The sequence below is a fragment of the Phoenix dactylifera genome, chromosome 7, assembly GCF_051530095.1.
Source record: "Phoenix dactylifera cultivar Ajwa chromosome 7, Ajwa_hap1_PhDact_Kaust_v1.1, whole genome shotgun sequence".
NCBI classification, from domain to species: Eukaryota; Viridiplantae; Streptophyta; class Magnoliopsida; order Arecales; family Arecaceae; genus Phoenix; species Phoenix dactylifera.
This window is the reverse complement of record NC_143196.1, coordinates 25,389,646-25,530,401: the sequence shown is the minus strand read 5'-3', so window position 1 is coordinate 25,530,401 and position 140,756 is coordinate 25,389,646. Positions and strand designations below refer to the sequence as shown.

The window sequence follows — 140,756 nt, the reverse complement described above, 5'->3', positions numbered from 1 at the left end:
GAGTCGTCTCTAACCTTGGCACGCACCTAAAAACCATGCCATAATCGTGCCAAAAGAGGGAAAATCACCTAATTAAGGACTGATTTGATGATCACTGCATAGAAACTCTATTTTAACCTCATTCTAATCATCAAAATCAATTAATCTAGTGAAAAACCCCACTAGGATGGATCAATCACTCCTAATCCCCTTCTAAGCACACTAAACCTCTCTTCACTTAGGGGTTTTGTAAAAATGTCTGCTAATTGATTATCAGTACACACAAATTGGAGTGACACATCACCATTCAATACATGATCTCTTATGAAGTGATGTCTTATCTCAATGTGTTTAGTTCTTGAGTGTTGAATTGGATTTTTAGTGAGATTTATGGCACTTGTGTTATCACAATTAATGGGGATTTTATCTTGTTTAATGCCATAATCTTCTAATTGTTGTTTAATCCATAAGATTTGAGCACAACAACTCCCGGCTGCAACATATTCAGCTTCTGCAGTGGATAATGCAACCGAGTTTTGTTTCTTGCTAAACCATGAGATTAGGTTTTCTCCTAGAAATTGACAGGACCCGCTGGTACTTTTTCTATCAAGCTTACATCCAGCGAAGTCTGAATCTGTGTACCCTATTAAGTTTAGGCTAGATTCTTTAGAGTACCACAGCCCTATATTCTTAGTTCCAATTAAGTATTTAAAGATTCTCTTAACTGCAGCTAGGTGTGATTCTTTAGGATTAGCCTGATATCTAGTACACATGCACACACTAAACATAATATCAGGCCTACTTGCAGTAAGATACAGTAAAGAACCTATCATACCTCTATAAAGTTTTTGATTTACAGATTTACCTGATTCATCTTGGTTTAACTTACATGATGAGCTCATGGGGGTGCTGATTGACTTGTTTCCCTCCATATCAAACTTCTTGAGCATCTCCTTGATATATATTGCTTGATTGATGAAGATGCCTCCTTCAGATTGTTTGATTTGAAGCCCGAGGAAGTAGTTCAGCTCTCCCATCATGCTCATCTCAAACTCACTCTGCATCAAATCAGCAAATTCCTCGCAGAGGCGATTGTTAGTAGCACCGAAAATGATATCATCAACATAAATCTGTACTAATAACATATCCTTATTTTTCTTTTTCAGAAATAATGTTGTATCTACATTTCTCCTAGAGAATTCATGTTCTAATAGGAATTTACTAAGTCTCTCATACCATGCTCTATGTGCTTGTTTTAGTCCATAAAGTGCTTTGTTCAGTTTATACACATGATTAGGGTATTGATGATTTTCAAAACCAGGAGGTTGTTCTACATACACCTCCTCATTAATAAACCCATTTAGAAAAGCACTCTTTACATCCATTTGATATAGTTTGAAGTCCTTAGAGCATGCATATGCTAATAGAAGTCTAATTGCCTCAAGTCTAGCTACGGGAGCAAAGGTTTCATCAAAATCTATGCCTTCTTCTTGATTATAACCCTTTGCTACTAGTCTAGCCTTATTCCTTATAACAATTCCATTTTCATCTAGCTTATTTTTATATATCCATTTAGTACCTATAATTGGATATTCAGAAGGTCTCTCCACTAGATCCCAAACCTTGTTTCTAGTAAATTGATTTAGTTCTTCTTGCATTGCATTTATCCAATTTACATCATTTTCGGCTTCTTCTATATGTTTGGGCTCAAAGTGTGAAACAAAAGCTAGATGATTATTCAAATTCCTAAGGGATGCTCTAGTCCTAACCGGTTGTGATGGATCATCTAGAATTAGTTCCTTAGGATGCCCGTGAGCATACCTCCAAGCTTTAGCTAGCCCATGATCCACTATAGGCTCTTGGTTTGACGATTCTCCTTCAATCAACTTTTGATTATCATCTTGTAATCCCATCTCATCTATCTTTTCTTCAAGTATTTCAATATCATCATCAAAATTAACCTTCTTACTAGATGAGATGTCACTAGAGTCATCAAAAACAACATGTATAGATTCTTCTATAACTAGGGTTCTTTTATTAAAGATTCTATAGGCTTTACTAGTTGTAGAATAACCTAGGAATATTCCTTCATCAGATTTAGGATCAAATTTCCCTAGATTATCTTTCCCATTATTATGTACAAAACACCTACATCCAAAAACATGAAAATAGTTAACTTTTGGTTTTCTGTTTTTCCACAGTTCATAAGGTGTTTTCTTTATAATGGGTCTTAATAAAACTCTATTTAATATATGGCAAGAAGTATTAATGGCTTCTCCCCAAAAGTACTTAGAGAGGTTACTTTCACATAACATCGTTCTAGCCATTTCCTCTAGAGTTCTATTCTTCCTTTCCACAACTCCATTTTGTTGTGGTGTCCTAGGTGCAGAAAAATTATGGGTTATCCCCTTTTTACTACAAAATTCATCAAATAATTGATTTTCGAATTCGGTACCATGGTCACTTCTAATGGCTATGACTGAAGACTCTCTAGCATTTGTTACTTCCTTATGAAACTTTTTAAACATTGAAAATGCTTGGTCCTTATGTGCTAGAAACATGACCCATGTGTACCTAGAGTAATCATCTACTATGACTAGACCATATTTATTTCCACCTAGGCTTGTTGTTCTAGTTGGACCAAATAGGTCCATGTGTAATAATTCTAGAGGCCTAGAGGTAGAGACACATTTTATGGATTTAAAAGAGTTCCTAGATTGTTTGCCAAATTGACATGCTTCACATATTTTGTTCTTTTCAAATTTTAATTTTGGCAAACCTATCACGGAGTCTCTTTTAACTAATTTAGTTATTGTGTCCATGCTTGCATGACCTAACTTACGGTGCCATAACCAACTAGCATCATTATCTTTAGTTTCATTTACAACTAGACATTGGTTATGTTTTGCAAGATCTTCTAGGTCTACAACATATACATTTCCACGTCTAATCCCTTTAAAAACTAAGCTATTATCATTAGGATTTGTTATAATACATAGTGATGGTTTAAACATAACATCATATCCTTTATCACATAATTGACTGATGCTTAACAAGTTATGCTTAAGACCATCAACATATCTAACATTATCTATAAAAGTAGAAGGGGTGATTTGAACTTTACCAATACCAATGATGTGACCTTGGTTGTTGTCTCCAAACGTCACAGCACCTCCCTTCTTAGCTTCAAGGGTGAAAAATTGGTCTTTATCACCCGTCATGTGCCTTGAGCAGCCACTATCCAAATACCAGCAATTTTTGTTGACCTTGGCTGCAAGACACTCCTACACAAGCAAATCATGTCATCTTAGGTACCCAAGTTTTCTTAGGTCCTTCATGGTTAGTCAAGTTGGTTCCTTTTGGAACCCATACCCTTTTAATTTTTCTTTTAGTTTTACTTTTCCTAAAATTACATACATTTGCTTTATGGCCTACTGTACCACAACAAAAGCAGGTTATTTTCTTAGTTTTTGTTTCTCCAGCTTTAACAAAGAAGTTACTAAGAAGTTTTTGCTTATTCCTTGATTTATATCCTAAACCGGCTTTATTAAACACTGCACGTTGACTATTTAGTATCATGTTTAATTTTTCAGAACTATAGGTAAATCTTTCAACTAAGGGTTTGTATTTGTTAAGTTCTTTAGTTAGTGTCTGATTTTCGGCTTTTAGATCATTAAGTTCTTTAGTAAGATCCTTATCTAAGGTTTGTTTATATTTTTTAAGTTCTGAAAATTCCTTAGTTAGTTTTTCATTTTCTTTAGTTAAGGTGTTGGTCTTTTGAGTTAAAAGTTGGTTGCTTGTTTTAAGTTCTATATTTTCTTTGGTGATTAAATCCTTATCCTTAACTAATTTATCGTATTTATGTAGGTATGATTGATTAGTTATTTTCAGTTCTTTATTCTTAAGATTTATAGCCTTATATTCTACCATTAATTCATTAAATGCATCATAAAGTTCATCAAAAGAAAAATCAGGATGCGTGTCGGAAGTTACCTCGTTTTCGTTGGCCATGAAACAGAAATTGGCCTTCTCTTCTTGTTCATCATCTGATGAGGAGGATGATGAGTCGGAGTCCGATAGGGTAGTGACAAGTGCCTTTTTCTTCTTGTACTTACTCCCCTTCTTCAGTAAGGGGCACTCCGCTCTTATGTGACCCGGCTTCTTGCACTCGTAACAACCAATCCCCTCATTTTCTCTTTCCTTACCTTTGTCTTTGCGGTAGAAATTTGAGGGGCCTCTCCTTTGATGATAGGACTTCTTGTGGTTGATGAATTTCTTGAACTTGCGCACAAGAAGAGCCTCACCACCATCTTCCTCATCTTCTTCTTCTTCACTGCTGCTGCTGCAAGACAAGTCCTTGTTAGAAGATGTAGATTTAAGGGCTATTACCTTTTTCTTATGGGAGGACTCTTCCTCGTTGTGTTGTTTCATGGTGAGCTCGTGCGTCATGAGGGATCCAAGAAGCTCCTCAAGTGGTAGCTTGTTCAAGTCCTTGGCTTCTTGGATTGCTGTCACTTTAGCTTCCCACGACCTCGGTAGACACCGAAGGATTTTCCTGACAAGCTCACTGTTAGTATAGTTCTTGCCAAGGCTTTTTAGACCATTGACAATATCAGTAAACCTAGTGAACATGGATGTGATTGTTTCATTTGAATCCATTTTAAATAGTTCATATTTATGAACCAAGATGTTTATTTTGGATTCCTTGACTTGATTCGTGCCCTCATGGGTCACTTCAAGTCTGTCCCAAATTTCTTTTGCTGAATTACAAGTTGAAATCCTATTGAATTCATTACGGTCTAAGGCACAATAGAAGACATTCATTGCTTTAGAGTTTAATTGTGCCTTCCTCATGTCATGTTCATCCCAGTCCATTTCTAGTTTAGGTACCTTAACACCATCTACGTAAATGGATGGGATATATGGCCCATTTACTACAATGGACCACATCTCATAGTCTTGGGCTTGGATGAATATTCTCATCCTAGCCTTCCAGTATGAGTAGTCAGATCCATTGAAGAAAGGGGGTCTTTGGGTGGACTGACCCTCAATATGAGAAGATCCAAATGGGGTTGTCATTTTGATCTTTTAACTCTTGAGTGGAAGAGTTTTTGGCTCTGATACCACTTGTTGCCCAGATAGACAACCCAAGAGGGGGGGGGGGTGAATTGGGTTTTTAAAATAATTTGGCTAATTAAAACTTTGTGGATGATTAATTAAAAACTATAGCAAGTTATTTAATTAAAGCCTAGTGCTGTGAGTAATGTGCGGGGAAGAAGATGAGAGACAATGCACTACAAACACAAAGTTTTATAGTGGTTCGGAGCTAACCCTTGCTCCTACGTCCACTCCCCAAGTCTCACTTGGAAATTTCACTATAACCCCCTTGGATTACAGCCGGTTGTTTTGCAAGCTCACAACCAAACTTGTTGTTTTACGAGCTCACAACGAACTCGGTCGGTTTTTCCAGGCTCACCGACTAGAACCAACCCCGATTGTTTTCCCGGGCTCACAATCAAACCCTTACACACGTTGGTTTTAACTTGGCTCACCAACCAACCTTAAACCCCTTGATTCAATCCCCCGATTGAATCAAGTAAATACAAGAGATAGAAGAAAACAGAAAATAGCTTCTCAAAAAGCAGATTTAAAACAATATAATCGTAAAGGAGTTAGAAGCCCTCAAACGCTTTTAAGCTGGTGAAGAGGTATGGCTTCTGGAACTCCGGTCTCCTCTTGAAAGAGTGGTCGACTTGAATGCAGGAGGAGGAAGCTTTGATTGTTGGGAAGAAGTTGTTGGAGCAGTAAATGCAGATCTTCCCTTTTTCGTTTAAGAGCACTTGGAGAGCTTGAAAACTTGAATGCTTGGAGTGGAATATCTGTTCTCTGCCTTGCTACAGTCCTCTGTGGCTATTTAAGCCAACCCCCATGGAAACTAGCCGTTACTCTGCTTTTTCTGGCCGTTCTGCACACTCTGCGCAGCCTGACAATATGACCGTTGGTGGGTTGGAGTCGACTCGCGCGATCAGGAGTCGACTCGGCTGTAGCAGGAGTCGACTCACGCTTTTCCGGAGTCGACTCGGCAACTGTTCCAAATTTGAATTAAAGTTGCCGTCTTGACTGGGAGTCGACTCGTCTTGACCTGGAGTCGACTCGCCAACTTCTGGAGCTGACCTGGCAATTTTGGAGTCGGCTCATCCACTGAAGTCCGTGGATCCAATTTTGAATTTTGTCCACTCGAGTCGACTCGACTGTCCTGGGAGTCGACTCGAATCTCAGAGCCCGAACTCCCGATTCTCTGTCTTTTGGCTCATCCAGTCTTGGAGTCGACTCGAACTTCCTTGGAGTCGACTCGGCTCTCAGTTTCCGAAAGTTGGTCTTCTGCCTTTTGACGTGAAGCTTGTCTCGGAGTCGACTCGAGCTGTCTGTGAGTCGACTCGAATCTCAGAGGCAGTAACATGGTCTTCTGTCTGTTGATGGTCGCTCAGTCTCGGAGTCGACTCGCGTACTGCGGGAGTCGACTCGAATCTCAGAGTCCGAAAATCGTTCTCTGATTTTTTCCTTGTGTTCCTCTGAGAGTCGACTCTTACCTTCTTTGGAGTCGACCTGCCAACCATCGGAGTCGACTCGCGTTCCACTGGAGTCGACTCGAATCTCAGACCCAAAAACTGCTCTCTGACTTTTCTTTGTGTTTCTCTTGGAGTCGACTCTTACTACCCTAGAGTCGACTCGTTGAACATTGGAGTCGACTCGCGCACTTCGGGAGTCGACTCGTTGACAGTTTCTGAATTGAAGCTTTCTGTCCTTCTGTCTGTTCTCAGTCGGAGTCGACTCGTACTGATCTGGAGTCGACTCGAGCTCGTGCCAGTGAACTTGATACGCTTGGAGTCGACTCGTGATACTCGGGAGTCGACTCGAGTCTCAGACTTTGGTTCAGCAGACTTCTTACCTTATCCAAAATACTATGAACCAAATCTAGAGACACTTGGACAGGATTTTCACTGAAACACTCAATTGAATTCATTAGTAATCACAAGATATACTCAAATGCTTTGAGCTCATCAAAATCAAATGGGGTTTTAATCAATCACTCCACAGTTTCTCTCTCTCTAACCAAGGAAGAGGAAAGAAATAGGATGGCTACAAGTGATACCCAAGGTCAAGGATCTACAGCCGACCAATAGGCGGCCGGCAACGACTGGCAGCTGGTAGCACCAAAACCAACAAAAATAGAGGTTCTGACCCTTAAACAGTGGAATCCACGGTATCTTGACGGCCTAAGTTTCGGCCATGGCTTCTAACCACTACGAGGAACTAGAGAAAGGCCCTGACGACGAGCGCTGGCGGCAGAAAATAATCGGAAAAAGAGAAGAAGGCTCAGGCTTCCGAAATAGGGGAAAACAAGGCTTCTCTTTCTCAGCCAAAATTTGATAATCACCGGATGGCATCGAGGCTCCAAAGAATTCGGAAGAAAGAGAGAGAGGGTGGCTCGAGGGGGGCCGGGTCTTTAACTGGTTTCCGGCAGTATTTGGACACGGTGGCGGCGTAGATGGTGACCGAGCTTCAGAAAGAAAATATAAGAAATACTCCGGGGATGTGCTCCGATCAAAGCTGCAACTCCAAGGGGTGGAAGAGGGACCGGTAGGGCCTCTAAATAGGCTCAGCCGCAACCAAAATCCGACTCTGAGTCAGATTCTATCCGAGGATCTCAAGAGAGGAAGAGGACTCCGATCGGGAGTCTCTTTCCTCCAGACACATGCCGATTTTTCTCTTTTTTTTTGGCTCAAAATGGCTAGGTCGCCCCCCCCCCCCCCCCCCCCCCCCAACAATTATGAACCTTGGGTATTCTCTTCCAAATTATGGATATTAAAATCGATTGAAAAGATTAATGACTAGTGGGTCTGGTTTTCAATAAGATTATTACTTGTATATCATATTGCAGCTCTCAAAGTCTTATTTGTTAGGCATAAGAGTAATAACCATAAGGAAAGAGCCTTTCATATCCCATCAAGCATGCTCCAAGAAGATTGATTCAAAAAATGATGTCTACTTTTCAAAGTTAAGATGACAAAGGCAACATGACATGAATGCTATGACAATCAAAGTTTAAAATCTCAACAAACAATCCTCCATTTGTAGCCCTGTGTCCCTTAAGAGAGAAATTAATGGTTAGAGATGCAGTGTTTTGGATGTTTCAAAACACTCTAAATACCTTTGTTCGTATTCATATAGAACTAGCTATTGTGTTCTGGAATTGTTGCCCTTGTACATATGAATGGCCGCCATTATTATTGGACGGTCGCTACCTTTGATCTGTTGATCAGAAAAGCTCTTTTATAAATATATGATTTCTCTTCTCATTCGGATATATAAATTTCTCTCTGTTTTCTTTTCTAAAAAATGCCTTTCTATTTCTCCTTTCTTCTTTGCACTTTCGGGTAGCGTGGGTGAAAATGCCAGCTTCAGAATAAGGGATAGGGAAGGCACATGTTAAAGTACCAGTTGAGTTAAAGCTTTTCGTATCGGAAACAAGGCTAGACAATATAATCTAGTGTGCAACTTTTTGATTGCTATTGTGCTTTTTCATTTCATCTATCTCACTTGTCTACGGTCGAGGCTTCTTTGTAAAAAGCCTTTCAGTCTCATTGGTCTTCATTTTGATCGCTTTTCTTAAAACCTTCTATTTTTCTCTTTCTTTTCTCTGCAAAATATCACTACGTATTCATTCTTGAGGTAAAGAGCAACTAGAAGTAATTCAATCAAAACTTTGTATATAGGAGTATGTCCTTACAAAGGTGCTACTATATATGATTGAATCTTAGAAGGTAGACGCGTTGCAATCCTTCGCGTCGAATGATTGGTTTTGGAAAACATGCGTGCCTCTATAGCTAATTTTTTTTCTTAATTTATTCTTATTTACCTATTTATTTTTATTTTGTTTGTATTTGTTACAAAAATATGCATTCATAGTTTAAGTTTCCTACAAGTGACATATGCTAAGGGCTGGATTTAACATGAGAGCAGCTGCCTACATTTAATTGGCTTTTTTTTTGTTTTTTAAGGAATCCAATTGGGATAAATGCGTGAAGTATTTTATTGCAGACGGAAAATAAAAAGGAGTAAAAAGAGAGGACAAAAGGAGGGAAACATGGAAACGGGGAACCTGAAGTAAACTTTACAAACAAATGATCCCTTATTTCCCCAAAGTTCGATTTTCTCATTTTTAAGGTTGTCCTAAGTTGAGAGCCTGTTGTCAACCAAGAGCCATAAAAACACCCTAATTTTCTCAAGAACGGCACTTCTCCTATTAACTACAAAGTAAGGAGAGAGCCAGCTCCACTGTTGTGGATGCCATAGCAATTTTTGGTTGTAGAGACCCCCTCCTTGCTTCATCAAAAACTTTCGCATGCTTGACACCCAATCCTTCCTCTTAGATTTCCAAACCGACCTCCAATCAGCTAGAAAAAGGCCACCTTTCACAGAACCCCTCCCTTTCCAAAGAGAATCTCCTCTCGGAGCATCTATCCTTCTAACCCAACTCGAAAGCAAAAAGGTTTGAATAAAGAAAAAAGTTCACCAAAGCAAGCGCACATCCCAGAGAAAGGAAGGCAGCCTTTTCAACTGGCCAGCTTCTTTTCTGGTCTCTATTCAACTGGTCCCCCAGATACAGCAATGAACTCTTACGAAGGTTAACCTTAGCCTCAGTGTCAAGTATGTTTTCAGTAGTTTGTTTGTTTGTTTGTTTGATTTTTTTTTTGTTTTTAGATACAACGGCGTCTCACACACGACGGATATGGGTACAATCAATAAGATCAGAAAAAAGAAGATAGCACAAAGGAGGAGCAAACACGAGGTTCTTCCAAATGAAACTATCGGAGTGATGAGCCGCGTTGGAGATAACTCAGTCAGCTACACTATTCACCTCTCTGTAGACATGTCTTCAATAATTTACAAGTCCTAGAAAGACAAAAAAAAAAAAACCATTTTTCTAGAGCGGCTTATGGTCAACTCACTAGATTATTAAGAGCTTAGAATAGAATTGATCAGCCCCTCCTGATATGCCCTACCCAAGATCTTACTAGGGATATCAGCCACCAAGATCTTTTAACCGCATGACAAGGATTCATGAAAACTTTCATGCATATGAGAAGGTTTCTTTTGCCACTTCGACACTAGGGGATTCATGTACATTGCCAAATAGAAGGCATAGTTGAATGCTAAATTATCGAGCGAGATAATTCAATCTACTGCATGACATTAGGGAATTCATGTAACTCTTGTGCACATGAGAAATTTTATTTTGCCACATGATACCAGCGGATTCATGTAAATTGTGGGTCAATTGATGCCATGAAGAAGGCATGTTTGAGTGCTGTCTTGCCAAACCACCAAAAAAGCTAGGTCTGGTAGAATTTTTCATGCGCGTTAATGTGAATCTTGGAGCATTTTTCTGAGTTAGTAATCTTGTACTAGAAATTTAGCAGGCGATTTCGATATGCTAAAAGTTATTAATTTTGAACCTTAATATGTTTTATAACTCTTTAGTTTACATAACATGTACTTACCAAAACTTCCAAAAACATTTATTAATTATTTTGGGACAGTTTTATGAATCTTCGTTCACCAGTACAGCTGTTAGCAATTCTAATATTATTTTCCGTTTGTTTTATATAGTCACAATATCAATTTACTAGGTTACATTGTTCGATGTAAATTAAGATACTTATTCTTATATCAATTATGCAGTAATTGTTTTTGAAATCCAATCAATCTATTACTTGTTATGAGAACAGATTACACTTATTTAGTGATAAGTAGAATCAAAAACTTAGCAGGATCAAGGATAGTTCGTTTCAAGAAATAATTCCCATGCACAAGGTGTTGTCATGTAGCTATCATATAATATATTGGGGGCTACGTGACACTAAACTTTGTAATCTCTTTGGTTCTCAGAAAGCTTCCTTTTTCTTTCTTTTTTATGTACTAGGCCTTTAATTTTCAGCACTTCTTTGGCGTATAGACAAAGAGAGCACCCAAGAGATTTTTCATTTCTGGATTTTGGGGATTCTTTCCCAATAATGCGATTCTCTATTATTGGATAATAAAATTATTACTTGCACATCAGATTGCAGTTCCCCAGTTCCATCTATTGTAGAATGCCTTATTTGTTAGGCACAAGTCCACAAGGGCAATAACCAATATGAAAGAGCCATGTCCTAAAATTAATGTGAATTTAAAGCCTAAAAAGCATATTCCAAGAAAAAATGCCCACATTTCAAACCTATGCAGTCAAAAGAAATATGCTATGAAACCGAACTGCGAAGTTGCAATGATCCATCTGGTTCATACATGCATGTATGCACGCAAAAAAAAATAAACAAATAAAAAATAAAAAGCAATCTCAACTAGCTTGCCTTCATTTGTATATAACCGGATGTCCCTTAAAAGAGAGAGATTAGCAGTTTGAGAGTGATCATTTAAGGGTTGGAGTTAGCTTGAGAACAGCTGCTAAGATCAATTGGGTTTTAAAAGAGCCATATTGATACCATTACATCAATTGCATGTAATCTAGTTTTAGCCCTAAAAGATTAACAAGTAGACAAGTTGGAAAAAGCCCACCCAACAAGCACTGCCTTGTATGATATTATTTATGTAAGTATAGATGCATAAAGATGTCCGATATATTGTTGTATGTGAAAAAATTTGATGACACAATTTTATCAAGACAGTGAGGCAGTCTCAAGACAACTCCCTTTAGCAATCTCTCAAGAACAGTGATGATATATTCTGAGGTAGAAAAGCTATAAAATATCTGTATCCTACACTATCAACGAAAGTCTGAGGTGGCGGAGTCGGAGCGGGAGTCGAAGGCATAACGCTTCGACAGAGAAAGTACGATCTGCTTAGAGAATTCCCCTGGAAAAATATATAAAAGATCATTGGGCCATGCGGGTTCTCCATAATAATTATGCCCCATTCCTTTAGCCAATTTAGCTCTTAATACAGGATCATTCAAGTCAGGTTTCTTTGTTATTGGGATAGGTGAATTCTTATAGATCCATCCCCCGAAGGAACCGGACATGATAATTTTTCATCATCCGGCTCGAGCAAGAACCAAAGGAATGACAGAACTAGATACATATAAAATCTATATTTCATACCCGAACATGTACAGCTGCGACATTCTGTGGTATTGTTTTGTTTGTTTCTTTTTAATCATCTTTTGGAACAGCCAAGTTTTCAAGAATTTCCTTCTCATATCCGCCACATGAGATGGCTTCCAAAGTTGTGCGAAAATTTAAACATTGGCCCTCATAATTCAAAGGCGAATCTAATTGCTTGCTTGAAAGCTTCCGAGATTGCTGAAGATGCCAGCAGTTTCAGCATCATGGCAATTAGTTCTTATATACATAGAAGTCATAGATGCAAGGTTTGTCATACTGATCGGTACCGTACTATATCTGTACGCAATTTCATATCATACTGACACTTAATACATTCTATTATCTTATACTGTACTGCGTACCAACACTACAATAGAACGGTATCAATACGGGATCCAATACTGAATACTGAGATGGCGAATCTTGTACGAGTGTTTGACATTGAAACTCAATTGGTACCTTGCATAATTTTATTATTGCCATGTATAAATTTGCAAACAAATTTTGTTGTCATCCTATACGACATTACACAAGGTTTAATTGAAAAGGTAGCATATACGACATTACACAAGGTATAACTGAAAAGGTGGCATATTGAACCATTCTATCAAACCTTGCTGCAAATTGACATTCAAAACAGATAGATAAAAGGGTCGAAGATCAAAAATTGTTGTTGAAAACATATGTCAACCTGCAACCATAATCAGCCCCTACTGCAGTGTACCCAAGTCTATATAGATTATAGGCTGAATCCGCTCTGATATCATTTGTCACAATCCAGGACCTCACCTAAAAAAGCTAGCCGGAAATATTATTGGTTCTGTATAAATACCTAATATCTATCTAATGGGTAACCAATATGGAACTAAAAACACACCCGCATGGCCAACACATATAATATCAAAAGCAAACTTTCTGAATGCTGTAGGAGACTCCATTTAGAAACTTAACCATCTCCATATCACCTACTACAATTGTAATTGCCCGCTATTACAGGGCTAATGGGCCCGCTTGAAGAGGTCAGGCCCATTAGCGTCCGACTGCGTCCGCCACGATCGACCGATCGTGGGATGTGGAGAAGACGACGCCAACCTCCCCGATCGTGCCGAGCTCCGTGGTGGTCGCTGGTAACCCGAGGGGGGGCATTGGGTGGGTCGGACGCTGCGTCCCGCCCATGAGTCTGGGTGCAGATGGTCCGTGAGGAGGCCGCGGCCAAAGGAGGAGAAGGAGCGGACGAAGATCCTGTCCGGGCTCCAGTGGCACAGGAACTACAACCTCCCGGCGCGGGCGGACATCAACGAGGTCATCGCCGCCCTCGACAGGGAGGCCGCTTGGGCGGTGCTCCCCGACAGCACCACCTTCCCCTCCCGCTCCTCCGCCGCCTCCTCTCCCTAGGCCCCACCGGCGACGTCGTCCGTCGCGCCAGCTCAGATCTAGCCGCTTCGAGGGGTCTTCCCCACGGGCCTCGGCTCCGTGGAGTACCGCCCCCTGAAGGGCGTCTTCACGCCCATCGTTGCTCCCTACGACGGTCAGTGCCGGACGTCAGTCATGATGTCGGAGAGCATGAGGGAGAAGGCGGCGGCAGTGGCTGAGGCGTGGAGGAAAAAAAAAAGAGAAGCTTGGAGGAGGAGGGGGAGGACTGGGCATTTCGGAGGCCCAGTTTTCTGAAAATGGTGGTGATTATTTGTTTGAGCTCAAGATTCGAGGAAGAGTTGTTGAAGAAATTGGTACTGGAGTATGCCTCCAGGATAGAGATGGGGAAGCTTCCTAGGGCTTAGGGTTTGGGAAGAAATTGATCGGGAACGATTCGCAAGACAGAAAATGGTTGAGCTGGATTCTTGGCACCGCAATTTCTAACAGAGGTGTAAATTAGTAGCATTGTAGCTGTGTTGGATTATAATAGAAATAAGGATTATGATTATATATACGTGTTATTGATTTGTACTATTGAATTTGCAATGTAAATTTTACATCGATAAATTTGATTTGATATGTGATGGCATGATTTATATGATTTCTTGTACGAATATATTTATATGAATATTATATGTATCAGTTATTGAAAGTATGATTATGTGAACAATTATATCCTGAAATCGAGAGAATGAATTATGTAAGTAGAAATTAATTTGGCAAAAGTAATATATAAATCAGACGGATAAGATATGATTTGGACTAACCTTGTCATGAGATAGCTTTTACGAGCTTATATATGGAATAGCCTCTACAAGCTTATGCGTGGAATGGCCTCTACGAGCTTATACATGAGATAGCCTTCATGGGCTTACGCGTAGGATAGCATCTATGAGCTTACGCATGGGATAGCCTCTACGAGCTTATGTGTGGAATAACATCCACGGACTTACGTGTGGGATTTTGTCAGTCCTGCATTGGGTCATGATCTAGGTTAGTCCAAAGTTAGAAAAAAATATTGCTATGAAACCTGCAAACCAAGTTAATAAAAAATGGATGATATGATATAGAAAATTATTGTTGAACAATTGGTTAAATTTGATATATATATATATATATATATGTGTGTGTGTGTGTGTTTCTTTGATAAGATGATAATGAGGGCTTATATGCGTATTGTTTGTATAAGCTTTCCAAGTATTGATATGATATTCATTGTATCTAGTATTATTTATTTGATTATTTTTCTATACTTATGGTGTAGCGATTCAGGATTGTTATTATGCTGGAAAAGCTCATATCCTTTCTTGTATTTTTTTTTCCAGAGTTGCAGGTTGTATAGTACTTAGTTATGGTTGAGATCACATGTGGAAGGGATAAATAAATAGAGCATCATTGCTTTCTGTTGAATGAATGAATTTAATTATGTACAAGTGTAACAACCCAGGACCTCATCCAAAATGGCTAGCCGGAATGTATTATTTGGGTTCCTTAATCCTGTATAAGTACCCAAGATCTACCCAGTGAATAACCGATGTGAGACTAAACACACGCCCGCACGAATTCTCATATACTCCCCCCGTTCAAGTCCTGACGTCCTCGTCAGGCTAAGGGTTCATATCTATTCAAATCTAATCACAAACACCACGATTGGCCCGTGGTCAGCCCCAATAGATTTGTGCTGCAGTGTCCCCTAATCCACATTGGTTATGAATCAGGTCCGCTCTGATACCATTTGTAACAACCCAAGACCTCACCTAAAATGGCTAGCCGGAAGATATTATTTGGATTCCTTAATCCTGTATAAGTACACAAAATCTACCCAGCGAATAACTGATGTGCGACTAAACACACGCCTACACGGGTTCTCACAACAAATTTGTTATTTGTTATGAATTGAGGTCATTATTGTTCTCATATAATGGGGTTGTGTTAAATCTTTCAAGCTTTGCATATTCTCTGGGTCTTACTCTAGAATGTATGCGGCCGTGTCATGTGACTAACCCAGATGGCGGGTTCAGAGCGCGACAACAATATGCTTTAAACGGAAGAGTAGAACTAACAACTGTTTGCATGGATTTCAAAATAATCAAAATCTATACTCTTCATAACTTATATTGGGCTGCAAATTTCTGTAGATAGCTGTCCTTCTCATTAACATTTAAAATGATCAGATTTTCAAGTACTTCATTAGGCTAGTCTACCTGCGACATGAATTCGAGTGTGTGAAACTTTAGCTTTTATCTTCTTGTTGCAATTGAATGGCAAATTCGCAGCAATTCAGATACAGCTTTTTTGCCTTGTTGAAAGCTACCACTGTGGCTGAAGAACCCAGCATTTTAAATTTCAAATTGTCTTATCTTTAGCTCAGAAAATGCCCCTATTTAATCATTCAACCATCTTGAGCAGCCTCATCTCCATACGCGAAAACATTTTATTACACAAAGAATTAAATATTGAGGAAGATAAAAATTCATAAATGACCTCTGCACATCTGAGTTCCAGTGTTGGTTCCATACGTCATTAGAGCTAAATTTACAAAAAACATCGAACTAGAAAGTTTGAAGTCAACCCTGAAAGAGGATATAACATAGGGCATACAAACACTCTCAAGAACCTGCTACAACATGATGCAATTTTTTCATCATCAAGAGATCATCAAGAGTTAGCAAAATTAGTATTCAAAATTAAGGAGATAAAGACATGATCCTATTACTAGTCACAAGTCATTCCACTGGCTTTTTTAGTATTTGCCATGTAAATATGCTAGGTCCCACACATGAACGGCACCAGCGACAAGCTCTCTGAATGAGAGACTTTTTGGTGTGATCAGTGTCAAAACAGCCTCCATTTCAGTACTTAAAATAGATGGTCCAAGGGGTCACAAAATCAAAATCCAAAAAAAAAAAAAAGCTTGTTAGACTTCCAAGTCTCGATCATGGAAAAATTTATCTAACATTTTTATGGACCACGAATACCTCAACCAGATAGCACCTTAGTATTCAGTCACCTTTCACCTTACAGCGCTATGCCAATTACTCCCATTTCTTTTTCTAAGAAACGCTTTGAATTCAATGGCGCAACAAACCTAATCAGACTTAAAGGTTAAGTCTCCATGTACATGTCAAACAAGCTCTGTTTCTCTTACTTAGACTTAAGATCAGTTTGAGCAGGTTAGTTGAGCCATCACCTTAAATGTGGGTCCTTATCATCTTAACATAGGAAGTAACATCAAAATAGAACAAGACATTGGGAATCATGGTCAACAAGAAGAAAAAACAATAGTGTGGTTGGTAATGTGACTTTATCCTACAAGCTGCTTCACCCTGCTCTAGGCCTTTTGCTTATCTACTGATGTTGCTTTTCCCATTTCATGCATATTTTTCCCATTTGGTCAAAGAAGGACATCAATTTCATCTGTTTTCCACTTGTCATCTACCTTCTTTCTTTTCCTTTCTTTCCAAGAGGCTGCTGGAATTTTTCAATTTTACTCATGGATGTCTTTTATTTTTCATTAAAAAACTCAAAGGCTATTCATTAGCTAGTGCAAGGTTTGGGACATATATATATATATATATATATGGACATATATAGTCCTTGTCAAGACTTGTAACAGAACTATTTATTTGCATTATTTGTTAACTAATCTACTCCAAGGTTATCTTTGAGATAATCTCCTTTTTTGTTGGCTATGCCTATCTCAGGTTTACCATGGCATGCACCAAGCCATGTCTCTCTTGTCTCTTGGTGCACGCCATGAGGCTTTGGGGATCAGACTCCATGAGATATCTGATTAAGGCCCCTTTACACAACTTTGCCTCTTGCTATCAAAATATTAGAAGCATAAATAGATTTGAGGATTATTAAGATAAGTTCATCTTGTCCATATCAAATGATACCTTCAATTCCTGCATTGTGACATGTTTCAAAATATGATGCATCGGTGTTTTAACTTTTCTCATAATCAAGTGTGATCCGGTCAACCATTTAAGACCTTGATGAGGCATTCTTATTGGAATCTCACCTCGGTATGAGCCTAGCATCCTCACCAGATGAAACTTCCATCATTGAAAATCAGGAAAAAAATGCCAATGTTAATTTTGTCAACGTTATTTGCCAGTAGACTTTGGAAACTTGATCTCTTACCAGATTATTCAAGGTGTATCCTGAACATCTTCCCACCTTAGGAATTGTTTACATTAGAGATGCTTCCTTTTGGTAGCTGAAGTGATGAACACCCAATTCTATCCACAAAGGGAGTTGGTGCAAGATTTGGGAGATCTAAGGGGTCCCATGTCATAAGAAAATCAGCTTTATGACTAATTTGGTCTGCATAGGTTTTTTTCCAATAGAAAATATCTTATTAAACATGATTTGATTGTTTTACCAAAAAAAAATTGATTTGATTGTGATGCTATCGGCAGTGACAACTTCAGTTACCATATTTTATTAAATGTTTGGCAATTGCATTCCATGCTTGAGTTGCATCCCAATGATCTGTCATGTTCAAACATAGTGGAAATTTGAACCTGAGTAAATTATAGTAGCGATGGATAATTTTCCCCATATATATATATATGTGTGTGTGTGTGTGTTTTACTTCTATCTCTGGTGATACTTCAACTAAATTTCTCCAAATTCCCATTCCAATAAACCCCTCTCTATTTCTTTATGTAAGAGTCAATGAGGCTCTCTCTCTCTCTCTTGCCCTGTTTTTTCTCTGGATCACCATCCACTGCAGTGTGCGGGCTGCGCCGCAGAATACTATGCTGCCTTTGATGGTTGCTGCCATTAGAAAATGGATGGCTATCAAATAATGCAGGCTATATATAACATAGTATGTGCTCATAGACTGCCTTGTTTGACGGTCATCCAGATGGCTATCGAAGGCTCCACAGCACTCTGCAATGCAGCCCAAGCATGGTATGGGATCTGTTTGTTTTTTTAGGTCTCTTCCTCTCTCTGAATCACATTTTCTGCATGATTTGGTATGAAACCTGAAAGAGGACACTGAAATGATAATATTCAACAAATTCGCTTAGCCTCTTTTCACCAACTTCATGTGCTATCTTCCTACTCCCAAGTCCCACCTTCCCTAGATTGAATTGTTTATAAGAAGACCATGTTTAGTTCTTTATGCGAAAGGTACCATCCATCCATACATCATCAACTACCTAATCCCTTTAAAACACCCAAAGCAACAAAATAAAAACATATCAACCAGAATAATATCCCTTAAACCATCATGCCAGATATTCCAATTTGTAACAGCCAATCACACTCAAATAAAGCTAAGTTCAAGACAATTAATACATAAGTAACCAACCACGCTGCAAAAGCATTCTCCCAGCACAATGATCTAGCCACCTAGCATACAAGAAATGACTCAATAGAGTATAAGAGCACTGTCTCCACCCTGGCCAGGCCTAGAAGAGTAGCACCACCAATCCGGCGAGCGACGCCACCGCCGAGGCCGGCGCAAGGCCTGGAGCGCTGGAGTGGTTGCCGTTGGTGGTAGAGGAGGGTGGGCTGGGTGTGGAGGTGGATGGAGGGGGGGGTGTGGAAGGCGAGCCGGACGATCCGACGGTGACTGCGACCTTCATTCCAAGGCCGCAGTGACCGGATATGGAGCAGATGTAGTAGCGTGTGCCCGTCGTCTTGAGTTGGATAGTTGTTGGCCCATTGGTCTCGCTGCTGATGGCGTTGCTCGATGAGCAGGAATCGTAGTCGCCCGAGTTCACCTCGGTCACGGTGTGAGCCCCGGTCGCATAGTTGAACACTGCAGTAGCCAGCAGAGTGGACTGGATGAGATTTGGTTAACATAATATATATATATATATATATATATATATATATATATATATATATATATATATATATATATATATATATATGAGCTTAAATTTGATATGCATGCTATATGTGAATGCAAAATGTTCATGATCAGCTTTATTCCAGTTCTTTTTAAAGTTGGTTATGGGGCACTACTAATGAAGAAAATACTCAGAAAAAGAGGGAAAAGTCTAGAGCATAAATCCATTATTGTGAATTGTATCAAGATGCCTCCATATGTCGTTTCATGAAACACTAACTTTGTTAGAACAAGTGTTACCTATAAGAGGAAAGCTGGAACCTAAAATACTTATGAAGCCCATACACAAGCATCTTTTGGTTTTAGTCAGATATCTGGCAAGTATTACAAAACGTAAAGTTAGAGAAAAAGGCCACAGAGACTAACAGAGGCTATCACCAACGGTGAAGGTCTTGCCGCTGGTCCAATCAGTGTAATTGATGCCCGTGTTCCAGCCCGATGAACCGCCAACGGTGTAGACGGTGGCCGAGCCCCATGCAGCACAACTCAGGAGGAGAAGAGCACCCAAGGCTATAGAAGTGTAGCCAGCCATTTTGGAGCTTGTTCAAAAAGAAGAGAGGTTGTGAGATGGCGAGAGGGAGTTGCACATTTGATATGAGAGGTTAGGAGGGTCCTTAAATAAAGTTTTGAGGGGCGGCTTGGTTGGACATTGGAGTGCGTAGGAGTAGGTCCATTTTGTCTAATATTCTTATAAGCTTTACTAGTTTTTTAAGTCTATAATCGATGGGAATACCTTTGGAAAGACTCCATGCCTACCAAAGGGGCGGCCACAACTCTTAGCTATCCGTTCTCTCCTCCAGGTTTTAGGATCCATAACTGCTATGATGGCGATACATGGCAGGGCTGGTCCAAAGACTGGAAATATTTACATGAACCTAATTAAAGTAATAGTATGAGGCTTCAACAGTCCCACCCCGGATTTTTAATATTGATGACACTAGCTAATACTGGTCATGAGTCTAAACTTACACCAGTAAGATGGTGTACCAAATGTATTCAAATGGATCCTTACATCTTGGCTGATCACAGCAAAGAACGATAATGTTATTTTTTCTGGACACCGACCAAAAATATTTATTTGCCCTTGTGAAGTAATCTTGTATGCTTCTACTAGAGTCATGTTTAAAGAGTAGTAACGACTAGGGTACGTGATTATTGAGCATGGTGTCTTTCATGGGTAGGTGGGATGTATTTGGCCGTATTGACGTATTGTAGACTAAAGATATAGAACTCGCAAGTTCCAACATGGCCATGCGGAATATGATAATGTTTAGTTAACAAAACATGTTTAGAAGCAAAATACTATGATTATGAGAAACAGTGTGCTCCCCCTTCAAAACAGCTACACTTTTACAATAAGAGGAGCAAAGATGAAGTCATAAGAGTTACGGTAGCGTAATTTATTAATGTACCCAAAGTATAACCATAGTCATTATGAGTTCTAGCTACATGCTACTTAGAATTGATCTTGGCTTTAGGCTTTGTTTAACTAGAGTTGGATTCCATACACGTCTTAGTCAATAACAAAAAAAATCATCACCTTTCTTTTGCTAGAGGAAAGTTCACCCTTTTGCCACTGGTGCTCTCCCTATGATAGAAATATCCCATCAAGGACACCATTATCTCAACATGAGAAACTAATGTATTCTATATCATTAAAGCCAATAGGAGTACGTATGTATATAATGTGTTCTAGATTGGAAATTTGCACCATTTTAAAGAGCCAGTCAAACTAAATTAAATAAATAATCATGGAACACATATATGATCAGATAGAGGTGGTAACTACATCGATATATATATAAATCATTTTTCATCCAGTAGTTAGACATCTAAATCAATAATTTGATCCGGGACATCACAATAGGATTTGATCTAATTCCAACTTCATTGATCCCAGTCCGATTGGGTTGCTTCTGGGACCAACTCCTGTACTTCTTTCAAAAGCTTCCCTTGCCTACCTCTACAGAGCCGGGTAAAGGTGTCCAACCTTGTGGTTGACCGGCTCGTCACGTCGACGGCGAGAGTCTGCGTCGCAATATCGGAAGTGGGGCCCACCGCAGGACCCGATCGGCGATGGGATTTGGTTTTGGTGGGGCCCGTCTTTCCGTGTGGAAGCTAGTTTACACCGAATATTTGGGTGTATGGGCACGGCTCGGCGGCCAAGGCGTTGCCTTCGCTCGGAATAGCGGCCACCTAACGCGCCACCCACTCTCTATCTCGCTTTATGATCAGCTTTCAAAGTAGAACAACGTGGAGAGTTTGCTATGTGAGAAAAACATAGCATAGCCTTGCCGCAAATAAGAGTGTGACACATATCATCGACTTTAATTAGTTCATGCTTTGGATGCATTGCAATGCTTTCCTCACCCAAAGGACTCATTTTGTTTGAGAAAAAAAAAATTCTCCCTAAAATATATTTTTTTTCTGAAAAGCTGATGCATCAATATATACTTTTTTAAAAAATAATTTTTATATATTTAGTTAACCATGAAAAAGTGGCAAATTATAGAATGACTTATATGTAGTTGAGTATCTATCTTTTAAAAAAAGTTTTGCCCCTAATAAAGAAAAAAATTATAACATATTTTATCTAAAAGCTTAAAGGCATATTTTCATGTCTCATATAAGTTTTTTTCCTATAAAACATGGGAATCTTGTTCCTATAAGAGTGCTACTATGACAAATTTGCGAGAGCTAGAGATCTGGAGGCAATTTCATGAACTAAGCTGGTAATTTCAAGTAGATGTACCTAAAATTGTTATTTCAATAGAGAAAATTGGATCGCTGTTATGATCGAAATAATTGTAATGTAAACTATGACTTGCATTAGCATTTGATAGCATAAGAGATAATGAGACAGAGATGATTGATTCAAGAGAAAAGAATAATTTATCGGCTTATTAGGGAAATGTTATATCAGGAGATTTGAGGATGTATACAAATGATGCTGATGTTAGAGTGACTTGCATGATCCTTTTTTTTTTGATAGAACATATAAATTAATTATTTAAAATAAGTATAAATACATTCATAAAAATCAAAAAATAAAATATTAAAAAGAAAGCTGCAAAAGATGTGTAGAAAAATTTCATAATGTAATACAGTATGGTTAGCCACATAGCTCGTCATCCAATATGCAGTACTATTAGCCTTCTGTAGATATGAAAAATCTCAATAAAGGGCAAAGTACACATCATCTGCCAGCAATCATTAAAAGTGGATGGACACCAACATCATCAGAAGGTGAATCAGAAAACCATCTATAATCACTATCAACAATCTCAATAAAAGGCAAATCACACATCATCTACCAGCAATCATATAAAAGTAGATGAACATCGACATCATCAGAAGATGGATCAAAAAACCATCTATAACCACTGTCAATGAATCTCTCTCTAGATAAATGTGAGAAACATTCAACCTCTGCATAGCCAAAATCAATCCTTCTCATGCAGCTCGTAATTCCACCAATGATATAGTAGTATCTAAAACCTTGACACATGTCAGCTACTAAAAGAGTACCATTAGCACTTCTTATTACAAATTCTGCTCCTCCAATAGCATCTCTCCTTTTCATGGTACCATCAAAATTGACCTTGATATAGTTGGGCGGCGGTGGCTCCCATGATGACTTGCATGATCTTAGGGAACTTGGTTATATGTCTTTGTCCATTCTCGACATATAAGTTTGTTTAACATGCAAGGTCTAGAAGTTTGAATGGAGTTAGGTTTAGGAACTGTCTATGTCAGGGTTGATTTGTAGAATCACATTTAACATGGTTCAAAGTACATCTCTTGATATGGGATCCAAATCCAGCCTATAGGTGCATGTTAAATCCATATTCATCTAGCCCAATTTTCACCTCTACATTTCCATGAGGTGATCTACTTGAAAAGTACACTATCATGCCTGAAAGGATTTCTAGAAGTAAGAACAATCGGTTATTTAAATGGTACTTTGACTATTTTTCTCAGAAGACAAAATAAAAAAAGATACCATGATTATTAGAGAGGCAATGCCTTTTTCCTACTGGTTTTTATTTGCCATGTCTCAAATAAACCTTGTTGGAGTTAATTTGTTTGTATATCAACTAACTAGTTGCAACGCCTTTGTTTAAAAACTTTTGATCAACCAGTGTAAGAAAAATAGGAAATATTTAGTCTATAGGATCATAATAAAGAGATTAGTCTATCAAATGACACAGCACCATTTATTTTGCAAGCAAGAGAAAAAAATTGCGTAACGTGTTTAATGAAGTGCTTTAGCTGTCTCCTTTTAAACATGAAAGCAGTGGACACCACCAACTTGCCATTAGTTTGAATTTATGCCACCAACTAACATAGGTTGTATCCAACATTGGAATCATGACAAATTGGCTTAGAATATTCAAGAAATTGTGCCATTCCACTGTTTTTAAGCCTGGCTGATACTACAAGATACAAGTGTAGATGCCATCAAGACTCAAGAACAAGCTGTGTTTTAAGCATATGGAATGAAAATTGAGAATAGTGGGAACGGAATATTCTTTTTAAGGAATGACATTTCTTGTTTTTCATGCAAAGTAAGCATGTATTCAAGAACTTTTTTTTTCTAGACCTTTCACCTAAAAAATGTATTCAGGAACATTTTTTGTTCCTACCAAAAAAAAAAAGAGAGAACACTTTTGTAAATGCATGGTTAAATGACAAAAAATATGTGAGTTCTGGCCCTTTCACCTACCAATCTCACATTAATTCTTATGTGGAAAGGTTAAAGGCTGCCTTTGGTATTGTTATCAAAATTTTTAAAAAAATAGAAATAAAAAAAATCAGATGTTTGATAATAAAAACTAAGTTTGATTTTTTTTTATTATTTTATAACAACAAGAAAGCCATTCAACCAGGTTGAGACCAAGAGGAGCTAGAAGAGAGCTCAAGCATCGTCAACGACCTCATGGTTGGGGCACTTGCCAAAGGTCTCGAGGAGGGACTGAGTCTAGACAATGTCGGAGATGATCGACAACGGCCGTGATAGACTCGAGCCATGACCATCTAGATGGCTACAAGGCTGGTAGGCGACGTTGTCGTCGTCGTCGATGGAAGCTTGTCACAATTCAAGACCTCATCCAAAAAGGCTAGTCGAAAGGTATTTTTTGTTCCTTAATCTTGTATAAGTACCCAACATCTTCTCGGTGAATAACCGATATAGAACTAAATACACGTCCGTATGGGCCCTCATAAACCTCATCAAGCTCGTAGGGGGAGACGAAGCAGGAGAGAAGGAAAGAGAGAGGAGGTAAGTCCATGAAAGGAGGCCAGCGACACTCGATTTGCTCGATTTGGCCGTCAACTAGGTGGGAGAGGGAGGCCGGTGTGCTCAATGATAGTAACGTGCTAGATGCAAACAAGGGGAGGTCAGGAGGAGATCATGGGGAGGTCATGCAGGAGAGAACGAAAGGGGGGCTGAAACCTTACTTTTAAAAAAGAAGTGAAAATAAATTTTTTTTCCAACACCGTGTCCAAGTGGATGTGAGAACTTTACTCCTTCCATTGAAGTCATAACCAGACCATTCTAAGGAAGATTCTCCAACAATGACATAAACATAGTTTTCATCACCAACCAAAGGTTAACATCAAACCGGCGAGAAGGGAAGACAATCATATACATGCTATAATAGCTGAAGTCTTAATCTCAAGCAAGAAGAGACCATCTCAAATCATGTGATCCCAAATAGTCTTGGAAATTTCACATTTGGTTCCACCAAATATAGTGGATAACTAGAGGTGCTAAGAGGTGTTTCAGGTGGTAGGATGGTGAGGAATTGAGGTTATTGGAGAGGGAGAAGGAGGCGTCAATGATCAGTTATATTCCACTATTTTTTGTTATATACTTACCAACAATATGATGGTATTGAGGCTGTCTAGTGCAGGAATGTCAATAGGTAGGATATCCACAAAATTTACCTTATCTATATCTGAACTCATTTAAAATTTTGCAACCCAAAATCGTTCCAAATCTAATTAAAAATTTATTCAAAATTTTCAAATCCGTGCCATCAAAAAATGATAAATCCATCATGTACCCGAAACGCTAAGTAAATTTTTATTCAAATCGGATTACTCAGACAGTAGGGTACCCGACCGAGAATACAAAAGCAAAAGAGAGGGGAGGGGAGGGACAGAGAGAAAGACCTTTGCATAATGACTTGAATATAACTAATATCAAGTACAAACCAATAATACATTAAACTTCCAATCTAAACTTGAACAAACAACCATAATCCAAAGTACCAACAATAAGTCCATAATCCCCACACCCCTCTATTCTATATATATATTTTTATAAAAATTTATATAAAATATATATTATATAATCGGATCCAGGTAGCAGGTATCAGAGGGTCATGAGGTGCTTTATCAATGGGAGAATAAAGAGAAGGACGTAACATATGATAAGAACTAACAATGATGCTAAGGATGATGCTAAACATAGACACTTGTTGCATCCACTATGCTGTGAAAAAACCTAGTTCTGCCATAAGTCGAGGTGTGGCTAACATGTTAGAATGCTGAAAGATCCGTGCGCTGCACATCACGCAGGAACGTTGTTCGAGAAATGATCATTCACCATGTTCAAATATCATGCTCCCTGTGTGTTGTAAATCTCCCTGACGTGCAAGACCTATGAAGCAAGATCAACATTATTTTCTGTTCTATTTTATATATTTTTATCTAGGAATGTGCATTGGGCCTGATCATCCTAAGCTACTCTAAGGACGTACAGGTTAGCTTTGGTGTAAGCTTAGGCTTTAAAAGCATGACCTGCTTGAAGTCAGCTGAGTTTGAGGCAACACTCGATAGCTCAGCTCGACTTAGCTAGCATATGACATAAGCCTCAATTTTATGTGTAGGAATTTGTTTATGTGTGCAACAAATTGTAAAAACATAATAGAAATTTTATAGTACTCATAGAAGTTACTATCTCATATCTTAGGTTTCTTTGAATGAAACCAACAAATAATAATAATAATAATAATAATAATAATAATAATAATTTTAACAATCAAATGAGTTTGCACTGTTTTGAGTAACTATTGGGCCAAAATTGGCCTATGGAAAACGACTGATAGGCCCAGCCCCAGCTTTGTTGATGAACTATGGTCAGGGCTTTAGATTGGGGTGTGCTAGTGACCCATGACTACATGTTCCCTTCTATTTTTTCTTGAGCTAGGTCAAGGGATCTCAATCTGACCTCATGTTATATTTTTCAATTATAAATGCAACTTAGGTTTAAGTGACTTAGGTCAAGTTATTTAGATTGGAAACGGGATTTGAGTCCAATTATGGCACTCCTCTACTAAGTGCTTGCTCTTAGAAGAGGTCTAGCTTAAGTCGTATTAGTTAAACCACTTCATGAGTTCGATTCATAAAATATATGTAACACTGTAAATACATGAAGACTAACTATTTGTAAGATGTTTATTTGCTTGAGCCATGTTATATTTTCTCTTGTTTTTGACGCATATGATGCTTGCGATTGGTTTTATCAACATAAAACATGTCTAATAGGGGACTATAGTCTCAACTACAAGTCTATAACTATTCCACATAAAATTTTTCTAGGAAATAAAAGTTTTTGAACAGTACTAACCTTTGATAAATTAGTTTGTTGACACCCTAAGTGAGAGGTCTCAAGTTTAAACCTGAGTTACAGAGAACAACAACAATGTTCTCAGAAAAATAGTTTCTAGTAATAGCAAGGACCTCGAATACAAATATATATACATCATACATACATACAGATATGACCAATCCCATTGGATTCATAGGGTTGGAACAACCCAACCAGGCCTAGCCGATACCAACCTGACCCCCCAACCCAAAACCTATAGGTAAAAATGGACCACCAATGTCAATTATTTTTTCTTGCTATGCTTGGGCCTCATCAACCACTTAGATCTGAAAATAAATCTAAAGTTCTAATGAGCAATAGAATTTTTGGTTAACATACACCGCAGAACTTAGCATGGATAATGTTCGTATGAGAAATTATTTGTTCATAAGCTGCATCACTCCAATACCACAAGTTGGTCAAGTTAACTTGGAAACATGCTATCCCGTTATGATGGTTAATTATAACAATTAAACCATTATAATGGTTATAATGGCCATTATTTATCTCCAAAAGCCACTTTTAATATTATTAATATTAAATAATTACTAAAACAAGAGTTGTTATAACAATATTAGAAAAAAAAGGTAATTGCAGAAAATAACGAGTTTTTTCCTTCATCTTTATTAGATAAAATAAATTATTTTGGTTTGCACATACAATTGCTTTTAGATATGTTTCCGAGGTGAAAGAATTTAAATTTAAAAATATTATTTTGTTATAAAAGTACAATCGATAAGAATGATCGATACTTATATCATAACAGTCCATTATAATAACAAAAATAACAGAAAATAAAGGTCACTATTTTTTCCCATATTATGTACCCTAATAATATAAAGAAAGTTGCAACAGAAACTCAATAATATCATTTTTTCCATTATAACAGAAACTCACCAAAATTGTTATCGGGTTATAACAGTCGTTATTTATCTTGTAATGTACTATTTTTACTTTTAGTATTAGAATGATCACTATAATGAACACATTATAAAGACAACAATAGATAGTAATGAAAAATTAAAGGTGTTACCTTTCCTATAAATCTTCTCTTGATAACATAAATATTATTTTCAAATTGATGGCAAGAAAAGATGGCTTGCAAAAAGAAACATCTATAGCTGCTATGGCCATTTATTCAGTTATTTTATATATATTGGAATGGAGGGGGTTCCAAAAGCTGTTATGACAACCGAATTTGAACTTTGATTAGAAATGAGGGCAAAGGAAAAGAAATAGTTTTACAATTTAATTTTTTTTTTCAAGGATGGACAAACCATATATATTTATGATTACATCCATAAGGATCGGAAAACAAAATATCCTGGTAGAGTTGTACTCATCGTCCATAGCGTCTCGCCAGAATGATCGGCAACAAAAAATGCAAGCTAGTTTGGGCTCTATTCGCGATAAATATGACTTGCTCTGAAATTGGTATACTTTTTGACACACTGTCAGATGTTCAGGAGCAGCAAATGTCTGTGCGTCTCTATATCTGCCCATGAATCCCACTAATTAAAATGACCGAGTCCACCTTCAAGTGGATGAAGCATCTGCAATGATTCTTACCTAGGTCATCCTTAACTCTGTTCGAAAAATAGAGATATCATGGATGTGATTCCCTCCAGAGACGTGAATCGGAGTCTCAAACGATGAAACAATTTAAAACCTAAATACGAACTTAAGAGGCAAAGGAGCACATGTTTCTAGATCTCAATAAAACTCGTTTCGAGTTCTATTTTTTTTTGGCAGCTTTGAAATCTCCGTACAGTTAAAGTTCACAACCTACCCAACTGTCCCCATCACTTTTTTATGTTTTTGTGGCTTCGCATCGTACGTTAAGCACACTAATTTATACTCGATCCGTTTAGAATCGTGTCCCAACTTCACAAAATTCCAAAGCTCTCAGGTGGCGCAGAGCCTCCTTCTCTCTTTTTGCTTACGGGACGGTAATGTTGGTCCACCCATGGGCGCTTTTAACTCCCCACTTAATCATTATATTCCAATGTCCAAGGAGGTTATCATTATATTCCAATGTCCAAAGCTTTGTTGGGGTATTCTAGAAGGAGTACTAATCTTGAGAAATATGGTTCCCATTCCAAGGCGTGAGCTTTAATAATTAGAATTGATTGATGGTCCCATTTATGGGACTCATTTATGTAATCCTGAATTTAGTAGTGGGTGATAACAATCATAATTTTTTTTTTTTTGAGAAAACAATCATCACATTCTTAAATCTATGAAAATACAATATATATACCTTGTTGGTTAGGGTGATGATGAATTGCTAATACAAGAGCAGAATTTTTGTTTTCAAAAAAAAAATTATGAAGTTGATAAAATTATCAGAAATAAGTTACAAAACGCAATGCTGAATAGATTAAAGAAAAAATAGCCACCAAAATCGCAGCACAGTTGGAACAGAGCTTTGCTTCCACCGGCATAATTCAGGTTTGAAACGCGCGGATATCAATTAAATGTTAGGGACCGGATGCTCTCCGCCCGGTCACGCTTGGTGGAAATACTATCTGATCCAGCTGGTACTGAGGTGGTGCTGGGATGACGCACTCACATGTGGGATGATACATGGGTCGGAAAGGGTATAAGCAAAAATTTCTACCAGCATTGAATATTTTCTGGTGGAGGAGGGGCCTAGTGGGGGCTGGGCTACGTGTCACACCCCCGGCCCGAGATCGCGAGCCAGGGGTCGCACCAACCGCCGCACACTCGTAGGAAACTCTCCCCACGAGCATGCAAGGCATCTAAACCAAAACACCTCAATTATGTAATTCTAAAATAATTCAACTGAAATAAATGCAATCTTATTCCATTGACTGACACAAATTATATAGTCTCACAGTTCTAAATACGCAGCGGAACAATAAAGATGGAACATTAATTTAAATAAAGCCTAATCTAGGATAACTTGTGCTTCAGTTCTTCTAGTCGCTCTCCCATTTTTAAATCCCCGATAGGTTAGTTCTCAGAATCTGTAAAACAACAAGAAATTGTATAATGAGCTAGACAGCCCAGTAAGTAATAATCACCTTAACTAGTCAATTCATATAATAACATAAAATATAAATACAAATTACGATGAATCAACATAATAACATAATTAATTCCTTTTCAAGCACAAATTCATTAAAATTCATATTTTTTCAAATATCTATATACATAATCATAAATCTGATTCGAAACAAATCATATTCATCTCATCAGCCTTTAGCTACGACCACACTTATACCCTGTGGCTAGGCCAGAAACAGAACCGCACTTATACCCTGCGGAGTGGGCCAGAATACCGCACTTATACCCTGCGGAGTGGGCCAGAATACCACACTTATACCCTGTGGTGGGGCCAGAATTGCCAATGCATAACCCCCTATTGGCAGGGTCCAGAACATAGCCAGGCTGAGAGTTCTAAATCTGATGCACATCAAAATTCTTTTGTAACATAATAAATATATCATAATCCGATCTAAATATGCATATACAATGCATGAACAGTAATATAACAATAGTCCGAAAAATATTATTCCAATTGACATATCCATTTTTCATTCAAAGCATCATCTCGTAAAATTCATAAATCACATATAAATTCATTAACAATTTATTCGATGCAAAAATAATATTATATAAATGAAGAGTCTAGCGAAGGCAGTTCATTACTTACATTGAACGCGATCCACAACAAATCCAATGAATCTCACAAATTCCTCGCAGAACCTAATATCCAAAAATCATATTTTCTTTTAAAATTAATCACAATATATATAAAACTTAAATTTTAACATTCTTCCATGGCCGACCCTGCAGAAGTGCCTAGCACCCCGAGTTCGGGTTCGGGTTTGGGTTCGGGTTCATACCCGTAGACCACCCTCTTCCCTTTATTTTACTATTATTATTATTATTATTATTTTCTTTTCTTCCCCCCTTTTTTTTTTCTTTTCTTTTCTTTCCTTCTCTTTTCTTTTTCTTTTCTTTTTCTTTTCTTTTCTTCTCTTTTCTTTTCTTTTCTTTCCTTCCCTTTTCTTTTCTTTTCTTCTTCTCCAGAAGCTTCTCCCGACTTCATCTCCTTCCCTCCCCTTTCTTTCTTCTTTCTTCTTTTTCTTTCTCCTCCTCTTCTCCTGATGTCTTCTCCTCCCCCCTTTCTTTCTTCTTCTTTCTCCTCCCGCGAAGGGAGGTCGGCGAGCTCGGAAGAAGTCAAGTTGAGGCCGGCGGCGCTCCTTCCCGCGGAGGAGGCATGCAAACGGGAGGAGAAGAAGACCCTGCGACGGTCATCCTTCTCCTTCTTCCCTCTCTTCTTCTTTCTTTCTTCTTTTTTTTTTTTATCAAATGGTACTACAAAGAGATAAAGATTAGGATTCCTTACCTTAGCCCCGGTGAAGGTCCGGCAGCTTCCTCCCTCTCCAGTGGCTCCTTCCTCTCCGGTGGCAATGGTGGAAGAAAGGGTCATCCGTGCTGTGGCTCGGCTCTCTCTTTCTCTCTCTCGGTCAGCAACCCAAGGAAGAAGAACCCCCAACCAGGAAGGGACTTGGGTTTGCAGCTCCTCTTCCAATGGCTTCAATGAGAGGAGGAGAAGCCCTAAAAACAACCAGATGCCGGCTTCTTCGGATCTCCCCTTCTTCACGCCCCCTCACGTGCGACGCACGTAAGGCCAAAACCTTGGGGCTGCCGGTCCACTGGACCGGCTCAGATCCAGGGTCTCACATCCTTTCACCCTTAAAAGAAATTTCGTCCACTAAATTTTCGTACATGTAGTTCAAGAGTAGATTATACTTCTTCCAAACTAAGTCATAACACTCTTCAAATCAAAGTCATCTTGTCTGACCAATTTTAAATAATTCTATTCACCACATTTTCTCTGCACATTCTGATTTAAACCTTAACATACCCGTGTCAAGTCTAGATTTTTTTTTCTTTTTTTTTTCTAGAATTACTTGCTTATTTGGTACATTCATTATTATGTCTTAATCCATGTGAACACTTTCAAAATTTAAAAGTTCATATTCTTCTTTTGACAATTAATCAAAAAATGTTATGTAACTATTTAATCTTTTCTAGCAGCATAATGAGTTGTCTAACAAAGAGCAGTGGGCATGGCAAAACAATAAATAAAAATAAATATTGGGACTAGATTAATACCTGTCGTCAACACATCAGAAGCCTGTGCATCTTGTTGTGTAAGTGCAAATACTCTTCCTTGAGTCTTTGGCCCCTGGCTTCCTTCCATTGTCTGAGTAGATCTATTCTCGTTTCTTTGTGGGCAGCCTGCAATTTTATGACCTATCTTACCACATCTAAAACAGGCACCGGTGTTCCAATGGCAATCCTTGTCAGCATGAGCCTTACCACATCTAGAACATTTATTGATATTCACCTGCTTAGTGTTGTCACTCGTTGATTTCTTGTTTGAACTTCGGCGTTTTCATTGCTCTGCCCCTGAAATTCATTCGATCTGTTCCTCTTCTTTTGATTTCTTTCCCTTTCCAACCGTTCATCATTAACTTCCCTTTCAATTATTAAAGCCTTATTTACCACAGCTGCATAGGTAGTCAATTCATAAGGTACCACTTGTTTTCTAATTTCAGTCTTTAGTCCCATCTCAAATTTATGCGCTCGATCTAGCTCATCCTCGACTAACTTTGGAACAAATTTAGCTAGCTCGGTAAATTTAGCTTCATATTCTGCAACAGTCATATTTCTTTGCTTTAGATGAATAAACTCCTGCTCTTTTTGCGTCCTTACACTCCGAGGAAAATACTTATCATAAAAGGCTCCTCGAAATTTTTTCCAAGTGAGTGGCTCCCTATCTTGTTCATATTTATGTTCCAACATCCGCCACCAGTTGAATGCCTCACATTGCATCATGTATGATGCAAACAAAATCTTTTCATCATCCTGGCATCTCAAGACAGCAAATGCTTTTTCCATCTCTGTAAGCCAGTTGTCTGCTTCCAACGGTTCTGTAGTCCCCTTGAAAGCTGGAGGAGCCAGCCTCTTAAATTCAGCAATATTGCTACGTTGTTCACACTGTTCCCCTCGTCCTTGCTGTGGCTGTGTCTGAGGCAACTGCGCTTGTTGTTGGAGCAACTGCTGTTGTACCTGCTGTTGCATCTGCATAAGGCCCACTATGGTCTGCATAACCTGGCCTAGGCCCGGCTCTTGTCCTGTCTGAGTATCCCTAGCAGGATTGACAACTCTCTCCTGCTGAGGGGTGTTACCAACTTGTTGGGGTGTACTGTCATTTTGCGGGTTGGGTGCCTTATTAGTAGCTCTGCGAGTAGTCTTCCTCGTCTGACGTGGAGGCATCCTGATCTATGTCTATCAGATAGTAGCATGCCAATAATAAGCTTACCAGTTCATTACAAGTACATAGAATGGTTGTTACAATCATCATAAACTAACGTCCCAATGTTCCTAGTGTCTACCCACCTACACTCATGTCATGTCAGATTTTCTTATCTCATAATTTATCCAACCTGGCTCTGATACCATAAAAGTTGTCACGCCCCCAGCCCGAGATCGCGAGCCAGGGGTCGCACCAACCGCCGCACACTCTTAGGAAACTCTCCCCACGAGCATGCAAGGCATCTAAACCAAAACACCTCAATTATGTAATTCTAAAATAATTCAACTGAAATAAATGCAATCTTATTCCATTGACTGACACAAATTATATAGTCTCACAGTTCTAAATACGCAGCGGAACAATAAAGATGGAACATTAATTTAAATAAAGCCTAATCTAGGATAACTTGTGCTTCAGTTCTTCTAGTCGCTCTCCCATTTTTAAATCTCCGATAGGTTAGTTCTCAGAATCTGTAAAACAACAAGAAATTATATAATGAGCTAGACAGCCCAGTAAGTAATAATCACCTTAACTAGTCAATTCATATAATAACATAAAATATAAATACAAATTACGATGAATCAACATAATAACATAATTAATTCCTTTTCAAGCACAAATTCATTAAAATTCATATTTTTTCAAATATCTATATACATAATCATAAATCTGATTCGAAACAAATCATATTCATCTCATCAGCCTTTAGCTACGACCACACTTATACCCTGTGGCTAGGCCAGAAACAGAACCGCACTTATACCCTGCGGAGTGGGCCAGAATACCGCACTTATACCCTACGGAGTGGGCCAGAATACCACACTTATACCCTGTGGTGGGGCCAGAATTGCCAATGCATAACCCCCTATTGGCAGGGTCCAGAACATAGCCAGGCTGAGAGTTCTAAATCTGATGCACATCAAAATTCTTTTGTAACATAATAGATATATCATAATTCGATCTAAATATGTATATACAATGCATGAACAGTAATATAACAATAGTCCGAAAAATATTATTCCAATTGACATATCCATTTTTCATTCAAAGCATCATCTCGTAAAATTCATAAATCACATATAAATTCATTAACAATTTATTCGATGCAAAAATAATATTATATAAATGAAGAGTCTAGCAAAGGCAGTTCATTACTTACATTGAACGCGATCCACAACAAATCCAATTAATCTCACAAATTCCTCGCAGAACCTAATATCCAAAAATCATATTTTCTTTTAAAATTAATCACAATATATATAAAACTTAAATTTTAACATTCTTCCATGGCCGACCCTGCAGAAGTGCCTAGCACCCCGAGTTCGGGTTCGGGTTCATACCCGTAGACCACCCTCTTCCCTTTATTTTACTATTATTATTATTATTATTATTTTCTTTTCTTCCCCCCTTTTTTTTTCTTTTCTTTTCTTTCCTTCTCTTTTCTTTTTCTTTTCTTTTTCTTTTCTTTTCTTCTCTTTTCTTTCCTTCCCTTTTCTTTTCTTTTCTTCTTCTCCAGAAGCTTCTCCCGACTTCATCTCCTTCCCTCCCCTTTCTTTCTTCTTTCTTCTTTTTCTTTCTCCTCCTCCTCTTCTCCCGACGTCTTCTCCTCCCCCCTTTCTTTCTTCTTCTTTCTCCTCCCGCGAAGGGAGGTCGGCGAGCTCGGAAGAAGTCAAGTTGAGGCCGGCGGCGCTCCTTCCCGCGGAGGAGGCATGCAAACGGGAGGAGAAGAAGACCCTACGACGGTCATCCTTCTCCTTCTTCCCTCTCTTCTTCTTTCTTTCTTCTTTTTTTTTTTTTATCAAATGGTACTACAAAGAGATAAAGATTAGGATTCCTTACCTCAGCCCCGGTGAAGGTCCGGCGGCTTCCTCCCTCTCCAGCGGCTCCTTCCTCTCCGGCGGCAATGGTGGAAGAAAGGGTCGTCCGTGCTGTGGCTCGGCTCTCTCTTTCTCTCTCTCGGTCGGCAACCCAAGGAAGAAGAACCCCCAACCAGGAAGGGACTTGGGTTTGCGGCTCCTCTTCCAATGGCTTCAACGAGAGGAGGAGAAGCCCTAAAAACAACCAGATGCCGGCTTCTTCGGATCTCCCCTTCTTCACGCCCCCTCACGTGCGACGCACGTGAGGCCAAAACCTTGGGGCTGCCGGTCCACTAGACCGGCTCAGATCCAGGGTCTCACGCTACGCGAGAGGAACACCCCCCCCCCCCCCCCCCCATGGTTTTACCACAACAAAAAAAAGAAAAAATATATGTAGGATAGAAACAGGAGAATGGCCAAAAAAAAGAAAAAATATATATAGGATAGAAACGGGAGAATGGCCAGTGAAAAATAAAAGGTATTTTTGGAATTAAAAAATAAGCTCTCTCCATCATCAAAAGAGGCATTCCTTCCTTTATTTGACCCTCATATGTTTATCTTGATCTGATGGAGTGTTGAAAGTGATCCGATGGAGTGTTGAAAGTGAGTTTGAAATAAGGGATAGGGGATATGAGAGTTTTGCTCCTTTTCACGGCAAAATGGAAAGAAGATAGGTAGAAGGAAGAAAAAAGAGATGAAAGATATTTTTTATTTTTAGAGTTGCAATTTTTTCTTAAACTTTGAGAAAATAAGTCAGGGTCTAAGTCTTTTAAGAATCCCCTTTTTCATCAAAAAAATTATTAAGAATCCTATAAGTGCATACTTTTTGCATTTTATCTTACGAGGAAGGATTGAAGTTTCATGAATCTCGTTGGAAAAAATTTGATTATTATTATTATTAATGCTAGGTCTTATTAGCGTTTATAAGTGCCGCTAATACTTTAAAAAGTGCTGCAAATAGTTTTATCAGCCTTTTTGATAGGATAGTATCAGCAATTAATTACGAGTGAAACAAATACTGATAAAAGTCCATTTATAAGTGCCTTTGAAGTCTCAATTCCCACACTTTGTCTTACATTTTTAGCAGCATTTATACATGCTATTAATAATCCATTTGCGGTACTTGTGGAAATGCAGTTAAAAGTTTGCTTAATAGTGGCATTTATAAGTGCCATAACATTTGTATTTTAGTAGCTATTAATGACACATTGATATGTTGCTAATAATCAATTTATTGGCTTCTCTAATAAGTGCCTCTATATCATTTAAACTGGAATGGCCACCTCCCATTATTATGGGCAAATGTAAATTTCCGCAAAAAAGGATTGTTAGATTTGGTAACATTATATCACTCCTTCTACCTTTATTGAAAATATATTATTAGTTGATGGACTAAAGTATAATTTTCTTAGCATTAGTCAACTGTGTGATAAAAGTTTTAAAGTAATATTTGAATTCTCTATATGCATTGTTTCTAGTCCCAATGAGGATGGCATAAAATTTGTCAAGTATAGGTCTGAAAATGTATACATGGTCAATATAGACCATTTATCCATGAAAATGCTTAGTTGCAATAAATGCCAAAATCAGTGAGACTAGTTGGTTATGACATTGTAGGCTAGACCATGATAGCATGGATCTTATTTCAAAATTAGCTAAAAAAAATCAAATTATAGATTTTTCTAAATTATATTTTGAAAAAGACAAAGTTTGTGATGCATGCCAATTAGAAAAATAGACTAGAATTTTTTTAAATCAAAGAATATGGTCTCAACTTTTAGGCCATTAAAACTTCTGCATATAGATTTATTTAGACTAACTAGAACTACAAGTCTAGGTGGCAAATATTTTAGATTTGTCATCATTGATGATTTTTCGAGATTTACATGAATTTTATTTCTGGCACATAAAGATAAAACTTTTTTTGCATTTTCAAAACTATACAAAAGAATTTCAAATGAAAAAGATTTGCAGGTTCTTAAAATCAAAAGTGATCTTAGAACTGAATTTAAAAAATTTTGTAATAAAAATAGCATTGAACATAATTTATTTGGACCTAGGACACGTCAACATAATGGAGTGGCAGAAACGAAAAATAGAACTCTTAAAGAAATGTCTAGAACCATGCTGTGTGAAAGTCATCTTTTAAGATATTTTTAGGCTGAGGCAATCAACAAAATATGTTACATTCTAAATAGAGTATCAATCAAACTATTATTAAAGAAAATATCCTATGAACTTTGAAAAAATAGAAAAACCTAACATTGGGTATTTTCATGTTTTTGGTTACAAATATTTTGTACTCAATAATGTAAAAATAATTTAGAAAAAAATTGATGCCAAATTCGATGAGCCTATTTTTTTTAGATACTCATCTTCTAGCAAGGCATATAGAGTATTCAACAAGAGAACCCTAGTAACAGAAGAGTCTATACATATTGTATTTGATAAGCCTAATGATCTTCCATCAAGAAAGAAAAAAGTTTTTAATGATGATACAGATTCATCGGCAGGAAAATGAAGGACCTCACCTTGAAGGATAAATCTACACAAGATGCAATGGACTGTGAAGAAAAAGATAATGAAGATGATCAAAAAGAAGAGGATCATCTATAACAACAATTTCAAGATAGACATGACTTACTTAGAGAATGAAGGTATGTTCATAATCACCTAAACAAACTTACAATTGGTGATCCATCTCACAGGATAAGAAATAGATTTTTTATTAGAGATATTTGTAACCACTTAGCTTTTGTATCTCATATTGAACCCAAAATTATAGAAGAAGCTGAACAAGATCATAACTGGATAATTGCCATGCAAGAAAAATTAAACTAATTTGAAATAAATAATATTTGGAAGCTTAGAAGTAGACCCAAAACTTATCTTGTAATAGAAACAAAATGGGTTTACAGAAATAAATTAAATGAAGATGAAAGTATTATTAGAAACAAAGCTAGATTAGTTAGTTGCTAAAGGATATAATCAAAAAGAAGGCATTGATTTTGATAAAACTTTTGCTTCTATTGCAAGATAAGAAGCTATCAGATTGTTACTTGCCTTTGTTTGCTATATGAATTTAAAATTGTTTCAAATAGATGTTAAAAGTTCTTTTCTAAATAGATTTATAGCAAAGAAAGTTTATGTCTAGTTTTGGAAATTATAAATTTTCAAATTATGTTTTCAAATTAAATAAAACTTTATATGCTTTAAAGTAAGTTCTTAGAGCTTGGTATGAAAGACTGAGCAAATTTTTTTTAAAAAATAATTTTTCAAAAGAAAATATAGATTAAAATATTTTCAAAAAAAAGATGATGATGTTTTAATTGTTTAAATATATGTCGATAATATTATTTTTGGTGTTACTAATCAAGCTTTATATCAAGAATTTGTTAAGCTCTTGTAGGAAGAATTTAAGATGAGCATAATGGATAAACTCATTTTTTTTTGGACTCAAAATTAAATAAACCAAAGATGAAAACTTCATCAGCCAAAGTAAATATACAAGAAAAATTTTGAAAAAAAATTGGCATAGAGAAAGCCAAGTATTTTGGTACCCTTATGAGTCCCTCTTGTAAATTAAACAAAGATGAGCATGGTAAGAGTAATGATTTAAAGCTTTATCGAGGCATAATAGGTTCTATATTATATCTTACTGCTAGTAGACCTGATATCATATTAAGTATATGTTTGTGTGCTAGATATCAATCTAATTCTAAAGAATCACACTAAATAGCTGTTAAAAGAATCTTAAGATATCTAAATGGAACAAAAAATCTAAGCTTATTCTAAACAATCTTCAATCAGCCTAATTAGGCATTCAGATGCAGATTTCACTAGTTGTAAAATTGCGAGTAGAACTTGCCAATTTTTTGGAGTCAAATTAATCTCTTGGTTTAATAAGAAATAAAATTCAGTAGCTTTGTCTATGGTTGAGGCCGAATATATAGTAGCTGAAAGTTGTTGTGCTCAAATCTTATGGATTAAGCAACTACTTAGGAATTATGGTATAAAACTTAATAATATTTCCATAAGATGTGGCAATACAAGTGTTATTAACTTAACTAAAATTCTTGTACAATAATCTAGAACTAAACACATTGAGATAAGATATCATTTCATATGATACTATGTTCAAAACAATGATGTGATGCTTAATTTTGTTTGTTCTAAAAAATAATTAGCCGATATCTTTACTAAACCCCTTAGTGAAGACAAGTTTTGTTTGATTAGGGGTGAACTTGGAGTTTGTAATCCTTTTGGTTAAAATCTTTTTAATTAAACTCTTGATTATTTTGTTATATTAATTCAATTTTATTCTTTCTAATTTTATAAAAATTAAGTATTTTTTTTCATTGTAAGCCGACTCTTGGTCTAAGGAGTTGACTCTAGATAATGAGGAGTCGACCCCATAAAGTAAGGGGGGCTTTGAGTCGACTCTAGAGTTAACTCGAAGTTCTACAGGGTATGGAGGAGTCGACTCGTAGAAATTGATGGGACTACCCCTCACTCAGGAGTTGACTCGAAAATTGGGGCAAGCCAACTCCTAATTCGGGAGACAGGTATTATACCCAAACGTTTCCAATTCTGTTTCATTTCTTCTACTCCCTCCTTCAACTTGAAACTCTTTCCTACCCTCTTCTCTTCCAAAACCGATCTATCCTCGACCTTTTCTTTCGGGTTAGATTGGTCTCTCATGGCTCCAAAGAAGTAGATTGCTCAACAAATAAAGTGGGTGAAAACACTAGTTCCATCAAAAAGATTAACCAAAGCTAGGTTAGACTATGTTCCTCTGCAAGTTGAAGAGGCAGTTCCTTCTCCTCCCCAAGCATCCCAAGTCAGGTACCCCTCTTTGCTAGGATAGTAACTATTGGACGGAAGATTGATTTTAAGTTTTCGATATGAGAGGATTTTTCAATTGGAAGAAAACTGAAGCAGATGGGTTTGGAGTTTATGTGCTCCCTAGATGTTCCTTCGTACCCCAACTTAGTAACATAATTCTATGGAAATGTGAAGTTTAGGGCAAAAAACTTAGAGTCCATAGTCAAGGGGACTCACATTTTTCTGGATGCATCAAGTTTGGGAAGGATTATGCACATGCCAACTGTTGGACCTTCAAATGACTACCTTGAAGAGTGTCAGATTGGGTTGTAGTACATTTTAGATAGAGAGGAAGTTGATGAACAAGAAGAGATCCGTGCAAGCTGATTTCTATAGAGATGAGATTTCTTCATCATATGATTAGTAGAATCTTCTTTCCTAAGATGGGAAGATTTGATTTCATTTTAGAACGGAACATTTTGGTGATGTACCATGTGCTCAGGGAGAGTCCTCTGAATTTTCCTTCACTCATGTTCTAGCAAATGCATGAGGAAGCAACCAGGTCAAAAATATCTCTACCTTACGACATGATTCTGACCTTGGTGTTTAGGAAACATGGTGTTGTGCTTGAAGGAGAAACCTTGAGAGCACTACTACACATCGACACCTACAATAACCGTTCCTTGCATCGAATGGGATATTCTAAGATTGATGGTCATTGGGTGCTAGAAGACTTGATGAGCCTAGAGGAGATGAGCTCCATCAGGCAGAGGCTGGACCCAGTGAACCTGTTGCTACTACTAATGAAGGTATTGAGCCAACTGCCCATACGGAGATGCCTTCATCTGAGCCAGAATTGCCTAGAGGCAAGGACTTCCCTGTATCCTTTGACTTCCAACCTCCACATCTAGAGAGTAGGTGAATGCCAGGATGATGGCTTCTGGAGTTACTAGTCAATAGGAGCAGCAAGCCCCTAGGTCATCACATGGCACTCTTCCTATGGATCTGAGATTAGAGCCTAATGTTTCCTCATTGACCTAAATGATAGTAACGGTGAGGCATGATGTCTCTAACATCCAATTTCTGGTGACCAGTCAATTTGGGAGGACAACATATATTGAGGGGGAGAAAAGAAACTTGCAGGCTTCTATAAAGAAAGAAATCAATGAATTTATTGCAAGTGCATAGAAGATCAGTGAGCTTATTCTAGGGATGCTTAAAAAATTTTGGGATAAATCAAGGTATTTAATAGAATCGCTTACTGCGTCTGCCTCTATTCTTATTGAGATGATCGCTTCACACAGGAGTTGAGAGCTAGTCTACCCCATTAGCCTAGTCCATCTCGTCTACCTCCACCAGGATTTAGAGCTAGAAGATCCATCATTTATTGCCCTTACCATGGTTCACCCTCATCCTCGTCCTCAAATGAATCTAAAACTTATGAACCTTCCTTATCCTCTTGTTTTGTATAGATGTAGGTTTACTTGAACTACATTTAATTCTAGTGCCTCAGCAAATACAATTTGAAATAATCATACTTTTTTTCAATCTCTTTTACTTAACAAAAAATTACAGCTTAATTTCATATCATGTGGCATATGTTTATCCGTCTATTTTGTACCATGCTTTAAGTGTTATATTTATCTTTAATGTATGGATATTTCAGTGTTATGGATGTTTAAATGTTCCTCAATACATCTCTTGTGAAATTTTTCTCTTTTTAAGCTTACCTTTTTTATCATCACAAAAAGGGGGAGAAGTACAAAGTTAAAAACCAAGAGAAGTACAAAGTTAAATACCAAGAGAAGTACAAAGTTAAATACCAAGAGAAGTACAAAGTTAAATGCCAAAAGAAGAATAAATGGAAACAACAATGAAATTAATTAAAAAGAAATAGTAATAAGAAGGAATTAACTTGTACATCGTGGAAGAACTGCTTGTGGCAGCATATAAAACTACCTTTGCGATAGTTTCTCAAAGAAATTTTGCTCCATTCCAATTCTAGTCAATCCAAAGTAAAAACTAACTAGATAAAAAATGAAAGTGAATTTCTCTATATATATTAAGTTTCAAAAGATGTCATCCTTGTTCATACTATTCTCTTTTGGAACTCAAAGCTTTTGTCATCATTAAAAAGGGGAAGATTATTAACCCAAAAAGTTTGATTTTGATGATATAAAAATATTTGAATAAAAAGTTTACTAATCAGTTGCTTGAAGTATACTTGAATGTTTGCAGAAAGCCATGAAAATTTTTTTCAATAACCTTCTACATGGAGAAATAAAATCTTTTTATCTAAATCTTTACACAAAGAGATCCAACTCCAAAAATACCTTAAAGCATCCCTTGAATGCTCATATGCAATAATAGTGAATTTCAACTTGGGCTATCTCAAGAGTTGACCCCCTGGATTACAACAAGTCGACCCTAAAAGAACAAGAGTCGACCCTAAAACAGTCTCAGAAGATAGACAAAGAGTTGTATAATTCACCGTATTGACGAGTTGACCTATAAAGATTATAAGTTGACTCCAGTCAGACAAGAGTCAATTCTAGAAGCAAGCGATTCAACCTTTGAATAACCATAGACAAAAAATAGAGAGTTATAAAATTCATTATAAGGAGGCCTGCTATGCCAAAAGCGAGAAAAACCCCATCCCTCTCTTTCCTTTTTGTTTTGTGCCCCCATGTCCCTCCCGTGTGACGGCATGGGTGTACTTGGAGCTTATCGACAGAAACGAATCAGTTTAGATAGTCCTTTGTGGCTCCGATGGAGACTAGATCAACGTGTCATTGGCTCAAAATCTTTCTGGAAAGAAGTAAGAAGCTGATTGTAATGGCCAAAAGGTCAATTTCGATAAGAGCCAGTGCTTCTTCTCGAACAGAGCTCCTCGCAGAAATTCCGGATCATTGAGGAGGAATAAAAAAAGGTAGTTTTCCTAAGCAATGAGGAACAAGTTGCCAGGCAACATCCTGATCCACCAATCCCAATTGGCATCCCAGTACAAACGGGACCAATGAAGATCATGAGCCGACTCCAATCAGACAAGAGTCGACCCCAGAAGCAAATGAGTCAACCCCTGAATGATCACAGAAAAAAAATTAGATAGTAGTAAATTCAGTATGTTGGAGAGTCGACCTATGAAGATAATGAGCAGACCCTTGTCAATGGATGAGTCGACTCTTAAACCAAAAAAGTCGACCCCACAATAGTCATAGGAGAAAGACAAAATGGAGTAAAAGCAACAGTTAGTTCAAGTCAACCCTTGAAGATCATGACTCGACCCTTGAAAATGACGAGTCGACACGCCTGCGCCTGATAACAGTAACAACTAGTTTTTCTATAAATCAAAATAACAGTTTTTGTCGCACGATGGCTCATTAGATGTTGCTCGATTTTCATAAAATCATTCTAGATTTCCCATCTGCCATATCAATAGGAATAAATTAACATGCTATCGAGATCTTTGCAAAACTTTTCTTTTTCGGATTTTCCCACCTATCAGCTCAGGTAAACCAAGATCATAGTGTAATGATCAGCATCTCAAAATTTAAAAACCTTGGGTAGACTATTTTTGGCTTTATGAATAAAAGATTATCTAAACTAGTCTCTTTTAATAACTTTTATAATTACTTTTCTTTTATTTTAGTTGAAAGAACATTTATGTCGTAATTAAGGACCTCCATGAAATTTTACTCCATGTGCAATGGTTTTACTTGGGCAACATATTGATCAAGATATCAATATATAGCATAGTAAGAGCTTCAAATATGACATTTATTGAAGCATATTTTGCCAGATAACATAAACCAATATATCATATTCTAAAACTAAAAAATAGAAAACATAAATATACCATGAGATATAGGCTAATATAATTTAAATGCATTGATTAATTTCAATCTTTTTAATTATCTAAAAGTACGTTTAATTGATAAGTATTTAAAATCAAACCTAAAAATGGAGTTAATCATTTTTTATATTATGGGCACTATATCAGTATCTTGATTAGCATATGTCTATATTAAGATAAAAGATCTTTTTGAAAGTCCTCATCATCCCATCTTAACCATGAGAAAACTAATATGTTAATTCATCTTTATCAAAGCCATCAATCAATATGGTCGAGATATCAATTTTAAAAACTTTACTATATAATGTGTTTCCCTAATACCTCTACACCTCATATTCCTAGAGAAGATGAAGCTGATCACATGTATGGTGCAACCACCAAGAAGATTGCTAGTAGGCTAAATTATGCTTATAAAAAGTTCTGGTTACTCAATTTAAGGGGGTAAGGTTTATACATAATCCTTTCAGATGCATAATATGAAATCTCATGGATGCAACAAGACCAAAGAACGAAAATAAATGAAAGGTGGGTTAGTGACTATAATGGAAGAGCAAACATTATATAACAATGGTTATTCCATGTTTTAATAGTAAGATGAGGAAGCATATTAGACCATTGGGCAATGCTAAATCTGATGTTCAAATTATTAGGAGTATTTGATAAAACTTAGTTGACAAGATTATCCGTTGAAAGAGAGAGCGATGTACTAAAGAGAGAAGATCTACAGAGATTATATATAAAATCTACTTCATATTTACTAAGTGGAATTCTTTTATAAGCATGAGCTAGCTTACAAGTAGGTATCTTGATGGTTTTTCTAGTTGAATCTTGCCATCGCTAGGAATGTCTAGTTTAGGGATATTTGGAAAACAAATTATGTAGCTAAATTTTTTAAATATTGATACTTAGCTGTTTAGGGATATTAGGAAAACATATTATGTAGCTAAAGCTTTTAAACATTGATACTTAGTCATTTTTGATTAGTGATCAATATCAAGATGAATTGAGATTTTGTCTTTTTTGTCAAGGCTAATGATCGGTTCTTTCAATTTCAAAAATAAACCACGCAATAGCACGTATCCTGTAGGATAGTGATTACGGGTGTCGGTCCACAGGGATTGGAGACAAGTTATTTTTTCCTAATTGAATAATTACTTCAAAGGGTATAAGCTAGAGTAAATGATAAAAACTAATAATTAATATGGATGTAATAGTATGAATTATCTATGGAGGGAGGTGTTTAGGGCTAGAATCCACCGATAGATTTATATTCGTGACGCTTTCAATGATTGAGTTGTATTTAAGACTTGATTGCTTCCGACTACAAGCCAAAGCAATCATAAAAGAAAATTATAACTAATTCCCAGCATGAATCATCTAAGTCTAGCACAAACCATCTACTCTAACGATAAGCATGACCTGTCTAACTTAGCATGATGCATCTGATCTTTAAATCATTAAACATGAAATCGATGTCACATGAATATCTCCTCCAAACCACAGGTGTTGGATTCGATGAAATAGATCAATCTATGTAAAATATTTTATGCAAGATAAATAATTCACATAAATTGGATAAATCATAAAGATCAATTGATAAATTCTTCATCATGCAACAATCTTACAATACAAACTCAAATCAATAAAAATGAAACGAATACTCCTCTATGGCTTCATCAAACCTCTAAACCGAGGTTTAGCTGCTCATGATGCTCGGCGACTTTGATCGGCTTGCTGAGATGCTCCACGCCATCCGTCTCAAGTCCTTCCTTCTTTTTCTTTTTTTTTTTTCTTTCTCTAACTCATCCGCTCACAGCATCCCTCTTTTTTTATTCTTCTCGGCACCATAACAGAGCATGCTCTGTTCCTTGGTTCTTCTCACCGTCCTCCCCCCTCCCTCTTCTCTTTGCCGATGGCCTCTTTATATAGACCCTCTCACCGGTGATGGATCCCCTGGGAGTACGCTGGTGAGGATGCGAATCCCGGATGCTCATCCGATGGGAGCTGGTTGCGGGATTAATGTGGAGTGAAAGAAGAAGGATTCGCCAATTCCATGGGATTGCGGACGGTTGGAATGGCTCAAATCCGGCAGAGGGAGACGGCTAGATGCTTGATTTCATGGGATGCTGGAAGCGTTGATCATGGAGGAGTGATTTTCGGCTGCTGGGAGGTGGAACGGGCGGCGGATGGCACGCGGTTGATGCGGCTGGGAGGATCGCTCCGAATGGCCGCTGTGCGGAGGCGGAGGCGCAGGCGGAGGAACGGAAGGTTGGCTGCACCGCATGGAGGATTTCTTAGGCGACGCCATTGTTGGGAATTGTGTCCCAAAGCCATTTTTTTTAATTGTAAGAAATTGGATTATGTATATGTTTTATTAAAATGAATAAAAAAATTATTCTGGCAATTTTCTATTCATCACAAGTGTTACATCTTCAAATTGAACTCCTGTGTATTGTGATGAAGTCCTTAGGACTAATTTAGTGGATAAAAGAGGTTTTATCATTTAGTCCTTAAATCAGTTCGCGACCAAATGATGAGCTGTCAATTGGACGATAGCTATATCAAGTATAGGTCGTTGTGTGTCATTTAGTTGGTTGTCCTCTTAAACCAAGGAGTGTGGAGACACTGTATGGCATACAGGTGAGATGTAGGAATACATCATCACTGAACAGTGACTCACCTGCGTAGCACTCCACTGTCGGGAGTTAGCTCGCAAAGCGTGTGGACATAAGTACCCCTTAGACCTGAGACTGTCACGGTGACTTGCAAGCAACTCACTGTACTTAGGCACTGGATGACCTGAATTTCTAATTCAGGGATCGGAAGGATGCTGGGTGCAGTCAAGTACTCGCGAAGTCTGTGTATGAGTCAAGATGGGATTGACCGCTCCAGATTTTAGGAGTTGATGTCTCACTGTATTTCAATTCAGTAAAACCTTAGCCAGGGTAAACCAAGTGATAGGTCACTTGATTTGATTATTTGAAATACACTATGGATGACCGGACCCAGAGGTCGACAGTCCTCTCTGAGGTCATTTTGAGCATCGATGGTCATAGGGATGAAATATGCAACAACCATACGTCTAGGTTCTTGAATGTTGCTCTGTATATTCGACCTATCCGGACGTCGGGTATCATTGCTAGATGGTCACCTCGATTAGTGCATGGAGTAGTCCATGTACTACCGGCTTAGTGTTCGAACCTATCGGAGTCACGCACATAAGTCAAGTTAAGTAGGAAGGACTTGATCCAATTTAATTGAGAATTAAATTGTGGGTCATTTGAGATTTGATTTTGTCTATGTTCAGCTAGCACTGAACATGAGGTACATACTGAATTTCATGGATGTGTATTTAATTATGTCTGTATTCTGGCTTAATCAAGTTTCAATTAATGTAATTAAAATTGATTTGGACTCATTTGTTGAGTTTGGTTTTGAATTGGATGAATTGGGCTTAATAATGATTTTATTAGAATTTATTCCATATTTATTCTAGTCCAAGTGTGACTTGGATTGATCTGAAAATTGAACTAATTGGAGTTCACATGAATCAGATTCATGTGGAATTTTTCCGGATCCAAAATCTTTCAAATTGGTCTTCAATTTGGTTTAGAACCAATGATGGACCCAAGCCCATTTGATTCAGCCCATTTGAATTAACCCATTTAAGTCAAGTCAAATTTGATGGAAATTTACTTGTTTGCCCCTCTAATTGAATGACATGTTCTGGTTTCTTCTTCGGTCCAGTGGACCAATTTTTCTGCAAACCTTCTCCCGTGGACCGCGTTCTTCTTCTTCTTCCGAACACATCGAAGGCCGCTTGATCTTCCCTCTTTCGGCTACCATTTGAAGATCCGAAGAGACGTGTCTCTTCGGTTTTGAAACCTCTTTAATATAGGACTGATTTAATTGAAATCAAACGGTTCAAAAAATTCAATAAAATCATGAAACGTTTGGCGTTCACTCTTCCCTTTTGGCGTTTTCTCTTCCCTGGTTCAGCCTTGTCTTTGCCTATAAATAGGCTAGCTTTCTCTTCATTCTGAGCTAGAGATTTTATCTGGGGAGAGGGGAGATTCATGATTTTTTGAGTAGCCTGTAAAAGAGAGAAAAAGGAAACGGGAAGAAAGAGGAAAAGAAAGAAAAAGAAAAAGGGAAGAAAGAATTTTTGAAATTCTTTTCTTCCAGGGGTTTATTTGCAAAAGGGTTTTTGCACTATACAGACATCATCCTACCTTCCTGCATTTCTTGGCGTGCGTGTGAAGTAGAGGGTCCGTACATCCGGGCCTCGCATAGCACCAGATCCATCAGTACCAGATCCGGCACCAGATCCAGTTCCAGATCCAGTTCCCGATCCAGTACCAGATCTAGCATCCGATCCAGTATCTGATCCAGCACTTGGCCCTGTACCAGATTCTGTTCCTGAGTACCTTGACCATCTTCCGCTGCGGGATCGAGGTATGATAAACATAATATAGTTATGTTATTTATTTATACCTGTTATAAATAAATAGATAAAATTTTAAAACTGATTTTCTGACCTGGCATCCGATTTTATCGGATTTTGCGAGATATTTTCCCTTCAACTGGTATCAGAGCCAGGTTGGCCGATGGAATTGGCCTATAATATCTAGAATTATGCATGATTTAATTTTTAAATTTAGATTAGATCTAGATTTATTGATAAAATATCAATCTTGTGCTGAATTATAAGGTTGTCCTGCTATAAGGTTAACCCCTTATAGTGAAAAGGTTGTCCTAGCACAAAATTGAGATTAATTTGTATCATAAAATAAATAGTTTATTTTTGTGAAATTATGCATAATTGATGTTTATGAAATTTCAGTTTTAAATTTATTATGACCACAAAATTTAAATATAAATTGTTTATATTTGGAATAAATTGACACCTTGAATTCATACATTTAATAAAGAATTAAATGTTGAATTTAAAATTTAAAATTTGAATTTCAAATAAAGATTTAAAATTCAAAATTTGAAATTCGAATTAAAATTTACATTTGAACATGGGTTTTGGGGCATGGGTTAGCACAATCAGATTAGTTGATTAGGTTAGACCTAATGTTAGAATTGAATTGGAATCAATAGTTGTATTAGACTAAATTCATTTTTCTAATTTGATCAAACTCAATAGTTTAGTTGATCATGTCCAAACACTTCAATTGGATCTGATTGTGGCTCAGTGGTCGAGCCTGAGTTCTCAATGACTATCTAAATCAACTTGACATACCATTTGGTGTCTAAGGCCAGTTGGATCTACGGTTATTAATTGGGGCTACCTCTTTCCTGGCCAACTCTGTTGGTGTCTAGGAAAGACGGTTCATGGCGGAACCCTCCCGTGATCTCTCTTACCTGGCCAATATGGTCGTTCAAGCTTTGATTTAGATATCTTGAGACTTGGTACTCACCCATGTCAATAAGGAAATCAGTATGACTGATTTAGATGTCCATAGACCAATGAAATTCTATGTCCTCTATTTGACTCAGTACAGTCAATGGGAGGATATAGAATTATCGGTCTCTCTAAAATCCTCTAAATTATTAGGTCCTTAAAATGATATAGTTATATAGATAACTAGGTCATAGCCTCCCATTAAAATGGATGATAATTGGTCCAGTATTTCAGTTGGACATGCAGGATGCTTCCGTCTGGTGTTCATCTGAATATTGGAATTATCCTTCATTATATGATAGCTCTTTGAGCTATCTGATTGTGATTAGGTTGGCCGAGCTTTCCTCGGGCCTGATCATACATTAGGTAGTGTCATCGAGTTAGTTCATTAATGGTTGGACCTAACCAGGATTTTCAGTAGAGGCCTCCGCCTACTGATTACCACTTGGGGCAAAATTGATTGCTAGAAATTGTTTAGAAAAATAATTGGTAATGTACCTACCCTTAGATGCACATGGGTTGGCCGAGCCTTCCTCGGGCCCGTATGCTGTCTATGCGGATTCTAGTACCCAGTAGGGAATTAAAGTAATTCCTCGAATTAAAGGTAGAGGCTATTAATTCGATTAAAATAGTGGGAGAAAACTTTAGACTAAAGTCCAAGTCTTTAGGATTAAATAAATCATATACTGATTAGTTGGGTTTTTCCTTTATTTTACAGATATGGCTAACTCATTATCCCTCCGAACACTCTTAGACAACGATAAACTTAATGGACCTAACTTCGATAGCTGGTATCGGAAGTTGAAAATTGTATTAGAGCACGAGCGGATCCTATATGTGATATTGGATCCAGCACCTGAGGAACCTGCAGCAAATGCACCACGTGCAATCAGAGACGCTTATCAGAAGTGGCTTAATGATCGCACTACCGTACGCTGCATCATGAGGGCTTCGATGAATGACGAATTTAGTCGTAAATTCGAAGAAGCACAGCCTGTGGAAATATTTCAAATGTTGAAAGAGTCTTTCGGGACACCTGATGATGTCGAACGACATAAGACTTCCTGTGCGATTTTCAATGCCCGCATGAGGGAAGGGGAATCAATCACAGAACATGTATTGTACATGGTCGAGAAAATTGATCTCCTGAGTAAACTTGGTTTTCCTCTGCACGAGCAATTGGGCAAGGATGCTATTTTGAACTCACTTCCCAAATCCTACCTGACCTTCCTTAGTCATTATAGAATGACTAAACCTGCAGTATCCTATCATGGATTGCTAGGTTTACTGCAGACCTATGAGAAGGATCACCAACTCTTTAAGGGGTCGGTGAATGTGGTGGGTGGAACTTCTGCAGGTCGTTCTTCCTTTAAGAAAGGAAAGAAAAAGAAGGTAAATAAAGTTCGTGCTAGGGCTTCTAAGCCCAAACAGACTATGAAGCAGAAATCTGATCAGAGTAAGGCAGAATGCTTCTTCTGCAAGAAGCAGGGTCACTGGAAGCGGAACTGTCCGGCTTATTTAGCGTCCCTTGATCCAAACAGGCCAAAGAAGAAAATGCAGCAAACAGTTGCTGCACAAGGTAATTATATGATAACACCTTGTAATTTTTCTGTTTATGATTCTACTACCTGGGTATTGGATACCGGAAGTCCAATTAATATTTGCAATTCTTTGCAGGGACTTCAAGTAAGTAGAAGATTCAAGAACGGCGATCGATTCCTAAATGTTGGTGATGGAAGATCTGTTCCAGTCCTAGCTTTAGGAGTCATTGAGTTGTTTTTTGAGTCTGGAGTAGTTATGTTAGATGATTGTCACTTTTGTCCAGCATTCTTGATGAATGTCATCTCTGTAGGCTTTTTGGCCAAGAATGGTTATACCTTTTATATAAATGAAAGATTTTGTGATATCATTTTGAATGATACTAAAATTTTCAGTGGACAAATAAAATATGGCATTTATACTCTATCATTGCCTGTGAATGTAATGTACACATCTAATAAACACCCTAAATTTGATAAAGTCAATGAAACCTATTTATGGCATTGCCGGCTTGGTCATATAAACAAAAACAGGATAAACAGGTTAGCCCAACAAGGCATTTTAGAAATCAATGATTGTGAATCATTGCCAACTTGTGAATCCTGTCTTCTGGGTAAAATGACCAAGTCACCTTTTTCTGAAAAGGGTGAACGAGCCAGCGATGTTCTTGGCCTCATACATACTGATGTATGTGGACCTATGAACGTAAGTGCCAAAGGTGGTTATGCCTACTTCATAACCTTCACAGATGACCTATCCAGGTATGGGTATGTCTATCTGATGAAGCATAAGTCGGAATCATTTGAAATGTTCAAACGATTTCGTAATGAAGTAGAAAAACAGACTGAAAAGAGTATTAAGATCCTTCGGTCAGACCGAGGAGGAGAATACCTTTCCGGTGATTTCTTGACTTATCTAGAGGAGAATGGGATTCTCTCACAATGGACCCCTCCAGGAACACCTCAGCATAATGGTGTATCCGAAAGGAGGAATCGAACTCTGTTAGACATGGTTCGATCCATGATGGGGTTTACTAGTCTGCCTCTATCTTTTTGGGGTTATGCTTTAGAGTCTGCGTGTATAATACTAAATAAGGTTCCAAGTAAGTCTGTTGAGAAAACTCCATATGAGATATGGACTGGGCGTAAGCCGACACTTTCATACCTTAGGGTTTGGGGATGTCCGGCTTATGTTAAACGTTCTCAAACTGACAAACTGGGTCCTAGGTCCGATAAGTGTTATTTTGTAGGGTACCCCAAGCAAACTAGGGGTTATTACTTTTACCTTCCTAATGAACAAAAGGTGTTCGTAGGACTTAAGGCAACATTTTTGGAAAAGGAATTTCTTGGTGAAGGAATTGTTGCCTCTAAGGTTGAACTTAGTGAAGTTCAGCAGGTGGAAGATTTAACACAATCTACTGAACCCACAGAATCGGTTTTAATTAGATCAAACCCGGAGCCCAATGTAGAAGCACCATTAAGGCGATCCGGTAGAGTACCGCGTCAAGTGGATAGATACTACGGTTTCTTGGTCCATGACGCGGATCCTATTGAGCTCGATGAGAACAATGAGGATCCGATCACCTATATGGATGCTATGCAGAGGTCCGACTCTGAGTTGTGGCTTAATGCCATGAAATCCGAAATGGAGTCCATGGAAATCAATAGTGTATGGACACTAGTTGATCCACCCGAAGGGATAAAACCCATAGGGTGCAAATGGATCTTCAAAAGAAAGAGAGGCGCAGACGGAAAGGTGGAGACCTATAAAGCCCGTCTGGTTGTCAAGGGGTATCGTCAACGTTATGGTATCGATTATGACGAGACTTTTTCCCCTGTGGCAATGCTAAAATCTATTCGGATCATGCTAGCTATAGCAGCATATATGGATTATGAAATCTGGCAAATGGATGTGAAAACAGCTTTTCTAAATGGAGAGCTGGAAGAAGAGGTGTATATGATACAACCTGAGGGTTTCACATCCATAGACGAGTCCAAAGTATGCAAGCTACAAAAGTCCATTTATGGACTTAAGCAAGCTTCTCGAAGTTGGAACATACGTTTCGATAAAACTATCAAAACATATGGCTTCGTTAAGAACGAAGAAGAACCTTGTGTTTACAAGTGGGCTAACGGTTCAGTGATCACATTCCTTGTCTTGTATGTGGATGACATTCTCTTAATTGGGAATGACATTCCTGCATTACAAAATGTGAAACTTTGGCTGTCATCACAGTTCTCCATGAAGGATCTGGGAGAAGCATCCTACATCCTAGGGATGAAAATCTATAGAGATAGATCTAAGAGGTTGCTTGGATTATCCCAATCCACGTACATCGACACTATGTTGAAGCGGTTCAACATGGAGAATTCCAAGAAGGGCTATCTTCCGATAGGCCAAGAAATTTCTCTCTCTAAGAAAGATTGTCCGACAACTTCCGAGGAGAGAGAGCGTATGAGTAGAATTCCATATGCTTCTGCAGTAGGTTCTATCATGTACGCCATGACATGTACAAAACCGGACGTTGCTTACTCACTAGCAGTAGCGAGTAGGTATCAGTCTGATCCGGGTGAGAACCATTGGAAGGTGGTTGAAAACCATCCTTAAGTATTTGAGAAATACTAAGGACCAATGGTTAATCTATGGAGAATCCGACTTAAAACTTGTGGGGTTTACAGACTCTAGTTTTCAGTCAGACCATGATGATAGTAAGAGTATGTCAGGATTTGTGTTTACCCTGAATGGAGGAGCAGTCTGCTGGAAAAGTTCCAAGCAGCATTCAGTAGCCGATTCCGTATGCGAAGCAGAGTATGTTGCTGCATCAGATGCGGCAAAGGAAGCTGTTTGGATCAAGAAGTTTGTAAATCAACTTGGTGTTGCTCCCTCAATCAATGGTCCAGTTCTTTTGTATTGTGACAATACTGGAGCCATTGCACAAGCAAAGGAGCCAAAGTCTCACCATAGAACCAAGCACATTCTGCGTCGCTACCACCTTGTACGAGAGATCGTGGAGCGAGGTGACGTCAATCTTCAGAAGATCGATGGAAAGGAAAACCTGGCTGACCCATTCACTAAAGCTCTTTCTGTAAAGGAGTTCGATTATCACAAATCAAAGATGGGTATAAGATATTGTACAAATTGGCTTTAGTCCAAGTGGGAGTTGTTGGGAATTGTGTTCCAAAACCATTTTTTTTTAATTGTAAGAAATTGGATTATGTATATGTTTTATTAAAATGAATAAAAAAATTATTCTGGCAATTTTCTATTCATCACAAGTGTTACATCTTCAAATTGAACTCCTGTGTATTGTGATGAAGTCCTTAGGACTAATTTAGTGGATAAAAGAGGTTTTATCATTTAGTCCTTAAATCAGTTCGCGACCAAATGATGAGCTGTCAATTGGACGATAGCTATATCAAGTATAGGTCGTTGTGTGTCATTTAGTTGGTTGTCCTCTTAAACCAAGGAGTGTGGAGACACTGTATGGCATACAGGTGAGATGTAGGAGTACATCATCACTGAACAGTGACTCACCTGCGTAGCACTCCACTGTCGGGAGTTAGCTCGCAAAGCGTGTGGACATAAGTACCCCTTAGACCTGAGACTGTCACGGTGACTTGCAAGCAACTCACTGTACTTAGGCACTGGATGACCTGAATTTCTAATTCAGGGATCGGAAGGATGCTGGGTGCAGTCAAGTACTCGCGAAGTCTGTGTATGAGTCAAGATGGGATTGACCGCTCCAGATTTTAGGAGTTGATGTCTCACTGTATTTCAATTCAGTAAAACCTTGGCCAGGGTAAACCAAATGATAGGTCACTTGATTTGATTATTTGAAATACACTATGGATGACCGGACCCAGAGGTCGACAGTCCTCTCTGAGGTCATTTTGAGCATCGATGGTCATAGGGATGAATTATGCAACAACCATACGTCTAGGTTCTTGAATGTTGCTCTGCATATTCGACCTATCCGGACGTCGGGTATCATTGCTAGATGGTCACCTCGATTAGTGCATGGAGTAGTCCATGTACTACCGGCTTAGTGTTCGAACCTATCGGAGTCACGCACATAAGTCAAGTTAAGTAGGAAGGACTTGATCCAATTTAATTGAGAATTAAATTGTGGGTCATTTGAGATTTGATTTTGTCTATGTTCAGCTAGCACTGAACATGAGGTACATACTGAATTTCATGGATGTGTATTTAATTATGTCTGTATTCTGGCTTAATCAAGTTTCAATTAATGTAATTAAAATTGATTTGGACTCATTTGTTGAGTTTGGTTTTGAATTGGATGAATTGGGCTTAATAATGATTTTATTAGAATTTATTCCATATTTATTCTAGTCCAAGTGTGACTTGGATTGATCTGAAAATTGAACTAATTGGAGTTCACATGAATCAGATTCATGTGGAATTTTTCCGGATCCAAAATCTTTCAAATTGGTCTTCAATTTGGTTTAGAACCAATGATGGACCCAAGCCCATTTGATTCAGCCCATTTGAATTAACCCATTTAAGTCAAGTCAAATTTGATGGAAATTTACTTGTTTGCCCCTCTAATTGAATGACATGTTCTGGTTTCTTCTTCGGTCCAGTGGACCAATTTTTCTGCAAACCTTCTCCCGTGGACCGCGTTCTTCTTCTTCTTCCGAACACATCGAAGGCCGCTTGATCTTCCCTCTTTCGGCTACCATTTGAAGATCCGAAGAGACGTGTCTCTTCGGTTTTGAAACCTCTTTAATATAGGACTGATTTAATTAAAATCAAACGGTTCAAAAAATTCAATAAAATCATGAAACGTTTGGCGTTCACTCTTCCCTTTTGGCGTTTTCTCTTCCCTGGTTCAGCCTTGTCTTTGCCTATAAATAGGCTAGCTTTCTCTTCATTCTGAGCTAGAGATTTTATCTGGGGAGAGGGGAGATTCATGATCTTTTGAGTAGCCTGTAAAAGAGAGAAAAAGGAAACGGGAAGAAAGAGGAAAAGAAAGAAAAAGAAAAAGGGAAGAAAGAATTTTTGAAATTCTTTTCTTCCAGGGGTTTATTTGCAAAAGGGTTTTTGCACTATACAGACATCATCCTACCTTCCTGCATTTCTTGGCGTGCGTGTGAAGTAGAGGGTCCGTACATCCGGGCCTCGCATAGCACCAGATCCATCAGTACCAGATCCGGCACCAGATCCAGTTCCAGATCCAGTTCCCGATCCAGTACCAGATCTAGCATCCGATCCAGTATCTGATCCAGCACTTGGCCCTGTACCAGATTCTGTTCCTGAGTACCTTGACCATCTTCCGCTGCGGGATCGAGGTATGATAAACATAATATAGTTATGTTATTTATTTATACCTGTTATAAATAAATAGATAAAATTTTAAAACTGATTTTCTGACCTGGCATCCGATTTTATCGGATTTTGCGAGATATTTTCCCTTCAACTGGTATCAGAGCCAGGTTGGCCGATGGAATTGGCCTATAATATCTAGAATTATGCATGATTTAATTTTTAAATTTAGATTAGATCTAGATTTATTGATAAAATATCAATCTTGTGCTGAATTATAAGGTTGTCCTGCTATAAGGTTAACCCCTTATAGTGAAAAGGTTGTCCTAGCACAAAATTGAGATTAATTTGTATCATAAAATAAATAGTTTATTTTTGTGAAATTATGCATAATTGATGTTTATGAAATTTCAGTTTTAAATTTATTATGACCACAAAATTTAAATATAAATTGTTTATATTTGGAATAAATTGACACCTTGAATTCATACATTTAATAAAGAATTAAATGTTGAATTTAAAATTTAAAATTTGAATTTCAAATAAAGATTTAAAATTCAAAATTTGAAATTCGAATTAAAATTTACATTTGAACATAGGTTTTGGGGCATGGGTTAGCACAATCAGATTAGTTGATTAGGTTAGACCTAATGTTAGAATTGAATTGGAATCAATAGTTGTATTAGACTAAATTCATTTTTCTAATTTGATCAAACTCAATAGTTTAGTTGATCATGTCCAAACACTTCAATTGGATCTGATTGTGGCTCAGTGGTCGAGCCTGAGTTCTCAATGACTATCTAAATCAACTTGACATACCATTTGGTGTCTAAGGCCAGTTGGATCTACGGTTATTAATTGGGGCTACCTCTTTCCTGGCCAACTCTGTTGGTGTCTAGGAAAGACGGTTAATGGCGGAACCCTCCCGTGATCTCTCTTACCTGGCCAATATGGTCGTTCAAGCTTTGATTTAGATATCTTGAGACTTGGTACTCACCCATGTCAATAAGGAAATCAGTATGACTGATTTAGATGTCCATAGACCAATGAAATTCTATGTCCTCTATTTGACTCAGTACAGTCAATGGGAGGATATAGAATTATCGGTCTCTCTAAAATCCTTTAAATTATTAGGTCCTTAAAATGATATAGTTATATAGATAACTAGGTCATAGCCTCCCATTAAAATGGATGATAATTGGTCCAGTATTTCAGTTGGACATGCAGGACGCTTCCGTCTGGTGTTCATCTGAATATTGGAATTATCCTTCATTATATGATAGCTCTTTGAGCTATCTGATTGTGATTAGGTTGGCCGAGCTTTCCTCGGGCCTGATCATACATTAGGTAGTGTCATCGAGTTAGTTCATTAATGGTTGGACCTAACCAGGATTTTCAGTAGAGGCCTCCGCCTACTGATTACCACTTGGGGCAAAATTGATTGCTAGAAATTGTTTAGAAAAATAATTGGTAATGTACCTACCCTTAGATGCACATGGGTTGGCCGAGCCTTCCTCGGGCCCGTATGCAGTCTATGCGGATTCTAGTACCCACTAGGGAATTAAAGTAATTCCTCGAATTAAAGGTAGAGGCTATTAATTCGATTAAAATAGTGGGAGAAAACTTTAGACTAAAGTCCAAGTCTTTAGGATTAAATAAATCATATACTGATTAGTTGGGTTTTTCCTTTATTTTACAGATATGGCTAACTCATTATCCCTCCGAACACTCTTAGACAACGATAAACTTAATGAACACTCTTAGAATTTCAAAGCACACACGGTTTTATTTACTAAATCACAGCCCAACTTCCAGGTTAATATGCAGTCTAAGTTAAAGTTGTTAAGTGTCCGTTTAGGGAGTTGTAAGACTCATTTATACTGGAGTGCTCGGTGAAATCTGGACTGTACATAAGCTAAGGGTTCGGATCAACAAAATATTGCAAAGACTAGTAGTTTCCAAGGATTGGTCGAAAGGACCTGTTCACTGATTCAAAATCATCTTATTTGCAGAATTTCGAGAGTTGTGGATATTTACTTTAGTACCTCACGGGCTTTATCTGTAATATTCCAGTTTACTCGAATTTTTACAACGACGGCTTTCACACTATTATCTTTTTCAAGGTCAATACAGAGTTTTTTTTTGGGTTCCTTTTTATATATATATTGTGCACTTTTACTCTTGTGGTGATTTCTCCGTGTAACGAGCAATCAGTCGACAACTCTTACACCAGTTGGCACAAGGTGTCAGGCATCAAGACTCCCCTACGGACTTATGCTCGGAGTTCTCATCACAAGCTCACTTGATCCTTGACAATAGGTAGCCCTTTTCGATGTTCCTGACTAAATCCATTATTATTGATGATTTTTTTTTTTGTATTCGATAAATATGATTCATCAGGGTCCAAGGTTGCTACTATACTATCAACATAATGTCGAGCTTAGACCTTAGAAGGGTCGGCCAGTGTGTAGTGAAATTCCAAAGTATTAATTAGCTTACAACTCCTTAAGAGAGACTTAATAACAAGAACTTAAATTTGTATTACTTCTGACTAGTCATTGAGCTGTTTAGATTTTATATACCTTGTGTGTTTATCATTCTCGCATAAATGTGTAGAAATTAGGTTTTTAAAAGCAAAAACTTTTTTTTTAATTTAATTTTTATTATTATTATTTTAAAAATGAACACATTTTTTTTATTATTTTTATATTTTTTAAATTTTTTTTTGGGATGAAAATCAAGATGAATACCCCCAAACATAAATCTGACATTGTGAAGTGAAAACGAATGCAAGAGATGCAAATAAAACCAAAAATGCTTAAAAATACTTAAAAATACCCCTAAATCTAAACCTAACATTGTCCTCAATGTTAAAGAAATTTAAGAGAATTGGGTTGCCTCCCAACAAGCGCTAAGTTTATTGTCTTCAGCCAGACACAGTGAGGTAGTTTTTGCATCTCCTTTTATGGGTTCATCTATTTTGTCTATCATAAAACACTCAACTTTCCTCGCGGGTTGGTCGTCTGCATTGAACACATTTAATTTTACCTTCATGTTCCCAAATGATATATTCATTACCCCCGTTCTACAATTTATGCACGCATTGGCTGTTGCTAACAAGGGGCGCCCAAGGATCACGGGAATTTGTTTCTTAGGATTGGGCTCATGTTCCATATCAAGGACGATGAAATCTACTGAAAAATAGAATTTGTCTACCTTGACAAGAACATCTTCAATTATCCACGTGGTATTTTTATAGATCGATCAGCCAATTGAAGGGATACCGAGGTTGGTTTTAACTCACCTAACCCAAGTTTCTCATAAACTGAATAAGGTAAAAGGTTGACACTTGCCCCTAGATCTAAGAGTGCTCGATCAATGAAATTATTTCCTAAGACACAGGAGATGGTGGGAGCACCAGGATCTTTGAATTTCGGAGGGGTGTTGTGTTGGAGAATAGAACTCACTTGCTCAGTTAGAAAGACCTTTCTGGGCACATGTGTCCTAGATTTTTGCTTTTGGGTGCACAGGTCTTTAAGAAATTTGGCATAGGAGGGAACTTGTCTAATAGCATCAAGAAGCGGAAGGTTGATCTTCACTTGTTTGAAAACCTCCATCATCTCCTCTAGTGAAGTTCCCTTTTTGCCAAAGGGAGAGGGTGAATTAAGAGCTTCAAAAAATGGGGCCTTTGGGATGTGAGTTTTGGCAGAAGGTGGACTAGCTGAAGAAGAAGAAGTTTTTAGAGTTTCATTTGACACATGTCTATCCTCTTCTTCATCTTCCTTATTGTTAACTTCCCCAATCTTATTATCTACTACACGTCCACTCCTTAGGGTAGTCAAAGCATTGGCTTGTTCATGATGAATTGCATTTAATTGATTTTCTTGAGCCATATATTGTCCCCTAGGATTACTTAGTGGTTGGCTTGGAAGCTTTCCTTCCTCTCGCTTGTTCAGTGCATTAGCTAGTTGCCCCACTTGGGATTCTAGCTTGGCGATGGATTGCGTGTGAGAGTGCACCAATTGTGTAATGGTTTCCAAACCTTGAAGGGCGTTCAACACTTTCTCCTCAAAGGCTGTGTTTCTTTGGGGTGGAGGAGGAGTGTGTTGAAATTGAATCGAGGGACGATAGGGATGAATATTTTGTGGGGTTTGAAAATTCTGAGAATTTTGAAAATTTTGGGAATAGGGTTGGGCTGTGTTCGAAGCTTGCTGCTTCCAAGAAAAATTTGGATGATTTTGCCATCCCGGATTATATGTATTGGAAAATGGGTCAGTACCCGGTCTAGGCTGTGTTTGAGCAGCATTGATGTGCTCTTGCACGAGTTCGGAAAATTGGGGCGCTGAAGGGCACTCATGAATAGGGTGGGATGGGCTAGAATAGATAGTACAGACTTGTGCTTGGGAAGAGTTCATGTAATGCCCACCTATCATCAGTTGGTCAATCTTATGGGACAATGCATCTATCTTGCTAGACAGGTCCATAGAATGACTTATTTCACAAATGGTCCCTTTTCTTTGAGAACTTAGGGGTGCTTGACGAGAACAGGAAGCATGGTGGAGGGAGTTTTCATTTAGATTTTCAAATAATTGCCATGCTTCATGCTCATTTTGAAGCATGAATGTCCCCCCGCATGCAGCATCGATTATCTGACGGTTTCGTTCAGTCAATCCGTCATAGAAACATGCACTAGCTGCCACTTAGGTATTTGATGATGAGGGCATTTACGGATTAGGTCCCGAAATCTCTCCTAAGTTTCATGAAATTCTTCTCCCTCAGTTTGGGAGAAGCTTGTAATGGCACGTCTAAACTGGTTCGTTCTTCCTATAGGAAAGTATTTTTTAAGGAATTCTTGTTGCATTTGATCCCAAGAACGAATCGAGTTGGTTTCTAAAGAATTCAGCCATTGTTTGGCTCTATCTTTAAGGGAGAAGGGGAATAATCTAAGTTTCAGAGCATCATCAGTGAAGTTCTGAATCTTGACAGTGGTGCAAATCTCAAGAAATTCATCTAGGTGTTTATATGGGTCTTCATTGGTGAGCCCATAAAAAGATGGGAGCATTTGGATCACACTAGATTTTATTTCATATTGTACAGCTCCTACTTCATGTAATCGAATGCAAAATGGGGAAGTGTAAATGGTGGGAGTAAAGTACTCCCTCAGGAGTTTGGGTTGTTCTTCAGCCATCTCAGGAGGTGGGAATGATCCTAATGTTTTGATCTTAGCTCGAATGTTCCTAAGGGTTCGTTCTATTTCAGGGTCAAAAGGTAATAGGTTTCGTACTCTAGAACGACTACCTTGCATACACTAGTACTCGATCAATCAAGCATGCAATAAAAGAGAAAAGCATATCAATCCTAGTCTTTGTCCTAAAATCACTAGACAGCTCCTAACTGGTTTGAAGAGGGCATCTAAGCCTCCAATCCGGTCTAGTGAACCGAGTTGACCAGGTAAGCTCCCAGGTAAGTGGAGGGGTCACGATGCGTTCGCAAAGGTCCCACTTAAAACCCACTTGCCTCGAACAGATGAACTGTCTCCCTTATAGGGACAAAGCTTGCCTAGACATCAACTAAGCCACAGAGCGAAATTGGTGCAACTTTCGGTGATCTTCGTCCTATTGAGCTCGAATGTCCCTAGGGGCCAATGTCTAATTGATTTTAATTAAAGTGACACTATGTGAGATTGAGTTCACCTAAATTGGGCAAGAGTCCGGTGATGAAATCCGGCTCTTATCTTGTTGGGGTGATTGCCCTTACTAAGTGCAGATTAATTGGTGTATGTGTATCAGGCATGCATTCACACTTTTGCTGAAATTAAAATCAAACAATCACCACAAAATTTCAAGCTAATAATTAATTTAAATAAAAAAGGTTTAGAGGTTACCAAAGGAAATTTCCCCAGCAATTTTTTTTTTTTTTTTTTAGGCAAACCTCTACAGCATTCCTTTTCCAGCAGTTTTCTTTTTGATCATCCCAGATTTTTCCTTTGATTCCTGATCAAATAAGATCAAAAGAAAATTAAAACAAATTAGTAGAAGGGAAAAAAGAGATAAGAAAAGTAACAATAATAGAAAATAATTTTTTTATTTTATTTTAGACATATATATGTTTTTTTTAAAGTTTTTTTTAATTAATTAATTTTTTTAATGATCGGAAAAATAACTATGCTAGCAATCCCCGGCAACGGCGCCAAAAATTGATCGGTTCTTTCAATTTCAAAAATAAACCACGCAATAGCACGTATCCTGTAGGATAGTGATTACGGGTGTCGGTCCACAGGGATTGGAGACAAGTTATTTTTTCCTAATTGAATAATTACTTCAAAGGGTATAAGCTAGAGTAAATGATAAAAACTAAGAATTAATATGGATGTAATAGTATGAATTATCTATGGAGGGAGGTGTTTAGGGCTAGAATCCACCGATAGATTTATATTCGTGACGCTTTCAATGATTGAGTTGTATTTAAGACTTGATTGCTTCCGACTACAAGCCAAAGCAATCATAAAAGAAAATTATAACTAATTCCAGCATGAATCATCTAAGTCTAGCACAAACCATCTACTCTAACGATAAGCATGACCTGTCTAACTTAGCATGATGCATCTGATCTTTAAATCATTAAACATGAAATCAATGTCACATGAATATCTCCTCCAAACCACAAGTGTTGGATTCGATGAAATAGATCAATCTATGTAAAATATTTTATGCAAGATAAATGATTCACATAAATTGGATAAATCATAAAGATCAATTGATAAATTCTTCATCATGCAACAATCTTACAATACAAACTCAAATCAATAAAAATGAAACGAATACTCCTCTATGGCTTCATCAAACCCCTAAACCGAGGTTTAGCTGCTCATGATGCTCGGCGACTTTGATCGGCTTGCTGAGATGCTCCACGCCATCCGTCTCAAGTCCTTCCTTCTTTTTTCTTTTTTTTTTCTTTCTCTAACTCATCCGCTCACAGCATCCCTCTTTTTTTATTCTTCTCGGCACCATAACAGAGCATGTTGTGTTCCTTGGTTCTTCTCACCGTCCTCCCCCCTCCCTCTTCTCTTTGCCGATGGCCTCTTCATATAGACCCTCTCGCCGGTGATGGATCCCCTGGGAGTACGCTGGTGAGGATGCGAATCCCGGATGCTCATCCGATGGGAGCTGGTTGCGGGATTAATGTGGAGTGAAAGAAGAAGGATTCGCCAATTCCATGGGATTGCGGACGGTTGGAATGGCTCAAATCCGGCAGAGGGAGACGGCCAGATGCTTGATTTCATGGGATGCTGGAAGCGTTGATCATGGAGGAGTGATTTCCGGCTGCTGGGAGGTGGAACGGGCGGCGGATGGCGCGCGGTTGATGCGGCTGGGAGGATCGCTCCGAATGGCCGCTGTGCGGAGGCGGAGGCGCAGGCGGAGGAACGGAAGGTTGGCTGCACCGCGTGGAGGATTTCTTAGGCGACGCCATCTCGTGGCTGGAACGGGAGAATCAACAGGAATCTTGGCCGTGATGCACTGCGGGGGAGGGGGGAAGAAGATAAACAGTGAACTCATTTGTTATTATATATATATATATATATATATATATATATATATATATATATATATATATTTTAACACTGTTCATATGAACAGTGTTTTCACGGGACACTGTTCATATGAACAGTGTTTTCAGTGATTCTTCCTGAAATTATTTTTATTTTATTATATTCATTATTTTCTTTTTTTTTCTTGTTTTAAATTTATCAATTTTATATGAAGGCAGGTAATGAATTGGTTGGGAATTGACTTTGGGTTTGAGGTGGGTCATGATCGTTGATTTGCTTGAACTTACTCTCGAGCCCAATGTCGTTTAAATTTAATTCTTGCTAAACTGCTTCAGACCGGACTCAACAAGGCTAAAAGCAGGACCGTAACTTAATAAAAGGGTTAATCAAATATTTTTCCATACAATTATAACTTTCAATCTAATCAGGACCAAAGCCAATTTAATTATAACCTTAGCCGGGTCAACACAATCTTCTTATATGTTTTTCTATAGTTTTCATTAAAGATTGCAATCAAGAGAGAGACAAGTTCAGAATCTGGTTTAAGAAAAGAATTATTTACCTCTTACCATAATTTAAATTTAATTCAATGTTTATTCAATTTCATGGTAAAATATGTATTTATCAGTTTAAAAACATTGATAAGTGCTATGGAAAGATAACTAAATTATAAATTATTTAGCACTTATCAGCTAAGATGAGATGATGAGGATGTTTAGAAAGATATTTGATCTCACTTTACACATATACTACTCAAGACATTGATACAGCACAATAATGTAAAAAAAAGGACTAATGCAATTTTCTAAGATTTGATATTAAGACTTACTCATTAAAGACTCACTCAATTTTCTAAGATAATATGGAAGACAAAAAAAAAATATCTCAGTCCATATATCTAAATTATATTAATTGATATCTCATGATATATTTTTTGGTTTTCTTATAAATATGATATATTATTATATTAGTTAGGAAAATAAAGATTGATATTATATATATGTTGTAAGTTCTTGTTATGCTACATATCAAGTTTTTGATTAACTTGCTGTTTGGGGGAACCTAAAATATAATGTTGGAACTTTATTAGTAAAAAATAAAAGTTAGCTTTTTGTACATATACCGTAGCAAATATAGCTTATTATATATTTACTCTCTAAAAATGATTATTTATATATATGCCTCTTAAATCATCTTATTTTTACAACAATACTCGCCCATTAAATTCTTCATTAATAGTGTTAATAAACAAACATTTTAAAGAAAAAATAACTTTATTATCCATTTGTGTCAATATCCATAAAAAATTTGTGGAAAAATATAATTCTTCCCATATAAAATAAATGTTATTTTTTTTTCAAGGGTGCTAATATAAAAGAATAATCTTTTCATTCTATACTTAAAATGGTTATTCATTAACACCCTCAATTAAAAATTTATGGAGGGTCGTTGCTGAGAGATGAGGTTAATTCACTCGTACTCCCTCTCCTCTCAAAAGTTGCCAGATGGCCAGCAAGATATGTATGCATCGCCTCTCCGTTCCCAAAAAGTCGGCTCGGGTCAAGAAATCCGCGACCGGCCTACGTTTCAGGCTGTCGTTGATCCGATAAAAAGCAATAAATCCAACAATTAAATCTCCGACACCATGCTACGGAGCCCAGTTATCATAGCAAATAAATGCACTGCATTGCTGGTACGCCTCGTGGGATAAACAATTGGTGACTTCCGTGGGGTCACGTAGCGTATAACAAGTTTGGTACCTAATCTCCGCTCCGATTTTGGATTCGCTTTCCCTACCACCACTAACCGTAAACACCGACCCGAGAAGCACTATTAAAAGTTGCTCTCCTTTTCCGACGCCTCCCCTGCTTCTGGTCTCTTCTTCTTCTCGTCTGTTCTGGGTTTCTTCCCTTCGCGTCTCTCTCGCTCTTCTCTGACCGCTCCGCGGCCCCCCACCCACCCAAGATTCTACGCTTCCGCCGCCGCTCCCCCGGCTCGCCGAGGTGGCGGCCGTGAGGATGAGGCCGAGCACCTCGAGTCCCCCGTTCCCACCTTCGCCCGCCGGCCAATGGCGTTGCATCTCATGGCCGGCCACCCCCCACCCCTGCCCCCAGCCGCCGATGCCGCTGCGTCCGTTCATGGTGCTCCTCATCCGCGGTGGCGGTAAGAGGGACCCCACCCGGAGGGAGTTGGACGCCATCGACGCTCTGATCAACTCCGGCCCCTCCCGGCCAACGGAGTTCTTCGTCTACGCTTCCGGCCGCGTCGCCGCGAAGCTCTTCTACTGGAAGGAGGGAGAGACCATGGATTCTGTCCTCTTCTTCTGGCGCCGCCGGCTCGAGGGCGCCCACCTCCTGCGCCCCAAGGTGGTCGTCGCCGGGACCTCCATTCGCTACGACAGGGAGGAGGAGGCGGGCCGGGTCAGGGCCCTCTTCGTCGCCCACGCCTACGACCTCCACAAGGGCGAGTCGGTGAAGAGGTGCGAACAGAGGATTGGGGAGATCACCGCGGAGATCAAGAAGCTTTCAGCGCAGCTGGGTGGCCGGAACCGGTTGAAGGACTACGAGAAACTCTATGCGAAGCGGACGCAGCTACATACGGAGGAGGAGCAATTGAAGAAGAAGATGGAGGAATTCAGAGCTGCCATGCATTGCATTCTCTGTCATCTTGGAGAGCCCCTGGAAGAGGTTGGGCTGGAAAAGGAGGCTGCTTTCGAGCTGCTTAAGTTTGCAGGTGGCCGGGACTGGGGCTGCATTCACTCGGTCATGGTGCGCGAGTGCCGGAGGCTCGATGACAAGTTGCCAATTTATGCATGCAGAAGGCAAATTTTGAGAAATATAGTTGCCAATCAGGTATGGCTACAATCACTTTGTACAGATGATTGGATAAATTTAGCGCTGTTGTTCTGCTAGCGTTTATGTTTTCTTTTGGAGATTGTGCAAAGAATTTGATTCCTTGGATAAATCACCTGTCTACTTATTATTAATAAACTTGACCTGACAATTCAATCCAACTGCTGATTATGGTGGATGGGTTTTGCAGATTGGTACAAACAGAAGTAATGAAATCGTTTTATTATTCTCTTTTTCAGTGCACCGTTGTTTTGCTACGTGGTTATGGGAATTGCAAAAGTTCTTTTCTTTTTTATTTAAAATTATTAGGATCTGTTTAATGCTCTCATTCATTGGTTGCTGTCACAAATTTGTTTCTCTTGAGGTTCTCTTTTTTGTGGGAAGGGAGTGTAACTTATGATTTCGTTGGGAGGGGAGTAGAATCCTTTCTTTTATCCGTTTTTCTCTTATTATTATTATCATCATTCCTCGGGTGAGGATTCAGTATTACACTCCTTTTTCTCGTGGGGTGGGGTTGGAGGCTCGGTAATGTATTGGCAAAGGCCTTTTTGGAGCCGGAAGCCCAAAGACCATCTGTAATTTGCTCTTTCATGACCTGGAAAAATCAGACCTTTTTGGTGTCAGAACACAAAAAGACAATCTGTAATTTGCTCTTGTACAGCATGGAAAAATCAGGAAGGTCGAAGGTCTTCTCAAACAACTGTTCTCTCATTAAGGAGTTCCCAGGTAGCTGATCTCTATATTGTGGCAATATAAAATATATAATTATATGTGATTCTGTCAATATTGTCCCATTAGAAGTCATTAAACATATACTATGGTTATTTGAGATGAAAAGTGGTTTGTATATTTTGTTTAGTTGATTTTGTTGGAATAGTTGAAAAGGCTATCTCATGATAATTGATAGTAAAATTATACTGAGATATGTCATATATGTCTTCTTTGCATATTAGGAATCTCTGTTTTATAGCAAAAGCTGGAGACTTATGTAGAGGCAATAGTAAAAAATATCTGCATTCTTTGAGAAAATTTGAGTCAAGGGAAAGGGTACAATTGGATAATTTTATACGAAGTTATCATTTCTTACCTTTTCACATCATTGGTGCTGCCATTGCTGTTTCTTGTTTTCCAGATTAGGTGGTTTTGTTCATACGTGAGAATGAGAGCCCTTTAAGAATGCTGTGCAACAAAGATACCATGCCATACAATAACACAGCTATGTGCATATGTTAGTTTATAGTGATAAATAAACTAAGTGCCAATTTTTTCTTAGAATTTAGCAAGAACTAAGAGATAAAAGTATGGAAGATACCACAAATTTTTACATAAATGATTGCACATAGATAGCTTATAAATGTTAATGAATTCATGCACTGTGCATGTATACTTATGCATGTTTGTATATATATTTGTGTACAAGGTATGCTATCTTGGTACCAGGCTCCGTACTGGTGCCACCTTGTTACTGTGTTGGTATGTATGGTACGGAGGCCACTTTCAGTGTACCAAGTGTTGGTTCGCCCTTCGTACCGTGTACCAATACCGAACCGATATAGTTCGCCTCTTACCATCTGGTTCAGTATGGTATGGCATGCCACGTTTGTATGTCTTTAAAATTTTATGGTTTCAAGTATTGGCCCATGCGAGTGCAGGAGAATATCCACACTTGACAATGGGTTGGTGTGGGATACTGCGTATGATGCTGGCTCATATCAACTTTGGCTAGTTGTATTAGCTTGTATTGATTTATGAGGGTTATTACAACTTAGTATTATATGTTACTGAGTCAGTCTACCCCCCCCCCCCGGGGATGAAAATTCTCATGATGTCCATTTGCTAGTGAACTCCATTTCAATGACAATTTAATGGTTGGCATGATATGCACATATATGTGCTTTTAATATATGTAGTGATGCGGACTTAATGCATGCTTATATGTATGAGTGCAGGCATGTTAGTATTTGCACGTGTGAACATGAGAACAACTCAATTATTGTTGCAATTCTACTTAGGGTCGGGGTAACTATGCTAGAATCTCACCCGAAGCTCATTTGGTCATTGGCTTCCTTAATGCTTCTTATTCAACATTTTAAAGAGAACTGTATCTTTATACCTGCTCCGGAATATGCTCCAAAACTCACTTCTCATAACCAAACTTCCTTGTTTGGCTACATCAGCAACTTAAGAGGTTGACTGGCCTTATAAGGCTTCTTTTTATTGAAAGCGAGAAGAAATAGATTGTCCACACCTTCTCTTTTCCCATAAAAGAGAGGCATCTACTGTGTTTTGGGTGTCTAAAAAGGAAAGAGGGGGGGGGATAGGGAAAAGAAAAGGAGGAAGGAGAGGATTATGGAGAAAGTACTGGCTGTTTGCAAATGCCTGTCACTTCTTCCCCTTAATCTTGGCCTCTAGCCCTTTTGCCTTCTTTAGAGACTGTTTGGTTGCCCATAACTAGGCAACTGTTTGGTTGCCCATAACTAGGCAACTGTTTGGTTGCCGATTGTTGAAATCACGAATCCTTCCGTGATTAGTGGGATCAGATTTGATCTGATTCAATCTCGGTTTAAAACCAAATTTGTTGAAGAGAATAATTTTCAGATTTGGTCGGTTGTGATTGCTGCTTTTTTTGGCTAGTTTAAATTTATTTGTTTCTCTCTCTTATCCCTTTAATTTAGCTTGTAGTTTCCAAGAATAAAGGGATCTGTTTTATGATCAGATTCTATAAATATTTGTATTATCAAAGAGGAATGAGATAGCAAGTATTCCAATCTTTGTTCATCCGATTGTAGTGTTCCTATTCCGTCGTCTCCTCCCCGATTTCATGGTATCAGAGCCGAGGGTTGTTTGAGACAGAGGAATGGCTAAAACAGCCATGACCGGTGCGCGCAGGGATGAGGAGTCCAGAGGCTCTACGGAGACTTCTGGACCCAACCCTACAAGCGCACCCACTACAACCACCGTCAATATGCCGTCTGCAAACTTTTCAGAAAACTCACCTCTACAGATCACCACAACCCGTCTCAATAGCACCAATTTTCTCCAATGGTCCCGTTCCGCTTTAATGGTTATCCGAGGACGTGGACGGCTTGGCTACATTACGGGAGCAACAAAGCAACCGGCTGAAGGAGATGCAGCCTACGCAACCTGGGATGCTCAAAATTCCATGGTAATGGCATGGATTGGTAATTCTATGGAGGAGGACATTAGGGAATCTTACCTATACTATGCTACAGCCAAGGAGCTTTGGGATGCCCTAACTATGACATTCTCCGATCTTGAGAATTCAGCTCAATTGTTTGAGCTTCGGAATAGAGCACATGATTTACGACAAGGAGAACAAGATGTTACCCAGTATTACAATGCTCAACCGAACCATCTGACTTGTATTTGATGGTAAACACCCATTTGCAGCCAACTGGTGATTTTTCTTTCGATTTTTTCACAACTTGAGAAAATATGTGTTGGATCTTTTAGGAGAGACAGGCATGCTTGGAAGTAAACCTACTGGTACTCCTATAAATCCAAATCAGAAGTTGGGCGACTGCCTAGGTAGCACACCTATTGATAAAGGAAGGTATCAACGTCTAGTAGGGAAGCTCATTTATCTTTCTCATACTAGACCTGACATCGCCTTCACTAATACCTGCGGGTTTTGGTGTAATGGTAGCGCTTGATCCCCACATTTGGTATTAGAGCGAGGTTGCAGGTTCGAACCCCCAGGGTGTCGCTTGGGGGGGATTATTGGGATTATTCCAAGCCCCCCTTTAGGGGTTTGCTGCCACGTGTGGCTTATGGGGGCCACATGATGGCATCGGTGCTTGACAGCCCAGCCTACCGATGCGCTTATGGGGGGCAGTGCGAAGCCCCTCCTGCCTACCTGTCACTTAGTACGGGGCTCTGCTCTATTGTTGATAGCCGTGGGGGGTGCCCTGCGGTGGTCAGCCTCGGCTTAAGGAAATAAAGTTGTGCCTTTACTAACAGCAATTGCTTTTGGTATGGTGGTAAGCGCTTGATCCAACATGATTTGCGCTCTGTTTTACATGTCCCTAATTTAACTTGCAATCTTCTTTCCATAGTAAATTGACTATAGATTTAAAATGTGGTGTTCATTTTATTGGGTCTATGTGCATTTTTCAGGACCTGATTTCGGGGAAGAGGATTGGCAATGCTAAAGAATGTGAGGGACTATACTATTTCGAAGAAGAAGCCATCTTGAATAAACAAGCTTAAACCATGAGTTGTGAGTCTATTCCTAGAGAACAACAAATAATGTTATGGCATCGTAGGCTAGGTCATCCAAATTTTTCGTATTTAAAGAATTTGTTTCCAACTTTGTTTCGTAATACAGATTTATTTCAATGTGACATTTGTCAAATTGCTAAACATTCACGTTCTTCATTTCCATCTCATAACTATAAGGCATCTTCTCCTTTTACCTTGATTCATAGTGACATTTGGGGTCCGTCTAAGATTAAACACATAATGGGAAAAAGGTGGTTCATAACATTTACTGATGATCATACAAGATTATGTTGGGTTTATCTTTTAAAAGAAAAGTCAGAAGCTGAGGATGTTTTTAAAAACTTTCATTCCATGATAAAAACCCAATATGATACAAGTATAAAAATCCTTCGAACAGACAATGGGCGTGAGTATTTCAATCTTATCTTAGGGAATTTTCTTCTAGAAAAAGGGATTATTCATCAAAGCTCATGTATTATAACCCCACAACAAAATGGGATTGCCGAAAGAAAAAATCGCCACCTTCTCGAAACAGCTAGAGCCCTTATGTTTACAAGCAAGGTTCCAAAATATTTTTGGGGGGATGCAGTACTTACTGCTTGTTACCTAATAAACAGGATGCCAACCAGAGTTCATAATTATGAAACCCCTCTAAATGTCTTCCTAAACACTTACCCGAAAAATAGAGCTGTCGTGTCATTACCTTTAAAAGTGTTTGGATGTACTTCATTTACTCACATTCATGATTATGAACGAACCAAATTAGATCCTAAAGCTAGAAAGTGTATTTTCTTAGGCTATTCACCTACTCAAAAGGGATATAAGTGTTACTCTCCAGAAACTCATAAGTATTATACCTCAATGGATGTCACGTTTTTTGAAAATCAACCATTTTTTTCACAAAATTTCCCTCAGGGGGAGCATCATAGTGATGGGAATTTTTGGGAAACAACCACCCCCTCTCCTCTTCTCCCCATTTCTGAATTCGAGTCTAGAACTCCAGTTACTCCTACTCAACCTTCAACAAATCAAGAAAGTTCAATGATAGGGGGAGATGAGCAACTCCAAGCACCACCAGAGCTCCGTGTTTATTCAAGGAGGAATAACCCTCAGATAGTAGAACACCTCACGGACCAACTGCAAAGTCATGAATCTGAACCGATATCAGGTAATGATAATTACTCTACTCCACACTTTAATTCTACTAGCAATGATTTGGATGTTCCTATAGCTCTAAGGAAAGGTGTTCGGTCTTGCACACAACATCCGATCTCCAATTTCATTGCCTATAGCCACTTATCTAAACTACGGTCAGGACTCTTGTTGCAAATTTATCATCCTCAAAAATACCTAAGTCTATTCAGAAGGCCTTGTCAATTCCAGAGTGGAAAAAAGCAATTGAGGAAGAGATGTCAGCACTAGAAAAAAATGGGACTTGGCAAGTTGTGAAAAAACCGAAAAAAAAATCACTAGTTGGCTACAAATGGGTGTTTACCATCAAATACAAGTCAGATGGTTCGGTTCAGCGCTACAAAGCAAGATTAGTGGCAAAAGGTTTTTCTCAAACCTATGGCGTAGATTATCAGGAGACCTTTGCACCAGTAGCAAAGTTAAACACTGTAAGGGTTCTCCTATCACTTGCTGCAAATCTAGATTGGAAGCTTCAACAACTTGATGTGAAGAATGCTTTCTTAAATGGAGACTTAGAGGAAGAAGTGTATATGGAATTGCCACTAGGTTTTGATGAAGCTAGAGTTCAGGAAAAAGTTTGCAGACTCAGAAAATCCCTATATGGATTGAAGCAATCCCCGCGGGCATGGTTTGGTAGATTTATGAAAACTATATGTCAACAGGGATACAAATAAGCTTAATCTGATCATACTATGTTCTACAGGTATATAGGGGATAAGGTCACTGTTTTGATTGTTTATGTGGATGATATAATCTTAACAGGTGATGACTGTGAAGAAATGGAAAGATTAAAGAGAACTCTTGCAACCAAGTTTGAAATAAAAGATCTGGGTTCTTTACGATATTTTCTTGGAATGGAGATAGCTAGAAATAAAAGTGGCATCTCAGTATCACAGAGAAAATATGTGTTGGATCTTTTAGGAGAGACAGGCATGCTTGGAAGTAAACCTGCTGATACTCCTATAAATCCAAATCAGAAGTTGGGCGACTGCCTAGGTAGCACACCTGTTGATAAAGGAAGGTATCAACGTCTAGTAGGGAAGCTCATTTATCTTTCTCATACTAGACCTGACATCGCCTTCACTGTAAGTGTGGTAAGTCAGTTTATGCATGCACCTTTTGTAGAACATATGGATGTTGTCTACCAGATTTTGAGATACTTGAAAGGAACTCCAGGACGTGGTCTACTTTTTAGAAAGAATGAGGAAAGGACTGTTGAAACATTTACAGATGCAGACTGGGTAGGTTCAGTAAAAGATAGACGATCAACCACTGGATATTGTACCTTTGTATGGGGCAACCTAGTGACCTGGAGGAGTAAGAAGCAAGCAGTTGTAGCAAGAAGCAGTGCGGAGGCAGAATTCAGGGCTGTAGCCCATGGAATTTGTGAAATAATGTGGCTGAAACTATTGTTAAAAGAACTCAGAATTGAGAAGAATGAACCTATGAAAGTCTACTGTGATAACAAGGCAGCAATTGCAATATCACACAATCCAGTTCATCATGATAGGACAAAACATGTTGAGGTGGATCGTCACTTTATTAAAGAGAAGATAGAAGAAGGAACGATTTGTATGGTTTATATACCTTCGTCTGAACAAGCTGCAGATTTACTAACAAAGGGACTCTTCAAACCTGCATTCGAGAAATTGGTTGACAAGCTGGGTTTGTTCGATGTATATAGCCCAGCTTGAGGGGGAGTGTTGAAATCACGAATCCTTCCGTGATTAGTGGGATCAGATTTGATCTGATTCAATCTCGGTTTAAAACCAAATTTGTTGAAGAGAATAATTTTCAGATTTGGTCGGTTGTGATTGCTGCTTTTTTTGGCTAGTTTAAATTTATTTGTTTCTCTCTCTTATCCCTTTAATTAGCTTGTAGTTTCCAAGAATAAAGGGATCTGTTTTATGATCAGATTCTATAAATATTTGTATTATCAAAGAGGAATGAGATAACAAGTATTCCAATCTTTGTTCATCCGATTGTAGTGTTCCTATTCCGTCGTCTCCTCCCGGTTTCACCGATAACTAGGCATCTGAACTCAGGCCCAGCAGGAACCCATTACAATTGTTTGATTGGTCAACAGTGGAGCCTAGGTGGGTTCCCAACATGGCTCATAAAGAGAAAAAATGGCTCAAATGACTTTCCTCCAAGGGGAGCTGAGGCCACTTCAGCAAAGTGGGCACCCACTCAGCCGCTAACAATGAACCAAGTAGGCCCGTAATCTCATTCATTGATTGAAGTTGGGTAATATGCAATGTCAAAAGATGGAGAGAAGGGGAATGTTTGTTGGCATTATCTAAACTCTTCACCTTATGGAATATCGTAAAATTTGGGAGAAGTAGGGGACAAGAACTTCTCAAAGGTGCAAGCTGAAACTTTTGTTCAAAATTCCAAGCATGGTGCAGACTGCAGAGGTTATATGACATAGGAGGGATCAAATCCTATATTCATTTTTCAATTTTGAGAAAAATATGTTTCTAAATCCACCTATACAACTCAAGAGCAGTGATGATAAATGAGCCATGGAATATTTCAAAATCAATAAGTTAAATATCCAAAGTCTATACAAATTGGGTTTGAAAATGGGTTGAACTGATTTCATATTCTTGTAATTGGACAAGCTAAGGGCCTACTTTGGTTGGGCTGTGGTCTCCTCCTTAGTAGGCTTGTTTAATGATGCTTTTGTTGATTTCTTTTCAACATGCTCCCCTTCTTGGTGAAAGACTTACCCTTGAGTCAAACCTTCTTGCTCTTGGCATAGTACAGAGAGAGATTTGTGTGTTGGAAGTAAACAAGCATGATAATCACCAAGAATCTTATTCTTGTCGGCAAGGTACGCGGTACCGACTGTACCGATGTACCGGTGGGCATCGGTACCGGTACGGTACCGAACCAAACCGAGCCAAACCGGTACGGTACCGATGGGGCTAAAAGCCAAAAAAATTTTGGAGCCATTACAGATTGGTCGGTTTGGGCCGGTACCGGTCGGTACGCGTCGGTACCGGATCGGTACGGGCCGGTACGCGTCGGTACGGGTTGGTACGCATCGGTATGGGCTGGTACGCGTCGGTACGGTTCGGTAGCGAAATATGTAGCTGTACCGTACCGGTAAGATTCGGTACCGGTATGTACCGGCCGGTACCGACCCGTACCGACCGGTACGGTAGACCATGCTTGTCGGCAAGGTTCGCTGTACCGGTCGGTACCGGTCGGTACCGAGCGTACCGTACCCGTACCGATGGGTACCGGTATCGGTACACCAATGTCGGTACGGTCGGTACTGAGCGTACGGTACCGTACCGACACTCGGTACGCCTATACTAATGCGGTACCGGTACGGGGTTCGGTACCGGTACGGCGAACCTTGCTTGTCGGTATTCTTTCTAATGCATAGGAGAACTTTGAACGGATCTTCCACCCAATATCGAGGCTTACAATGATGTCTCAGTAGGAAGCACTTTTGGCGACGATCATATACTAAATCTTTTTCCTTAAAACTGCACATGTCCAATGATTGTTGGCAACACTTCGCATTAATTTCAAACATTAGTTGTGGTGTGTGGGTTGTCAAGGGACTGCATAGTTCACATGAGTATACGTTGCATATGCCAAGAGTGGCATTTAAAGCCACTCTTTTGTGAAGCAAATTCTAGAAAAGTTCATACCAACAGAATTAAGAGAGTAAACAAACGAGGATTATTTTTAAAAGGAAACAACTGGTTACAATGTCATGGCCCAAAATTCAAACTTGCTCGAATCTTGAGGTGTGACCATCAAAGTTGACCAAGATACCATTCATGTTCAACATCCTCAAAGGAAACCATATGTTCAATCGAAATTCTATGAAAAATATATTATAATCAATAGCTCTTAGATAAAGTCCACTCACAAACTTCCTGATGCAGGAGAATCCAAGAGTTTGCTTAATTAGCTACTTTTAATATATGCTTTTGATTATTTTAGTTTATGGTTAGTAATTATGTCTCTAGTTATATTAAGTAGTCATGTGACTAGCATGTGACTTTTAATGAATTTGGATGGCTAAGATTAGATGGGGTTCTTTATCATCAAGAGCTGGGATTAGAGAGCTATTGTAACCCTAGTATAAATAGTCTTTAGACTCAGATTAAGTACTTGTCTTATTCTTATTTCAGAAGTTAGTGGTACAAACCCTAAAATGCATTGTTCTTGTTCATGTTTCAATCTTGCTGAATTTTAGCCCCTGTTTTGCTGTCTATTTGCTGGTTTTTTTTCTTTTTTTTTTCTTTTTTTTTTTTTTACGTCCAGCACTATGTCAAAGTTATTTTAGAGCAACATGATCCTAAGGGTTGCATTAGGATTTTGTTTATAAACCATGGTTGTACATGGTAGTGGCCGTGGAAGGGGAAATCAAGCTCTGCAGATGGAATTGGCTGAGATGTGGAATATGATTGAAGATTTGTTGCAGGCTGTACAAGCTTTACAGGAGCAGGAACATGTGGGAGCCCATATGGAGATTCTGGAAGGTGACCACGATCCCTTAGACATGTCAGAAGGTGGTCTTGAGGATGAAACTGATGAAGAAGATGAAAACCCCTTTCATGATGCTGGACCCGTAAGTCATGTGGTACGAGGTGGATTGGAAAAGAGGTTAGCACATGCTCTTAATTTAAATAGTGGTAGAATCAAGATTGAAGTTGCTGATTTTCTAGGAAAGGTGCATGCAGAAGATTATGTAGATTGGAAAGCTAGCCTGAAGAATTACTTTGAATGGAAGCCAAAAGCAGAATAGGAAGGTACTGTTTGTTAATATTACATTGAAGGGCACTGCACTTCAATGGTTTCAATGGTGGAAGAGAGTCGAAGAGCAACATGCAAGATAAGGCAAGCCAAAAATACGCACTTGGGAATACATGAAAGCGAAGATGTGGAAGCCATTTTTGCTAGCTGATTATGCAATGGAATTGTATGAGAAATTTCACTTACTGAAGCAAAATATGTCAGTAGAGGAATACACTTCAGGATTCAATAACCCTTCTATTGGGGTTGGTATGAGACTAATAAACAAATGACTTCCCGCTACCTTGCTGGTCTAAATTAATCTGCTAGAGATGAGATGGCAGTGGCCTGTTTATTTAATTTTAAAGATGCTTGACAATATGCTTTAATGGCTGAAAAACGAATGTAGGGCTGATAGTAGCTTACAAAGTAATACTAATGCAATTTGAGGCTCTCAAAATGATCAAATAGCTTAGAGGACTGGTTGAGGTGTTGTCACAACCAACAAAGCAAGTGGAGGGAGCCTAGTAAATATTGATAGGAGTGGTAAGGGAAAGAAAGTGCTGCAATATGGAGCCCAAAATAGTTCTAAGTCTCATACTTTTAAAGTGGGCAACGGGTGACAAATGTGGTGTTTTGCTTGTGGTGAAATGAGACACAATTCTTATGCTTGTCTGCAACAAAAGGGTGATCCTAGCCGAGTTTGAAGAAGTAGAGGAGACTCCAGAACTTGTTTATGCTGAATATATCGATGAGAGCAAAGAAGTTGATGTCTATCCAGTTCAAGAGGAGTCTTTGGTGATTCGAAGGGTGATGACAAAGATGATTAGAGAAGAATGGGAAGATTGGCGGCGGCGTAGCATTTTTAGGACACTTGTTCTTTGTGGTGGCAAGGTGTGCGATCTAATCATCAACGGAGGAATCATGGAAATGTTATTTTAAAAGGCGCAGTGGAAAAGTTGAAATTTGTCTACTGAGAAGCATCCTCATCCCTATAAAATCAGGTGGCTTAAAAAGGAAAATGAGATATCAGTGACATGTCAATGCTTGGTCAAATTTACTATGGGTCGTGAATTGGATGATGAAGCTTAGTGGTATTATGCCATTGGATGCTTATCATATTCTTTTGGACAAACTGTGGTTATATGATCATGACATGGATCATCGTACTAAGCCTAATACTTATTCATTTTATAGAGGTCATAAGAAGTATACCTTGCATCCTCCTAAGCAAGGTACGTCGTTTCGGTATCGGGCCCCGTATCAGTGCCACATTGTCACTATGTCGGTATGCCTAGTACGGGGCTGGTTCGGCGTACCGAGTGTTTGGTACGTCCCCCATACCGTGTACCGGCACCGAATCTGTACAGTATGGTATATGCCCCATTACCGTCCGATTTGGTATGGTATGGCATACCATGCTCTTAAGGAAGAAGTTAAAGAAGAAGTTACTAGTTCTTATACAAGCAACTAGGTTAATGCATTTTTATCCGTTGAAAAATTTGAAGCTGAGAGTATATATGCTTTGGTTAGCAAACTGATAAAGGATGACAAATTGGAGAATCACATAGCATCCTGGTGAAATTCAGCAATTGTTAAAAGAGTTTGAAGAGCTGGTTAGCGATCATTTGCCACAGGATTTACTGCCCATGAGGAGCATCCAACTTGCCATTGATTTGGTTTCAGAAGCATCTTTACCAAATCTGCAGCTTATCAAATGTTGCCTATGCAATGAGCTGAGATGCAAAGATGGGTTGAGGAGTTACTTGCTAAAGGGTTGGTGCATGAAAGCAAAAGCCCATGTATGTGTCCAACCTTGCTTTTAAAAAGGATGGTTCTTTGAGGATGTGTGCGGACAGCCGTGCTATTAACAAAATCATTGTCAGATACCCATATCCCATTCCTGGTCTAGAAGATATGCTTGATTAGTTGGTTGGTTTAAGAGTATTTTCTAAGATTTACTTGAAAAGTGGTTATCACCAAATCAGATTGAGGAGTGCTGGTAAATGGAAGACTGCATTCAAAACACCGGATAGGTTCTACGAGTGGTTGGTGATGCCATTCGGTCTTTCTAATGCACCGAGAACATTTATGAGGGTTATGACCAAGGTATGCTGAACCGACCGGTTCACCAAGGTATACTGAACCGACCGGAACCGATTGGTTCAGCCTGTACCGAACCGGTGCCGACGGTCACCGGTACGGTACAGCGTATAAAAATGGTTCCGACCTAAACTGGATCGGAATTGATTGGTTCCGTACTTGTACCGGTGCGAATTGCGCCGGTACAAGCTGGTACCGGTGCGAACCGGGCCCGATTCGCACCGGTACAAGCACATTTTCCCCATGCGTGGGCACGCGGGGAAGAGCGCCCGCGCGTGGGCAGCGCGCCCCGCGCGTGGGGAAGAGTGCCCATGCCGCTGGAGCCCGCGTGGGCCTCTTAATGCTACTCTGTGGCATTTAACACGTCCGCGCGGACACGTGCGGACACGCGCGGACGTGGTGATTTTCTTTTGTGGGAATCGCGCGCGGCCGCACAAGCGGAGAACGCGCGCCCGCGCGCGATTTCCCGCGCAGGAACTGCGCCCGCATGCGATTCCCCAGCAGGTAATTGCGCCCACGCGGGGTTCCCGCGCGGGGCACCGTGCCCACGCGGGCTGCTAGCCTGCGTGGGCCATTTAATGCCACAGTGGCATTTGACGCGTCCGCGGACGCGTCGTTTTTTTTTTCACTTTTTTTTTATGTCCACGCGTGAGCGGCTCTGGTTCGGTACTGGTTCCAAGCCGGTATCGAACCAGAACCGTACGGGTGCCGGTGCTCACCGGTACGCCGGTACGGTCGATCCGGCGAACCTTGGTTATGACTAAGGTACTAAAATCTTTCTCGAAATCATTTGTCGTTGTTTATTTTGATGATATTTTAATTTATAGTCAAGCCAAGGAGGAGCATTTGATTCAGCTGCATGAAGTTTTGGAGGTACTCTGTACTGAGAATCTCTTTATAAACTTAGAAAAATGCTCGTACTTGTGCGATGAAGTTGTATTTCTGCAATTTATTGTTTCAGCAGATGGATTGAAACTAGACCCTAGTAAAGTACGTGCCAACAGTGTAGCCAACTCATCAATCAATTAAAGAAATTCGAAGTTTTCATAAGTTAGCCTTATTTTATAAGAGGTTCACAAAGAATTTCAGCTCTATTATGAGTTCTTTAACTAAATGCTTGAAGAAGAAATGTTTTGAGTGGTCAAATTCTGAACAAAGAGCTTTTGAACAGATCAAAACTTAGCTAACAAAAGCACCAGTTTTTGCACTACCAGATTTTAGAAGTTGTTTGTTGTGGAATGTGATGCATTGCATATGGGAAATGGGGTTGTTCTCGGCCAAGATGGAAGGATGGTGCCAAGGTTCGCTGTCTCAGTACCAAACTTGTTGCCGATACCATTACTGTTATTGTATTGGCATGTCCGGTACAGGGTTGGTTTTGCATATTGATACTCAATATGCTCCATGTACCGTATACCGGTTCGGTACTGGTACAGTATGGTTGGTATGAACCTGTACTGACCGGTATGGCAAACAATGGCCAGTGGCATTTTTGGGCAAAAAGTTATGTAATTCTAAACGACAGTATTCCACCTTTGACTTAGAGTTTTATGCTTTGATGCAGGCTATTCATCATTAGCAACATTATCCGGCTTATCTGGAATTTGTGGTTAAATCAAAGCATCAGGGATTGTGGTATTTGAATTCTAAGAAAACACTTAATGAACGTCAAACAAGGTGGAGTTCTTTTCTTGATGAGTTCATGTTTTCACTAAAATACAAAACTGGCGAGTTGAATATAGTGGCAGATGCGTTGAGCAGGTGATTTTTACTTCTAATGGTGATAAGTAACACCAATTATAGGCTTTGAAGAGATGAAACATCAATGCAAAACTGATCCATATTTTTGCCAAATTATAGATGAATTACATGATCTAGAAAATTCAGAAAAATTGTTGTGCACGTTGCATGATGGTTATCTTTTCAAGGGCAACAGTTATGCATTCTAGAGTGGTCTTTACATTAGCAGATAATCAAGGAACTTCATTGTAATGGCTTGGGAGGATATTTTGTCAAAGATAAGACATTGACAATGGTGGTTGATCGCTATTATTGGCCGAAAATGTATAAAGACATGGACAGACTGGTGCGAAGGTGTTCAGCTTGCCAATTTGGCTAGGGGAGATCCAAAAATATGGGTTGTACACTCCTTTACTTGAACCAGAAGTCCCATGGCTTCATTTAAGCGTGAATTTTGTCTTGGGACTTCCAAAGGCTGAAAAAGGAAATGACTCCATTTTTGTTGTGGTGGATCGATATTCAAAAATGTCACAATTTATTCCATGTTCTAAAACTGCTGATGTTGCGCATGTTGCTGAGTTATTTTTAAGAGAAGTGGTGAGGCTACATGGTGTTCCAACTTCCATTATGTCTGATAGGGATGTCAAGTTCGTGGCACTTTTGGAGAACCTTGAGGAAACTTGGGACTCAGCTAAAGTATTCGAGCACATGCCATCCACAAACATATGGCCAAATCAAAGCAATTGACTGTAGTTTGGGCAACATGTTGAGATATCTTGTTGAAAAAAATTTAAGAGCTATGACTTTGTTATACCCAAGCTGAATTTGCTTAGAATAATTTAGTTAATAAGACCATAAAGAAGACACCTTTTGAAGCAGCGTATGGGCTTAAATCACTTGTGCTTGATTTAGTGGCATTGCCACAAGAAGCTTGAGTAAGTGATGATGGAGAGGCTTTTGCAGAACATATTTGGCAGATCTATGAGGAGGTAAGAGCAGCTTTAAAAGCCAGCAATGAAGCTTATGTCTGCTACTAATCAACATTGACAGGTCAAGGACTTCGAAGAGGGTGATTTGGTACTTGTGCATCTGAGGCGAGAAAGGTGTCCAAAAGGTATTTATCAGAAACTTAAATCAAGGAAATTCGGTCTTTGTAAAGTGCTGAAGAAAATCAGTTCAAACCAAGGTATGCTGAATCGGTCGGAACCGACCGGTTCAGCCTGTACCGTATTGGTACCGGCCAGCATCGGTAAAGCCATAGAATTCAGTTCCGACTCCAAAGGAGGTCGGAACCGAACTTTGGGGTCGGAACCGAACGGCTTCTTGCTTGTACGGGTGCGAACCGGTGCGGTTCGCACCGGTACAAGACCGGTACCGGCACCGGGGAAGAAGAGGAAAGAAGAGGAAGAAAGAAAGAGGAAGAAGAAGAGAAAGGGGAGAAGAAGCCTACCTGTCACACCGGGCCTCAGGCCGATGAGGATCGCCGTCCCTTCTTTGCTCGCGGTAGAAGGGGAAAGAGAGGATAAGAGAGGAGGAGAGGGGAAGAAAGGAGAGGAAGAGAGTTCGGAAAGGAAAACGAAGAAGAGAAGGGGAAAAAAGAAGAAAAAAAGGGGCGTTCGCGCGCCAGGCAGCACACCGCGTGGGCGCCAGCGGGAAATCGCTCACGCCCGTGCGCGATTCAATGCGCAGGGAACCGCGCCCGCGTGCCTTTCCCCAAGCTCACGCGCGGCACCGCACGAGGCAGCGAGCCCAGGCAGCACCGCGCACGAGCACGAGCCCACGCGGCCTCGCGTGGGCATTTAATGCCACTCTGTGGCTAAAATGCGGACGCACGCGCATCCGCATTTTTTTTTCTGCGGTTGACTGGTTCGGTACCTATTCCAACCGGGACCGAACCGGTACCAGTCCCCACCGGTACGTCGGTTCGGTCGATTCCGCGTACCTTGGTTCAAATGCATATTTGATAGCGCTGTCACCCCTTTTATAAATCAGCCTAATCTTTAATGTTTATGATTTATATTCTTTTAGGGATTTGATGGGGAAGTGGCTACAATAGCAAATTAGGTTCATCAGCTGCCAACGATGCAACCAGAGGTTGTTGAAGACGTGTTGGATGTCAAGGAAGTGATGTCAAGGAGAGGCAACCAATATAGATGATTTTTGATGAAATGGTTGGGTAAGCCAGCTAGTGGAAGTACTTGGATTGCTGAAGAAGAGTTGAAGAAGGTTGATCCGGATATATATGCTGAAGCTGTCAAAGTTTTTTCATGAGAGTCGAATTCTTTTTTTTTTTTCAATTTGGGAGATCAATGCAGGAGCATCCAAGAAATTTGCTTAATTAGCTACTTTTGATTTGTTCTTTTGATTAGTTTTGTCTATGATCAGTAATTATGTCTCTAGTTATATTAAGTAGTCATGTGATTAGCATGTGACTTTTAATGAGTTTGGATAGCTAAGATTAGACGGGGTTATTTATCATCAAAGGTTGGGATTAGAGAGCCGATGTAACCCTAGTAACAATGTTTTAGGCCCTGTTGGAAGTAGAGCTGTATGAAGTAGAGCTTTTATTAAAAGCCGTTTGCTGTTTGGTAACTATATTTCTAAAGTGCTGTGGCACTTTAAGATGTGTTTGGTAAACAAACTGAGAAAGTACTTTTATGTGACAAAATGACCATAAAGGACATTACTAGTATTATACAACAGAGCATAATAAAATATAATATGTATTAATACATAAATATATGTATAGTATAATATTAATGTAATATAATATAATATTATTATAATATAGTACTATAACATTGTGTACTATAGGATAATAATTTGATATAATATTAAATTATTTAACATAACATATCAATGTATTATGATATAATGTAATGTAATATTATATTTGTAGTATAATACAATAATAAATGTATAAAATATTATAATTATTAGTGTAAATTAATTTTTTACCCTTCTGATGACTATTTATCTTTCAAACAAATTTGGTTTTATATTCAAAAAAAAAGTCAAACGATCCACATATGCCTTAACAGGAAAAGCGGAATTTCGGGATTCAGTCCCGTTCTCTGACCAATTAGCTACCTACCATCCAGAAGCGATGAAAGGAAGGAGAGAGATAGGAACAACCCTTTCCAAGGCAAGGGAGCCACCTTTTTGCTTACCGCCCGAACTTTCTTTCTTAGCTAGATGATAAAATTGGTTAAATAATTACTATATTTATTTTTATTTATTTATTTATTTAGATCAGATTATTTGCCACTCACTCATTATTTTTCTTTTTATTTATTTTATTTAGTTATTTATTTATTATTTTATTTTAGTGAAATATATTTATTTATTATCTTATTTATTTATTTATTCGTTCAGTCGTATGTATATTTATTTATGCATTTATTTTTTCCTTTTCTTTTCTTTTCTTTTTCTTTCTTTTTCTTTTTTTTCTTCTCTTTTTTTCTTTCCTTTTCTTTTTTTTCTTTTCTTTTTTCTTCTCTTCTTCTCCTTCCTTCCTCTCTTCCCTTATTTATTTATTTATTTTATTTAGTTATTTATTTATTATTTTATTTCATTAAAATATATTTATTTATTATCTTATTTATTTATTCATTTATTTATTTATATACATATTTATTTATGTATTTATTTATTTATCTTCTTTCCTTTTCTTTTTATTCTCTTTTTTTCTTTCCTTTTCTTTTTTTTTTCTTTTTTTCTTTCCTTTTCTTTTTTTTTTCTTTTTTTCTTTCGTTTTCTTTTTTTTCTTTTCTTTTTCTTCTCTTCTTCTCTTTCCTTCCTCTCTTCCCTTCTTCTCCTTTCTTATCCTCCTACGAGGCCGGCGGCGCCGGAAGGGGGCTAGGCTACGGCGGCCATGGGAGGGGGCCTGGCTGTGGCCGCGGCGCTGCGAAGGCCCACGACCGGCCGCCATGGGGGCTTCGCTGCGGCTCGCCTCCCCAGTCCTGCGGCTGGGACGCCGTTGTCCCGCGGATGGTGGAGCGGCCACCCCACGACCGAGCCCGGCCGCTCCACAGGTCGGCCGCGCGCCACGGGTGGCGTCGCGACGGCCTACGGAGGGGTCGCCGGCCACGGGTGGTGGCCGGCGTGGTGACTCCCAAAACAAAAAAAGAAGAGAGGCGGCGGCGTTGAGAGGAAGAAGATAGAGAGGGAGAGGGAGGGGGATGGGTGAGAGAGGAAGAGGCGGATGGATGAGAGTTTTGGGAGAAAAAAGAGATTTAAATGGGGGTATTTTGGTCAAAAAAATAGCTTTCGACAAAGCTGAAAACAACATTTTCGGAAAGCTCCAAAATGGAGCTTCTCCCAAAAAGTTGTTTTCAACTTTCTGAGAAAGCTGAAACAGCTTTTCGAAAGTTTTACCAAACACCCTTTTTCATCCAAAAATACTTTTAGACTCAAATTAAGTAGCCATCTTATTCTTGTTTCAAAAGTTAGTGATTTACAAACCTTGAAAAGTAAAATCCATTGTACTTGTTCCTATTTCGATCTTGCTGAATTATAGCCTCTATTTGTTGTCTATTCTCTGTTTTGTTTTTACTTCCAGCACTACGTCACTTCCCTTATAAGAAAGTTTACTTACAAACTTGGAAATTCCAACATTTACAATATTATACTTTCAATGATACGGAGAAAATAAAAAAAGAACCATGTTTTTTGTTGTTGCTTCAATGCATGGTTTCAAGAAGAACCGGATGGTATGAATAGTACTGCACCATTCCGACAAGTTTGCAACACTAGTACCTAGTGTGTCGGTACCCATTACCATAGTTCCAACAAAAAAATTGGTATGAGATCTGGTATTAATATTTGAAACTTTGCTTCATTGATTATTAGAATCCAAAGAAAAACATTGAGTCCTCTTTCTTTGGAAGGTTTCTTTCTATGTTTTACCACTAACTCTAAAAGGATTATATAAAAACCAGGTGAGCTACAAAGCTAAGTGAGGAGCAACCATAGACAAATTTTAAGTGTCCAGTGAAAACAAATTGCTTTTTAAACAAAACATGCAGTAAAATTTCCACTAGAAAATTTTAAGTGCCCATTTGAGAATGAAGTCTCCAAAACAAGGTTTTCAGCTAGCCCATTTGCAGCACATAAGGCTCAAATGGTTCACAAAATGTCATAAATTAATTAATTGTCCAAAACCTAAAGCAAAGGTTCGTTGCAAACACTTTTATTATGAAAACACTGAAAACCAAAAGCTTCTAATAAGGATATACTATCAAATGATCAAAACATTTTAAAATTAAACTTTGTTTTTTCACATAATTTCATATTCTCTCAAAAGGTTCACTTATGCTCTAGATGCTACTCATATCCTTATTGTGCTCATCAATAATTCTAATAAAATGACACCACTTATTATCCTTGTTGCTAGTGCAAATGGGACCACTCATTATCCTCAAAGTCCATTTGGCCAAGGTTCTGCATATACCACCTCGCCAAAGGTTCCACATAAATAATTGGAGTGAGGCAACTTAAATACTAGCTGGTTTGGGGTCCACATAGATCCTCGTTAGTAATCTACATAAGGCCATAAATACTTCTCAAACAGATGTTCCTCATTGAAATTCTACTGGTCGTTCTCTAGACCATCCTATCCGTGGTCTTCCTAGTGGGGATCGGTAACGCCAGGACTCTCTCGGCCAACTGCTCTCCAAAGGCGCACCGGATGAAGTCCTCATTCCATCTTCTCTCCTCTGGGATGAACAGATCACAGACTTTGCACCCGACCAAACTTGCCGGGTCGATCATGGTAGGCTACAGGCCGAGTGGTTGCTCTATCAACCATTTGTCATCCATCACATCCATGATCTGCCCATCACCAATAGCCCATCTGATCGAAGGGAGTAGCGTAGGGGCGCGGGCATATATCTCCCTCTAAATGAAGGAGCTATGACACCTGATATGGAATTCGGGCACAGCGGAAAGAGCCCTATATTTGGCCCTCATCAGGGTGCACCATAGACTCTCAAGTTCCAAAAGGTACCTGGCAGTATGTAGTAGAGCCCCATATTTAACAGTGTGATGATTTGTCATTTTTGATTTTATAATGATCCTATTCTTTATGTTGTGTTGTTAAGGGTTTTGGAAGATCACCCTTGTTCTCTAATGCTTAATCATTTAAATAAAATTTTCTCCTTCTCAGATGGAAAGATCCACTCTAATAGAAATTGCATTCTTTTAGGTGGGGGCAAACTTAGGTTACTAGTGGAAGAAAATTCTGAAAATATCATTGTTTTCTTACTTAACAAAAATTCAAATGTTCCACAATGAACAATCACTAAAAGCTCTATAGAGAAAAGACACTCCTTTTTGAACTAACTTATAGAAGATACCAGTAAATACATGATCGAAAGTCAAAGCATGGTTCACCATACTGGCCTGAACTGGGTGGCACAAGACGTATCCTACTGTACCGGTTTGGTACTGGTATGCGGCATGGAAGGCGTACTGATAATTGGTGCTAGTGTGGCACTGGTACAGGGTCTGGTACCGAGACGATGAACCTTGAGTCAGAATATATATAAGTTCGATGCGCGACAATTCAAAAACTCAAATAGTTTCAATATCTTCAACTAGAAATCAGAAATAATGTTCAAAACTGGCTAAGTCCAGGTTTCTTATATAACAACTGGCAAGGATTTGACAAGTATCTATAAGGGTCAAAAAAAAAAAAAATAACCTTAAAACTTGATACCAAATACAAAGCCTAGCTTTCAAATATTAACTTTAAAATGGCCATAAGGTTTAGAACTTCAAAATGATCTGTAACTTGATATTGAAAATAAACTTTTAGGAAGATGAAAGAACTTTTCAAGACACATGAAAGGATCACTTATGATGGAAACCTTGTATTTTTGGAGGACTTAAGCTATAAGAAACTTAAGAATAAAAGAAAGATCTTAGAAAGTTAAATTCTAATGGAGAAGTGACCTACCTCTAAGCTAAAGAAATCAGCAAATCCTTGCCCAAATTCCCTTCTCCTCCTCCTCCTCCTCCTCTATAAAGGTTTATAAACTCTTTTCTTGCTCCCTAGGTAGCCTTCCTTAGCCTATTTATAAGCAAGGAAGTATGGTTCAAGTAGGTGGGGCCCACTGTTCTCCTTAGGTCGGCCAGCTGGTTAGGTCGGTTACCTTAGTTGAGTAGGTTGCTTGATTGGATATTCTAAGTCCATGTTTTTTGCAGTCAGACTACTACAAAAGATAGGCAAACTAGACAAACAGGCAGATATGTTTTTTTTTTTTGATTTTTATAATTTTCATTTACTTAAGACATTAGATGTAAATAAGGATGGAGTCCTCATTTGAATTCAGTTAAAAGTTCAATTTCTCTATAATAAAAACTTGACTTCTCAACTATGGTTTGAATTTTGAAATCTAGTTTTATTGGCACCGAATCAAAATTTCAACTTTTAAATGCGGTGTGCCGGTGTTATTTGTGATTCTTTTTTTTTAAACATGCAATGCACATGTCAATATGCTAGTCATTGGTGATTTTTTTTGAAGATTATTAGTCTTGCTAGAGTGTGATTTTGGTAAGCAGTGCACTGGTATAGCTGTTTAATAGTTTATGTTACTTGTGCATGAAAGTTCAGTTCTGATTTCATCTCAAAGCAAGTTGATAAAGATAGTCATATACTGCTAGTAGGATCATACCATGGGGTGAAAGGAGTGCAAATGTGGTGTCAATGTGCCAAGTTTTATGTTGTTTTCTCCTCTTATCTTTTGGGGGTTGTCAAGGTCTTTAGTAACTTCTGCGAAATGTATCTTGTACCAAATTTTTGAGGTAGATGGCCCATTCACTAATTGAAACGGAGAATTGTGGATAGCTAGTACACAATTCCCACACCGTAGGAAGGAGTGAAAGGGGCCAAACCATATAACTTAGGCCTTATTTGGGAAAGCTGTTGGCGGTAGAGCTTTTAGAAGTAGAGCTTTTATAAAAAGCTGTTTACTGTTTGGTAACTACATTTCTAAAGTGCTGTAGAACTTTAATATGTGTTTGGTAAACAAATTGAGAAAGTACTTTTGGTATAACAAAATGACCATGAAGGACATTACATAGTATTATACAATAGAGCATAATAAAATATAATGTATTAATACATAAATATATATTATAGTATAATATTAATATAATGTAATATAATATTATTATAATATAGTAATATAATATTGTATACTATGGCATAATAATTTAATATAATATGAAATTATTTAACATAACATATCAATGTATTATGATAAAATTTAATATAATATTATATTTATAGTATAATACAATAATAAAGGTATAAAATATTATAATTATTAGCGTAAATTAATTTTCATTCTCTCGATGGTTGTGGGATAATATAACATAATATTAAATTATTTAACATTAGCATATTAATGTATTATGATATAATATAATATAATATTATATTTATAGTATAATCAATAATAAAGGTATAAAATATTATAATTATATCATATAATATGTTTTGTGTAATTATTCTATTTTATTATGGGTATTTTGGTCCAGAAAGAAAAAATATTATAACTCAAAATAACTTTCTGACAATTCCTAAAAGTGCTTTTTTGGAGAAGCTCTAAAATGGAATTTCTCCCAAAAAGCTATTTTAGCTTTCTGAAAAAGCTAAAACAACTTTCCAAAAATTTTACCAAACACTCCTATTTTATCTAAAAGTGTTTTTGGAGGGCCAGAATGTATTTTTTGGCCCTCAAAAAGCTCCCCCAAACATGGCTTTAGTGGTTAGAATAGTTCTACCACTTCTTTGTCTAATTTTTGAGGGACTAGTCTTTAAAACTGGACATTTTCCATTTTGATGTTTGTCTTATTACAAGTTCTTGTTGTTGTTTGTGTTTTCAGGGGGAAAAAGAAATAATTAGATTTGCTTACTTCTTTGACTCCTAGGAGATGATTTTTAGGACTGATATGAATGGTTTAGCAAAAAGCAGGGAGGGCGGTGAGGTGGTCAGTTATAGTTTCTTCAAAAATAAAGGAAGGCAGCTATTCCTCTACAATAGTATCCAGTTCAATTAAAATATATTACAACTTGAGCTAAGAATTAATACCAGATTGTGGAATTGTTCCCTCTAGCAGAACAATAGAAAATAAATGTTATGGTAGAAGGATTGATTTCGTAGTATGTGTGACAAATTCTTGGTCCAATTGAACTAGACGTAAATCTAGAGAGAAAGTGCAAAGAGTTGCCATGTTTCTAATCAAATCTGTCCCCTCCTCCAAACTATTTAAATCAGTGCTGAGGGTAATCTCCCTTAAGTCCTAGAGGAAAGGGCTTTATACACACATACATATCATATATATGTGTGCATGTGTGCGTGCATGAAAGCATGCACACAATAAAGGACAAGTAGATACATTAATACAACTTAGGACACCAAGGGAAAGACAGTGAGAAAAGGAGCAGTTGACTAGCTGTTATGGCCGTTATCGTGAAAATAGGGATAGAAGCCGTATTACAAATCATCCTCCCTCTGGTTTTGCTCCTTGTGTTTATGGTAAGTTGTGTTGCCTATATATTTAGCCTTACAGTCCTCTTTTCCAGCCAGTAGATGGTCCTGTCACTTGAAATTTGGCATCAATAAGTTTATTTTCCACTTCTTGAAAATAGGACTAAACTAAAATACCATTTTTGACCTTCTAACATTGAAGATTAAATCATTAAACTATAAACTTGCAAATTTTTACTAAAAGCTAAATAAAAAGAGAAATCGAGATACAATCCCCCCATCAACCCCAACCATTCACTGGCACACACAAGAAAAACAGGAAGTGGGCCTAATACTTGGTGCATTGACATCGATTCGCCATCCTAATTGAGTAATCTTGTACTATGATAGAGATTTTTTGAGTACTCATTATCAAGGTACTCCGAACCGGTACCGAGAGACGTACCGGTGGCCTACCAGACCAGTTCATCGTTCTTCGTACCATTTCGGTACTGGACAAGCGAGTCGCCGACTTCACTTAAAAAACCCCAATTTTTTTTCCGCGGCCGCGTTCCTTGTTTCAGAAGTTCGAAACAGGGAACGTAGTCGCGGCCTCCACTGCCCCCCGCGGCCTCCGTCGGCCCCCCGAGGCCCTCCGATGGCGGCGGAGGCCTCTCCTTCTCCCTCCCTCCCCCGTTCGCTCTCTCCTTCTCTTCTTTTTTCCGGCTCTGGCTGGGTTTTGTCGGTATGGGCTGTGTACCATTTTCCACGGCTGAACCGTACTGGTCAGGGCTCAGACCGGTACGGTAGGTGCTGAACCGGCTGGTACAAGCTGGTTCAGCATACTATGCTCATTATCCAAAAATCAATTTTAAGATTGTGTCCCCTTTTATAATCATAGGTAATGATCTTCATTGGGTGATCTTGTACTATGATAGAGAGTTTCTGAGTACTCATCATCCAAAAGTCAATTTTAAGATTTTGTCCGCTTTTATAATCACAGGTAATGATCTTGATTGGGGAGACTGGTTCTGGAAAGAGTACACAATTGGTCCAATATCTTGCTGATTCAGGGCTAGTCACTGATGGATCAATTGTGTGTACTCAACCACGTAAAATTGCTGCCATATCTTTAGCACAAAGGGTTGCAGAGGAAAGTTATGGATGCTATGCTGAGAATTATGTGGTTTCTTATCCCGCCTACTCATCATCCCAGGTGTTCAATTCTAAGGTGATGTTTATGACAGACCATTGTCTTCTGCAACACTGTATGAATGGGACCAGTCTGGCTGGTATTTCATATATCATCATAGATGAAGCTCATGAAAGAAGCTTGAATACTGATCTGTTGTTGGCATTGATAAAGAGAAATCTACTTGAGAGGTATGATCTAAGGCTTATAATAATGTCTGCTACAGCTGATGCTAGCAAACTTTCAGATTACTTCTGTGGTTGCAGCACCTTTTATGTACTGGGAAGAAACTTCCCTGTTGAAGTCAAATATGTTCCTGATATATCTGCTAATGCTTCTTATGCTTCCATTACAAAACATTATTCTGGTAATTATTCTTCATATCTTTCTGATGTGGTTAAGATGGTGAATGTGATTCACAAGACAGAGGACAACGGTGCTATTCTTGCATTCTTGACTTCACAGATCGAAGTAGAATGGGCTTGTGAAAAGTTTGATGACCCCTCTGCAATTGTTTTGCCAATGCACGGAAAACTTTCTTGTGAAGAACAAAATCGTGTTTTCCAAAGTTACCCTGGAAAAAGGAAAATTGTATTTTCCACTAATGTAGCAGAGACTTCACTTACTATTCAAGACATCAAGTACGTTGTTGATTCTGGAATGGTCAAAGAGAGCAAGTTTGATCCTAGCAGCGGTATGAATGTGCTTAAGGTTTGCAGGATCAGCCAAAGTTCTGCAAATCAACGAGCTGGTCGAGCAGGTAGAACAGCACCTGGCAAGTGCTACAGGCTTTACTCAGAGCATGATTTCCAATCAATGCAAATGCATCAGGAGCCTGAAATTCGTAAAGTTCATCTTGGAATTGCTTGCTTGAGGATTCTTGCATTAGGTGTAAAGAATGTACAGGACTTCGAGTTTATTGATGCCCCAAGTCCAAAGGCAGTTGAGATAGCAACTCAGAGTCTAATCCAATTAGGTGCCATAATTAGTTATGAGGATGCATTTGAATTAACTGAGACTGGACACTGCTTGACCAAATTGGGTATTGAACCACGGCTTGGAAAAATTATTCTTGATTGCATTAGTTGTGGCTTGATCAAAGAAGGCTTGGTTCTTGCTGCTGTAATGACAAATGCTAGCAGCATATTTTGCAGAGTTGGTAGTCATGAGCAGAAACATAAAGCAGACTGCCTGAAGGTGCCATTCTGCCATCATGATGGGGACCTTTTCACTCTGCTTTCTGTTTACAAGGAATGGGAAGATGAAAATGAAAGTAAAAGCAAATGGTGTTGGCAGAACAGCATCAATGCTAAGTCAATGAGAAGATGTCAGGATACTATGCAGGAACTGGAAAACTGCCTTAGACATGAACTCAAAATTGTCATTCCAAAGTACTGGTTATGGAACCCACATAAACCTAGCAAGCATGACAAGTCATTGAAGAAGGTTATACTTGCATCCCTTGCTGAAAATACAGCAATGTATTCTGGATGTGATCAACTAGGTTACAAAGTGGCTTTAACAGGTCAAAATCTGCCCCTGCATCCTTCATGTTCATTAATAGTATATGGCCACAAGCCAAGCTGGGTAGTTTTTGGTGAAATTTTGTCGATATCCGATCAATATTTGTTTTGTGTGACTGCTGTTGACTATGATTGCTTGTACAAGATTGAGCCTCCATTATTTGACGTCTTGCAGTTGGAGAGCCAGAAAATGCATATGAATGTGGTTACTGGAGTTGGTGTTAATCTTCTTAGAAGGCTATGTGGCAAATCCAATAATAACTTACGGTGCCTAGTTTCATGTGTTCAAGAAGTTTGCAAGGACAAAAATATCTGTATTGATGTTGACTTCAACAAAAGAGAGATTCAGTTATTTGCCCCAGAAAACAATATGGGAAAAGTTTGTTCTATTGTTAATGATGCCTTGGAGTTGGAAAGACGCTGGTTAAGGGATGAATGCATTGAGAAATGCTTGTATCATGGAAATCTTGGTGTTTCTCCTTTTGCACTGTTTGGTTCAGGTGCTGAAATTAAGCATCTAGAACTTCAAAAGAGATACCTAACTGTACAGATATCCCATCCAAGTGCACATACTCTAGATGACAAGGAACTTCTCATGATGGTTGATAAACATGGCTATGGAATAGCTAATTTTCATAAGCATGCAGGGAGTGGACAAGGGGGATCGGACTTAAACAAATGGGGCAAGGTAACCTTTCTGAGTCCTGAGGCTGCAGAAGATGCTGTAGCCAGACTAAATGATGTAGAATTTCATGGTTCCTTATTGAAAGTTCTTCCTTTGAGGGCAGGAGATCATACTGTGTTACCATTTCCTTTAGTAAGAGCCAAAATTTGTTGGCCACGTAGACCTAGCAAGGGAGCAGCGCTGATTGCATGTGCAAAAGAGGATGCTGAATTTATAGTTAAAGACTGCTCTGCATTGCTCATTGGTGAAAGGTATGTTAATTGTGAAGTCAGTGTAAAATCCAAGGATTGTGTTTTTGTGACAGGAATTCAAAAAGACATTACAGAACCAGAAATATATGATGCATTTATAGGAGCAACAGAGAGGAGAATCCTTGGTGTTCGTTTGTTGAGAGGAGAAGCCATGAATAACCTCCCACCGTCTACTTATGCAGAATTTCTTGTTAGAGAAATTGCTCCTTTCGTGCCAAGCAAGAATTCAAGTAACAGTTTCTGGGTCGAAGTCTTTGACTACGAACCAAGAGATTGGATGGTGAAAGCTTTAATTACATTTGATGGCAATCTACATTTGGAAGCAGCAAATGCTTTGAATTACATCCAAGGGAGAGTGCTTCCTTGCTGTCTACCATGGCAAAAGATACAGTGCCAGCATATGTTTTACAGCTCTGTATCTTGCCCTCCTCGTGTTTATTTTGTTCTTAAGAAGCAAATGGATCAACTACTTCAAAGGTTTAAGAATCAGAAAGGTATATGGGTTTTAACCATTTATCAAATTTATTTATCTTCATTCACTTTTATTTGTGCTGCATAAATTATTCTTGGTTTATTAATTTAGTTCACCTTGTACTTATCTTTGCTGAAAATCATGCCTGTTGATCTAGTTGATTTCAAATGTCTCTATTTTTGATCTGTTGATATACATATTTATCTGCATTACTCAGTAGATGAATTACTCAATTATAAGAACTGGAGCACGAATGTGGGATTTAGAGCACTACTGGAGAAATTGCAAAATAGATCAATTAAATAATGTGTTCATGTTTGAAGAGAAATGGACCAATTTATGGGAGAAGTCCAATGGGATTATTTATATGTTACACATCTCTTATTAGCATGACATGAGTTGGGTTCACAAAAGTAATATTTAAATGTCTTTCTTGGGCCCCAGGTGGTGATGAGTATCGGATTAATTAGTTAATTATTAAAATAGGAACCTTCTAATTGAGATATGTTATCTCGGTATCGGGCCCCATACTCGTGCCACACTATCACTGTGTTAATGTGGTACAGTACGGGCCAATTCGACATACTGAGTGTCAATACACCTTCCGTATTGTGTATCGATACTGAATCGATGTGGTACGGTATATGCCGAAACTAAACTAGTACGGTATGGTATGTACCACCTGGTTCGGTACAATACGGCGAGTCTTGCTCCTAATAGCACATATATATGCTGGAAGAGGTCTAAAGTAGCCACCAAGGTGGTAGCCCAGTTGGAACGGAGCGTTTGCTTCCAACCAAGTGCTTCCAGGTTCGAAACGCACGGGCGTCGATTAAATTTAGGGACCGGATGCCCCACGCCTGGACACGGGGTCTGGAAGCGCTACTGGTCGGCTGGTAGCCTGGGTGGTGCCAGGTGTGACGTACTCACACGGAGGGTCGGGTCGGATAACTGAACTGGCCCACAGGTGGGGAGGGTATGAGTAAAACCGGCCGGGGTGCCCAACACACGGTCATTTCTACCCGCATCGAACATTCTCCTGGCGGGGTGGGGGCCCAGTGGGGGCTGCTACGCGGGGGTGAGCTTGTCTCTTCCTCCCCTCTTCCCCTTTTTATTAGCAAAAAAAAAAAAAAAAAAAAAAAGAGGTCTAAAGTCGTTTCTATGTTGAGGACCTGTACTTGCACTTGCTAATTTGATTGTCTACACTCAAGTTTAGAGCCAGGTTGTAATATTCATAGAACATATAAACGCTACTTGTCAATAGCTTCTTAAATATGTAGGGGATGGTTTCTTTAGGAAGTTTTTCTCGTAACTTGGCAGGCTGGCATGATCAAGTTTACTAGGTCTAATTGTTAGTGTTGATTGAGCTTGAGAGCATAACATTTAAATGAAAAGTTGAAGGAGATGATTACATCTATTCTTATCTTTTTATTTTCTTTCTGTGCTTAGTTTCCTCTTTGTTTCTTTTTTGTCTGTTTTCTCTAATCGTAAGAAATCCCTTGAGGCCTCTTGACAGGAGTGCAGAAATCATGCAAGTTTTCATAACGAATTATTCAAATCCCTAGATGATTTGCTTGTATAATGTCAGATGAATAAATGGGTTTGGATATCTTTAGTATAAGAATGAAGTCAGATATTTATAGTTGAAGAAACAATGAAGGGGAAAATGGAGATGGGTTCTAAGGGACTATCCTAGCTTGCTTTTAGTTGTGCAATGCGAGATGAAATTGGATGAGACATGTTACAGAAAGCTCACAGGGATCAAGAGTGGAGAGGTTGGAAAACTTTGATTTCTCCTCTTCTTCCTTCTTTCTTCTTTTTTTTTTCCTTTTGTGGGGTGGGGAGGGGGGTGCTGGGCTTGAGGTCACTGTCTCTGTTAATATGCTTGCTAACATGAGCTGGTCATTTTGTTGAAACTAAGCTCAAAATTCTAAAAAAATATAAAACTAGTTGCATAGCCTAAAATCATGGTGCTATTGTCAACCTTTTTAACATTCGCTCTATGAACTTTTGTTATATCAGAAAACAAAGCAAAACAAAAAGAATATTGGAGTGGGAAGGGGTATATGCAAAATGCATGTAGAAAAGAATATGTCTTAAAAGAAGTAAGCTTGCCCTCGAAAGGTGTCTACAACAGCATGAGAGAAGAGTTTATGCAGGAAAAGTGGAAGAGAAGACAACTGAGTTGTGATGAAACGTTGTAATATATACTTAAGAAGTATGTTGCATAAATATATTTGGTGGAGATACTCCTTGGTTAAAATTCAATTTATACTTTTAAAGCACTGAAGATAGTTTTATCATTCAGCTTGTTAGATGTCATCTGAGCTGTAAACATGCCAACTAGGCTGGGAATACCAGGACACTTTTATCACCATTTGCCTGATGCAAGAGACCTTTAATTAGTAACAATAGGTAATGTATCAAAGATTTGTTTCTGTAGCATGTAGAACGTGTTTGGGAGATGATCAAGCTGATGATCTCTGTTATGGCCTTACAAGTTTGCATTTTTGCTGAGGCACATGAATCTTCAATCCAAGAACATATGCTCTTTAACTTCTTTGCTGCATGCACTTAAACTGATTTTTGGAACCCAGAGAATCATGACAGGAATATAACCTGATTCCTGTATCCTAACAGACAAGGACATGTAAGCAAATTGAGTTATGCAGCGTAGGGAACCTAGCTGCTTCTAGAATCCCCATTCAATTGTGTTTGAAGGTTTCATGGTCAATGGATCACACAAAGATTAGCAAATTAGCCGTTTCTTTACTCATTTATCAAAAAAGAGGCCAATGGCATGCGCATCACACTGGTGTGAGTGATGATGAGTTTACACCGTTGAAAAAAATAAGTTTGATTACCCATAAGATAAGTGGCTTGCAGAAAATGAACAAAAAGGGAAAGGATAGGGAATGATCTTCGATGGAGAAAATGAAATTTTGATATCCCAACCTTGATATTTGAAGGTTCTCAAAGTTATACATCTGCATCATATTAATAAAACACAGTTGATAGTCATCTAATATTAACTTGTAAGCATGTTCCGCTGTTTTTCAATTTGGCTCTTCAGTTTATAAATTTGTGCCTTTGAGCTAAATGAGCTTCCTACATCACACCTTACCTTCCCTTGTTGTCTAGACTCTTTCCAATCCTCAGAGAAACCTTAAAAAGTTGCACCTCTGTTGCATGAGTTTAAGCTGCATAACCAGTAGGCAAGTCTTACTACTTACCAAAGACCTTCTATATTTCATGGCAGGTTCTTTCTAGCCCAGTGTTGCTTTCCATATTTGAAGGGTACTTCAGGTTGAGAGTCATTTCTAAATGTTCTCATGCTTCAATAATATAGTTGATTAGAACTTACTTCCTCTATATTGGTGGGACTTGGACTATTAGTTTGGTGCAGATTAAGGTTTATTCGTAATGTTTCTACTTTCCGTTATGTTGATGAATTTTTGTGCCTGGTTTCTTTTATTTCTGATTGCTCCTTTATGACTTGGAATTGTCATGGAAAAGTAAGATGAAATTTTGATTATTTTCAAATCTTTCATGTGATTGGATGCAACATGGTGTACATTGTCTCTTAGAAATGACCATAGGAGGTCCAGTAGCTGATGAAGAAGCATTTTGCTAATTATAGAGTAGCGAAGAAGAGGGTTGCCAAAAAGGTGGAGATGGACCACCGAGCGATAGAGCCACCTTATCACTCTAGAGAGTCAGAAAAAGTATCTACTCTAAATGACAATAAGGCATAGATCCAAGCGAGCCTGGATGATCAGTGGCAGCAGGATAAGGTGGCTAGGTATAGGACTCAATTTGGGCCCTCACACTATGAGTCGGGCTCCAGCTTTACGAGCAATAGGGTGGATCTAGAGTTCAAAAGAACTTCCTCAATTAGGGAGGCCGACAGTAGAGGCGGTGGTTGTATTGCATCTATGCTGGAAAGAAGTCCTTCAGGAAGATTCCATCAGGAGCCACCATCCATGATTTAGATCAACATTCTTGTTTCCAGCAAAGATTCGAAGTAGCAGAGGATTGATAATGCTAAAGAAAGATAAGAAGGATATATGGCGAACTATTGAATTCTGGTTCCATTTCAACCACATTCCAGCGAATGCGGCAGACAATACGTACTATAGGTCTGTCATTTTCTCCATATCGGCTGCTGGTCTTGGTGTAGATCCTGCATGACTGAAGGAAACTTACGATGAGTTTCTTAACAACAATAAGAAACTAAAGAAGTGGATTGCCTTATCCAAGTGGCCCACATATAGACTGACGATAATTTGTGATGGTTGGACCGATCCTACCAGGTGTAGCATCAACTTCTTGACATATTATGATACGAAGACTTTCTTCCATAAGTTTGTTGATGCTTCCGATCAAGTGCACGACGTCATGTATATTCTCAGATTGATGAAGGAGGTGATTTATCAAGTAGGAAAGCAGAATGTCGTATAGGTCATCATTGATAATGGATCACAATATAAGGCCGCTGAGAAGATCTTGATTGAGCGGCGGTCACATATTTTCTATACCTCATATGCTGCACATTGTATCAATCTCATGATGATGAACATTGCGAAGATTCGTAGAATGTAACAGACAGTGAAAACAACCCAAACCATCACTAGATATTTATAACTATACATGGGTCCTATCATTGATAAGGAGGTATACGGAGGGAGAGATCTTGAGACCTGGTATGATGGTTTGCTACCAACTATTACACTTGATAGCCTTTTTGAGAAAAAAGTAGCCTGATGTTTGTCAGTTCCAAGTGGCAGAAAAGTAGATTTATGAGGGTCGACATTGAGAGGAGCAAGGTCTGCCGAACCGGTACTAGAACCCATATCAGTCGGCGGTCGGTACGAGTCGGTATTGGTTCGATACCATATCGTGTGTCGATACGAGCTTCTCGAAGTCATTCAGGAGGACACAATCTAGCTGTAGATGACCTCGCATATAGAGTAGAAATTATAGATTTATCAGGTTCTGAGTCGTATACTAGATCCTACTATCCACGGTCATAGGCAGCCTATGACCTATACTGATACAAATTGATATAGTGCGTCTGAGGCATTATCTTCTGGCTGCTACTACCTTACGCAACCTAAAGCATCTTATGGGTCAGATTTTCCTGTCGGAATATTCGGATGGATCCCTCCACAGCCGTATTATCAGCCTGAGGATACCCTTTAAAGTCAGAGCTTCAGCGAAAGATCTGAAAGTATTATTTGGAGCGCGTTCCTTATAAGATGAGTATACATAACTATAACACCGCTTGGTTAGAGGGGTAGGCTGATGTGATTCCTGACTATGCTAATGATCCGAAAATCTATGAGAGACATCGTTACTCAACGAAATTTTAGATATCGGCATATATGTTATATTTTTAAATATATATAATTGATTGTATTATTTTATATTTCTATCTCATTAGTTAGTTTTAGATATTTCATGTTGCTTCTTGTAGCATACAATATCTCACTAATTATTTTATATTTTCTATCACTTTAAAACAACAACATGCATCATTTAGGTTATACTGGGATCATAGAAACATCAAAAAATATCAAGAAATATCAAATTATACTTAAAATCATTGAAAAATTGACAAGAATTGATTACCAAAAAGCTTTAAAAAAAAATTGGATGTGCTGGTTCTGAACCGGCATGCCCAAGTGTACCATATGACCAATAAATCAAACCTAAAAGACTTTTTTAAAAAATTGGGACAGGAACGCCCAAGGGTACCGTGTGACCACTAAATCAAACATAAAAAGCTTTAAAAAAAATGGGTGTACTAGTTCGGAACTGATACGCCCAAGCGTACCATATGTTGGTACGGTATTGATTCGGTACTGTACCAAACTGTCCGCCGATTGGTACGGGTCTCGGTACCGGTTCGGCGGATTTTGATTTTGATCACCCATCACAAAGAAATTTTCTCTAAATGTATTTTGCAAATTTCCCTTGTTGTACACAAGGAAAAGGAGGAACTATCTAAGAAGAAAATATATTATTGTGCTGCTTGCTTGTTTTCTAATATCTGTTGAATTATGCCTTCAGTCTTGATATTCGTATTGCAGTTGCATTTTCCTTATTTCCTTATCAGGTACCCAGTATCGTGGCTGTTAAAAAATTTAACTTTATGCTAACAGAGTTTTATTGACCGATTGTTTTTCAATGAGTCTAGTTTGTTAACCAGTGTTTGGATCATATCCATTTACTCCCTGGTTTCTCCTCCTTTACAGGTGTGTCTTATAATTTGGAAAGGAATGAAAATGGTGCCTTTCGGATAAAGTTTTGTGCTAATTCCCCAAAAGCCATTGCAGATTTGAGGAATCCTCTGGAGCAGTTGTTGAAAGGCAAGACGGTAAATCATCCAAGCCTCACTCCAACAGTGCTGCGATCCCAGGATGGTATTGTGCTTATGAAAACTGTGGAGCGAGAGACTGGAACTTGCATTATGTATGACAGACAGAACATGATTGTTAAAGTGTTTGGACCCCAGAAAGTGGTGGATGCAGCTGAGGTGAAGCTGGTGAGAGCAGTACTTTCGTTTCATGAAAACAAGAAACTTGAGATCCGACTTCGGGGCCACAACCTGCCTCCAGGTTTGATGAAAGAGGTTGTTCGGAGGTTTGGACCAGACCTTCAAGGATTGAAGGAAAAGGTCCCTGGGGTCGAGGTGATTCTTAAGACCCGATATCATATCCTCTCAGTTCAAGGAAGCAACGAGCTGAAACAAAAGGTGGAAGAAATTGTATCTGAGGTGGGTCAGTCTCTTGGAAGTGGCAGCGCATTCGAGCAATCACCGGAAGAAGCCATTTGCCCCATTTGCCTCTGTGAGTTGGAGGAGCCCTTCAAGCTTGAGGAGTGTGGTCATGATTTCTGTCGTGCCTGTTTGATAGAACAGTGCGAGTCTGCCATCAGATCACGGGATGGATTTCCATTGTGCTGCACCAAGAAGGGTTGTGGAATGCCTCTACTGCTCGTGGACCTGAGGTCTTTGTTATGTAGAGACAAGTTGGAAGAACTATTCAGAGCCTCCTTGGGTGCCTTTGTGGCATCCAGCGAAGGGGCCTATCGCTTCTGTCCCACTCCTGACTGCCCATCGGTGTATGAGGTCTCCCCACCGAATGCAGTGGCCGGGCATTTTGTATGCGGTGCCTGCTCAGCAGAGGTCTGCACGCAATGCCATTTGGAGTATCATCCTTTTGTATCCTGTGAGCAATACAGAGAGTTCAAGGAGGACCCAAACCTCTCGGTGGTGGAATGGCGACTGGGAAAGGAGCATGTCAAGGACTGCCCCTCCTGCACCCACATTATAGAGAAGGTGGATGGGTGCAACCACATCGCATGCCGTTGTGGAGTGCACATCTGCTGGGTGTGCTTGGAGCCATTTGAAAGCAGTGAGAAATGTTACAGTCACCTTGCTTCATCACACCATGCTATCGTATGAAGTGTCTTCTGAAGTTTCTTACTTTGTTATTATGCAAACAAATATGCTCTGTGAATACGAAACCAGACTGTGCATCTGTTTGCAAGTTATATTAGCCTCAATTATCCTCTTATCTAACATTATTGTCCCGTATGATCCATATATGAAGCAGCTGGATAGGAGTACAGCACTTTTCGGTAGACATGGGACACAGCCCTGCATCAGTGGGATTACAATGCAGGCTTCTATCCCAGATGTCTGCAGACAAATAACAGTGCACAGCCTTGTGCTTTATAGTCCCATTTATGTATAAAGAACATCAACTTGTAAATATTCTCTAAAGTTATGTTTCTTTTTCCTTCTTTTTCCCTCTATCAAAGTGCATGGATTACTCTGTAATAAAGGAACCTGCAAGCAGTGTCATCTATAATTACTTGAATTGTTCAGTTTCATGTACACAGGCATAGCCTTTTGTATCTATCTAATCGTCACTCTGTTTGATACAAACTTTAAGATTCCCAGTACCTTTTCTTTGGACAATAGCCATCAAAATATGCAGCGGCCCAATGCGAGGCCAACTCCAGCAATTCCCAGACAGAGGGCCAATGTCAAGCACCATGCAGCCGCTGCCGGCGCTGCATCATCTTCCGCATGCTCCTCCTCTTTCTGTGACCGCAATATCTTCTCTTCGAGCATTGAGACCTCCATCTCGAGCAGCTTCACCCACTGCCTATGAGCCGAGAGACTTAACGACTCCTGGAGGAGCAGCGAGGCCATCTGCTCGTTTTTAGCATTCGCTAGAAGTGCCTTCTTCTCGGCTTCCCTTGCTCGTGTTTGCGAGAGCTGCAGAGCTCTCAGCAGGCTTGGGTTCTCTCCACCACGATCCAATCCCCATCCACCATCCCACTTGTTAGCCTTGCTGCAAAGATATCATCCTTTGTCTAACCAAAGCCATGATCAAGATGAAATGTCCAAAAACTGATAAAGTCTTGTCTGACTAACCTGGGAGCTGGTTTTGGAAGTGAATTCTGTGGCACCAAAGTCTTCTTATCGTCGTCTTCAATCAGCGAGAAGAGCTTGAGTGGAGGGGGAAGGTCACAATTCTGGAGGAGGTCGGCAACGCTGGAGGATCGATTCGAGAGCTCGAAGCCCATTAACATCTCCTTGTCACAGTGTTCAAACTGCCGATCAAACCACCCTTTTTTGGTTGGCGGACGAGAGCTTGGCCTCTCATCCATTAGCTTAGGGGAAGGAAGAGAGAACAAGCTTTGGTTCGTCTCCTTCTTGGGAGGGAAGGAGAGAAGGAAGAGGAGAAACAGGTGGGTGGGTTGGTTTGGTGGAGAATGGTTGGAAGAAGCGTGCCGCAAGTCATGCATTTACTCCGTTTGTAAAAGGGCCGAAAAAAAAAAGAAACAAAGAAAGAAAGGGCCGCTAGTTTCGTTATGGTTTTAATTTGGCGGATACGGAGAAGAATCTTTCAGTAGCGTGTGTTGCCAACCTCCTTCGAATACGCGTCATTCCATTCGCACGAGAGATTAAATCTTGGTGTCCAAATAGCCTTATGACGCGTTTCAGGTTCATTAAGTTGATAAATTTCAGGCTTTTTCTGAACGGTGATTTCTGAAGAGCACTACTTCCAGCATCACTTATTCCATATGGCAGCTGGGGATTGGTGCAATTCATGCATCGTGTGGGTGACGAGTAGGCCCCATGTATTAGACCACCAAGCAACACACCAATAATGTGAGCATAAAAATAAGTGATGAGGTGAAGTATTTTTCTTTGTCTTAAAAAATATATATCTTAAATCTCTTCACTTCTAGGTGATCATGTGCTTTTCTTGGAAACTCTTGGGGCCTAAGCATTGTTTTTTGGTATTTTTTCTATATTTGCATGATATGTTCAGAGTAAGTTAGATAAGAAATATCGGGATATAAATATTCTGATTAAAAGATTTCGATACAATAATTAAATGCTTTTGGTGACAATATGGTACCCAATGATCCCATAATAATTGGGGATTCTGCCTAAAAAATCGCTTAATTATTCAATTTATAGGAAGCAGCTTTTGCTTTTTTTTTATTTTTTTGGTAAAAATGATGACTAGAACATTGATCTCTTAACTACTTGCAAAAACAATCTTATGCTTCTATTAGGTGTGCATCCATATGTGTGAATATTTGCATTCAAACGAAGGTAGGGACACAATGGTCCAAGATGTTGGAAAGAATGTTTGAAACTTGGATTAAGATGGAGTGTGAGATTAATACCGAGCTTTTAGTTGTAACAGTTTTTGGATGATATCATACGTGTTGGACTAGATGGAGCTCAGTTTTTGGGTACTTGATGAAGCTTAGTTTAAGAAGGATAAGTAAACTTTTGGAATTGAGTTGGAGTTCAGTGCTTGAGTAAATGGTGTTTAACCGTGTTCACCGGTGAATAGAGTTTGAGTTTGGATGGAGTCTGTGGTACGGCTTAGCCATATGACCTCTCATACATGAGTTCCTTTAAATGTTATTTGTAGAGAAAAATTATTAAGAATATATATTTGTAGTTATTCATCTGTTATCTCTCTCCCATCTCCACCCATCTATTCCTTTTATGCCTTCCGTGTATTATTTAAATTTAAAACCCTTTGAGGTTCTTCACAAGGAAGTCATTCCTTCAAGAACAAAGTAATATAACTCTTTTTTCCAAATGTGAAAATTTTGATTTTTTTCTTTTGCAAAATTCCATTAATAGTATCTAGATTACAGGTTACCTATAATTTAATTAAAATGATCATTTATATATTTCGAATATTTTGATCCCCCTGCAGTAACTCATATCTAGCTGAGTCAGCATATAATCCATATTATTTAATCAGATTGAGAAAAGAATTCTCATGAATTTTAAACTACCAAATCAGCCCATTGATATCGATGAAGTCAATTTCTTAACACTTCATTCTTCAGCTATTTTAATTTCCTTGACAAGTAACTCCCTAAGAAATGGCACTAGGGATCAACTAGCTCTGTCAATAAAAATGGCTTGGCCAAATGATGGGCCTACTCCTGCTGCCAAAATGCTGTCATGCTTTGCATCCGATAAAGATGGGGAATTTTGAAACTGAACACTGCTTCATGGCACTGTGGCTCTCTTGACAAGAGAATTCCGAATTCCCTTAATAAAAAAAAAACCAAAGAATTCCAAAGGATACCATCACAATCTTGTGGACTAATGAATACATTGATAAGGTTGCATGTAAGAAAAATATAAAATATATAAATAAATCTATCTCATTCTATCAGCTTAAGCCTTTAGAACAAGTGGTGATTTCAACACTGCAAAGATAGGAGGCACAATTCCAAACCTTTTTTTTTTTTTTTCAGTGTTGCAAGTCTCAAGGGTGCTGGTTGGCATCCCACGACAAATGGTGGTTGGTGGCAACAGGCATTGCTGTGGTATAGCATGGTACTTTTAGAAACACCAACACCAAGCTACTTTGCCTTGTGGTAGGTTGAAACATCATATATTGAATGAGCCCCCCAGACCTCTTGTTCAAAGGCAAAAGGTGTTACCACGAAGCTATAGAAAAATTTGCTCTTTATGTTAACTTGAGTGGGAGGTTTTGAGGTCCTGAATTGGGAGACCTCACTCTCCTATTATTTGTAAAGGTGACAGTAGGGAGATTGCTTCTGCGCTGGGTTGTTCTGGAGAGAGGATGAATCTGACAGTGTTTAGCTTGTGATTGGATGGCTTTTAGTTTTTGTTTATCATTTCATGCGCTTAATGCTATGATGGTTAATCTTGCATCACCATTTCTTTAAAAAATTATAGGAGTAGAGCTAATATATGGTTGCTCATACAACAGTTTGAATATTATCTACTATCTTTAAACTATTTACTATCTATAAATCATATGAGTTTAAATATATATATATATATATATATATATATATTTTATGCTATTTAATTTGTCTATTTATAACCATGGGATGTATAAGCGTTGCATATACTAAAGATCTTTAAATCGTATAAATTTTTGATAATAAGAAGTTTAGAGATAATAGGAAACATCCAACAGTTTGGATTATCGATATCAAGCCTCCAGCCCTCCAATCAGGACCTATCTTATATGGGTTATTATGACGACACTTACATTTTAGCTCTACTCAAATTATAGAGCTCTTCGTAACAAGAAAATGCAGGATAGAAAAAACAATATTCTTTATCAATTATCCATATCAAATTTTTCTGTTGTTATGTAGAATGTTATTATCTTCTCCCTCCCATACCTAATTGATTGGGTGTATATGCATATTCAAATGATCCACTTATGTCATCTTCCAAAAACAACATCTTGGGCCAACTCCTGGACCAACTCCGGAGGAGGTCGTACATGCCTTTCACACACCTAATAGATGTTGAGAGTAACAACGAGATAAGGGAGTTAAGAAATAAACTCCCTTGACACTGACTTCAAACTACAAGTGGAAGATATGGTTCACCTCTATCCACACTTGTTGAGACTAAGAAACAAACAGTTCACGTAAATAAAACCACTTCCTCTATCAAAAGAACATAAACAACATCATTAATATGAACCAATGTTTCATTTGGGCATATTCTCTGAGTAATACTTTGATAACAAGTTGCAACCCCGTCCAATATGCTAAGAGTTTACTTCTTGGTGTAAATTATTTGTTCACTCTCCGGATATTTAGGAGAAGATTATGTCAACTTGGTGCACGTTCAAAGAATACGATCAAATCAAAACATAGGATAGTCTCTTGCACCTACTCCCCCATCTTTTCAAGATCCAATATAATATTTAGATAGTCTTCAGAAATAGCCTCCACTGGTAGTGAAATTGTAAGCCCGTATGCATCATCAAACATTTGATGGTAATCCTAACAGATGGCCGCTAAGACTATAAACTGATTCAAATATAGTGAAATTACAATATTGGTACATGATATGATATGAGACGACAAGATGTATCAAGCATCGGTGTTTATGAAACTGCATATATCAATTTGGTACAGATACAGTACGGTATGTTCGGTATAGTACGATACCGGCCGGTATGGCGAATCTACAGAGCTTGCACAAAAATCACTGTCATTCCTTCATATTGATTTATGACTTGGCAGCCAGCTGGCTGGTGAAGTAAAGTGTGAGGCCCAAGCTAAGCTCTAAGAGCATCAATGGCTGAAAGCTAGGAGTTCACATCTTACCTGACATTTGACAAGATGAGGACTGAGATTCTTAGCCTCTTCTCCCATTGCCTTGCGGTAGGAATCCATTATCCTTATTAAATCTGTCTGATGTCCTAATTTCGAGCCCCATTATCTTTGTTGAGAGATTTTTCTATTCTAGTAGTCATTAAGAGCGGAAATTTAGATTAAATTTGAGGAGAATGCGGTGATATTGTAGTTTGTAATTCTTTCATTTGTATCGAGAAATTAAGTTATAGCTGATTTTTGTTAAGGTTTAGTAATATTACTTATCTAAAAAATATTGATATTACTTATCGTGAAATTAAGCAGACAAACTCATGACGAAGTGTTGCTGTTTTCCTTGCAGTCTTGTGGGCTTCGGTTGACTCCTGCAATGACCTACACAACCATCAGAACAGATGAGCCTAGGCAAATTTGCCTTAAAAACAAATTTTGATTTGGACTTAATTACCTGTGTGCCCATGCATGTCATTATGTGACAGAAAAAGAGAGAGCATCCATAATCGGTGACTTTCTCTGCATTTCTAGGCCACCATGTGTATGAGTTTCACATAAGAAACAACATTAAATGCCCCAGAAAACCATAGGCCAAAAGTTACACTGAACTTTTCTCTTTATGAGATTTTTGAGATTCTAACAATTTTTACATTTCCAAGATTTTTTATTGTGATATATGATTTTTGTATTGCACGATCATTGCGTAATAAGAGATTTAAACTTAAATTGTTTAATAAACAATGGTTCAATTCTACTTATATATGGAAACTAGAAATATAGCAATTACATGAATATATTCAGATCTAAAAAGAGTTAGGCATTATCTCAACACATGATCATGTTAGGTGTTTCATTTATCTTATTGATTATGTTATAAATAACGGGCAGGTCAACACAGTCAGGTTGCATCGCCTAAAAATTAAAGACTTTGTTGCAAAGCTATGAGCCTCGCATTGCATGGTATCCATGGTTGTGATATGTTAACTAAAAGCATTGAACTACCAGATGATCTAGCAAGTACTGATGTAACTTGTGCCACCTAATCATGGTATGCCATACCGTACCGAATTAGACGGTACCGAACGTACCATACCGATAACCAGTAGCATACCGACACTCAGTACACCAAAAAATATCACGTATCGTACCGTATCGACACTATGCTAGTGTGGCACCAGTACGGAGTCCAGTACCGAAACGGCGAGCCTTAGACTTAATTCATGAGATAAATAGAAGACATGACAAAAATATGCGTAGAAACAAACTCTTAACTCACAGAATTGCTCAGGAGCATTTTAAAATTTTTATTGATAAGCAGAACTGGATCATTGTTTGTCATAGAGTTTTGAGTCTGGATATATTATTGAGTAATGATCATGTTCGACCATATATATCCATCTGCATATTGACCCAGAATTAGAAATGTAAAAATTTGCTAGAAAGTTCGATAAAAAATTTCATAAAGATTTTTAATGCATTCTTATGTATGTTTTGAACTTATGATACATGATAAATTATGGACTATGGTTTTCTGAACTTTTTATTAAGTTTGTTGTGTATAATCCATACTTTTTGTGGCCTAGAAATTTGGTAGAAGATTTCTTTCTATCAGGCACTTATGTAAGGGTGTGTACACAAATGAGTACAAATCAAAAAAATCATTCTTTCTTTAGAAGGTAAGTGCTAATAGCTTGGCTATGTGGACCATTATTCAAGTTGAAACCAAACATCAAGGGTGATACCATCTTCCTCTTGGTATTTCTCCTAAATTTCACCAACATTGTAACCCTCATTTATTTATTTCCATCAGTATACTGTTCTTTTTCTATTTGCTAGACCTAGAAATACTCTGTTATGGCACAACAAATAAGCTTTGGAAACCATGGCCTAGACTTTGTATATCTTTGTGTTGACCGTGACATAATTTTCAATTTAGAAGATTTCCTAGAGCTGTCATCATCCACCATCTTTAATGTGATGCATGGACCTCTTTTATCGAATAGTTTCGAATTTGATTGCTTACCAACCTAATTCATATAGTGATAAGAAGTTCCAACATACCTGTCAAGCCATTTTGATTTCACAGGCCAACTGTATAATATCTTCAACATTTAGGATGAAGAAGATTTTTTAAGTTTGACAAAGAGGCTTCAAAAACATATTGTATCCGCATGAGTATGAGTATGCTATGTAAATGACTTGTGGGCATCATCATCATTATCATCCACATTGGTATTATTGACTTAATTTGACTTCATTAAGATGGTTATATCATCCATATGCGAACCATAAAAAAGTCAAGTGAAAAAGAGATTACATCTCATAATCCATCTTTACAATTCGGACTTAAATAGGCGGCGAAGAGCAGAAAGCTTACTTAAATTAAATAACATAAAAAAAGTTATAGTTATATTATACTTTTCTTTTCGTTTGATAGGAAGTCATTACTGACAGTCCCGATCTGAAAGAATCATTGAAGCTGGATCATAGAAAGGATTAAATCTGCATACATGGTTCCTTTTTTTTTCAACTTCTCTTTCAACTGCCAGATCTTACTTATATGAATTAAGAATTCGGGTCAATTGGATCTCAATTGTTCAAATAAAGCTTGTCTCTTGAACAAACAAATGAGTTATATTATAACTACGTTTATAAATGGCTAGAAAGCTAAATACAATAACAGCATAGGAGAATTAAGTAGATGAGAATCAGGCCAATGTACACAAAAACCACATACCTCACATCATGCAGGGTTTTGGATATGGCGAATTCAATCCCATGGAATACACCACAATATCCTACATGAAGGAACAAAGAATCACCACAATAATATATGAGGGATGGTAGGGGAACATGTCCCCTTTCACGGCACAATGTGGCATGAAAGTCTAATAGCCTATCCAATACATTTTATAACCAGGAAATAACTCGCAATTGTCATGCCATGTACTTGTCTAATAACACAAAGATACTAAAACAATCTATCAACAAGGGCACTCTCTTAAGACAAATTTGGAATTTATGCTTCTTTTTGCCAATAAGGCAATTTCTGTCAAGTTTTTTGCAAGATAATTCACAAATCAAGTTGTTAATGTTAGCAATAGAAAAGTTTCATTATTTTTTCTACCTAGGACTGAACTAGCTTATGTCCATTACAGGTCTTACCTTTTAGGACATAGGTTTTCCCATCAAACTCACTTTTATCTGTCATTGGTACCCCTGCCTATCATTCATGGGCTTGGTCCAAAAAAAATATCAGGATAGAACTAAGCTGATTGAAGCCTTAGGTATATAAAACAATTTATCAAGATATCCGAAGAATTCATACAATTAGGGATAAAAATTAAAGTAGTTACAATAGTTGCCGTCAGAATAATTGAAAAGTTGAGTTGGTGAATAAACTATTATGATGATAAATTTGATCATATCCACCAGATTCTCTCAAGATCACCTATGAAGACAAAATCATGTGGACACATTATTCTTTTTATGATAATACTTCTTCTTTTGTACATAATTTCATGTATAAATTTCTGTATACAGTCAACAAAAAATAACTGATCGGTAGTCATCCACTTGATCTTTCGCTATCTGTTGATCTTGCTACAGTTGCAAGCTTGCTGTCATGCCTTCCCAGCTCCAGATTTGGCAACATCTGGAGGTGCTTCTTTCTACATCGCAACAGCTACTTGTGGCCTCTCTCTTTCTTCCAGCCGCATAAAGACTACCTTGCATCGTGAGCTGCCTCAGAAATCTTGGCAAGAATTTTTTGTACAGGCAAAGACAAGCATGGTGCCGAGATAGTTATACATATTACTGTAGCTTCTATATCCTAAGCATATATTGATCTGATAAAGAGTTTTTCTCTTCTGATACTCAACTTTCTCAGAAGCAGAACAACCAAATGGCTTCTATTTTGGACATGGATAAGCCCCAGCCATCTACAAGTCAAGCTGTGGTATCAATATCTTGCTTGTTGAAGGTTCCTTCTAATGCTTGGTTAATTGATTTGGACGTATTAGACCACGATCCCTTTCCCTCAATCTTTACCGGACCATGCAACTCATGTCACGCCCCAGATCCGGAACATGACATGGCCGTGCTACTGAGGGGTACAACCCACGAGAACACAAAGCCAACATTACTTTTTGCTTTCAAATTCCATCACAACAAATATAATAATTAAATATCTAATTTCATCAACTATTAAATAAAACCAATATTGGTTCAGAGCATCCAAATCCAACATCAATACCAGACCCATCACCCTCAACATTCAGAAAATCATTAGCTGCAAATTTATGGTCAATACTAAATTTTTTCTACAAAATCGTCAAGCTTGCTAATGCGAATTCCAAGCTTGGACCAACCTTCATTCCTACTGATTCTTTTTTCCTGGAAAGAGAAAAAATAAAAGAGGTATATGAGCGACACAGCTCAAAAAATAAACCTTTCAATACCTTACTGGATCAAGCACAAGTTTTTCATGTCAATGCATCATTTAGAAAAAATAATAGATATTCCAAAATAAGTATTTTATAATACAATATATTAAAAACAAGTCATAAAGCAAATCATGCATGAACAAATCATCCATCTTTCATAAACATAGTACTAAGTTCATATTGCAAATAAATTCATAAATCGTTCTTCATATCATGTAATTCTATCATGTATCAAAACACTGATCACAGATATTCATGCTATGGTCACTATAACCCGTGACAGGGCCATCTTCGTAATCGACAAGATATCATAGTTCATATTCATTACCAACTTTAACCCATTAGCAGAGAACCGTTTTTGTTAGATACTAGCTCCAGAGTATCGATTGACCCCTATTTCTAGAAATGGTCATAGTAATTTGAGAGCCTTTAAAAAACTTATATCTTTTTCTTAAAACATATATATAAATAGATGAAAAACACTAAATGGCATGATCAGATTCATATTTCATAATAAAATTATTTTCATCAAAACATTCATGAAACTTTCTTTTATAATAAAACATGATTTTCATAATACATATATCGATCCATAATTTTAAGAAAAACATGATATTTCCACAAGCAAATTTTATGCATGGAAAACATGATCATTTGAAAAATAATAAGAAGTGCAAGATTTACTTATCTCTTCCGTCTTAAAATGTCAAACTTTACTAGGCCATTTAATTAACCCTATAAAAATATTAAAAACAAAATTACTTTCTGTTTGACAATTTTAATCGAATTAAAATAATAAGAAATAGGGACGAGCGTTCGACGATTCCGAGTGGGTCAGGCATGAGCGATTCGATCAACAAATTATAGGGCATGGACTCGATCAGGGAGGAGGCCGTTTAACATAGTTCATCATCAATAGGTTTCATGGACCTTGACAAGATCTGGTGATTAGTCCAGTAGGCGACCCCAGGTACCCAGGCAATTCAAGGGCTTTTTTCAAGGGTCAACTCGGATTCGCAGATCAAGTAGACATAATCCGACTTCAGGTTTCTTGGACATTCTAGAGAGAGAAAGTGGAGAAAGAAGAGAAATTAGAGACAGAAAGTGGAGAGAACAGGGGAAGGAGAGCCGTGAAGCTCCCTCTCTCTCTTCGTCTTTCCGTGAAGTGGAAGGTGCTCAGCGGCTGCAGCCGCTTGTGGCCGTCGACCCCTTGCGGTCGACGGCCCATACGGTGCCGGCGGCTCGCCACGCCCGGCGACGGCCGGCCAAAATGGGAGAAAAGAAAATGGAATAAGGGAACAACAGGGGAACACGTCCGAGACCAATCCGACGATTTGCTGGCTAGATTCGAGGTGGAGACAGCGGCCCAAAGGCCGAAAAAAGGAAGAAAGGGAGCTTACCTCGTCTCCGATGAGCTTCCTCGGTTGGATCGACGGCGAACCCCCCCTAGATTCGCTGCGGAGTAATAAGAGATCTAAACCTTCAATGGAAGATCTTCCAAAGTGGACGCCAAAGGAGGGAAATAGAGGTCCTTTAATAGCTAAAAATCGGTTCAAAGATGGTAAGCTCCGATCTCCCTTGGTCTCCCCTCTCGGCAGAGTCGAAGGAAGAAGAGGACTCCTGTTCAGAGTCCGATTCTTCCTCTCCACGCGCACAGGCCGTATAGGCCTTAGCTCAATGGGCTTTCAGCCCAATTCATGTGTGGGCCAGTCAGTGGACCAGGCCCTCACACCTCATAGCCACTGATGCCCTGTTCACCTACCCAGTGGCACCACCTCTTGTGTTAAACATGTTGGAAGAACTATATCACCTCATTTTCATTTAGACAACATTTTTTGTGTGCCTTCCTATTCTTTCAATGTTCTTTCAGTCAACAATCTAGATGCTTAAATTGTCCATAGCTTTCTTCCATGCAGTGTAACATGGACACAAACACGAATTGGATTTGGACATGTGTCCAAAGTGTTTGACTCAGCAAGAGGAGAAAAACGAGATATAGGAATACATAGAAAAAAAAAGTTAACTAAAATATACATTTAAGTGTTGTATAAAAGAAAATATTAAAAGATATTATTTGTTATGGTCGTTTATAATGTGTGTTTCTCATCCATACTTTCCAATAATCTTAAGGACTTCAGGAAAATGACAATTTGCAAAATCATTTTAGTATTTACATTGTTAACCAATCCCTAGAAACCACGAAACCACATATTAAAAACTATTATGTTGGGTTGAACTCATTGTTGAAGGAGTCAGCTCTCTACCAATTTCTAAAAAATGCAATTAATAAATTTTAATAACTATTCAACTGTCTGATGTGTATCTAACTTGGATAAGTATTGGAACAAATTCTAGGAGCTGGACATGAGTGTCCGGGTAACATAGCTTCCCTGAATTTTGTTTATTTCAGGACCTCGTCATAAAGAAGAGAAACAGGCAGAGAAATTGATAGATGAGGGCAGAGTCTTAAGTGCCTGCCTCTTGGGGCTTCAAAGGCCAAATATCAAAACTTCCTTACTGTTTCTACATATTTTCTCTAATTTTTTTTTGAGAGAAAACTCCTCTAATATTTTGAATTTGTTGTTGCTTTCAAATTTTATTTAAAAAAAAAAAGTGGTCAAAGTAAAGTTGACAACATCTCCAAAACAAGATTTCCTCTTTATAGTGTCTCTTATATATCTGTCCAGTTTTCATTATTGATAACCTACAGAAAACCTGAAAAATGGAAAACCACTCAAGGAACAAAGATACTTCACTATTATTTATTTTAACTTAGAAAAAAAAAAAGAAGTGGAGTCATCAAATATATTTATGTTCAAAATAATTAACAGTTCTCACTAACTTCATTATAGAATGATACATTTTTTGTCAGAAAGGTTGGCTTATGCATCTTATATAGTATCAGAGATAGTTGTATCACTTACAATAATGTGCACTTTCAGTTGTTTCTACAATTGCACAATACCTATATAATCCTGGTAACAGCCAAATAGTGGTGGAAGAATCAAAGATATTTGTGCTCAAAATAATGTCACAAGTATTCATTTTTAGAACGAAAAACTTTTTTGTCAAAAAGGTTAGCTTGTGCATCTGATATGATATCAGAGTTAGCTGTATCACTTACTAGAATGTGTGCTTTCAGTTGTTTCTACAGTTGTGCAGTCCCTAACGAATCCTATTAACAACATGCTCTCATTATTAATCCTTGTTACGGTTAGATTCCTACCATGCACTAAATCCTCAATTTTTTTTCAACATCTCCCTCACAAATTTTAACACAAATTATTCAATTTGCTGTATCTACATTATATCTACTATACCACAGGCTCGACACTCCTAGATAAGCGATTCTGAGCAATCGACTACATGACATGTAATGCTTTTTTTACACTACTATGTCTTCTATCAGGATCCAGATCACCAGTGAATCTCTCTTGTCAATCTCTCTCTTAGAGGGAAAATGTTATGCCTTCTAATTCTAGAGATTAGTTACAGATTCTCAGTTTCTCATGTTTTGAATTGTTAGACATATATGTATATATAGAGAGAGAATTTACATTGCTAGCTTGTCGGTTCTAGGCATATTATTATTTGTTCTGGTCTTCTTACTATTGTTTTCAAGAACTTTGTAGAGGCCAAGGATTGGAACATAGCATGAAGTTGAAAGCTTGCGTCAACCAAAACAGTTGCATGTATCTTTTTCTAAGTTATCATTTTTTATGGGCTAAAAGCTGGCAAAGCTCTCACTGACTACCCTTTTCAAAATAATGCAAAGTCTTTGGCATCTTTAATTTAGTCCATTGGTTATTAAGGTCTTGGAACTTGAACTTCAATTGGTGGCTATGAAAGCATTTATGTTGTACGCTAATGATACATGTAACTTTACTAATCTATCTTATTCCGTATCATTTCAATATTCATCACATTAATTAACACTATAGAGTAAAGACTAAACCATCTTGACACACCAATCAAGCTCCATTTTATTGGTGCACTCACATTGTTTTCAAAATCGGCCACTATAGCTGTTATAGCAGATGCTATAGCAGCTGCTACGTATCATAGCAGCGCTGTATGGTGCTTGGATGAAAGTTCCTGATATGATCAGCAAAAACCTAATATAGTGGCTGCTACGCTATCGGTTCAAAGCGGGATATTTAGTCCATAGCAGGCCGGACTTGTTTCCTATTGGATTGGTCCAACAATCAACCATCCCAATAAGTTGATTAAAGCAATGGCTGGTCTAGTTATTTCATGCTCTAGCCAAACGAAGCGGTCTTGTTATTTCATGCTCTAGCCAAATAAAGCAATGGACTCCCTCTCTCCCTTCCTCCCTCTCCCTCTCACTCCCTCTCTCTCTTTTCCTCTCTCTCCTTCTCCCTCTCCCCCTCCCACTCTAGCTCTCCTTGTTTCGGTACGCCCTAGAATAGAATGATACAGACCCATATCATGCCGAATTGGTCGTCTACCGGTACAACCTCCAGTACCAGTTTGGCAAACCTTACTTCATAAAAAAATATTAATATGCTTAAGTAGGCTGTTTGGGTAATAATGCCCGCTATACCAGCTGCTATCCATTATCTGCTATGAAAACCTTGGTAGCTACATGCTTGCCATCTTCTTTATAATACATTGTCCATATATAGAGATTCCTAATTCATTCGTACTAACTAGTGTAATATATCTAAGTAGAATGACTATAACAACATTCATGTAAACAACATTCATGCAACTAACCTTGCAGCACACATCTCTTCTACTTACCTATCATTTTTGGAATTACACTATTCTTATCTCCACCTAAATTATTCTCCCTCTTTTTTCATTGGGCATACGCCCTGGGAATGTATCGACACTAATCCCTTGGTAGTGGACATTTTTAGACCTTTGAATTTACTTGTTGCATCCTGCTTTCTGTTGATGAATGCAGAAAGCTCTCTATGAAAGAAACTAGATGTCTTATCTAGGGAAAAACTCCAAGCATAGAGAATACCTTTATCACAATCCCTCTGCCTGACAACAAGGAAATTCAGGGAACACCACCACATTGGAGAAAGTAAGCGCTACCTCCACAATGTTACCTCTACTCAAAATCTTCCTTCTCTTTGCAATTTTTTAAAATCCTGAGCCTTATATGCTTCATACATCTCCTTATGGCCATTAAATAAAGTTCCATCTCCTAATGCTCCATATGTTCTTTTGAACATTCTTTTCTAACTTAGGGTGTTCTTTTGAGTTTCCTCTTATTATCCATGTCTACACCTCATAGGCATATGCTGAGACATCCTCTACTCCTAATGTTTGTCTTAAGAGGCTTCTCACCATTTATGTTTACCTATTTTATCTATTGAAAAGCAAAGAATAGATCATTCAAGTACTACTTCAGTGACCCATAAATCATACTAGTTCAGAATTACTTCCCTGACGTGAGCACACATGAGGGCCCAGTATTTATTTTGTCACTATAAATTGTTATTATCAAATCAAAATTCTAGAAAGTCCATCTTAATATTTTATTCTAAAGTACTGCCCTGCCATAAGGTTGGGAGTATGGAGTGAACTAGATACCTCCATATACCAACTTAAAGCCTTCTACTTGTCATGTGACAGTCTTGTGGTTATGTCATGTTATGCCTATTTAGCATATGGAACCTTGTTAAAAAAATGAAAAACACATGATTTCAATAAAAATAAAGTGATGATATATACAGTGTGATATTTATTTGATGGTATATTCGATATGATATTTATATGCCTCATTCAATACCTCCTCATATTTTCCTCACATTTCACCATCTTGGTTTGATTGCTCTCCACTGCCATTTGCTGCGCTAGATGCCTCATCTAATTGCTCATTTGTAGACAATTTAGCTTCAGCACTGTCGGTTTGAATTTTACCAAAAGCCAAATTTATTGGCCTTCCCATCAATTTCTGCAACAATAACAACATAGCATGAATCCAAATAAAGAGATACACATAAGAAATTTATAGTTCTTAAAAAGAGCTATAAGTAATGCATCATGTCCATATACAACTAGGTCCAAATCTACCTTCCCATTGAAAGTAGCTATTGCAGCCTCCGCTTCTTCTTTTGAAGCAAAGGAGACAAATCCATAGCCTGCCGATCTTCTTGGATTGCTCTGGAAGACCACTTCAGCAGATAAAACATTCCCACTGGCATTAAAGAGTTCTCGAAGATCATGAGACCTTACCCGCCAAGCTAAATTCCCCACAAAAACATTGTATTTCGATACAGGAACCATTGCCACTGAAGAATCTTTTTTCAATGATCTGGCAAATTCCACCTTAATCACTCGACCATCCAAATCCTAAATTGCAATCAGCACAAAGATAAGTTAAAATGAAAAGACTTGACAGATTATCTCATGGAAGAAAAGAATTGAAGGGGGCCTGATTCCATGACCTAAAATACTTACATATGAATTCAGATTGTTAAGGGCTGCAAGTGCTTCTTCCTCCGAAGCCATTGTGACAAATGCCAATCCTCTGTTTCTAGTGCTGTTGTACATTGAGAGCTGGACAAAGAAAGTCCGAATGATCAATATATACTACATATATGGTGATAGAAAACTAAGGGAGACAACAAACACAAGATAGACCCTATTCAGACAAGATTGACTAACTGTCAAACACAAAATAAACAGAGGAATATATATTAACCTAGCCTTTGTCATTAATGTGATATCTCGATTAACAGATGATCATGGTACGCCATGCTGTAATAAAACAGATGGTACGGGGCATATCATACTATACCGATATAGTGATAGCATAGCATTGGTACGGGGCGTGGTATTGAGACGGCATATCTTGCGGATGATCAATGTCAAGGACAATAAAAATACGAGTTCTTGTACAATCGCATTCAACAAAAGTTTGAAAGCCATGAAAGACAGTATGAACTTGATAGTCAAGGTCGTTACTAGGTTTTTTGTTATTTGTTTCTTCCGGCCATCGTAATATGGAATATTAAATATTTGATTCCAATTGGCATTGCTGTTAACTAACCTAGATTACAGCACAAGGCAACTGAAATCAATACTGAAGTCATCAAATTCCAGGACTGCCCTTGAGACAAACCACTTAACAAAGCGTGCTCTGTCCTTGCTTTCTCACTATACTTTCTTTTCCTCATCTTCAAAATTTCCAAATATCTTTTTTAGCAGAACAGATTTTATTTAAGATTGTGATAGTTTTCTCTTTCCAATCCATGTCAATTTTGAATTTGTAAACAACGATGAAAAGCCACACTATTCCACGGATAACTGTATTAGCAAAGCAATGACATAATAAATTAAATTAAAACCAAAACCGAAATGGTAGCCAAGAAACACTCCAAGATTTAACCTTCCCACCCCATCCCCCCTCTTCAACTTAGAAGAGAAATGAATCCATACCTCGACATCAGTCACGGTTCCGTGCTTCTCGAAGATATTTCTGATGTCCTCGGCGGTGCAAGTCCAAGGTATATTCTGCGCAATCAGCCGCTTCCGAGCCTCCCTCGAGATCTCTGCCGACTCCTCTGCTGCTGCTGTTGCTGTGGCCGAGCTGGTGCTGAGAGTGGCGATAAAAGAGAAAGGTCGCTGGAGGAAAAGGATTCCTCTCGTGCTGCTTCGAGTATTGGGAATCCTGGGGACGGAGAAGGGGAAGAGGATTTGGGTTTGAGAAGGTTTCGGGAGTGGAGGAGAGAGATGAGGCTGGTGAGAAGAAGGGAGTCGGGGGAGAAGAAGCGCCATGGCCGAAGGAGCTGGCGCTCTCCTTTTTTATCCGCTGTGTGGCTCAAATGAGATTTTCCAACTGAAGCAATCAAACACTACTCCCTAAAAAAGGTTGTGGTTTGTTATTTTTCTTTTTATCTTCTTAAAAAAGCAAAGTTTTGTTGCTTACCAGCACGCAGCGACGGCTGGATTTATCCGAAATGGAAGAAAAAAAATGGATAGCTTACCAGCATATAGTTTTTTATAAATTTTTTTTTTGCTAAAAAAAAAAAAGAAGGGGGAGAAAGAGACAAGCCCACCCCCGCGTAGCACGAATACCAGCCCGTGCATTTCGAACTCGGAACAATTTGGTTGGAAGTAAGACCACGCTCTCACTAAGCTACCACCTCAATAGTAATAAAATTTTTTTTTTTGCAAATATATTTATAACAGTCTTAATGTTATATATATATATATATATATATATATATATATATATATATATATATATATATATATATACAATAAATAAAAAAAATGCAATAGCTAAATCCTATAGCTCTCTGAGATTTCTGCAGAAAATATATGCATTTATATTTAAAAAATTAATAATAATTAAATGATCGAATAAAAAGTAAAATAGAGTTTCCAAATCTAAATTCAATTATTTTCTGCACGCTCATCCTCTTCTCATTTGCATAACTTGCAGATCCTAATATTTCCATCCCCCTTTACTCTTCTTCACGATCATATCCACCCCACCCTTCCCACCGAAACACTTTTATACCCGTGCCGATATCTATTTTTAGCTCACCCTTTTATCATTTGGATTGCTTTGAGAGCCGTGCTGACGTTACACTCCACTTTAAGACCCGTGCCCCGTGCCCACAATTAGGGTTGAAAGTGGGCCGGGCCGGGCCACACCCCTACCCAAGCTCGGCCCAAATTTATTTTTCGGGCTTCGGGCCGGGCCTAGGCCCGAATAGTATTATAGAAACTCGGCCTCAGCCCGGCCCGAGCCTGATTGGGCCAGCCCGATCACGAGCCCGGCCCGATCACCTGATGTTGTACAAGCTAATATATGGAAAAAATAAATTAACTAATCTGCAGCACAAGCTAATCTGCAACAGCACAAATAATAAATTAACTTTCATGGTTCCACATGAACAGCTACTGCACAAAAAAAGGTAGCATAATGAACTCCACGAACATGGATTAGAAATTATATTCATTTGAAAAAAATCATAGCATTACACTCCAAATAACAAACTAAGAAAGACATGAACTAAAAGCATATGTGGAAAAAAATAGTACGATCAATTCAATAATCAAAGGGAGCTTAGGGAGGTAAGTGGTAACCCCTCATGAAAAAACAAATATACCCAATGCAGCCAGCCAACCATAGCATATTCAAAACTCACAGTGCTGGTCCAACAAATGAGAGAATCCCCAGTTTACTAATGCAACAAGAAATCCCATATGAGATCCAAGTAACAACCAAATAAGCAGCAGGAAGGGTAGATTCTGAGAAGCCTCAGTAGAAATATCATGTTGCCAAAATGCTTGACATGTGACGTGACGACATGCAAAGGAAATGGAATTTATCATTCTATCAAACCAGTATATGATAGCTCCGATCAGGTAAAAGGATCAGTGCAATTTGACACTTCAACGATACAACTGCAACCAAACAAAAGGATTCCATCAAAAATAGGAGGTTAAAAAAATCATCGCTCTGATCACATCTTGCTTTTCAGAATCGAACCAATTATTCAAATCACAATATACGACAAATGATAATACTTGAAAGGAAAAGGTACCCCCTCGAAAAGAAGCAATCAGAACCCCTCGAAAAAAGAACTGTCATCATCTACATTCAACGTTACAGAACTCAAGCAATTTGCAACTGTTAACACACAAATCAATCATAAATGTTTAAATTATAAGTACAATAAGCAAATAAAAAATATTAGATAAATTTAAAAGATTTATATACCTTCATCATATTGTTCACGAAGCCAATCTTGGGTACAAACTAAGGCTTCTACGGTAGATGGGCTTAAAGAGCTCCGATACTGATCCATAACTCTACCACCAGTGCTGAATGCTGACTCAGATGAAACAGTGGAGATTGGAATAGCTAGAACATCTCGAGCCATTCTTGATAGTATAGAATAAACTGCTACATTGCTCTTCCACCAAGCCAAGATGTCAAACTCCTTATTCTCCAAATCAGGAAGCACATCATCATCCAAATAACTCTAGCTCAGATCTCTTTAGGCGTTTTGAAGAACTCTGACTTCTAAATTGAGAAAAATCCATACCAAATTTCTTTTTGGAAGAAACGGAACTTATATCACCTTGTCCACCAAAATTAGATGTTCGCTCACTTGAACTCATAGAGGGCTGCACCCTTGTTGCATCTACATACTCATTATACAATTTAAAAAGACAAGCACGAATATCATCAATCTTTTTCTTGCACTCCTCCAACTCAAATGCCTTTTGATAACAAAACTCTACAAATATCAACTTTGATTTGGGATCCAAAATAGAAGCAATTACCAACAAATTATTGCACTGAGACCAATATTTGTTAAACTTCTTTAGCATCTCATTTGTTAATTGCTTCACTGTTTCATCAGTATCGATACTTTCATCCATCAATAAAGCCCTAATTTTCCAAACTTCTTTTAGGTATAAATTGGATGTGGGATACTTACAACCAGAAAATACTTTAGTGGCATCAAGAAAGGCTTCTAAGAATTTAAAAATTATAGAAGCCTTTTTTCATTCATCATTGGTGGGGCATACACATGAATGCTCAGGTGCATATCTAATAAGAGCATCTTTATAACCAAGTGCATCATGCAACATTTTATAAGTAGAATTCCACCTTGTAGGAATTGATGGTGTGCGTGCAGAGGGCTAAGCATGAATTTCAGAAAATTTTATGCGGAAAGAACGAGTTAAACATTTTAACCCAAAACATGTTTGATATTTTAGATATTTTGACTCTGGTACCAGTCGAAGACAGTCTTCAACTGCACATCACATGTGGCGCGGGCTCAGTCCCAATACATAGGGTGACACCCGCGCGTGCCTATCAAATATCACACGATCACGCATGAGAGTTTCCGGGAATCGGATAGTCTCCACTAATCCTTTACTTTGATACCAAATATCACAAAGCCCTCAGATCCCGAGGATTGTATGATTCAAATAAATATGCATAAATCACAACTTCTTGTGATTTGAAGATTGAGATCATATTTCAACCGTAAAAGAGATCAGATCTCTTACCTTTAGAAGGAGGTTCCTTCAAGGATGCTTCGCAGCCGCACAAGCGTCCGACCTCGATGACTCATCCAAGCGAAGCTCCAGAATGATCAGCTTTCCGGGGAGTGCTAGCTCGCAGGGAGGCAGAAGGTTGGCTGAAAGGGAGAAGAAGGAAGAAGATGGACCTTCATAGCACAAGAACTCCCTCTTGGGCTTTCACCTTTAGAGCTTCTCTCTCCTCTCACTCTCTTTCTCTAATGCTCTTCATATCAAGAAGAAGGAAGAGGGGTGGCCTATTTATAGGCCAAAAAGAGGGTGAGGTGTCCCTATGAGGTGTCCGATGAGGTGTCCTGCCAGGACACATGTCACACATGCGAGGAAAAGAGGTGTCTTGCTCCGCCACGTGTCATGCATGCAAAGGAATGAGGTGGCCTGGAGGGCGATGTCATGGATGACCTCATGAGGCAGATGAGGTTATGGATGACATCAGGAGGAGTGTGAGGTGTTTAGGCCCGCCACATGTCACACATGCAAGCAAAAAAGGTGTTATGCTCCGCCACGTGTCACGCATGCAAAGGGGTGAGGTGGCCTGGAGGGCGATATCATGGATGACCTCATGAGGCAGATGAGGTCATGGATGACATCAGGAAGAGTGTGAGGTATCCAGACCCGCCACATGTCACACATGCAAGTAAAAGAGGTGTCCTGCTCTGCCACGTGTCACGCATGCAAAGGGGTGAGGTGGCCTGGAGGGCGATCGGGATGTGGGTCCCACATACAGTATGTGGGTCCCACCTAAGCAGGACGTGGGTCCCACATACAGTATGTGGCTCCCACCTAGGCAGGACGTGGGTCCCACATTCAGTATGTGGGTCCCACATAGGGAAGGAAGTCCTAGTCATACTTGGATCATAATTGATTTTAATCCAATTTGACTCAAGCCAAATCTGATTTGGTTGGGGGACAAATTAGACATTTTCACCAAACCAATTTTGGTGTCAATTACGGTTTTACCAATTTCAAATCATATTTGAATTTGGTCAAGCCCAATTTCTATTACTCAATCAAATTGAGTCTAATCAGTGATCCAATCACCAATTAACTTCTCCAAGCAACAATTGCTTAGGGCAATCAGTCAATCACATTGACTATTTTACCTCTAGACGATTCTCAATCGTCAATCAACCATTTGATCAATCCAGAAATTTCTAAGCATGTGACCTCACAGATTCGAACCTAAGCTGGTAGTACAAGAACACTTCCTGCACTAATCGAAGTAACCATCTAGCAATGGGACCCGACGACCTAATAGGCCGACTAGATGCAAAGCAACATTCTAGAACCTATGGACTATGGTTACCGCATAATTCATCCTCTTGACCGGAAAATGCCCAGGGTGGGTTCAGAGTCTGTCTACCCTGAAACGATCTATCCGAAAATATGTTTCAATTCAATAAGTCAAGTGATAGAGATTTGACTTTTTCTGGCCAGGATACTACTTAATTGAAAACACAAGGCATTCACCCTTATTTCTAAGGGAGGTCAATCCCATCTTGATCTGCAACTGACTACCATAAGTACTTGGCTGGACCCAGAAATCTTCCGTCGCTGGATTAGAAATCCAGGTAGTCCGGCACCAAAGTACAGTGAGTTGCTTGCAAGCCACCGGTTGCAATCTCAGGTCTAAAGAATACATATACCTATATCCACTCGGAACAACTCTTGACAAGAGAGAGTGACGTCAATTAGTCACGTTCAGTGAACGTACACTACCATTCACCTGTATACCATACTAGTATCTCTATACTCTTTGGTTTGGAAAACAACCAACAAATATGATACATAATGACCTACCTCCGATAATACTATCGTCCTATTAATAGTATATCATACGGTCATGAACATTTAAGGACATGTGTGACAAAATCATATTTCATTACACAAAGCAGTCCTAAGAACTTCATCACATCGGAGTTTGTGAAGATGTTCTGGTGATGAATAAATACCATGTTACTTATAATTGATTCAAATACATTTACAATCAACAATTGATTGGATTTAGGACATAATTCCCAACAGGAACATCCAAAGTGAGTCCTTTTCTAGCAGGAAGTCTCATATGTTGTGCAATTTCATTAAATGCTTGCATTCGAGATGGGGATGCAGAGACATATCTAACAATTTCTCTTATACATTCAATAGCTTCATGAATGATTTTCATTCCATCCTGAACCATAACATTTAATATATGTGCACAACATCTAATATGACTGTACTCCCTACTAAACAACATTGCATAACAAATTTGATCTCGGAGCCTTCTCATTACAGCATCATTTATGCTGCAATTATTCAAAGTAATACAACATATTTTACAATCCAATTCTCATTCAACAAGACATTTTCTTATAGCATCTTCAATTGCAAAGCTGGTGTGAGGGTATGGGAGTTTCTTGAAACTAATAATCTTCTTATGTAAAATAAAATCAGAATCAATATAATGTGCTGTGAAATAAATGTAACCAATTTTCTGATTTGATATCCAAATATCAGTAGTGAAACTAACCCGAGAACTTAGGTTCTTGAATACATCATGCAATTTTTTTCTCTCTTCTTAATACAAAACTATACAATCGTGTTTTACAGTCTTACGACCCATAATTTTGAATAATGGCTGAAGAGATCTCATAAAATCCAGAAAAACAGTGTGCTCAACAATACGAAATGGAAGGTCAACACATATGATAAATTTTGCAAGAATTTTTCTACTCTCTTCTTGATTGAATTTGAAAGACTTTATCGGATCCTTTGAACTTGGTAATAAGAGTAACTGATTAGTCAGATTCTTTTGATACTTCGTGCAAATATTTTCAAGATGACGTTTTAGATGACTCGTTCCTCCTTTAGTGCTCCCACTTAAAACTTTTTTACAATATTTGCACTTAGCTATTGACCCTTCAGAATTTTTTTCCTCGATAAAGTGATTCCATACTCAAGATCTTTTTCTAGAAGAATTGTCACAATCATTTTGAACAGTAACTTCATTTCTATCATCCTCATCCCTTAAATCTTCAACAATCTCATTTTCATCCATTTTAGAATGAGACATTAGTAAAAATAACCTGCCCAAATAACAAAATAAATATCACAAATTTAACATATAACAAAATAAATAGCATTTGGTGGATAAGTTCAAATATATTTATGAAAAGGGCTTGTATAGTTTAATTATGTTGCACACAATTTCCTATTACTTTGCCTACACATAGTCATAGATGACTATTACAGAACACCAACCCACACAAAAATTTACAGAAGAACTTCTTTTGACCATTGCAAGATGCCAAGCTGCACGATAGACACAAAGGAAGTTTGAAGAGAAGGAAGTTTCTCAGTCTATATCACTTACAACTGAAAGAAGTTCCTAGGGAAGATAATGTAGTTTAGCTCTTTGATATGAAAAGACTAAAATTTCTCAGTCTATATCACTCACAACTGAAGCAAGAATCTCTTTGATTTAAAAAACTATGCCTTCATTCATACTGTCTAAAGGATACACATCCACAAAAAACTATCATCAGTATCAGTCAAACAGTCGACAATCAAATTAAGCATCATCTGAAATTTCATTTACCTCTTTTTGCTCTAGCCGTTTAACCAATTCCTGGGGCTCTTTATCCCGTTGTCTTGCAGTGTAGTATGTTCCCTTTCCTTTTCTTCCTCCTCAGCTTCACCTGGGGAATACACACCAAAACTAGTAAATGGAGTTAGTCTTTGCAACATGGACAAGCTGATATACAGATAGAATAAAAATAACATATTCCTCACAGTAGTAAAACCAATAGAACAATACCACACAAAAGTTAGTAACAAGGTGTATAAGAAGACCAACTCCAAATCAACAACTTCAGCATTTGAATGTCTGATATGCCACAAAATGAAAAACAAAAACAACAAAAGAAACTACTCCGCAGCTCCTCCTAGCTCATTTTTGCCCCGTCCGCGGCTCAAGAGAAGAACTCAAATAAAAGAAGACACAGAGGAAGTTTGAAGAGAAGGATAAGTAATCAACAAGAAATCAGATCTTCCAGCAAATTATAATATTTGGCCATGATCGAACCAAACAGTGTAAGCCCTTAGATCGCGATGGGGGTGAGGACGGTCGAGTACGGTCGACGAGCTTGGACGGTCGACGAGCCCTCAGATCTAGGGTTTCACCACTTCGCCGAGCTTGGACGGCGACCGACGACGAGCCGACTAGGAGAAGCGGAGAAACCCTAGCTCCACCGCTCCATGCCTCCACCGCTCGTCCGCTCTGGGCCTCTGCAAATCCCAACCAAAATCCAAAAGGAAGAAGATCATTCATAATCGTACCTCAAAACCTAGCTTCGCCGATGATTGGGTGGTCAGGACTCCTCTTCACCACTTCACCGAGCTTAGACGGTCGACGAGGATGACTGGCGAGTGGCGACCGACGAAGTGGTGACCGGCGAGTGGCGACCAGCGAAACCCTAGCTCCACGCCTCGTCGCCTCTACCGCTCGTCCACTGGCGGCTGGTGCTCTGCCTCTACAAATCCCTCGGGCAACCATAGGCAATCCAGTTTAGCCGCGATTCAGGCCATTTGGCAATCGGCAGACAGCCAGACCCAGACGCATTCGGTTCGGTCACCAACTCACCGCGATTTGGGCTGGAAGTGGGCTCGGGCTGGGACGTGCCCGGGTCGGGTCAATAAAATAGCCGAGCCCGGTCCAAAATAGAAATGGGCTTAATCATTCAGCCTGAGCCTGGCCCGACATACATTGGGCCCCATAGCCCGGCCCGCGGGCGGCCCGACCCGATGGGCTTCGGGCCAGCCCGAGCCCACTTCCAACCCTACCCACAATGGTTAGCCGTGTGATCTCTTTGAAACATTTTAGAGCCATGAAGCTTCTTCCCTCAACTTCACCCTCCACTCATCTTCCTCCTCCCTACTCCAACATCCTCCCACCCCATCTCCCTCACCTATCGGATCTCCTCCACTTTCTCGGACCGAAGCCATCTCCGGCACCTGCCCTTATTCGCCCACTTCTTCTCATCCTCCTCCAAAATCCTACCCACCACCCGAGCTCCCTCCCTCATCCCCTTCCGTTGAGGTCTCCCGTCGCCTGTGCTCTCCACCGCCCGCCCAAACTCCGGCAACGTCGGCTTCCACGGAGGTCTCCCATCGCCCGTGAAGCAGAGTCCTCCACCACCCTCCCGAACGGCCCCCTCTACCGGATTGCTCTAAGATTCGTGCCGGTATTTTTCTCAACCTCACTTTGTTCTCATCCCCTCCACACGATCCTACCCTCAGATCTCCCACTCCCAACCGGATCACTTTGAGATCCCTGCCGATATTTTTCTCACCATCTCTCTCCTCACATTCGCCAATCTCCTAGCGCCTGACCGCTTTGAGATCTGTACCAATAGCTCTCTAGAATATTCCAGAGAGCTTCGCTTTCTTCCCTCACCCGCCTCCTCAAATTGCTTTGAGATTCGTGCCAGTATTTTCCATTCCTCCCTAATCACTTTAAGAGTCGTGTCCTCAATCTCACTTTTTTCCCATCTCCCTCCACACAATCCTAGCGTCCGATCTCCCACTCCCAACCGGATCACTTTGAGATCCGTACCGATATTTTCCTCACCCCTCCCTCTTCTCACATTTGCCAATCTCCTCCTACCATCCAATCACTTTGAGGTCCATGCTGATAGTTCTCTAGACCATTCTAGACTCCGCTTTCTTCCCTCACTCACCCATCTCAGATTGCTTTGAGATCCATGCTAATATTTTCCAGTCCCACCGGATTGCTTTAAGATCCATACCCTCTACTTATATCTGATATAGCAACACTCTAATATTTTCCAGTCCCCCCCGCCCCCCCCCAACTGCTAGATCAGTTTAAAGTTCTATGCTGGTATTAGTTAAAATTTGTGAGCTCTCTAGAATTTCAGAGAGCTTCAGCTCATTACCTCTCTCTACTCTTTTCCTCATCTCCCTCCAACCCCTGCCTCGGCTATCGTACCCCGCACTTCCATCTCCTGATATTGCTCCAGTTCATTCCCTCTCTCGTTCTCTCCTCATCTCCCTCCTCCAAACCCTACCCCCTGCTATAGTGCCCCCACTTCCATCTCCTAATGCTGCCCTTCTCTTTCCTCATGTTCCTCCATCGCGCTTGCAGCACGGAAAAAGGATGATCGTCTTTTCTTTCCGGCAACCCCCCAATGTTTCGGCCCAGGAAAGGGAGAAGAAGAGAAAAAAAAACTTACATTTTAGGTCAGCGGTGTCCTCCCTTTCTTAGATGATAACACGAGCAGAGGATGGTTGCAGGTCTCCTACAGCAACCCCCTAATATTCTAGGAAGAAAGGGACACAGGAGAGAAGAAACAGGCTGTGGTTATGTAGTCACAATGCTTTCCAAGAAGTCACATATAATGGAGTAGTGATCTCCACACCTCGCTGCAGCTGGGATGACGAAGTGACATAGCGATGTGACTGCAGACATCTACTTGCGAGTGGGATGGCACAGTCACGCGTGCTTGCAGACTGATCTCCTCCATTTTTTTCTATCCTTTTTTTTCTTGCTTCATCAAGATAACTACCGTTGCCATCTGCCCCATCTATGGCAAGGTAAGGCAACCACACACATCCACCTGGCAGCATGATGGCACAGTCATGCTTGCTTGCAGAGTTTTTTTCTTAGTTCAGTGGGCTACATTTAAGTTTTTTTCTTAGTTCAGTGGGCTACGTTTCACGGTTCATTCATTAAGACAAGTATTGTTTCTTTTTTCTGTCTTTTTCTCTACCTTTTGTTTTAGTGGGAAGGCATTTTATGGTTCATTCATTAAGATAGGTACTGTTGGGCTTCGTTTTACAATTCATTCATTAATGCAAGTACCGTTTGCTCTAAATTTTTTTCATACCTTTTTTTTTTAGTGGGATGCACATTCTGGAGGCAATGCAGACTATTTACATTTTATTAAGGCAGTTTTGGAGGAGAAAAGTCGTTTCACGATTCATTTATGAAAATAGACATTGTTCTCTTCTTCTTTTTTTTAAGGCTATGCTGCAGAGCGATTTCTCCAAACTTTTCAAACTAGCTGGATGGTGTCGTGTGGAAGTCTCCGATGCCAACATCCAGGCAAACTTCAATGCAACACTTATCGTTCTGGGAGACCATCGGGCTCTCCTTTAATGTATTATATAGATAATAGGTAAATGATGATCAGAATTTTTTCTAGACCCCAGTTTTCCAAAATTGAAATCCCACAAGTCTTATTTTTACTGGAGCTAAAAATTTCTACGAAGTGTTAATAATTGGTAGATGCATCACATCTAGGTTGCATTTAAAAATTTTTAATCAAAAACTATAATTTTATTTTTATAAATCTATATATTTTTATTTTTGAAGCAAAATGGTGGTAGAATGCACTGGCCACCACACATTTTATTAGCAATGGAATAGATATAAAATATTTTTCAAAAAACTTTAAAAGCAAGAAATTGTTTTTCAAAGCAAGTAGTAAATTATTTGAAAAGGATGTGTCTGCAAGGAAAAGTTAAAAACATTATTAAAAGAAAACGCAGCTTCTACTTCGACTTTAAAATGACAATAAACCTAACTCCTAGTTAAAGTTGTTCCAGATCATGTAAAGCAGCAATCAACCGTTTTCCAGCCTCCCTCAAGTTCTCTGCCGCCTCCTCTGTTGCTGTTGTTGCTGCTGTGGCCAAGGTGGAGCTGAGAGTAGCAATAGAAGAGAAAGGTCTCTCGAGAAGAAGGATTCCTCTCGTGTTGCTTCGAGAATGGGAATCTTAGGGATGGAAAAGGGGAAGAAGGTTTGGGCTTGAGAAGGTTTTGGGAATGGAGAAGAAGCTCTATGGTCTAAGTTACAGTGTAGCCAGGAGCTTGGGGTGGAGCTCATCAAAACCTCAATTTGTAGATGCATCATGCATTGCACCAAATGTATATAGAATTTTGATAAATCACTATTTTTCACATCAATTCTTGTAAATTTGCAACCTGTATTTGTAGTCCCTCCTGCTATTCCTCTTATAAACCTATCGCTCAGTAGCAAATCAACATCTCTCTCTCTCTCTCTTTGTGTGTTTGTGTGTGTGTGTTTGTGTGCCTTCTGTGGGCATTGTTGTTGTTATTATTGTTGAACATTAGGATGGAAGGTTGCCTGATCAATATTAGGGTGAAGACGAGGATCTTTTATGGTGCTTATTTTATATCCCGTACCACCCTAGCAAGATAAGTGACAACTGTCTGTCTTCGAGATTGATGATGTTGCAATTATCCAAGGTTGCACAACCCTCTATGTTGCAAAATATGCATCATAGAAAATTCTGACTTGCGTTCAAATCCAGACTTAGATTCGAATCTAGGCCACTAGTATCCAACATCTAATAATTTTACCAACCTAACCAACTGACCCTGATTTTTTAAATATGCTAAAGTTGTCATGTTTTACACTCTAGCTTGAAGACATTATTTGTATATTTCATGGTATTCATGGGCATTGAATTGGCTATTTAGTAATGCATTTTGTGTGAAAAGACGTGAAAAATTACAGGGTCGGGTTGGAGATTATCCTAGTTATTTGCCAAAATTTAATGGTGGGGTAGCATATTTTATATATGTGGAGTTTTGCATGCTATTTTTTTCTTTTCAACAGCCAGTAACGATACAATTTGATCCTATAAACATATCAGTTCAGAAGGATTGCCGTTATATGGGTGAGATCATTCAACTGATATTCTTTTTTTTTGAGGGGATTGATATACCTAGCTGCATGCTCTTCCTATTATATTTAAAAGAAATTATTTATCCTTGCCAAATCGTTGAAGATTAATTAACTTCCAAGCAAATCCACAACTTACATAAAAATAAAATAGGTTAAGCAAAATTGCTAATTTGAGACTTTTGCGATGAGGGAAGAAATCATCTATTCAATAGTTTATGCAGACACATATTACAAGTAGTGTCTGTAAACAAAAAGCAGATACTTGATGTATGCATCCAACAAACTAATTTAAACTTTTACTAAGAACTTACATGATAGGCGAGGAATTATTAACTATCATCGATATGTTGGCGTAAGCAGAAACAGTCATGACAAGCTATCAACTTATGATAATTTCATAAATAAACCAGAGTTAGATGCCTAATGCACCCGTGACATTGCTAAGCTTATGGGGAAAAAAGTATTCAAGTATTATTGCATGATGACAAAATTCTTCAGATTATGATAATTTCATAAATAAACCAGAGTTAGATGCCTAATGCACCCGTGACATTGCTAAGCTTATGGGGAAAAAAGTACTCAAGAATTATTGCATGATGACAAAATTCTTCAGATCTTACATTTGTGAGGAAGCTATCCATTTATGTTTTCAATTGAAAATTCCAAGGACTGCTGCAGTATATCATGACTACTTTTGGACAAAATACAAGTTTCTCATTCATTTGCTTTCTGTTTAAATATTGACTCCACACTTCTATGGCTAATTCATAGAAGGTGAAATCTTTTGTTTTTGACATGGGTGCTGTGGAAGATTCCACTTCTCCTGCAGACTGATGTTGAGTTCATGGACTTGGTTTGCACCTGACCTAAGCTTAAGGACTAACCCATGTATTTCTTGTCAAATAGCAAATTAGTCCTGGCTCAACTTATGTCATAAAGTACACCACGAATATTTCTTTAGGAAAGTGGAACAAGTCAAGGGCACAGGACAGATATTAATACAAACTTTTGAAAAGAACAATCAATTATAATACTAAGGGGGAGCATTTTTTTTTCCCCCATTTTTTATTTATCACTTGTTTCCCCTGTGTCTTCTGACTGAGCTGTGCCTGGGTTGGCCCCTTTGTCTGCTGGAATTTCTCTCTCTTTGGCTTCCTTCTCTGCTTGGATTTTTTCCTCTACGAGCTCTTCTTTCTCAATGATAGGCTCCACCAATGCATCCACCTCTTCTTCTATTTGATCAACCTAAACAACAGTTAATATAAATATTATATCAAAGTTTCTTTCCCTTCAACAAACTTAAAAAATCAATGGTTAATCGGTCAGCCAAATTCAGAAACAAAGACATTGCAATATTTCTACCTAGATGAGGAGGAAGGAGTCACTTTTTCTTTTTTTGCCCCCAAAAAAGTAGAATTGATCGTAGATCGACCTTAGGCACAAAAAATATCAAATTTTAAATAGATCCAGCCCGAATTAAAAATAAATAGAGTTTTGGCCCAGGCCCAGTCAAGGATCAACTATAAAAAAAAGAAAAGAAAAAAAGAAAGTGCATGCTTTAGACTAGAAAGTTTTTAAGTTTTGAGTGCTTCTTTTTTTATTTAAAAAATCCTTTAAAAAGGACAACACGATGAAAAAGGTTTTGATGGTATATCATTTCTTATAAGTAACCACTAGCCCCAATGGTCAATAAAAAAAAAAAAAGGAGAAAATGTCAATCCCACACAGTAGGATGGTGGACATGCCAAAAAGGATAAGCGTAAGAAAAGTAACCCTCATATATTAAAGTAATACCTGACAAATTTGGCCACCCACTATTTACATGTTGATCTTATCATTAATAGGAAACCCACACTTTAATCTCAACTACCCATTTCTAATAGACTATTCAATTTCTGATACTAAATATACCACATGTAGATTTTTTCCTCTTTTCAGAGAAATAACCAATTATAGAGTTGTTAATTATAGGTTAATGATATTAATCTAATGAAGAAGATTAGAGATGCATGTCATGATATTTGTATAAAAAAATTAGTATTGAACTTCTAAAGAGGGCACCTTCTGAAGGAAGGCTTCAGCTTTCTCTGCATCCTGGTCTACATGGTCTGCAATGTCTTCAATCTTCAAAGCTACCTCCTTTAACCTTCCATCGCCAGGAAGTGCATCAGCCACATCAGAAGCTATCTTCTCTGTAATCTCTGCCACCTTCTCGACAGTCTCTATGACAGTTTCAGCAGCCTTCTCCACCCCATCTAAGACAAAATTCAGAGACATGAATCAAGCTCTCGCACCAACAAAAGATCCGAACCATGGCCATATTTACTTTCATCGATCATTCTAATTAACCTAGCATTTGGTACCTTCTAGCCTCAGTATTCTCCTGTAGAATGGCAAGGCAACGCAAAATATGGACCCCAACATCCACCTAGCCCTGCAAAATTCACAAACTCTTCAAATATATGAGGATTCTATATGTGAAATGGAAAAAAAAGAAAGGGGATTTTAATTGGATGAATAGCCGACTGTGTTCTCTTACCATACTGGGATGTTGGGTAAAGGAAGACCACGACCAGATGGTTGAACTGGGCCGGCATTAGAGTCTGTCTTTCTACATCAAAGTAGTGCAATCATCTAGTCATGATCATAAAAATATCGGAAGAATTCCAACCAAAACTTACAGAAAGATAAAAGAAACTATCACAAATTATCTAGAAAGAAAGTGGTTCCTTGATGAAGATCACCTACTTTCCATCCTCTTTACTCGACTTCGTGCCATCAACGCCGGAGGATTGCATTGCTCGAGCAACGGAGATACTGTGCCTCCGAGGGGGTGCAGAGATTTTTATGAACAGACGATGAGGAGCAACCTTTGGGCAAGAGCTAGAAGGGAGGGTGAGGGAAGGGGGTTTGGCAGGAATAAGAGAATGGGCCATGGACTTCGTCTCCAAATACTTTCTTATGATATCCTCCACGCAATTTATAAATGGGAAGAAGAAGGTAGCTTTAGACGTGTTCTTATTATAGTCTGAAGGAGAATATAAGCTCTTCGTATGGACAATGAGCACTTTCAAGGAAGATGCTCAAACCAATCAAACTTAAGCCTTGAGGTAAACGTTTTATCTGGGTGGCGGTCGAAGCTTTGTGGTGGGTCATGACCATTAGCCAACTAAAGGAGTAGCTTGGCTGTTGGTCTTTTGCCGTTAAGGGTAAACTAGTTGATCAGTCAAAGCGGAACAAAACCCCACCATGTTCTCCACGAGCTGGACTCCTACGAACTTGAACATGTTAGGTAGACAAAATAACCCAAAAACTGGATTGAGCTTAGTTTAGAGAACAGCTTCAATGATTTAAACAAAAGAAACGTGGAAAACACCTCCCAACAGCTGCAGGGAAACACCTACCAACAGGAGGGATAAAAGAGGATTGGATGACATTCCTTTCGATTCGTATTCAAATATCTAATTTTATTTATCATCTTATTTAATTTTATATAGTATTTATAAATTTTTATAAAAAATAAATAATCATATTAATATGCTATTAACTTGATTCACCATCCACTTAGTAATCTTTGATTTTATACTCATAAAATTTAGTTATTCGACTTATATCTATATATATCTATACTTATGGTACCTGATTTATATCCGTGTCTATTTAAAATAAATATAGATATCATTTTTATATCTGACTAATATCCATATCCATATTTATATTTTTCCAATAAAATAAATATATGCACATATTAGTATCCATTGTATCTTATCCGATTTCCAACAGCGGGATTTTCACCCTTGATTGTGTGAAATCGTGCAGGACTGTGACCTCTCATTTAAAATGGAGAGGCATGACCCTTAAGCTGATGCTAAAATCATATAATACTCCCATGCTTGCCCGGAGTTTGCTTCAGAGGGAAAAATTAAATAAAAGAAATGATTTTAATGATGGAACCTGGCCGGCGCCTGAGTCAATAAGTTGCAGCTATAGTAGTCAAAAACACATCAAATTATATAAGTAAATGGAAAGGGTGATGAAGCATTTTGAGGGCAGGTTAGAGTATACGTGTAAGCACAAGCATTACAAGCAAGATATTTTCCTTCCTATCAATTGCTGATACTTCAAAGGAATTATCACAGAGAATGCCAAATGATGGATTGTTTTCCTACCAAGAGTAGGCTCAATTCGTAATACTAATGGGTTGACAAGTAGTTGATTAGGTTTAATTATTGAGATACTAATTTTTATTAATTTTAATCATGTCCTACATCGTGCTTAAGTGTTAAGGTTTGATATACATTGATGACCTCTTAATTAATTGTGTAAATTATAAGGCCCCATTCATTAGTTACTGTAGTATGTAGAACTGAAAGCCAAGAATTAGGACTGCAAGCAAGTCCATTTGGATCGAGGATTGGCATGATCCAAATCCAATTCATATTTGAATTGGATCAAAAAAGTTGAATCCTAATCCTATTCTCCTTGAATTTGGAATGAATTTGAAAGTAAATTTATCATTCCAACAGATATTCCAGGTTAATCAGGTCAAAACTAATCCAAACACAAATTATAATAAATACATATAAATTGATTAATATTAATAAGCAACATGGAAACATTATCAAAAACATATTATACATAATATTTGATTCATAACCATATATAATTATAATCAATAACATAAATTTGGACAAATTATACCATGAAGGGAAAACCAATTTCTTATATTCAAGGAGGACATTGAAATATATATTATACTGATTTTGAATAAGTTTGAGTTGGTATGCGTTCAGATAGAGAATTTAAGGATCCAAATCCAATGTACGTCTAAAATGGGCTATGGTTTTAAGTTTGAGCCTGACCTAACTAACTTTGGTTTGGGTTAGACTGACTAACTAATTTCAGATTGGTTTTAGATTGAAAACGGTTGCAGCCTAAATAAAGTAATTGGGTGGTAGTTTATTCTCGCCAGATAGGCTTGGCCTATTTCAAACTCTGGCTTCAATCAAGTTTTAGATACGCAAATCAGTGCATCTCTGACCATACTACTTTTGCGTATTCTATTATACATGAAAGTGGGATGATCAAGTTGACACAATTATGGCTTGGTTTACTCACTTCTCATGCCTATTATTTTTATAGGAAATGTCATAGTTACATTGGTGCTTAAATTTATGCTAATATTGATTCATGGGACTAGTCCCTTCCAGCTTGGAGATGAGCCTAGATTGATCCCATACCCTAGATCAATCCAAAGCCCTAGGGTAGCTTGGGCCCACCCTAATAGATTGATCCCATGCCCTTCTTCCATTGCTGCCTTAAGGGCAGAAAGACAAGAAGGAGCTTAGCCCAAGAAGAATGGAGACTGACATGGATGAATCAACAAAATAGGGGATTATGTGCATATGCACACACTAGAAGAGAATCCCGACGGTCAAAAGATGTAAAGAAAAATTAAAAAAAATGCGGCCTATTTTATATCCTATATTTTTTTTTTCATACATATTCTTCTAAATATTAGAATTTATATGAATATCCTCCCAAAATTATTATTTACATGTATACCCTTATCAACACTTATTTTGCATTTATACCATTTCTTTTTCTTACATATGCGCCCACACCATCTAACACTATTAAGAAATTAGCGGTTTAAAATTAAAAATATCTGAAATACCCTTAATGGGTAGACATGCTAAAAGAAATATTTATAAAGGTATATATGCAAATAGCAACTTTGCGAGGATATTCATACATTTTCAAATATTTAGGAGGGTTTACATGCAAAAAAAATTTGATTTTATTTTTGTATATTTCAATTTGTTTTAACACTCGAGTTTATTTAGTGCTTGCTCCTCAATATTTCTACAAAATATTTCTTTAAAAAAATAGATTCGATAATTAGATAACAAAAAGAGTTATGAAAGTTCTTTCACTAAGCATGGAACTATTCTACTTTATTCTCTTTTATTTATAACAACCACTATATTTTATTTTATCTAAAACTAGCTTGTAATATTTATTGTTATGAATGCATATATGAGGGCATGTATCATAATATAGAAAAGGATTAGAATCTCTTAAAAGGCACATGATAGATTACAATAATAAAGCTTTTTTGCAATTTTTGTGCTCATGGATGAAAAACAACATCAATCAGCCCCCAATCAAAATCATTGAAGGACTTCAAAACCCTTTGGACATACTAACAACCTCCATGGCCATATAGTAAAAGGTCATCCTTTACGTTGTGTACCTTAAGCCACTTTTTTTTGGAACTTCAATTTTCTAAAGAAGAGAAGATCTAGTGTATGGGGCCTATCTTGTCACGGCAATTTTAAATCAGCCTGTCTTATCACATGATAAATTTTCTAGCTCTAAAAGATAAATATAGCAAATCCCATATGCAAAAAGATAAATATTATAAATCTTTCACAATACGCCGAAGGTAGGACTTGACCATTTTCATGTTAAAAAGATGGATATAATGAAGGGAGAACTTCTATGACAAATATGAGAGAGACTTAGATTTCGATGGCGAGAACTCCAACAAATGGAAATGAGAGAGAAGGGTTGCCTATGGTGAAGAAAAGAGTTGATAGAATGGTTTTGATTCCAATTCGAAAAGTGCAAGAGAGAGATCAAAAAAAATTTAGAGGAGGTAGAGATATTAATTCCCAGTGAGACCATTAACTCGTTACCGCTTCAGAGGTAAAAAGATAATTTTATAATTTTAATTAATTTTTACTTTAAAGATAATTTTATAATTTTAATTAATTTTAATTCCCAATGATCATGTCAGCTAAATCGCTATGTTAAAGGTATCATATAAATATAGTATTTTGTAAGGACATGCATGAAAATATCAATTTAGAATTTAAATTTCAATATTTAAGAAGGTATTTATGCAAAGAATTTTTTTAACATGTATACCTTCCTATATAATTTGTATGAATACTGTTGCAAAATTACTATTTACATCTAGTCTCTTATAAACATTTCTTTTTGCATGTTTACCCATTAAGCAAATTTAAGCCGCTAACTTTTAGATGGCATGGGTGCATATGCAAATGAAAAAGAAAAGGAAAGATATATATAAAAAACAAGTGTGTCATGAGGGTGTACTTCTAAATATTAATTTTGAAAGGATACGCATGCAAATTTCAATATGTAAGAGGGTATGTACGCAAAAAATCCTTTTAAAAAAATGCAGGATAAATATCAACTAATGCAACGTTGGGGATACTCTCATTTATGAAATGTGGGGATTTAGTGTGAAAAAAATCTTAAAACCATTTATGTAATGCCAATAGCAGGAATCAAGCAACTGGCCTATTGTTGGCCAGATTTTCACCCATCCGGATGAATGCCGAGAAACTCGAGGTCTCAAAGAACTCGGTTGGTTGATGGAGAAAGGCGCAAAGTCTTTCTAGCAACAAGGTTGGTATGCCTGGTGTGCGATTGGCATCTAATTAACTAGAAAGATGATGATGGAGATTGAAGGGAGGATAGAGAATAATGTAAGTTAAGGTACTTTAACCTTCAAGAACTTTCATCACCATCACACCGTTGTTAAAGTGGATAAGGCAGTGTAACACTGGGTTAGATAAGAGTATAGCATTGGGCTACAGTGAGGATGTAGTACTGAGCTATGGTAGAAATCTAAGTTATGCCTACTCGTAGAATAAAAAATAGAGTAAAACTAAGATAAGATAAAAATACATTAGATTGATTATCGAAGGATCTCCAATATAGAGCACAATTCCAATATCTATACTAAAATATAGTAACCATCTACTCTAGCGGTTGCCATCGATGTTTGGCTATCACTGTTGGGAACCCGCCCATGCCGCAGAAAATTAAAAATTTTTCAGATGCAGCGGAAGAGGCATGCACGGGGTCATACGTTCATCTCATGAACGTTATTTCAAAAACCGTTCGTAGATGGATTAGGATTAAAATTTTTTAAATAATTAGGAAGACCAGATCTTCACCTTGTGCAGGTAGATGATCACCGCAAACTGAAGTTCGTGGTTTTGGAAGAAGGTTCGCTTGAAGCCGCACACGCATCCGGCTTCTACGGGTATCCACACGAAGCAGAGGACCAATCCAAATACTCTAATCTCCCCGGGGTGCTAGCTCCCTTGCAGAGATTTGTTTTGATGGCTGATCACCTCCTTCTCAATCAACTCTTGAATGTCAGAGGGAGGATGAAGAAGAAGAAGACTCCAGGGAGAAAAATCAAAAGGCTAGTTGCAGCCTTTTGATTTCCCTGCGTTGGAACCAAGGATGAAGACCAAGAGGAGGCGCACGGCTCCTCTTCTTTTTCCTTTGCTAATGGCGGCTGAAAACCCAAGAGAAAAGGGTGGCTCACGGCTGAAAGGAGGGGGAAAAGAATTCACCTAGGGTTTGTTCCTTTACCTCCTTATAAAGACACATGAAGCTCCTACATTTTAGGAGCTTTATGTTTTTCCTTTTGGAGCCTAGAAGAGGGGCGCACGCCCCCTCTTCACTTCTCTTTGATTTCGGCCAAGGAGGAGGTTCTCCTCATCACGCATGCCCTACTTGATCCAATCAAGTGGGGCGTGGGGTCTAATGCAAGGTGGTCTAGTCCTCTTCCAAAGAGGATTAGGTGCACCTATTTGTTTTCCCTTCAAATCCTAATCCAATTAGGATTTGATTGAATCATGACTCAATTGAACCTTTCAATCCTAATCAAATTAGGAGTCATCATAATTCATTAGATTAATAATTAATTAAGACTTAAGAAATCCTAATCCAATTAGGACTTATTTAATTTTAGTCCTAATCCAATTAGGACTCTACTTTGAATCCGAAATCCTAATCCAATTAGGACTTCTTAGGAATCCTATTCTAAGTAGGAATCCAAATTGAATTCAAAATCCTAATCTAATTAGGATTGTAGGAATCCTACTCCAAGTAGGACTCCCAGTCCTAGTCCAAGTAGGATTCCCAGTCCTAATCCAATTAGGACTCTAGGAATCCTACTCCAAGTAGGATTCGTATTTTAAGTCCAATTAATTAATTCCCAGTGTTCCTTCTTCAACTGATTATCAATCGAATTGATTACTCGTGATTCATAATCACTATTCAACCATCGGATCGGTCAATACTTCTAGTGTGTGTGACCCCATAGGTTCTATTCTGACTGGTAGTGAGATATATTGTGATCTCTATCACAATATCATTGAAAACTCCTTTCAATGGGTTGGAACAGTTCCAACTCAACTCATTAGGGTTTATCGATCATCAAGATATACCCTGTGAGTCTCACCATCCATCAGTAACACCTAGCAGCATGTAGTGGCCACCCAGCAGAATGAAATCATGAACCTCTAGGTGCAGTTGTCGTGTGATACAGTCCTTCTATCGTGGATCCCTACATACCGGAGGTCATGGATAACTCGTCAAACCTCGTTGTCTATCATATGTCTAGATTTATTTGACTTGAGTTCGAGAGTAGAAAACTCTTTTCCACTATATATATTCTGCCCTGGCCAAGGTCTTAAAACTCAGTCTAATAAATCACATAGGATCACTCCTCATCTATCAAGGTCGATAGATTCCATATAAGTGCATACCCTACTCCTACAGTGAACCTACTGCAGCCAATCTA

The 140,756-nt window shown here is 38.5% G+C and overlaps 4 protein-coding genes and 1 non-coding gene across 23 annotated transcripts; 2 read left to right on the top strand and 3 right to left on the bottom strand.

Annotated features, from left to right (window-relative positions):
• Positions 1-29,893: 29,893 nt before the first annotated feature.
• On the bottom strand, positions 29,894-35,643 carry LOC120105583 (uncharacterized). Of its 9 annotated transcripts, none has more exons than XR_015967416.1 (5): positions 35,283-35,643; positions 34,603-34,655; positions 31,464-33,913; positions 30,765-30,817; positions 29,894-30,075 (listed from the first exon to the last, which is right to left on the bottom strand). XR_015967416.1 is itself a non-coding variant. In XM_088701366.2 (3 exons), exon 3 carries the CDS (start codon positions 33,401-33,403, stop codon positions 32,468-32,470), a length of 936 nt encoding a protein of 311 aa, XP_088557492.1. In that variant the 5' UTR covers positions 33,404-33,913; positions 34,603-34,655; positions 35,283-35,643; the 3' UTR covers positions 29,894-32,467. The 9 variants fall into 9 exon arrangements, 2 of the variants coding, with proteins under 2 accessions (XP_088557492.1, XP_089780491.1); XR_016395977.1 differs by having other exon boundaries at positions 32,237-33,913; XR_015967415.1 differs by having other exon boundaries at positions 30,765-33,913.
• Positions 35,644-60,914: 25,271 nt separating this feature from the next.
• Positions 60,915-61,020, top strand: LOC148714869 (small nucleolar RNA R71). The gene has a single exon (XR_015975960.2). It is a non-coding gene; the product is annotated as a small nucleolar RNA R71 (small nucleolar RNA).
• Positions 61,021-65,553: 4,533 nt separating this feature from the next.
• LOC103696124 (ATP-dependent RNA helicase DEAH12, chloroplastic-like) lies at positions 65,554-102,148 on the top strand. Of its 2 annotated transcripts, XM_088701365.1 has the most exons (4): positions 66,475-66,609; positions 70,747-70,849; positions 91,126-94,267; positions 100,503-102,148. In XM_088701365.1, the coding sequence occupies exons 3-4, from the start codon at positions 91,129-91,131 to the stop codon at positions 101,711-101,713; spliced, it is 4,350 nt and encodes a 1,449-aa protein (XP_088557491.1). In that variant the 5' UTR covers positions 66,475-66,609; positions 70,747-70,849; positions 91,126-91,128; the 3' UTR covers positions 101,714-102,148. The 2 variants fall into 2 exon arrangements, with proteins under 2 accessions (XP_038972920.1, XP_088557491.1); XM_039116992.3 differs by lacking the exon at positions 70,747-70,849 and having other exon boundaries at positions 65,554-66,609.
• A 4,509-nt stretch (positions 102,149-106,657) lies between these two features.
• On the bottom strand, positions 106,658-119,207 carry LOC103696125 (RNA-binding (RRM/RBD/RNP motifs) family protein). Of its 10 annotated transcripts, none has more exons than XR_005507374.2 (7): positions 118,776-119,195; positions 117,795-117,893; positions 117,408-117,686; positions 117,124-117,288; positions 109,649-109,709; positions 107,366-107,438; positions 106,658-107,292 (listed from the first exon to the last, which is right to left on the bottom strand). XR_005507374.2 is itself a non-coding variant. In XM_017840369.5 (6 exons), the coding sequence occupies exons 1-5, from the start codon at positions 119,112-119,114 to the stop codon at positions 117,139-117,141; spliced, it is 795 nt and encodes a 264-aa protein (XP_017695858.2). In that variant the 5' UTR covers positions 119,115-119,196; the 3' UTR covers positions 111,088-111,306; positions 117,124-117,138. The 10 variants fall into 10 exon arrangements, 3 of the variants coding, with proteins under 3 accessions (XP_038972921.1, XP_017695858.2, XP_017695855.2); XR_005507376.2 differs by having other exon boundaries at positions 106,658-107,282; XR_005507375.2 differs by having other exon boundaries at positions 107,366-107,430.
• Positions 119,208-131,986: 12,779 nt separating this feature from the next.
• On the bottom strand, positions 131,987-134,132 carry LOC103696122 (uncharacterized). Its single transcript, XM_008777655.6, has 5 exons — positions 133,868-134,132; positions 133,659-133,730; positions 133,483-133,553; positions 133,181-133,374; positions 131,987-132,364 (listed from the first exon to the last, which is right to left on the bottom strand). The coding sequence occupies exons 1-5, from the start codon at positions 134,053-134,055 to the stop codon at positions 132,185-132,187; spliced, it is 705 nt and encodes a 234-aa protein (XP_008775877.1). The 5' UTR covers positions 134,056-134,132; the 3' UTR covers positions 131,987-132,184.
• Positions 134,133-140,756: the final 6,624 nt, after the last annotated feature.

Excerpts from the sequence above, each read along its gene's own strand:
- LOC120105583 (XM_088701366.2), bottom strand. The coding sequence starts at position 33,403 with ATGCCTCCACGTCAGACGAGGAAGACTACTCGCAGAGCTACTAATAAG.
- LOC103696124 (XM_039116992.3), top strand. The coding sequence starts at position 65,776 with ATGAGGCCGAGCACCTCGAGTCCCCCGTTCCCACCTTCGCCCGCCGGC. Across the intron at positions 66,610-91,125 it reads GAAATATAGTTGCCAATCAG|GTAATGATCTTGATTGGGGA; the intron begins GTATGGCTACAA and ends TTATAATCACAG. Across the intron at positions 94,268-100,502 it reads AAGGTTTAAGAATCAGAAAG|GTGTGTCTTATAATTTGGAA; the intron begins GTATATGGGTTT and ends CCTCCTTTACAG.
- LOC103696125 (XM_039116993.2), bottom strand. The coding sequence starts at position 119,114 with ATGGCGCTTCTTCTCCCCCGACTCCCTTCTTCTCACCAGCCTCATCTC. Across the intron at positions 117,894-118,775 it reads GAACCGTGACTGATGTCGAG|CTCTCAATGTACAACAGCAC; the intron begins GTATGGATTCAT and ends TTCTTTGTCCAG. Across the intron at positions 117,687-117,794 it reads TTAACAATCTGAATTCATAT|GATTTGGATGGTCGAGTGAT; the intron begins GTAAGTATTTTA and ends ATTGCAATTTAG.
- LOC103696122 (XM_008777655.6), bottom strand. The coding sequence starts at position 134,055 with ATGGCCCATTCTCTTATTCCTGCCAAACCCCCTTCCCTCACCCTCCCT. Across the intron at positions 133,731-133,867 it reads TCGAGTAAAGAGGATGGAAA|AAAGACAGACTCTAATGCCG; the intron begins GTAGGTGATCTT and ends ACTTTGATGTAG. Across the intron at positions 133,375-133,482 it reads GAGAATACTGAGGCTAGAAG|ATGGGGTGGAGAAGGCTGCT; the intron begins GTACCAAATGCT and ends ATTTTGTCTTAG.